The 144,179-nt window shown below is 41.2% G+C and overlaps 2 protein-coding genes, 1 long non-coding RNA gene and 1 pseudogene across 6 annotated transcripts; 2 read left to right on the top strand and 2 right to left on the bottom strand.

The window, feature by feature from the left end:
• Positions 1 to 51,592: 51,592 nt before the first annotated feature.
• On the bottom strand, positions 51,593 to 58,064 carry LOC119265216. The gene is made up of 3 exons (XR_005131488.1): positions 52,833 to 58,064; positions 52,112 to 52,175; positions 51,593 to 51,855 (listed from the first exon to the last, which is right to left on the bottom strand). It is a non-coding gene; the product is annotated as an uncharacterized LOC119265216 (long non-coding RNA).
• Positions 58,065 to 58,179: 115 nt separating this feature from the next.
• On the bottom strand, positions 58,180 to 102,114 carry LOC108412759 (gastrula zinc finger protein XlCGF7.1-like). Of its 4 annotated transcripts, none has more exons than XR_005131486.1 (3): positions 102,018 to 102,114; positions 90,440 to 90,564; positions 58,180 to 59,789 (listed from the first exon to the last, which is right to left on the bottom strand). XR_005131486.1 is itself a non-coding variant. In XM_017684930.2 (3 exons), exon 3 carries the CDS (start codon positions 63,284 to 63,286, stop codon positions 62,423 to 62,425), a length of 864 nt encoding a protein of 287 aa, XP_017540419.1. In that variant the 5' UTR covers positions 63,287 to 63,418; positions 90,440 to 90,564; positions 102,018 to 102,114; the 3' UTR covers positions 61,288 to 62,422. The 4 variants fall into 4 exon arrangements, 2 of the variants coding, with proteins under 2 accessions (XP_017540419.1, XP_017540421.1); XM_017684930.2 differs by lacking the exon at positions 58,180 to 59,789 and adding an exon at positions 61,288 to 63,418; XR_005131487.1 differs by lacking the exon at positions 58,180 to 59,789 and adding an exon at positions 89,935 to 90,071.
• Positions 102,115 to 103,469: 1,355 nt separating this feature from the next.
• LOC108412760 (zinc finger protein 665-like) lies at positions 103,470 to 135,977 on the top strand. Its single transcript, XM_037545434.1, has 3 exons — positions 103,470 to 103,565; positions 107,766 to 108,675; positions 134,845 to 135,977. Exons 2-3 carry the CDS (start codon positions 107,896 to 107,898, stop codon positions 135,631 to 135,633), a joined length of 1,569 nt encoding a protein of 522 aa, XP_037401331.1. The 5' UTR covers positions 103,470 to 103,565; positions 107,766 to 107,895; the 3' UTR covers positions 135,634 to 135,977.
• Positions 135,978 to 139,204: 3,227 nt separating this feature from the next.
• On the top strand, positions 139,205 to 140,378 carry LOC119265252 (annotated as a pseudogene).
• The last annotated feature ends 3,801 nt before the right edge of the window (positions 140,379 to 144,179 follow it).

Below are 144,179 nucleotides of genomic sequence, written 5' to 3'. Positions count from 1 at the left end.
AAACGTCTCTCGCCTTTTTACAGGGTTGTGGGGCTTCTGGCGTTCGGGAATCGCTTTATCAGGCCTTTTGAGTGTAAAGAATGACGGTTTCATTATTGTTACTGGTTTCTTTAGCCAAGTTAAGGATGTAGTTGTACATGTCATAAAATGTGTTTGGCTTTCAGTTTTCTGATATGACAAGTGAGTTTCATGCCAGAAATGTCTGTTTAAAACAATCCCCAAGTTTTCAGTTTAACAGCTCACTGCACAATGATCTTGGGCTTTTTACCGCGTTTATGGCACTTCTGGCTTGCTATAACTGCCTTTTCACGCTTTTTGTGTGCTTACAACGACAGTTTCATTATTGTTACTGGTCTCTTTAGCCAAGTTAACGATGTAGTTGTCCATGTCATAAAATGTGTTTGGCTTTTAGTTTTCTGATAATACAAGTGAGTTTCATGTCAGAAATATCTGTTTATAATAATCCCAAAGCCAAGATAAGGATGTAGTTGTCCATGTAATAAAATGTGTTTTGCTTTCAGATTTCTGACATGACAAGTGAGTTTCTTGTTAGAAATGTCTGTTTATAACAATCCTGAAGTTTTCAGTTTAACAGCTCACTGCACAGCGTCTCTGCCCTTTTTACCGCGTTTGGGTAGTTCTGCCTTGCTGTAACTGCCTTATCAGACTTTTTGAGTGTACAGAACGATGGTTTCATTATTGTGCTGGTGTCTTTAGCCAAGTTAAGGCTGTAGTTGTCCATGTCATAACTTTGGTTTTGCTTTCAGTTTTCTGACATGACAAGTGAGTTTCATGTCAGAAATGTCTGTTTGTAATAATGCCAAAGTTTTCAGTATAACAGCTCACTGCACAACGTCTCTGGTCTTATTACCACGTTTTGGCAGTTCTGCCTTCCTGTAACTGCCTCATCAGACTTTTTGAGTTTATAGAACGACGGTTTCATTATTGTTACTCGTTTCTTTAGCCATGTTAACGATGTAGTTGTCCATGTCATAAAATGTGTTTGGCTTTCAGTTTTCTGACAAGACAAGTGAGTTTCATGCCAGAAATGTCTGTTTAAAACAATCCCCAAGTTTTCAGTTTAACAGCTCACTGCACAATGATCTTGGGCTTTTTATCGCGTTTATGGCACTTCTGGCTTGCTATAACTGCCTTTTCACGCTTTTTGTGTGCTTACAACGACGGTTTCATTATTGTTACTGGTCTCTTTAGCCAAGTTAACGATGTAGTTGTCCATGTCATAAAATGTGTTTGGCTTTTAGTTTTCTGATAATACAAGTGAGTTTCATGTCAGAAATATCTGTTTATAATAATCCCAAAGCCAAGATAAGGATGTAGTTGTCCATGTAATAAAATGTGTTTTGCTTTCAGATTTCTGACATGACAAGTGAGTTTCATATTAGAAATGTCTGTTTATAACAATCCTGAAGTTTTCAGGTTAACAGCTCACTGCACAACGTCTCTGGACTTTTTACCGCGTTTGGGCAGTTCTGCGTTCCTGTAACTGCCTTATCAGACTTTTTGAGTTTATAGAACGACGGTTTCATTATTGTGCTTGTTTCTTTAGCCAAGTTAAGGATGTAGTTGTCCATGTCATAAAATGTGTTTTGCTTTGAAATTTCTGACAAGACAAGTGAGATTCAAGTGAGAAATGTCTGTTTATAATAATCCTAAAGTTTTCATTATAACACCTCACTGCACACCGTCTCTCGACTTTTTATAGCGTTTTTACGCATCTGGCGTGCGGGAATCGCTTTATCAGGCTTTTTGAGTGAACGACGGTTTCATTATTGTACTGGTTTCTTTAGCCATGTTAACGATTTAACTGTCCATGTAATAAAATGTGTTTTTCTTTCAGTTTTCTGACATGACAAGCGAGTTTCATGTCAGAAATTTATGTTTGTAATAATGCCAAAGTTTTCAGGTTACCAGCTCACTGCCCAGTGTCTCTTGACTTTTTACAGCGGTTGGGCACATCTGGAGTGGAGGAATCGGCTTATCAGGCTTTTTGAGTGTATAGAACGATGGTTTTATTATTGTACTGGTTTCTTTAGCCAAGTTAACGATTTAGCTGTCCATGTCATAAAATGTGTTTTGCTTTCAGATTTCTGACAAGAGAGATTCAAGTGAGAAATGTCTGTTATGATTATCCCAAAGTTTAAAGTTAACAGCTCACTGCACAACGTCTCTGGCCTTTTACAGCGTCGTGGCGCTTCAGGATGTGCAGGAATCGCCTTTTCAGGCTTTTTCAGTGTAGGAGAGCGACGGGTTTCATTATTGTACTGGTTTCTTAAGCCAAGTTAACCATTTATTTGTCCATGTCATAAAATTTGTTTTTCCTTTCAGTTTTCTGACATGACAAGTGATTTTCATGTCAGAAATGTCTGTTTATGATTATCCCAAAGTTTTAAAGTTAACAGCTCACTGCACAACGTCTTCTGCCTTTTTACAGCGTGTGGGCGCTGCAGGAGTGCAGGAATCGCATTTTCAGGCTTTTTCAGTGTAGAGAACGACGGTTTTCATTATTGTACTGGTTTCTTAAGCCCAAGTTAACCATTTATTTGTTCATGTCATAAAATTGTTTTTCCTTTCAGTTTTCTGACATGAGAAGTGATTTTCATGTCAGAAATGTCTGTTTATAATTATCCCAAAGTATTAAAGTTAACAGCTCACTGCACAACGTCTATGGCCTTTTTTACAGCGTTGTGGGCGCTGCAGGAGTGCAGGAATCGCTTTTTCAGGCTTTTTCAGTGTAGTAGAGCGACGGTTTCATTATTGTACTGGTTCTTTAGCCAAGTTAACTATTTATTTGTCCATGTCATAAAATGTGTTTTTCCTTTTCAGTTTTCTGACATGACACGTGATTTTCATGTCAGAAATGTCTGTTTATGATTATCCCAAAGTTTAAAGTTAACAGCTCACTGCCAACGTCTCTGCCTTTTTACAGCGTTTAGTGGGCGCTTCAGGAGTGCAGGAATCGCTTTTCAGGCTTTTTCAGTGTAGTAGAACGACGGTTTCATTATGTACTGGTTACTTAGCCAAGTTAACTATTTATTTGTCCATGTCATAAAAGTGTTTTTCTTTCAGTTTTCTGACATGAGAAGTGATTTTCATGTCAGAAATGTCTGTTTATAATTATCCCAAGGTTTTCAGGTTAACAGCTCACTGCCCAGTGTCTCTCGCCTTTTTTACAGCTTTTGGGCACTTCTGGAACGCAGGAATCGCATTATCAGGCTTTTTGAGTGTATAGCACAACGGTTTCATTATTGTACTGGTTCATTTAGCCAGGTTAATGATTTAGCTGTCCATGTCATAAAATGTGTTTTGCATTCAGATTTCAGACAAGATAAGTGAGATTCAGTGAGAATGTCTGTTTATAATAATCCTAAAGTATTTTCAGTATAACAGCTCACTGCACAACGTCTCTCGCCTTTTTATTGCGTTTGCTCGCTTCTGGAGTGGAGGAATCACCTTATCAGGCTTTTTGAGTGTATAGAACGACGGTTTCATTATTGTACTGTTTTCTTTAGCCAAGTTAAGGATGTAGTTGTACATGTCATAAAATGTGTTTGGCTTTCAGTTTTCTGACATGACAAGTGAGTTTCATGCCAGAAATGTCTATTTAAAACAATCCTCAATTTTTCAGTTTAACAGCTCACTGCACAATGTCCTTGGCCTTTTTACTGCGTTTACGGCACTTCTGGCTTGCTATAAGTGCCTTTTCAGGCTTTTTCTGTGCTTACAACGACGGTTTCATTATTGTTACTGGTTTCTTTAGCCAAGTTAACGATGTAGTTGTCCATGTCATAAAATGTGTTTGGCTTTCAGTTTTCTGACAAGACAAGTGAGTTTCATGTCAGAAATATCTGTTCATAATAATCCCAAAGTTTTCAGGTTAACATCTCACTGCACAACGTCTCTCGCCTCTTTACAGCGTTTTGGTGCTTCTGGAGTGCAGGAATTGCCCTATCAGGCTTTTTGAGTGTATAGAATGCCGGTTTCATTATTGTTACTGGTTTTTTTAGCCAAGTTAAGGATGTAACTGCCCATGTCATAAAATGTGTTTTGCTTTTAGTTTTCTGATAATACAAGTGAGTTTCATGTCAGAAATGTCTGTTTGTAATAATGCCAAAGTTTTCAGGTTAAAAGTTCACTGCACAATGTCTCTCGCCTTTTTACAGCGTTTTGGCGCTTCTGGCGTGCGGGAATCACTTTATCAGGCCTTTTGAGTGCATAGAACGACGGTTTCATTATTGTTACTGGTTTCTTTAGCCAAGTTAAGGATGTAGTTGTACATGTCATAAAATGTGTTTTGCTTTCAGTTTTCTGACATGACAAGTGAGTTTCATGTCAGAAATGTCTGTTTATAAAAATCCCAAAGTTTTCAGGTTACCAGCTCACTGCACAACGTCTCTGTCTTTTTACCGCGTTTGGGCAATTCTGCCTGGCTGTAACTGCCTTATCAGACTTTTTGAGTGTATAGAATGACGGTTTCATTATTGTGCTGGTTTCTTTAGCCATGTTAACGATTTAAATGTCATGTCATAAAATGTATTTTGCTTGCAGTTTTCTTACATGACAAGTGAGATTCAGTCCAGAAATGTCTGTTCATAACAATGCCAATGTTTTCATGTTAACAGCTCACTGCACAGCGTCTCTCGCCTTTTTACAGCGTTTGGGCGCTTCTGGAGTGCAGGAATCGCCTTTTCAGGCTTTTTGAGTGTATAGAATCACGGTTTCATTATTGTACTGGTTTCTTTAGCCAAGTTAACGATTTAGTTGTCCATGTCATAAAATATGTTTTGCTTTCTGTTTTCTGACATGACAAGTAAGTTTCATGCCAGGAATGACTGTTTATTATAATCCCAATGTTTTCACGTTAACACGTGTGGTGAATTTGATCTTATTATTTCAATAGTCGTAACATTATTTTCTATCATATTGGTTATACTCTGTAGATTCTGGTTGAGTTTATCCTCTGGGCCTCTGACTGAAATGGTAGTAGCTGATGCAGGAGCCATCTGGACAGGAGAGGGGCCCCCCCTGAACGTCACCAATGCTATATATGGGGGTTAGAGGACTGGGGCCATTTTGGAGAAGAACGTATGTTTATACCTAATATTGCTTGAGAGGCGCCATACATTGGACTGAGGCTATCTTGACAGAAACCAGATGTGGGCTATACGTCCACAGCAGCTATAAAAACCAGTAGTTGGAATGTATGTGTCAGAGAATATTGGCTGTTCTTTCCAAGCTGTTTCACGCAGGCTTGTTTGTGACTTCGACCTCACAATGCTAATAAACATCTTTATATGCAAGAGACGGGTGTCACCAAAGAGTTTGTTCCTACACCTTCACAGCATTGCTACTAAAGAAACCACAAGAATTTGGCGTCACGAACCTCGGATGTGTTGTGGCCTGCAGGTGCGGACGACTGCCTCAGCGCATCTACCTCCGCTCCTATTTGCAGAAAAGGGTGAGATTTTCTCACATGTGTGAGCGCTGGTCCAATCGGTGAGGCTGTGCTGTTCTGTTGTGCTGTTTGGTCGCACCGTTAAAGAGCTTTGTGTGGGTGTGCCATGCTGTCTTGGTTGTGGGTTTGCCTCTTCGTTTTAAATTTTGTTTTTGTTGCGTTGTAATACGCAGGGGGGAGTATGGTAGAATAAAGGGAAAAAGAGTAGAAAAGAGTAAGAGTTAAGAAGAAGTTAATACCCTAGGAGTAACACTACAAGTGGGATTGGTTGACACCATGCAAGCTTAACGCAGATTAGGGTACTTTTATCTCGTTAACAGTAAGTCATGTGTTTTCCATTCGCCACAGTGTGAAACTTGGGCCTTGAGAAATAAGTCTAATAGTCTAAATTTGGGGGAGAACCCCCTGGGCCTAGGTAGTTAAAGGTAATAGAGAAAAGTGAAGGAATAAAGAGAAGAAGTAAAGTGAAGTGTAAAAAGGAAAATGAGGATATAAGTAAAGTGTAAAGAGAAATAAGGAAAGGAAAAGAGTAAAAGGAAAAAGGGGCTGCAAATGGGGAAAAAAAGCCCTCTTGTAAGGCAATAGGCAGGCCGATAAAAACCTTGATTATTATTAGTTGATTTCAAGGTCAGTTTTATAATGAGTTCATAAAACTGGAGGTTAAAGTTGCAAATCTGGCATAGAAAGAAGCCCCTCGCCTGTTGTTGGCAACTCGGGATGGATGCTGTCTTGTCGTTAGGATAACTTTGTCTCAAAGGTAGCATACATTTAGAGTTTTTAAAGGATATGGAAAATAAAGGGAATGCGACCATAAAGCATATGTGTAACCCAGACTTAAATACTGCTCAGTGGATTTAAATTTAAAATAATAATTCTAAAATGCAAAATTAATATAAATATACCATATACCTTAACATAAAGGTCACTGTGAACTAAATAATAAAAAATATTGAATTTCAGATAATCCTATTTAATTTAAAATCTTATATCACTGTAAACTTAGACTTTGTAGACAGTTAATAATTATTTGCAGTGATAATTATTTAAGCATATTAATTTTACTAGCCAATCAGGTTCAAGCCCCTCCTACCACACTCACGACTTGAGGTTTGGTACGAACTTTCTCTCCCTTTTTCTCTTTGTGCTCGCTCAGCACAGACGTGCAGCTAAGCTCTGTGTTCTAACTAAATTAGAACACTGTCAGATATTAAGTTTTATCTGAGTGAGATACCACATCCAAGAAGCCCTGGAACTCCATTTTGACACTGAACGCGTTTACTGAGCTTTGGTAAGATGCGTTTTGTGAACTAAAGTGGTCATTACAAATAGTTCTGATTATATAACCGTAAAATGAGTTCAAAATGGTGTTCGGTGTGATATTCGTTTATTTCTCTTATTAAATGTAAGATGTTGGCATTACCGAGCGGTTCATAAATATATATATGCAGAGACCTGTACATTCAGTGCCGCTTGGGTGGGCACTGAATGTACAGTGTGCATGAGTGGAAATTTCAACGTGGTTGATGTTGTTACCTGTTATGGCCACCTGATGGCGCTTATCGCCTATGTTTTTAGCACTTTTTTCTCGAAAGCTATGCTATGCTTCCCTTAAGTTCTTACCTTTGCTGAGAAGTTAAGGTTATATGCTTAGGGAAATATTGTTAATGTTCTCAACAAGTAATATTATTCCTAAAGTCATATTATAAAATTGTACAGTTAAAAGTTATATACTTTGGAATGTTTTGTGTGTCAGATTATTAATTTTATTGACGGTTAATGTGGTTACTATTGTCATAATATGAAAATATTTCATTATTGGGGCTATTTGTTTTCCTGTGAATCGAAGTTATATGATTCATTTGAGTCGTTATAAGATTTATTTGTTGTATGTGGTATGTGTGTGTGTGTGTGTGTGTACACGATAGAATTGGGAAAATGGAGGAAAAAACATGCAACTTTATGCCTATTGGTGTACAGGTCAGGTTTTTTGGACCCCTTTGGAGCCTTGAGACAGCTTTAGTGTCAGAGTGTGGAATCCCATCCTTTTGGCATCATCAACTTGAACGGTCCTGATTCCTCCTGTCAGGTTTCTTGGAACACGTGGAACCTTGAGTGATCTAGCAGCCCTGATAGCAGGACACCCCATCCACTGGTGCCCTCTTTGAATTCTGATTTCTCCGGTAAGGAGTGGCGAGCCAGATTCTGAACAGGAAATAAAGCAATTGCATGCAGAAGAGAACACCTCGGGACTGAACTGAAAACACACACTTACACATTTTTATTTTTTATTTTATTTCATTTGTAAATTCATTTGATTCATGTGCATTGTTTATTGAAGTGCTGGTAATCTCCAGGTTTCATAAGACCCCAATTAAACTCAGCCAATTGTGCTATTACTTTTATAAAACACAGTCTCAGTAACTGAATTTGTCCTTCAAAGCTCACCAGCTCCTTCACGAGCCTAGGTCTGGTCCAAACAGTATGCGGAACCTCACTACCAGTGTCGAACCCGTTACATATACTTCTAGGTTGTATGAATGAATGGGAAATGATCAATCCCTGTGTGAGAGAATTTTTAAGTTGAATTTGTGTGTGTTTTGTTGAAATAGTCTGTGTGTGTTGTGAAAAAACTATTCATTCCTTTTCTCTCTCTCTCTCTTTCTGCTTTAAAAGGGGGGCCAGTTAACCTGTGTGTTACGTGTTGGGCCTGAAAAGGGGGGGGCTTTTCTGGCTGGTGTTATTTTCTTTCTCTTTACTAGTCTCTCTCCCTTTTCGTGCTTGCTCGCCGGTATGTCCCCTCCCTCGTTTGTTCCCTATCTCTACAGGTTGGCTGCAGTGTCAATCATCATCAGAGGACCCGTCCCCCACTGCGGCCAATCATCATCCAGAATTCAGGACCTGGAGGAGGGACTTGGAATTTAAAAGAAGACCGGCGAAGCTCGAGGAAGTTGGCGTTACCCCTGGAGTCTAAGCTGTTCCGTGTTTTCCTTGCTGCTCCGCTGTTTTCACGGGACTGTGTTGTGTGTCGGGTTATTGATGTGGCCTAGTGCAAGCTTAAGTTCCTGGCACTGATAGTCTGTTGGTTTTCCTTTATTATAACTCTCTCTCTCTCTCTCTCTCTCTCTCTCTCTCGCTGCTGCTGCTGTGTTTTCTTGGGGTTCTGGACAGGGTAGATGGGCGCGCTCATACATATTACGTCACGTAGCGGCCCTATGTATAGACACCCTAGGTAAGGGGCGGGCGCCAAGCCGTGTATTTCGGTTTTGTGTTGGGGAGACTAGTGCAGTCAGTGTTTTGTTTTTCAATAGGCAACGAACTAGGGTAGCTTTATTTTTCGTTGGTTTTGATTATTTCTTTCCTTTGGCGCCGTCCGGGTCCAGAAGTCCATTTAGGGTTTATTTTGAAATATAAATATTGTAAATATTGGTGGCTGTTGGTTTGAGGGGAGGATTTCACTCACTTGTCCCTGGTGCAGTGTGAAATAAACAGCACGTAAGACGCTGAACGTGTTGTGTCTTGGTCCTTCCCGGTTCGTGTTACAGACATCACATCAAAACCATATGTTACTGGCCCCTTTTCCCCTAGGCTTAACTATGGGGTCGTAACACTGTGTGTGTGTTCAGAGCAGGACTCTGTGTGTGTGTGCTAAGTGCCCCTCCTTTGCTTCTTTCTCAGTGTGTGCACTGCTTGTATTGTTGAAACTTTATGAGCCTCCAAGGGGACAGTTTAGAATTTGTTAATGTGTACTTTATGAATATGAATAGATCTATGAGCCTTTGTAGGGGACTTGATAGAAATAAATTTATGAGCCTCTTATAAGGAGGACATAGTGAGATTGAAGTTTATAAGCCCCACAAAGGACGTATTAGGAGTTTTCATGAGCCCTAAGGAGGACTTTTATTGTTTAAGGTAAATGAGGAGAGTATTTGTTAATAAATTATGAATAAAAATCATGAGCTTTTAAGGGGATTTGATAGAAAATGAGCCTTTTGAAAGGACACGTAAGTTAAGTGATCCCTATAAGCCCCTGAGAAAGACTATTTAAAATAGGGTATATAGGAGATTTGAGAATTATTAGGGTTATGTGAAAAGTTTTGTTCTTGAGAGTTTGGAAAAGAAGGGCAGTGTGGAAGTGATGTGCATGAGAAACTGTGGGGTTTCATGAGGTATGCTAAGCTCCTGTTTTATGAGGGGTATAGAATTTTTTAACTGTGGATTTGTGGGAGTGTGAATGAATTGGAGGGTTTGTGCTGATGAGAGTAGTGATGCAGAGTCAATTCTCAAGAAACCAAATAGCATCACAGCCACAGCCAAATCAGGGCCAGCCACAAGTGTTTCAACCATCGTCAGTGGTTCCAGTTGTTCCCAATTCACAGCCAGTCTTTGGTCAGGAACAGATCTGGAGAGGAAGAGGTCGAGGAACCTTAGGAAGAGGAAGAGGAGGACGGTTTAATGCGAATTTTCAACTATTTTCAGAAGTATGCTACAATTGTGGACAGTTTGGCCATTTCGCCAGGGACTGTAATAGACCTAGAGGAAACTTCAGAGGAAATTTTAGAGGGAATTTCAGAGGAGGATTCAGGGGCCAATCAAGGCCATCCACAGGGCCGGTGAACCCTTATAGGGGTCCGGAACTGGGGTTTTAGGGGTGCCCAGAGAATCCAGAGGGGAGGTGTCAGCTGGTAGCGTCAGGGCCGGAGAAAGATCCAACGATAAAAATGAAAGTAAATAACCAATCATTGGAAATGATGGTGGATAGCGGAGCTGCTTTCACATGTATTCGGCCTGAAGATGCTATACATCTCCCTATGTCTGGTCAATGGATTCGGACAATCGGATTCGAGGGAGTGAAACAGCTGATTCCTCTCTTAGAACCAACTGCGCTCTGCTATAAGGATCAGAAAATTACATTACCCATACTGGTATCAGAACATACACCTATTCCACTTTTGGGACGAGATGCTTTGTGCAAATTGAACTGCACGATAAAGTGTACACTGGATGGTTGTCTGGTGGAGATGCCTAATGATATTGTTCGGCAGTTATTGATGACGGGGGAAGACAAAGCCTCTACAGTATTCTGGATTGGAAATTTGAGTGCAGATTTCTTGGAGCCAACCAAGTTGTGGGAGAAGTTTATCATAGCAAATTTACCAAATGTGAGGCCTCCAGAGTATCCTTTTCATTGTACACTCAAGTATTTTAAGGATACTACTAAGTCAAACCCAGAGGAATGGTTGAGTCGATAACCAGAGTGGACTCAACTACGGTCATGTTGTATAATTTTGGGACCACAAGGTGCTGCTATGGCAGTGGACAGAGATGACGATATGCAAGAGGAGTTTGATGTTGAGAGCAGTGTACCACATGTCACTCTGTGGGTGTCTGAGGAGTATGAGCAGAAGCATATTGGACAAATGATGCTAGAAGCAGAAGAAGCGGTTTTCATGCCATTGAAGGAGAATCATGCTATATGGAGAAGTGAGGATCAGAGATTTCTTAAGCTCATGATTACTGCTCAAGGTCAAGGACAGCTGCAGACTGTGAGAATGATGCATGAAGCAATTTGTAGGACGGTTCCATGACTACCAGAGATTGCCACAAGGGTTTAAACACAGTCCTCATATCTTCAATAAAGTATTGAAGGATGATTTGACAGGGATAGATCAGATAATAAAGAGTACAGTAATTCAATATGTGGATGATATAATTGTTTGTTCACCAGATGAGAAAACATGTCAAGAGGATTCAATTAGGTTGTTACAGATATTGGCAGAAAAGGGACATAAGGCGTCTCAAAAGAAGTTGCAGTATTGTCAGGAGAAAGTAGTTTATTTGGGACAAATTATAACACAGGGACATAGGAGTATTTCTGATAGTCAGCTAGAGGCTATTCGTAAAATACCTAAGCCCAGGACAGTAAGGGAGATGACGTTTCTTGGCATTGCGGGTTATTCTTCGGCATGGATAGAAGACTATGCTAGTTTAACGGGGCCTTTAAGAGCAATGGTTAAAGATACTGGGAGTGCTCAGCTTCACTGTAACCTTGTTTGGACGCAAGATGGTCTTTTAGCATTTGAGACGATCAAACAGAGATTACAGGAAGCCCCAGCATTAGCACTTCCAGATTACTCTAAGAATTTTTTGTTGTATGTGTCTACTTCTACAGGGGGTAAATATGCATGTGCAATTCTTTGCCAGCCAACGGGCACAGGGACAAATCCTCAGCCTATTTCAAATTACTCAACTGCATTTTCAGATGTAGAGATGGGGTTGCCGTTGTGTTATAGAGCAATGGTGGGAGTTTTTTTGATGTATGATAAGGCATCTTTTGTCAAGATGGTTTATCCGGTGACAATTCTTACCCACCATAGCCTTAGAAATCTTTTGAACTATGGTAAATATATGCTGACTATGCCTAGACTTAGGGACTATTATAGGCTCTTAGAGCAGGAAGATGTTACCCTAGCGAGATGTGTCACAGTTAATCCGGCGGAGAATTTGCCAACTTCAGAGGATGGTGAGCCACATGATTGTGTTCAAGAAGCAGAGAGATATTCAAAGCTTAGGTCAGATTTGCAAGCTCTTCCGTTGTGTGAGCCAGATTTGGAATTTTGGACTGATGGGTCCTGTTATCGTGTGGGGGACACATTAAGTGCAGGTTATGCAGTGGTAGAAGCTCAAGGAGAAGACTTTGTTGTAGTAAAGGCTGGAGAGGTGCCACAGCCTGCTTCAGCACAGTTAGCAGAACTAGTGGGATTGACAGAAGCGTGTTTGGTTGCGGAAGGTAAGAGAGTGACAATATATACTGATTCTGCATATGCACATAATGTCTGTCATTTGTTTGGAGCGGTGTGAAAGAGCCAAGGGTTTAAGAAGACAGATGGATCTCCCATACAGCATCATGCTCAAATAGTGAAGTTGTTGCAGGCTATGATGAGGCCTAAAGAAATAGCAATAGCAAAATGTGCAGCACATCAAGCAGATATGTCAAAGGTTACACAAGGGAATAAAGCAGCTGATGAAGCAGCAAAAGCATTTCCACAAGCGGATAAATTGGGTAAGGTTTTCTTGGTTACTCATGAAGTGGATTTGGAAGATAAGATTACACTTAAGGATGTGCAGTTAATGCAGGAAGCGGCTTCCACAGTAGATAAACAGTTGTGGGTAGAGAGAGGTGCCACACAAGATTCTACTGGTCTTTGGAGAAATCATGAGGGGCTGATAGTAGCACCCTCAGATTTGTTAGGTTTGATGATTCATGAAGCACATGGTTTAGCTCATGTGCCTAGAGGTGGAGTGAGGAGAAAAATCACAAAGGAGTATGGATTTTGGGCTCCATGCAGATTGACTATGTTATAGGCAGGTGTATTATCTGTCTAAAGAATAATGTTCGGAGAGGAATAGTGATTCCTCCTGGTCATATTCCGACTCTGAGGGGTCCTATGCGCGAGTTAGTTGTGGACTTTGTTGATATGATAAAACCAATTGAAGGTAAGAGATATTTATTGGTAGTAGTTGATCGTTTCTCGCGTTGGCCTGAGGCATGTCCAACCAAGCGAAAAGACGCTCAGTCGGTGGCTAGGTTTCTGTGTAGGGAAGTCATAAGTAGATGGGGACTTCCAGATCGAATATCTTCGGATAATGGACGAGAGTATGTGGATAAGACAATGAAACTGATTTTGCAAAAACTAGGAATCAAGCAGCGGTTTGGTTCAGTCTATCATCCGCAAAGTCAGGGAATTTGTGAAAGAATGAATGGAGTTCTGAAAAACTGTATTATTAAGATCTGTCAGCATACGGGATTGAGTTGGGTCGCGGCGCTTCCGTTGGTGCTAATGGTATGCCGATCAAGTGAGTTGCGTGATTTGCATATGACACCTCATGAGTTGCTTACGGGAAGGCGGATGCCAATGTCTTGTTTACGTACAAGTGGAAAAGGTCCAGGCTTATCTCTTTTAGAAGATGAGATACGAGCATATGTTACATATATGGAGACCTTGAATAAAAAAATATCTGCGTTTCTGAAAAAGTGGAGCTGCAGGAGAGACTTGATGAGCAAAAGAGGGACACAATACAACTGGGGGACAAGGTGTTCTTGAAGGTGTTTAGAAGGAAGTGGTATAATGAACGACGTGAAGGACCGTTTGAAGTTGTTCGCAGTACAGGAACCGCAGTCCAGGTTAAAGGGTCTCCAATGTGGTATCATTTCTCACATTGTGTTAAAGCACCAAGCAATGAGTTGCCATGTTCGCAGAGTCATGATGAGGGTTCAAAACAGTCAGAAGATAATGCAGAACGATGTGAAGAAGTCGAAATGCATAGAGATTTCCAGAGTCAAATTTCAGAAGGTGAGATTGTCCATGGGGTGGAAGATGTTGATGATGTTGTTTACATTTCTGATGATGCCAGAAGTGACGCTGCAGTTAATGGACAGGAAAGAAGGTTTGGTGACATATGTCCCAGAAACAACAGAACCTATTTCAGTGGAGTGTGAAGCGTCAAAGGCCACAAAGGGCAGTAACTCAGCTGCAGGAGCATTTGGGGGTTCAGTTAGAAGGAGGAGTCCAAGGCCAGTTCGGAAAAGAGTTAGACCCAAACGGTACGAGAATTGAGGGAGAAAGGATTTTAGATAATTTAACTCTGCTAGATGAGTCATATTCATCTCAGATAATTTTGACAACACCAGATCCTTTAAAGATGGTAGTTAGAGCTAAAATAGGAAGAGGGGTTTATCTTCCCTGTCAATGTGAGAGATTTAATGTTGGTGGTAGTAACCCTCCTCAATAGAGAAATAGTCGTGGTGAAGATGTGCTATTAGAGGGACCTGAAGTTGATGCAGTTCCTCATGATAAGAGGAAGTATCTTTTATGTAATGCTATGAGGTGGTTCAAAGGTAGGAATGATTGTTCGCTTTTTGTGCGTAATGTCACATGGGAAGATCAGGGAGAATATACATGTACTTATTTCAAGCCAAATTTAAAGTTTGTGCCATCTAGTAATGGGTGGAGAGAAGGCTACATAACTCGTAAGGTGGTAGTTGTGTAGGTGGTAGAGGTGAGCCCTACTGGAGTACTTACAGCTGTGAAGAGTGTTCAGGGGGAATTACTTACAGCAACCACTCCAAGGGTGAATAATACACAGATGAGGGTTACTACTTTAGCTCCGGAAATAACTAAGAGTGTTAATACATCAATACAGGCTACTACTTTAGCTATGTCTCTGAAGGGGTTGAACGTTACTACAGCAATGGTGACAGCCTCTACTATTGTCACTTCAGGAAACATTACAAGTGAAGTTAGGACAAGGTTAATTTTGGCTAATGAAACAGAGACAACATCTTTGTTGCCTATGAACACTGTAAATGTGACACAGACATTTGATATGACATCATTAAAATTTAAAGAGGGGGTAAATGTAACTCAGAAGTCTATGCTAAAGATAGAGTCTAGTGTGAAGACTAGTAATGAGACTTTTGAAATTAGAGAACCAATGGTGGATGATGAGTTTTTTTATTCTGATTGGATATCAGAAGATATGATTGACCATTATCATGCATTACAGAAGAGAGAAGCTAAGTGGAAAGCATATGGATTTGATTCCTCAGCAATGAAAATAGCAGACCCATTTGCAGGGAGAAATTTATGGTTTCAGCAGTTGACTCATTCTGTGAGATAAAGTGGATGGTCCATGTGTAGTGAAGATTCCAGCACCAGGTTCATGGTCTTTAATTTTAGAAGCGGTGCCGGAACCATTAGCTATCAAATGTCAATATTATGTAGTATCGTGGTTGCTATACCATCAACGCTCGCCACATAATAGATGGATGGCTATATCATCGAATTTGTTTAGACCTCAATTAGAATGTGCTTGGTAAGTAACTTGCCATACATAAATTTACTTGATCAGCATGAGGATGTGACGACGGCGATTCCTGATACAATAGAGGTGAAACCAGTGCAGGCTGACAAGTGTTTTTGCTCAAATAACACTCGTGGAGGTCCAGGGGTGTTTAGGGGAATATCAGAGTGTAAGACTTATATGATGACTTTGGGTGATAGTACAAAGTATCCTTGGGAAAACTTATATGAAGTGGTTTTTCATTTACCAAAGCGAAAGTCGAGTGTAACTTTAATGGTAAGGAATCAAATTTCACCAGGAAATGTAACTATTGGGAATTTTAAGGACATTTGGTGGGTTTGTGGTGATAAAGCTTATATATTTTTGATAATATTACTTATACATTACAAGGTTTTGCAAATGAGACAATAAAAGGTTTTGAATATTTGTCCAATACTCAAAAGAGTCATAGATTGACAGTGTTGAAACATGATATGGCGTGTGGTGAATTTGACCTTAGTAATTCTATAGTCGTAACATTAATTTCTATCATATTGGTTATTAGACTGTGTAGATTCTGGTTGAGTTTATCCTGTGGGCCTCTGACTGAAATATGGTGGAGCTGATTCAGGAGGCTGCTGCACAGGATGGGCCCCCCCGAACGTCAACAAATGCTATATATGGGGGTTAGGCGACTAGGGCTGCTCTGGACAATAACGTATGTTTATACCAAATTTGGCTAAAGAAGATCCATACATTGAACAAACTGAGGCTATTTTGACAGAAGCCAGATGTCCACACCGGTATAAAACCTGGAGTCGTAAATGTACATGTCAGAGAAACAATTGGCTCTTCTCTCCAAGCTGGCTCGCGAAGGCTTATCTGTGACTTCGACCTCTCAATGTTAATAAACATCTTTTTATGCAAGAGACAAGTGTCACCGAAGAGTTTGTTCCTATACCTTTACAGCATCGCAACTAAAGAAACCACAGGCGCTTGATTACATTTTAGCTAAACAAGGAGGTCTTTGTGTGGCTTTGAATTTGACAGGAGACGATTGTTATACTTTAATTCCTGATAGCACTGATAACATAACTAATGTTATAGATGCATTGAAACATATAAGAGATGCATTTGGTCCTTCTGAGGGAGCTGGATGGTCAGCTCATGCTTGGTTGCTAGAGAAGTTGGGTCCGTTGGGGTCAGCTATAGTTCAGGTTTTGATAGCAGTGGTTATATCATTGTGTGCAATGTTTTGTTTTTGTACGCTGATATTGACCTGTGCGAAAGCTATGATATTGAGATGGGTAGGAGTACAGATGACTGATATAGAAGAGAAAGAAGTGATAACACCTAAATTGATGGATAAATATCCAATTTGAGTATTGAGCTTACTATCATCTTGACATTTATTCTTGTCTTTTGTCATTATGTAATGGGATAATTAATTTCCATTTATTTGATTTATATTAACTAATATATTAATCAATATATTACTGTATGTCTGTGGTTTTGCAAAAAGATACTGGCTGGTGCTTTCTTTCTTTCTTCTAGTATGAGAAAAAAAGGGGGAAAGGCCACTGGGAATGCTGAAGGAACTTGTCCCAACAGAGAAAATAAAATGGACTGGAGGACGCTCCTATTCACGACATCATTGACACCACGATGCTGTGATGGACTGTCCAGAGTCAAGGAGGAGCTTCAGTGTGACACATTCTTATGTTTATGTATACCTTTACAAGTATTTGTTTGTGTTCCATTATGTCATAATTGGTGATATTCTGTTTATTGTACCTGTTTAAAGAATGATGTTTCTGTTATGGGGTAAGTACATTGGGACCTCAGATGTTTTTTTCTTTTTTTCTCGATGGCTAGGGATATGGTTGCTAGTCAGGGATAGGTCTGCTGGAAAGTATGATGGGTTGACCAGCTGGAAGGTGGACATTTTTTTATTTTATTTTCAGAGGTTTCATATGTATTTGCTAATTACATTTTAAGTGATTTGTTATCATCCTTTTAAGATTGACAATAGAGTACAATACGTGGTTGGTCAGGGCAGGAGGACCGCGAGAGACTTTTTCCTGTCTAGATTGTTTGATGGACATTTAAGAAAGAAAGCTGCCTGACAGGTTTTTCGTTCTTGCACTCCATGTACTTAAAGTATGCAAGTAAGAGCCCTTCTTTGATTTTTTGAGACATAAATGTCCCAAAAAAGGGGGGAACTGTGGTGAATTTGATCTTATTAATTCTATAGTCGTAACATTATTTTCTATCATATTGGTTATACTGTGTAGATTCTGGTTGAGTTTATCCTGTGGGCCTCTGGCTGAAATGGTAGTAGCTGATGCAGGAGCCATCTGGACAGGAGAGGGGCCCCCCTGAACGTCAACAATGCTATATATGGGGGTTAGACGACCGGGGCCATTTTGGAGAAGAACGTATGTTTATACCTAATATGGCTTGAGAGGCGCCATACATTTTTTATTTTTTTTTTGCCTGTCTTTTCTGGCAGATTTGCAATCAGAATTATGGTCAGACTGCATTACTGTGCCAAACAAAATTACTTTTCCAAAATGAGCACTATAGATTATAGGCTCATCTTGTCAGTGTTTCTTTCTTTCTTTCTTTATTTTTTAAATTATTTAATTTCATTTTGTTTATACATTTGATATTTTAATGAAATGTGTTAACATCATGCCAGACTTGACAGGCCAGGGGAATCTGTAAAGAAGGGACAGGAGAGATAAAGGGGGGGGGGGGGGGTAAAAGAGGGAAATAACAAAAGGGCAGAAAAAACACAGCGCAAATGCCACGGCGATGGTTCACCAACTGCTCCTGAGAAAAGAGAAGGAAGTGTACCTGAGACGTACAGCACTTGGAAATACTGCACAAATGACTGTGATGTATGTGTATGTGGGTGGGTGTGTGTGTGTTTGTGAGTGCAGTACAGTATAAATTTGTCACAAGATGCACTCAATAGTGAGGGCAGAAAGCTGCGACAGCATCCCCCCAGAGGCCAGAGGAAGGCAGAGAAAGACCAGGGAATCCCGCCCGCCATGGCCACCCCAGGAGCAGTGGGGACCCTGGAGTGCATCTCCCAGTGACCCCTGCATGCCCACCCCAGCGGAAGGGAGAGGGGGACTCCGGACAGCACCCCCCCCCCCCCAGCCACAGAGCGCAGGTCCAGGGGAACCAGAGGAACCAGAGCCGTCCCCAGGATGCCCCCCCCCCATCACGAGGCAGCAGCAAAGACCCAACGCCTCATACGCCCGAGAGCCACCCTCCACCCAGCAGGGCCCCATCCCCGCCGAGGGGCCCTGAGCCGTCCCGGAACCCAACCACCCAGGGGAGCGGGCCAACCGTCACGCCGGAGCATCAGGCCAGGCCCTGAAACCCCAAGGCGCCCCCGGGGGGGAAGTAGCAACCACAGGGGAGCAGCCGGGAGAGGCCCGGGGACAGCAATCCCCCGACCCAGAACCAGCTGTCCTCACACACACTCAACCTCATATATACATCCTCGCCCATATATACACCTATATACCTTCACTCCCATATATTCATCCACCCCTATATATACACCTACGCACACATACCTCCACACCTATACACACTCCTACATACATACATACACACACATATATACATACACATATCACCCCAATATGTACACACACACACCCATGTATACACCCCCCCCCATCCCCCTAGATGAGGTGGGGGCGAATGGAAAGCCCACCCAGTACCGGTTTGTATATGGATGCATACATGGGATGAACGTGCACATGTGCGGGAGGGCGCACACACGGGAGGAACATGCACGGCTGCACACGAGCCCGAGGGCGCACACCAGGGAAGAATGCGCGCGGGCGCACAGACGCCCACACCCAATCATACAATGCCACATGACCGGCACCGCTGTACAGGCCACCCTCCGCGGCGGGGGCCCGGGCAGCAACCCCAGGACAACCCCCTGCCCCGGCAGGGAGCAGGAAACGGGTGAGGGATGACCTTCCCACCCTTCCACCCCCAGTGAAGTGTTGAGTGCAGGAGTTGGTGTATATGAATGTGGGGTAGTGTGTGACACTATGGTGTAGTTAAAATTGGGGGGACAGGTGTGGGGGCAAACATGGGCTAAGCCCCGGGCCACTGGTCTGCGGTGTCCATCTACACCGTCCCCTCAAAAGCCCTGAATGTCTAAAGTGCAGTAAAAACTGAGGGACAGACAGTCGTCAGGAGACGAGTGAGGCCATGACAGCGGGTCGACCTCATCGACCCCCGGCAACATGCCTGCCCCCAGGATCCTAAATGTATGAGTACTGTGTGTGTTTGTGTGTGTTTGCTTGGGTGGGGGAGTAATGTATATGTGTGTGTGTGTGTGTGTGTGTGTGTGTGTGTGTCTGGGGGTGGATGGAGGGGGGGGTATGTAGGTCCAGAGGCAATGGTCCTCTGGAAGAGGAGAGCCAGCTGACTAGCTGGCTCATGAGGCTCCGCGTTTCCCCGCTCGAGGCAGGATGAAGTCGGCCTGGGGAGGCCACGGAGACACCCCACGCCGCCACCCCGCCCAAGCCCCCACCACCCCCACCGCAGAGAGCAGCCCGCCCAGTAACACCAACCACACAACACCACATGCCCGTGCGAACGTGGACGTCCACACATCCACACATACCCCCCCCCTCCGCACACACCCCCAGACCCACACACAGCCCCCCCTCCCCCGCAAACACCCCCCCACACATACACACACCTGTCCCACACATACATCCACACTCATCTGTACCCACACATTCACCTAGACATATATGTACACCTAGACACATTCATCCTCTATATACACCCACACATATATGCACCACCACATCCACCTGCTCTCATATATACACCTACATATAGACCCACACACCTATATACACCTGCACTGAACCATTCCAGTCAAACAACAGTCAAACAACAACAGACATCAAAGACGAGACAAAAGACAAGCTGGCCTGAGTCAGGAACCCATTGCCCCCAGTCCACCCCACACACCCTCCAATGGTCACCGCCCCACCCCCGCCACCCAGGCACCCCAGAACCCCAAGGCACAGACCAGACGCCCCGACGCAAGGCAGGTCAACCCGCCCCACCCGGTGGTGCGCCCACAGCGGCGCAAGCTATCCCCGCACGGGCAGGGACCCAGCATGGGGTCGGGCGGTTCCAAAACGGCAGCGCCCCCCGAGCCCCCACCCATCCACCACCAACCAAGGCAAGCACACAGACACCCAAGGTCAGCCGCCGAGGCCCCCCAGCTTACTCAGGAAGTTACCGACACAAGCAGTCCTCCCAGAGTCAATTCCCAGCCACCAACTAGGCCACCCGGGAGATGAAACCACAGCCAACCACCCCGACTAACTAGTGGAATTGATCAGTGGGAACCAAAGAGAGTTAAATTCCTCCAACTGGTTTTTAGAGGAAGCAGACATTCTTTCCAGACTAATGTGATCAAATAATACATTTTTGTAAAGAGTAATATATAGATCTTTTTTTTTTGCTTCCAGTTAATGAGGATGGTTTTCTTGGCGATGCATAGGGCAGTGTGATGTATTTGCATCCATAACCAATTCACTGACGTCTCCTAAGATGCACAGTCTGGGTGAGGTTGGGATGCAACATTTAAGCCACGTGGACAAGTCTGCACATATCCTGTTCCAGAACACCTGAACAGGCCTACAATCCCATATAGCATGCATATATTTATCGGTTACATTGGCTGTACAGTGGGTGCATATGTTTGATTGTGCTAGGCCCATTTGGAACATCCTTTGTCCTGTATAATGTATTCTATGACGGACTTTGTATTGTATAAGTTGTAAGTTGGGGCTTTTACTTATTTTGAAGATATTTGAACATATTTCTGTCCAAAAGCTTTGATCTTGATTGATAGAAAGATCACGTTCCCATTTGGCTATCGGGAGGGAGATTGAGTCATCAAATTTTAACAATAATTTGTACAGTTTTGATAATAATTTAGGGGTACATAAATTAAAAAATTCAGTTACCCATGTTGATATTTCCAAATTTAGTTGGTTGGGATTAAATCTCTCTTGAATGATGGATTTCAATTGTTGATATTCAAGAAATTTACTGTTGTTTATTCCATATTCTGATATGAGTTCCTGGAATGTGACAAAGTTTCCATCTTTAATAACATGTTCTATATTTTTCACGCCATGATGTGAAATTTAGTACTTTCTTATTCTGACAAATGTCTGGATTGTTCCAAATGGGTGTTAGTTTGCATGGAATAAGTGGAGACTGAGTTAGTTTTAGAAATTCCCACCAGGCTGTCAGTGAGCTATTTATACTAAGGCTTTTAAAAGCGTCGTGGCGCTTAATATTAGAGCTAATGTAAGGTAAGTCTGAAAGTTTTGTTTTTCTACAGAATGCTTGTTCTAGGTCCAACCATGGACTGTCTAGTAAGTCAGGTTTGATCCATTTTGAAATGTACTGTAATCTATTGGCTAAGAAATAATTATAAAAATACATTGGACTGAGGCTATCTTGACAGAAACTAGATGTGGGCTATACATCCACAGCAGCTATAAAAACCAGTAGTTGGAATGTATGTGTCAGAGAATATTGGCTGTTCTCTCCAAGCTGTTTCACAAAGGCTTGTTTGTGACTTCGACCTCTCAAAGCTAATAAACATCTTTATATGCAAGAGACGGGTGTCACCGAAAAGTTTGTTCCTACACCTTTACAGCATCGCTACTAAAGAAACCACACATGTCACTGCATAGCGTCTCTGGCCTTTTTAAAGTGTTTGGGCACTTCTGGAGTGCTGGAATCGCCTTATCAGGCTTTCTGAGTGTATAGAATGACAGTTTAATTATTGTACTGGTTTCTTTAGCCAAGTTAATGATTTACTTTTCCATGTCATAAAATGTGTTTTGCTTTCAGTTTTCTGACATGACAAGTGAGTTTCATGCCAGAAATGTCTGTTTATAACAATGCGTCTCTCACCTTTTGACAGCGTTTGGGCACTTCTGGCTTGCTGAAACTGCCTTTTCAGGATTTTTCAGTATATTGAATGACGGTTTCATTATTGTACTGGTGGCACTGTATGCCACCACTCACTCTCTCCTAAAACTCTTACCTGCTTTTCTTCTCTTTCAAATGAGGAAGTACATAAACTACTAACATCTTGTAACCCTACCACCTGTCCTCTCGATCCCATGCCATCTACACTGCTCCGGTCTATCTCTCATGAACTTCTTCCCTTCATTTCCTCCATCATCAACAGCTCCCTGTCATCTGGAATGGTTCCATCTTCTTTCAAGGCAGCTAGGGTGGTCCCCATCCTAAAGAACCCGAGTCTCGATGGCACCGACATCAACAATTACCGATTCTTCTCATGGCTTTTCATATCACTGCTATGCTGATGACACACAACTCATCCTTTCTTTTCCTCCTAATGACACACAGGTCTCGACTCGGATCGCAGCATGTCTGGCAGACGTTGCATCGTGGATGACAACCCACCACCTCAAGCTGAACCCAAGCAAGACGGAGATGCTTTACATCCCAGGATCTTCTGGTATTCGGTGTGATCTCTCAATTCCCTTTGAGAACACCCTGATTACTCCATCTACAGAAGCTCGTAGTCTTGGGGTAGTTGTAGATGACCAGCTCTCTTTCACGGCTCATGTTGCTAACCTGACTCGGTCATGCAGATTTCTCCTTTACAACATCCGGAGAATTCGACCTTTTCTCTCCAGAGAGGCCACACAGGTACTCGTTCAGTCTTTAGTCATTTCTAGACTAGATTACTGTAACTCCCTTCTGGCTGGTCTTCCAATGCGTACCATCAGGCCCCTGCAACTGATCCAGAATGCTGCAGCTCGACTTGTCTTCAACCTTCCTAAATTCAGCCATGTCACTCCACTGCTGCGTTCCCTTCACTGGCTTCCTGTAGCAGCTCGCATCAGATATAAAACCCTGATGTTGGCCTACAAAGCCAAAAATGGTCCAGCTCCTTCCTACTTGAGATCAATGGTGAAAGCTAGATCCGTACCCAGAGGCCTTCGTGCTTCAAGTACGGCTCGACTTGACCCACCATCTTGCAGATCACAAGGAAAACATGCCTCCAGACTGTTCTCTGTCCTGGCACCAAGGTGGTGGAATGAACTTCCCCTAAGTGTCCGAACAGCAGAATCACTTGCTGTCTTTAAACGACGTCTGAAGACCCATCTCTTTACACTACACTTATCTAATCACTAACACTGTCTATTAAAGATCTTCACCTCTTTTATTGTTCACTGTATTACAAACTTTTTTTCAGCAGGTTTAGTGTTGTGTAGACTCTATGTTGAGTTGTAGGTATTTTTCTACTTGTTGTATTTGTTTAGGTCTCAATGCATAGATAACTTCAGGTAGCAATTTAGAGCAAAGCTCTTTAAAATTATGTCGACCTTTATTAACATGAGATATTCTGAAGTAATGACAAGCACTTTTGTAAGTCGCTCTGGATAAGAGCATCTGCTAAATGCCATAAATATAAATGTAAATGTAAATGTACTGATGTCTTTAGCCAAGTTAAGGATTTAGTTGTCCATGTCATAAAATGTGTTTTGCTTTCAGTTTTCTGACATGACAAGTGAGTTTCATGTCAGAAATGTCTGTTTATAATTATCCCAAAGTTTTCAGGTTATCAGCTCACTGTACAATGTCTCTCGCCTTTTTACAGCGTTTTGGCGCTTCAGGAGTGCAGGAATCGCCTTATCAGGCTTTTGAGTGTATAGAACAACGGTTTCATTATTGTAATGGTTTCTTTAGCCAAGTTAACGATTTAGTTGTCCATGTCATAAAATGTGTTTTGCTTTCAGTTTTCTGACATGACAAGTGAGTTTCATGTCAGAAATGTCTGTTTATAACAATGCCAATGTTTTCATGTTAACAGCTCACCTGCACAGCGTCTCTCACCTTTTTACAGCGTTTGGGCGTTTCTGCCGTGCAGGAATCGCCTTATCAGGCTTTATGAGTGTATACAACGACGGTTTAATTATTGTACTGGTTTCTTGAGCCAAGTTAACGATTTAGTTGTCCATGTCATAAAATAAGTTTTGCTTTCTGTTTTCTGACATGACAAGTGAGTTTCATGCCAGAAATGACTGTTTATTATAATCTAAATGTTTTCACGTTAACAGGTCACTGCATAGCGTCTCTGGCCTTTTTACAGTGTTTGGGCGCTTCTGGAGTGCTGGAATCGCCTTATCAGGCTTTCTGAGTGTATAGAATGGCGGTTTAATTATTGTACTGGTTGCTTTTGCCAATTTAACGATTTACTTGTCCATGTCATAAAATCTGTTTTGCTTTCTGTTTTCTGACATGACAAGTGAGTTTCATGCCAGAAATGACTGTTTATTATAATCCAAATGTTTTCACGTTAACAGGTCACTGCATAGCGTCTCTGGCCTTTTTACAGTGTTTGGGCGCTTCTGGAGTGCTGGAATCACCTTATCAGGCTTTCTGAGTGTATAGAACGACGGTTTCATTATTGTACTAGTTGCTTTAGCCAACTTAACGATTTAGTTGTCCATGTCATAAAATGTGTTCTGCTTTCAGTTTTCTGACATGACAAGTGAGTTTCATGCCATAAATGTCTGTTTATAGCAATGCCAATGTTTCATGTTACCAGCTCACTGCACAGCGTCTCTCGCCATTTTACACCGTTTGGGCACTTCTGGCTTGCTGAAACTGCCTTGTCAGGCTTTCTGATTGTATAGAATGATGGTTTAATTATTGTACTGGTTTCTTTAGCCAATTTAACGATTTACTTGTCCATGTCATAAAATCTATTTTGCTTTCTGTTTTCTGACATGACAAGTGAGTTTCATGCCAGAAATGACTGTTTATTATAATCCAAATGTTTTCATGTTAAAAGGTCACTGCATAGCGTCTCTGGCCTTTTTATAGTGTTTGGGCGCTTCTGGAGTGCTGGAATCGCCTTATCAGGCTTTCTGAGTGTATAGAATGACGGTTTAATTATTGTACTGGTTTCTTTAGCCAAGTTAACGATTTACTTGTCCATGTCCTAAAATCTGTTTTGCTTTCAGTTTTCTGACATGACAAGTGAGTTTCATGTCAGAAATATCTGTTTATAACAATGCCAATGTTTTCATGTTAACAGCTCACTGCACAGCGTCTCTCGCCTTTTTACAGCGTTTGAGCACTTCTGGCTTGCTGTAACTGACTTTTCAGGCATTCTGAATGTATAGAACGATGGTTTCATTATTGTACCGGTTTCTTTAGCCAAGTTAACGATTTGTCTGTTTGTAACAATGCCAATGTTTTCATGTTAACAGCTCATCTACACAGCGTCTGGTTGTCAGAGGCTTTATAAGATGCACGTCATGTGGGAGTATTTTGTAAGGAGTGGGAGCTTATCCCCACTACCATGGATGACTTACTGCAGTGGTTCCAAATGTTATCAAACTAATAAACTGTTTTACTCTGTCTAAACTAATGCTAGCCTGAAATTTAAAGAGGAATTCTTAGTCACTAGGTAGCTTAGCTATATTTTCTCAATCTCAAACACAATGTTGCCCTCAATGGTCGCTTTCTGAGTTTAACAAAAAAAAACTGACAAAAAAAAATCTTTTGTTTCTCTCATCTGAAAACCTTACAATGTGGAAGCAACGGTTAGGGTCGACAATAGCTAGTAGCTAGCTACCAATTTAGGTAGCTAGCTAGCTAGCCATTTAGCTACCTGTAGGGCACACAGTTATACCAACCAAGGAATAAAAATAGCCAACAGGATTGCTAATCGTTTTCAACAATCGCTCCTATTTAGCACTGATCAAACTCAGATGTTTATATAACGTTGATCGTCTCACTAAGACTGAATTGAGCCTACTAGATAGCGAGCTAAGTAGCGAACACAGGCAGTTATATGGCTAGAACACCAAGTAGCATGAGCTAGCTAATTACGTTAGCTAACGCTAGCATTCTGAATCGATATATATATATATATATATATATATATATATATATATATATATATATGAACCGGTCTATTGTTTTGTCTCAGATGTCTTGTTTTTTTAAACAGTTACCTTTTTCATGGTAGGGATGTCTCCCACAGCTGCTTTGGAGCTTCAAAAGTTGAGGGGCAAAGTTGAACTGATGGAACAAAAGATCAAAATGCTGGAACAAGTGAATTCGGATCTGAAGGATGACAAAGAATTTTTGCTCAGCCAGATAAAATCATCGGCTCCTCAGCTGAGTATGTATTAAAAAACAGCAACAATGTATTGTAATACATGGGGTAAATTAATATATATAACATAATACATACATGACAACAGACTTAAACCTAATCCATATTCTTTAAAACAGGATTTTTCTTGTTTTCTTTCTCCCTTATTTATTTCATTATTGTATACCCAGAGAGGCAAACCATTCAGACTTCATCAGATGATGAATCGAGCACATCATCATACACGTCCAGTTCTTCAGAGGAGGTGCCAAAAAAGAAAAAGAAGAAAAAATCTTTTCGTGGATGTGATAACGAGAGTCTTCAACTTGGCAACAGCAGGACCCGTAGTAAGTGAATAAGAACACTCTTCTGCTCACTCCCTTCCTGGTTCCTTTTCTCACTCCACCTTATTACTGATTTTTCCTGTTTACTTTGTCTTTATCAGTTTTGTGATTTATTAGACTTATTACTGCAGTGGTCATTTTAATGATTGTCTTATGTTGCAACGTAATGGAAGAGCAATATTGTAGAAAACTGTGGAAAAAAATCACAGTTCTGAAAAAATATGCGTTCAAAAAAGTTTATTTAATTTTATTTAATAAATGAATTAGATCAATACAAAGTTTTTTGTCATTTAATACAAAGTCTTCATAATTGAGAATAATGTACAGCACCATTAGAACACATTTTTAAAAACCTTGCCAGAAAATTTGTAGTGGCTTTTACCATGTGCTTCTGTGCTGAGTGTTTATGTATTCTGATTGGAAACTGTTGAACACTAGCAAGTAACCTATTGCAAAAAGTAGCACGTCTAAAGTTAGCAAAGTACCTGCTCACAGGTAAAAAAAAAAAACACTTTTTGGTTGGCCTTGTTTTCTGTCAAAGCAAACACTTCTTGGCTGTAGTCAGAGGCAGGACAGAGGTTTCCTGTTGCTCTACATTAATTAGTTAATTAGCTGGAGCAAAAAGGAAATTAAGACCAGACTGGGTCTCCTTCACCAGTCTTTACTGAGCCTGTCGAACACCAAGAGCATGCTCAGATTTACTGGACTGGACAGGTTTACTTGGATTAGCACTATATGCTACCCACAACAACAATAATTGTTTATCAGTTTTGTTTTCTCATTATTTTGCTGTGTTACATAATAAACTTTTTAATCAAAAAGTTTATTTAAAGAGCAAAGAGCCATATGGGACAGTGTGGACACCCCTGGTCAAAGGAATAAAAAAAATATTTGCTATCATTGTTATTTGCTGACACTGACAGATTGGAAATTTTTCAAAAAATTGTGCCGTGTGCAGACTTTATATATGTTATGTTACAAAAGTTAAAATATATGTAAATGTAATTTTTTCAAATGTGTTAAATTTAGCAAATTGCTAGAAATTGCCACATATATGTGTCACGGTTGGCTCCTCCCAGTCCTGTCCATGTGCTCATGTTTTGGTCTTGTAACTCCGCCCCTGATTGTATTCACCTGTCCCTCATTGTTCCGTGTATTTAAGCCCTGTGTTTGCCCTTTCCGTTTGCCAGTCTTTGTACCTTTGTATCGTGTCTTTGTACCTGGTCTTCGTTTGTGTTGATTCTTGAGATGTCTTACCCTAAGTCTGTACGTGTCGGCTCACTGACCCTGGAATGTTCTGACTACGACCCTGGATTTGCCCCTAATAAATCTCGCTTATCTCAGCGTGTGCGTCCGCCTCGTCGCTCCTCGTTACAGAAAGACTGGCCTACACAGGACGCAGCAGGTAAGCGAGACTCCGGCATGTGGTTGTTCCGTTGGGACGAAACTCCGGCTGTTTCTAAGCAGCCCGGGTTCGCCGTGTCCCAACGCCACCAAGCCGGAGACAGCAAATCCCCTGGCGCTGAGGGAACACGAGCGTCTCGTCGGTCCCGCAAGAAAGCGGAGGACCTTCCCGCCTTGTGTCCGGGCGACGAGAGCTCAGGTAAGCGCCTTGGGTCTGCCCGTCTTGAGCGCCCCTGCAGGGAGGAGCGACCTGCAGTGCAAGACGGTGTCAGGCGGCAGGAGCATTCAGATGACCCGTTTTTTGGTACTCGGCTCGTTCGCAAGCGTCACTGCGAGCTGCCAATCGCTCGAGTGAGCATTGGGAACGGCCGAGTGGGTCCAGTATCTGTGTGTTCCTCCAGGTTGGAGCAGAGGTCCCCAGCCCGAAGGCTTGATCCCGTGGCCGCACCCCGCGGCACTTCTGATCCCGTGGCCGCACCCCGTGGCACTTCTGATCCCGTGGCCGCACCCCGCGGCACTTCTGATCCCGTGGCCGCACCCCGCGGCACGCCTGATCCCGTGGCCGCACCCCGCGGCACGCCTGCGCCTCCGGACCCGCCGCCAGTCGCCGCGCCTCCGGACCCGCCGCCAGTCGCCGCGCCTCCGGACCCGCCGCCAGTCGCCGCGCCTCCGGACACGCCGCCAGTCGCCGCGCCTCCGGACCCGCCGCCAGTCGCCGCGCCTCCGGACCCGCCGCCAGTCGCCGCGCCTCCGGACCCGCCGCCAGTCGCCGCGCCTCCGGACCCGCCGCCAGTCGCCGCGCCTCCGGACCCGCCGCCAGTCGCCGCGCCTCCGGACCCGCCGCCAGTCGCCGCGGACGTCGCAGCAGGCCCCGCGCCTGCCTCCGCGGACGTCGCAGCAGGCCCCGCGCCTGCCTCCGTGGACGTCGCAGCAGGCCCCGCGCCTGCCTCCGTGGACGTTACATCCCCTTTGTTCCCTCCCATCCCGCCCTCATCAGTGTCTGTTCCCCCTGGGCCCTCCGTTTCTGTCCCTGTTCCCTGTGGTCCTTCTGTGCCTCCTGTGTCTGTTTACGTTCCTTTGTTTCTGCCTTGTTCAGTCCCTGGTTTTGTCCTGTTCCCTACTGTTGTGTCTGTCTCGGTTCCCGTTCCTGTTGTGGTTCTCCTTTTGTTTCTGTTCCTGTTTCTGTTTCTGTCCCTGTTTCTGTTCCTGTGTCTGTCTTGGTGCCTGTTCCCCTGTCTTTTGCGTGGTCTGTTGTTCGTTCTTGTTTTCCTCGTCCTGTGTCTCCGGTCGTCTCTCGGTCGGCGTCGTTTTTTGGTGTGCCTCCTCGTCCTCCCTCCGTTTTTCGTCTGTTCCTGTGTCTGGTGTGTCTCCGTCTGTGTCTGTTCCTGTGCCTTGTGGTTCTGTTTCTGTGCCCGTTTCTGCCTCTGCTCTGGCTTCAGTGTCTGTGCCTGTTTAGTTTAGTTTTGTCTTTCTCTGGGTTTCGCTTTTTTGTTGGGTTGGTTTGTTCTGTTCTGTGTGGCACGCCCGGTGTGCGTGCCTTTGGGGGGGGGTTCTGTCACGGTTGGCTCCTCCCAGTCCTGTCCATGTGCTCATGTTTTGGTCTTGTAACTCCGCCCCTGATTGTATTCACCTGTCCCTCATTGTTCCGTGTATTTAAGCCCTGTGTTTGCCCTTTCCGTTTGCCAGTCTTTGTACCTTTGTATCGTGTCTTTGTACCTGGTCTTCGTTTGTGTTGATTCTTGAGATGTCTTACCCTAAGTCTGTACGTGTCGGCTCACTGACCCTGGAATGTTCTGACTACGACCCTGGATTTGCCCCTAATAAATCTCGCTTATCTCAGCGTGTGCGTCCGCCTCGTCGCTCCTCGTTACAATATGCCATATTTAAGTTGTTTATTAGAATGGATGTGTTCATTTATTTACACTTACATAATCAACAAGTCTGATTTGAGGAGGGCTATTAAAACTTTTGTAAAATACTGTAAATAAATAAATAAAAAGAGCATAATAAATAAATATTTTCCAGCAATCATACATAAGCAACCTAACAGTAAGTGATGGTAATAATAATAGCAATTATTGTTCAGTTTTTGAGTAGTATGAAAACTAGCAATAATACATAACAGTAAGAGTTAAACATCATGTTTTTCAATTAATCTTTAAAGTGAAACATGTCTTGAGCTTTTCTTACTTTTGTAAGATGGATTTTTCAAAACAATTTTCAATAGTTGCAGGCCTAGACGTTGCCATAGCTGCAAAATGTGTTGATCATTAAGATTCGCTTTGTGTCTTGGACATAGGAAATTTTAACTTTAGTAATATTACCAACCACTGAAGTAATTAGACATTTTCATGCTGGTCAGGTTACATAGAAATACAGTATTTATGTTGTTGTTGGCATTTTAACTGTACAGCACAATTTATTTAAGTAATTAAAAAAAAAAAAAAAAAAATCATGTTTGATTTTCCCAGCATTCTTAGTCAGGTTTTCCAAAGATACAAGACTGTAGTTTTATATATTCATGCACATGCATATATTCATGCATATATTCATGCATATGAAGTCGTACAGAAGATGTGGCTCGATGAAGAGGGCGTTTGAAAAGCAAAACGTCGACAGTAACACGATTGCGCAATCTGCTCCAATTGCAGAGCTTTACATAGCATTTCCAGATGCCTTTGCAGCTTTGCCAGAATGGAATGACACTGTTGAGGAGATGTCAGCTTATGCTGAACGTTGTAGGCAAGCAATTACTAGTGACATGGCTCAGCAAATTCTAGAAATGAAAAAGAAACACCTCCTTCTACCAATTGTGTATAAGCTCACATAAAAGTTAAGTTGATAAAATATTTGTCATACAAAGGCATCTGAATATGCCTTCATTTAGGTTTGTGGTCATTTTCTTTTGTACTGAAAACATTTTGTAGGAAATGTTAAGTAATTAAAGCTTGTGTTTAAATAGGATGTCTTAGAATTTTGGGTAACACTTTATTTGAAGGCTACCTACATAAGTACTTCATGACGCATTCATAAGCACTGACTAATGTGTTTATGAAGCACTACTTGAACATTTATTAAGTGCTTATGTCGGTTCTCGCAAATAAATGACATTGTACTGACATAATAATAATAAACATTGAACATATTTACATCACTAAACATATTTAAAACACTATACATAACTATTTATGTCAGCATTCTTAAGACGACATTGTACTGATATCAGGTTAAATATGCCTGGAAACTACCCCCTCTTCGCTCCATGGCATGGAAAAGATGATTGATGCAATTATGTATAGTGTTTTAAATGAATGCGTCATAAAGCCCTTATGTAGGTAGCCTTCAAATAAAGTGTTACCGAATTTTGGAGTATCTTGGTATCTTGGAGTATCTTGTTAACATGATTGTTACAATGCAAGTTTCATTTATAGTCAGTTTGTAGTACGAGCTAGTTAATATTTCCGTGCATTTAACTTTTGAGTGATAAGGTAATGGAACAACCTGCCTATTAATCACAAATATTGGGGGAAAAAAAACAACTTTGTATACTGAAGGCATTTTCTTTTTCTCAGTAAAGGTGTTTAATGTAAATTTGTTTCCACATTTTGATTTACTGCTGCCATTAGATATTAACAGTAACAATTTTCATACTAATTTACAAATATTTGTTTATTAGGTAGCATGTCAAACAGCACATTAGAAATTGTTAAATGAAACTCACATAAAACAAGTTGAGACTAAAGTTTATTTAAGAAATTACATGTAAAGATGTGGAACTCACTTTACTTAAGGGCCAGAGAAAATATACATAATAGCGTCATGGCACATGAATAAGGATTCATAAAAACATTATAAACTGTTAAATGGAACTCACTTTACTTAAGGGCCAGAGAAAACATACATAAGAGCGTCATGGCACTTGAATAAGGATTCATAAAAATATTATAAACTGTAAAATGGAAGTCACTTTACTTAAGGGCCAGATAAAACATACATAAGAGCATCATGGCACTTGAATAAGGATTCATAAAAATATTATAAACTGTAAAATGGAAGTCACTTTACTTAAGGGCCAGATAAAACATACATAAGAGCGTCATGGCACTTGAATAAGGATTCATAAAAACATTATAAACTGTAAAATGGAACTCACTTAGGGGCCGGAGAAAACATGCATAAGAATGTCAGTACAGTGTCATAGTATTTGATTAAGGATTCAGGAAATTGATTTTTCATAACCCACATTATTTTGTCATTTAGCAGATTCTCTTAACCTGCACAAAATGTGCAAACATTGGAAGCAAAATCAAAACAGAATATTCTAGATTGAGACAGCAGGAATCTATATCCTAAAAGACAAGTCATACCTTATAGTTAAATATAGCAAAATACATATTTATAACACAAGTCTACAGATTGAGTTAAGAGTGTGCGGTTCTTCAGTCGATGACAGAAGGAGCTGAGAGATGGTGCAGTGCAGAGTTTAGGGAGAAGTGTGTTCTACCACTGAGGGGCCAAGACACTGAAGCAGTAACCTGAGAGGCAAGCTTGTATTTTATGGAAGGACATTTCAAGAGAGAAGTGGAAGACCTAAGCCAGTGTGCTTGGAAGGTAAGAACTAAAGAGTTGTATCTTCTTCCCTCAACAGGATCTCAACAGAGGAGTCACTGAAAAGTACTGAAACTTGCATCCTGCACCATTGTTTTCTCTTGAATGAAGAATGAGTAAAGGGTTACAGAATTTGCACACGATGAAATAAAATATTATAGAATTTCATAGACTTACTTCCCTTTCTGTGTAGTCTGTTTTCTTTGATGAACGCCAGGTTTATTTGCCCAAAATCAGTGCCCAAACTCACTACTGTGCTTTTGTAGGCCTTGAAATTAACACTTTTGTTCATCTTAACCAACTGCCTCATTTTGTAAAGCTGTATCACATCATCAGCACTGTGTCACCCTGACATACCAAACACAAAGCCACTAAGTCAGCTGTCATAACATGCTATGTCATTTCACCTCAGAAAATGTCATGACACAACCTAATGTCACCAAAAATCTATGTCTCTTGACATAGTTGTTATGTCAGCGTGACATCAAAGTTGACAAAAGCAGTCTTGATTTGGGTTTCTGAAAAGGAGGACAGCTTTTTTTTTTGGGGGGGTATCGGTGTATGATATGACACAAATGACATGGCGTCTGTGTAAAAATATAAAACATATGTACACCAACAAAAACATACACTAACATTTTTTGAGTGTAATAGTGATAGACTAAGTTAAAAAAGAATAATAAAAAAAAGAAAAGGCTCCTCTTCAGCCCTGGAAAAAAAGGCTCCTCTTCAGCCCTGAAAAAAAGGCTCCTCTTCAGTCCTCCTCTTGCAGGGTGTATTTGTCAGAAGACTGCATCTCTCTTAACAGTTTATGATTACCCATTAAGTAGGGATGAAAATCTTTGCAGGTCATGTTCTTGAAATTGTACTGGGTGCACAAAATCCCTTTCAGTGAATCCACAGACATGCAATTCCTCTCCTTTGTCCACTGCGCTTGCATCAGTGAAAAGATGCACTCCACATTTGCATTGTGGGCATTTATGGCAAAAAAAAACTGTACCATCTTGAGCCAGGGCCGGCCCTTCCATTCGGTGATATAGGCAAATGCTAGGGGAGCCATCTGTCCAGGCGGGCGCTCGTGTGCATGGTTTTTTTTTTTTTTTTTTACAAATGAACAAATAATAAATATGAAAACAAGCAAAGTCCACATAATCATAACTTCATTGTTTAATAATATTAGTCAAATTAATCATTGTTAATAAATTAATAATATATAACAAAAATAATACAAATTAATAATAACAGCACCTCCTTACTGTTTCTCTGTGAGGAAAAAGACAATGCCACAGAGTGAGTGACATCTCCCCGTAAAGATGTCTAAAAGGCAGAAGTCTGGTGCCCAGGGCAGAAAAAGGAGAAAAGAGGAGGAAGAAAGGCAGCAAAAAAACAGAGGTAATATAATATGGTGAATTAACCATATGTATGTTGTACAGTAAAAGTTCCCTTCAGAAAATAGTTACTAGCTAGCAAGTGATAGCGTCAGTTACCCCCTTTCCTAAACTCATTAAAGAAATTTGAAAAGACCCCCCCCCCTTTTTAACTAAATAAGCAGGTCTTAATCCTCCTTGATTAGAGACTCAATACAATAAGCAGAAAGTTGTTCTCTGCACTACTTTATGTAAAATAGTTTTAAAATATTTTTTGTGCAACACCTTTATATTTATTTATTGTTATATGGTTATATTTATAATTCATTGACTTTTTATTTGTTTCTTTAATACTGATTTTACTATTTTACTGTTGTTTTCATTCTAAAAAAAAAACTCACAAACATAAAGCTTGGCAGTGTCCGTGTGAGTGTATAAACCCGATGATTGATGATGCGGGGGGCACCAACCAAAATTTCGCCTAGGGCACCACATTGGTCAGGGCCGGCTCTGTCTTGAGCAGCTCTGAATGAAAATCAACACTTTTTGACCTTTCAAAAAATTTGGTCCACCTCTGATGTGCTTGTAGATCACTGAATTCTGCACCATTTTTCTCAATGAATTTCTTGAGATTGGTGACCTGATTCAAGCACTTTGCATCATCAACTTCGACTCCCTTTTCAGCCAGGTTCTACATCATTCCAGTCTGGAATTTCACTCAGATCCATCCACATAAAAGTGGAGAACTCCTCCATGGGTGCCATCCATTTCTGAAGGTAGTCGAGACATGAACTGTACAGGCCCTGAACCTGAGCACTGAAATGGTCACACCTTTGCCCATATCCATCCTTCTGCTTTTGAGCCAGCATACTCTTGACTTTGAAAGGCATGATCATCTTGGCTCATGAAGCAAGCTCTGGACCTTGTTCAGAATCCTCTTCACAACACAGTTATCCTCCACAACAGAGTTATCCTCCCTCTCCATCTCTTGAATATTGGACTGAAACACTGACATGACTGAATGCATTTGCCACAGGCAAATTGCCCTTTTGCCCTTCTTTTGCAGTGTGTCTTTTATGTACTGAGCAATGGTGTCAGCTGATTCATTTGGGGTGCTTTTGATTTCAATTAATTTGCTTTGCACACCACCATTCTTCCAGTCGTAATATTGGATCAGCAGAGGGAACAGTTTTACTGCTCCATGGTGGCTGCCATCAGTGGAGATGCCACAGTAGTGAATACCTTGAAGTGCTTCTAAAGCAACATCAACAGAATGCGGGGCTATCACGGAAGTTACAATGGCTTCAGTCTTCGTTCGGGCGCATGAGAATTTTTGAGCTGTTGGGGAGTCTGTGAAAGCCTTCCTTAACAAGCCAGATGTGCAGTCCATTGATCTGTAGCTTTCGTGGTGCTTAACTGTATGAAAAGCAAAGCTGCCTTCTGCTGCAGTGACAGCTACACTGTCTGACTTGCAGGTCGTTGGCACCTTTATTTGCCACAGACACAGATAAGTGCCTGCCTTACACGTCAAGCACTCTGCCTCATACGGATCACAACCCTGGCGAAAGCACGGGAATTTTTTCTTTAACTCCTCCGTAAACGTACACTTTCGTTTCGGCATTGCCGTAGAACCGGCGGACACACATGTACTTTCGCTTGTAAACACTCAGGTAGACTGGCAAGCCCATGCTTTCTTCTTCACACATACACAATGCAAAGTAGATAGATTTGAGGAGAAGGGTGTGACTAATTTGCGATACAGAGAAACCTGGAATGGAGTGGAATGGAGTGGCAATTCTAATCACAATGCACTCTACATGTATTATGTTTGAGGCAGTTGAACAAAATCGCGGACGATTTTTAAATTCCCCCCGGACATTTTTTTTAGGTCTCAAAAGTAGGACATGTCTGAGAAAAAGAGGACGTCTGGTCACCATGCTTTATATATACTACAGTATATAGCCCAGAGCTGGACCAGAACCCTTATTTTTACCCACTTTACAGTATGTGGGCCAGATCTGGACCACATTTATTAGTTCAACTCACTTTACAATATATGGGCCAGAGTTGGGCTACATCTGTTAGTTCTTCTGGTTTTACACTATATGGACCAGATCTGGGCTGAGGAACCAGCCAGAACTGGGCCAAAACAAATCCGAGGGTGAGGCTCAAAATTGGGCCAGATAAATTTATCTAACTGGGAAGTCACAGTGTTAAAGTTAACAGTGCTCAGTGCTAAAGTCCTTCTAATGGGGGATATAGACAACTAGACTTGGTATTTTGTGGGATGTCAGTTGTGGTGTTGAGAAAAACAAAATCTGTCCGTCAAAATGTCTCATACCAACTTCATACACATACTGCTGTTCAAAAACTTAAATATATTTATACAAACATACATATGGTTAAAATATGCCATACCAATAAACTGCGATGTTACTGCTCTTTTAATAAATTTATTAGCTGCATGACAGGCACACAGCAGCTGCCAACCGGTCAGTAAAAACAGTCGAGCTAATAAGTTTAGATCGACTAACCTGAAGCTGACTTCTGTTAGCAGGTAATGCTAGCGCCAGATTAGCCTGGCCGTGTTAGCTAGCATAGCTACCACACTGTACTGAATCAGTGGAGATTTCTGAGGCTCGGCTGGGTTTGCAGAGTGAAGTGAGTGAAGAGCCGGCGGGCAGGTGGGCAGGCGGGCAGGCAGGCGTGTTGCAGTGTAAGCTGAAGCTTGCTAGGTTTCCGTTAGGGGCTAATGCTAGCGCCATATCAGCTTGTCAGTGTCAGCCCAGCCAGCGTCCTGTATCAGAGCGTTGGAGGGAAGCTGTGTTTGTGTTGCGGGGTTTGTACTGTGGAGCTGGTCCGCAGCCAGGCAGGCAGACAGACAGGCAGGTTGTTGCACAGTTTTTAAAAGTCACTGACGTGCTGCTGCGTCTGATCTGCGTTTTTACTGACCGGTTGGACCCGTGTTTTTACTGACCGGTTGGCAGCTGCTGTGAGAGAGAGAGAGACTTCCGCTCTTTGAAGTATTTTGAGAGCATGTTTGCAAGGCGCCTATATCTCAGGGTAAAGGGTCCGTATATCTTTTGGTCATTGGATTTTCATGTCAAATCCAGTTTTGAAAAACAGGAAAATGGGTCAGTTGTTGTTTTTGGTTCCATTATTGTCACCAGAAAATCAAGAAATTGATTTTATCAATTGAAATTGATTTACAGTTTCACAAAAATAAATATAATAATAATAATAAAAACAGAAGAGGAATAAGGAGTCTAGTTTATGTATCTAATTTTAACGTTTTGTATCACAAAACAAAAATAAATAAAATATCAAGTTATCTTGGAAGAGACACCACAGAACTCCTGCCTGTCAGACGTAAACAGCTCCAGGTCTAAGAATGAAACTTGTCAGCTGTCCTGAGTTCAGATTGTTCTTATAGGTTCATTCTGTGGCAGCTGCTACTGGCTCTGGTTTTGGGAGGGAGCTTTAGAGGCGCATCATGCAGAGCTGTGCAGTGGCTCTGCACCAGTGAAAAAGGACGTTGTTGTGGTTTAATGATATTAATGTTAATCTGTTAGTCTAAAATGTATGTAGGTGTGATTTATGTTATTCTGTGCTCTCTCCTGTGTCTCCCTCTTTATCAAGACACCTTCATTACAACAGGCATTCAGTCCTCTGGGTGCAGCACGTGCGTGCAAAGGGAAGTCCGGATTCTGCACAGCACTGACGAACAGGCCTGATTCCCGATTTCTGAGACCATGTCTGCACTCTGGACATCTATTTCCGGTTAAGGTGATATATTATTTATTTTATTTTTTTATTTGGATGAGTAAAATACTACCCGTTATTCAGTTGTTGTTTGTCATTTAATTTTATGAATAGTTTGTGAAACTGTAAAACAAAGCTGTTTTTTTGATGTTTGCATTGGCAATAACAAAACTAAAAATGAGAATTGACCCATTTTCCCATTTTTCAGTGCTGGTTTTGAAATGACAATTGAATAACCAGAAGATACATGGACTGAGGTTTTCTCTTCTTTTTTTTTTTTTTTTGGTTCTAATGATAATGCAGCCCACTTGTGTGCATTTCTGTGATCTATCCCCCTAGGAACACCACTCACATGATATTACAGGCAGGTGGACTTGAAGTAAAAGCCACAGTAATATTCCTGAACAGCACAAAAAAATCAGTAAGGTCAAGATTAATGAGTGCCTTCATTAGATTGTGATGTCAGTAAGTTTACTGCTACATTTAACACTTCATCAGGTCCTTAAAACTTGTGGGAAATAAGGACGTTTTATAACTTTGTTATATTTTGCAAGCTTGGAGCACAATGATAACCCCTGCTGAATAAAGACCATTAGAACAGTTAGGATTAAAACCTAATGGTTTTTGCCCCTAATAGGAATTAGCTTAATGGTTACCAATAGAGACCAGTACTTTCCAAATGAAGAATTAGAAATGTGTATGGAATCTGTCACTAGATCACCTGTTAAACCTTTAGGATCATTTACATTGTCAACCCATCAAGAAAAGCGACAACGCATTACAAACCCCCAAGAACCAATAGAAACTCAATGTTTTTGATGCTTTTTTCTTCATCAGGGACATTATAATCCACATTATAATCCATTATTGCACATTAATTTAAATAATGCTTCGTGTAGAGCATGGTTGGGTATCAACAGTGACTGAAAGAAAGTGTAGCTTGATTGTAAGATTGACTGCAGACTGAGGCCATGAGAGTCAAAATAATGTTGAGAATTTTGTAATCTTTTTTGTATTCATTTGAATAATTTTTTTTTCATGAAACATTAACATAAGAATTACATCTGCCAACCAGTAAGAGTAAGGAACAGTGTGAAACAAAAATTACTGCAGAGGTTTTTGTCAGATGCTTCAATGTATGTGTATTCCAAATGTTTTCTGAATACATTAAGTATCATAATGCGGGGGTTCTCAACCTTGTCCACCGTAAGGCCCACCTGTTTATCACTAGAAAGCAGGAAGGCCCACAATATATGTCATTTTTAGGAAATTTTCATTACAGTGATATATAGGGGCCTACTCTTGCAATATGTGAATATCAATATGTGTATATCAGTGAACATGAAATATATAAACATTTATATATATTTTAGCTGGTGATATAAATTAGCTGGTAAAGGAGAGACATGCACAGTTACACACACAGGACTTAGTTCTCTAGTTCTTAAAATGTGATTTTAATTCATCCATCCATTTTTCTAAGCCGCTTCTCCGTCAGGGGGGGATGCTGGAGCCTATCCCAGCAGTCTTCGGGCGGAAGGCTGGATACACCCTGGACAGGTCGCCAGTCCATCGCAGGGCAGATAGACAGACACAGTCACTCACACATTCACACCCAGGGGCAATTTAGCCTGAATGCATGTCTTTGGACTGTGGGAGGAAACCGGAGAACCCGGAGGAAACCCACGCAGACACGAGGAGAACATGCAAACTCCACACAGAGAGGACCCTGGCTGCCCGGCCGGGGAATCGAACCCAGGCCCTCCTCGCTGTGAGGCGACAGCGCCACCCACCATGCCACAGTGCCGCCCGATTTTAATTCAGTTCTATGACTTATCAAATGTCAGAAATGTCTGTTTATTATCATCGTAATGTTTTCACATTAAGAGCGTTCTTCATAGCGTTTCTAGCCTTTCTAAAAAGTTTAGGTGCTTCTGGAGTGCTTGAAACGCCTTTTCAGGCTTCCTGAGTGTATAGAACGACGGTTTGATCATTGTACAGGTTTCTTCAGCCAAGATAACGATTTAGGTTTCTATGTCATAAAATGTGTTTTTATTTTAGTTATATGACATATGAAATGTGTTAGCTTCTGGAATGCTGTAAGCGACTTTTCAGTGTTACTGAGCGTATAGAACGACAATTTCATTATATGACAGGTTTCTTATCTATTTCATACAGTGTGATTTTAATTCAGTTCTATCACTTATCAAATGTGTTTTGTGTCAGAAATGTCTTTATTATCATGTAATGATTTCATTTTAAAACGACACTGCATGGCTTTTCTAGCCTTTCTAAAGCATTTTGGCGCTTCTGGCGTGATTGTAAATGCCTTTTCAGGCTTTCTAAGCGTATAGAACGATGCTTTTTTTGTAGTACAGGTTTCTTCACAAAAATTAAGCAATTAGTTCTCTGTTTCATAAAATGTGATTTTAATTCATTTCTATGAATGTGTAAGCGACTTTTTAGAGTTACTGAGCTTATAGAACGACTTTTGCATGATTGTACAGGTTTCTCCAGCAAAGGTAACGATTTACGTCTCGATGTCATAAAATGTTTTTTTGTTTTAGTTATGTGACATATGAAATCTGTTTTTTGACAAAATGTGGCCGTGTGTCTTTGACTTTTTGCGTCCTCCCATACAGTGCTAATGGGGGCTAATGATAACTGACCTAGCTCATCGTTGTATGCGTCAGCTAGCTACACTTTGTGGATCGTAATTTGGGCAAATTTCAGTCCGTTTTGTATTTTTGTATTACTGCTCTTTATTTTTGATACCGGTGGAATACTGTTTTTTCTCGGTTTTCGCAGACGTTTGGCTCTATTAGCTTTGCACGGGTTTTTCTGCCCATTGCCACTGTTTTTCTTTGGGAGAAAAGTGCTTTGGCAAGTTTATTCAAGGATTTATTTCATTGGGACACTGTTGCTGCTGTGTTTTTCACTTTTGGTGGACTGGGCTCACTTTAAACACGAGAACAACCTAACTTGCCACACCGTGGGTGAAGCAAAACTTTTTTTCTCTACTGGTGTTTGTTCAGGCTACACGGAGAAGTTTGTTCTAGATGTTTTACTCTTAATGCCTTTTTTTTCACGGACGGAGATTTCTTCACACAGTTGTTGCCATTCTGTGAGCGATTTTTATTTTTTTCTTCTTTTTTTTCTTTTCTGTGGCTGCATGCGCTACACATCTGCAGTGGGACTTTGTGCTGGAAATGGGTGTGTTTACTGTGCTGAAAACAGGTGTGTTAACTCAGCTTGCAGGTGCATAGAGTTCCAGACTGTGCTGCAGGGACAGTTGACTGTTGAACCTTTTTGCGTGTCATTGGAAAATGGATGTTTTTGAGTGTCTGTCACTGATGACTATGAGACATGTACTGTCGTAGCTGCACCTCTTTCGAACACTTTATAAAGTCGAGTTTAGTTAATGGATGGAAATGGGACTGTTATGAGACTGTTTCGATTCCTCATTACAAATTCAGACTGAAATATTGAAACAGTTAAAGTCTGACTCTAAGACTACTCCTTCTAGTCAGGGTGTAACATGGTCTGTCCCTTTGAGCACGTCCACACCTTATATACCTGCTCACAATACATCCACTCCTAAATCTGGCCTGCCTGGGGCTTACACAAATTCTGTCCTGCATGGTGCCCAGGGTGAATCTTCCCATGCTACACGTCAGCCACATATCTCACCTTCTGTTGGGGTTAAGTTTAGTGCTTCCTGCAATGCTCACCAATGCTCGGGTAGTTGTGCCACATCTGACTCTGCTGTGCTAAATAGCACTTCATGTGTGCTACTGTTGCAGTACTCAAAAATGGAGCCACCAAAGTTTCCAACATAGATCAGGTCCTTACATTTTCTCAGGGGGACCGTGAGCAATGTAGAAAGAAAAAACAGACACCAAGGGATGCGAGAGGTGGGACACAACGTCAACGTGTTTCCCAACAGTCCTCCAGGGAGCCAAATGAGTCTAGTAACCGTGTGACTACTACTGCTGAAGTACATCATTTAGGGCATGTAGTAGATACTTCCTCTGTTACTTCCTGGAATACACCTTTCTGGGTAAGTGTAAAACTCAAGAACCAAGTTGTGTCTGCAACACTTGACACTGGTGCCTCGTTGTCTGCTGTGTTAGCAGAATATGTTGACAAGGACTTCTCCATGGATCACCACCTTATCGTGGTGGAGAGGTTTGTGTGCTTGAATGATCCTAGGAGCTATGTTGTCTGGAGCAAAAGCTCCTGGTAGGGACTCCCATGGCAAACTGGTCCTAGGTGACAGGCCAGACAAAGTGTGATCCACAATCACCCCTATGGAACCAAAAAGGAAGGACTTGTGTACCCTGCCCAGATCAGGGTTACCGGGGCCCCACCCTGGAGACAGGCCTGGGGGAGGGGCTCGCCAGCGAGCGTCTGGTGGCCGGGCATTCACTCATGGTGCCCGGCCGGGCCCAGCCCGAAGGAGCTACATGAGTCCCCCCTCCCATCGGTGGGAGGGGCAGTAGTAGGGGTGTGGTGCATTGTGGATCGGGCAGTGTCCGAAGGCGTGGGCCTTGGCGTTTTGATCCTCGGTTGCTGAAACTGGCTTTTGGAACTTGGCGGGGAAGGAGCCTGAGTTGGTGCGCGAGGTTGAGAGATACCGGCTAGATATAGTTGGGCTCACCTCAACACACAGCTTGGGCTCTGGGTCCAATCTCCTTGAGAGGGGCTGGACTTTTTTATTTTCTGGAGTTGTCCATGGTGAGAGGCGGCGGGCAGGTGTGGGCTTTCTCATAGCCCCTCGACTCGGCGCCTGTATGTTGGGGTTTTCCCTGGTGGACGAGAGGGTAGCTTCCCTATGCCTTTGGGTGGGGGAACGGGTCCTGACTGTTGTCTGTGCTTATGCAGCGAACAGCAGTTCAGAATACCCTGCCTTCATAGAGTCCTTGGGAGGGGTGCTTGAAAGTGCTCCTCCTGGAGACTCGATTGTCCTACTGGGGGACTTCAACGCTCACATGGGCAACGACAGTAAGACCTGGAGGGGTGTGATTGGGAGGAATGGCCTCTCTGATCTGAACCCGAGTGGTGTTCAGTTTTTGGACTTCTGTGCAAACCACAGTTTGTCCATAATGAACACCATGTTCAAACAAGGACGTCCATAAGTGCACATGGCACCAGGACACCCTAGGCCGCAGTTCAATGACTGACTTTGTAGTCGTGTCAGCGGACTTGCGGCCATGTGTATTGGACACTCGGGTAAAGAGAGGAGCTGAGCTGTCAACTGATCACCACCTGGTGGTGAGTTGGATCAGGTGGTGGGGGAAGATGCCGGTCAGACCAGGCAAACCCAAACATATAGTGAGGGTTTGCTGGGAACGTCTGGCAGAAGAACCCAGATTGATCTTCAACTCACACCTCCGTCAGAACTTTGACCAGAAATCGGGGGAGGTGGGGGACATTGACTCAGAATGGGCCATGTTCTGCTCCTCCAATGTTGAAGCGGCTGACTGTAGCTGTGGTCGCAAGGTAGTTGGTGCCTGTCGGGGCGGTAATCCTCGAACCCGGTGGTGGACACCCCAAGTGAGAGATGCCGTCAAGCTGAAGAAGGAGTCCTACCAGACATGGTTGGCCTGTAGGACACCAGAGGCAGCTGGCAGGTATCGACAGGCCAAGCGATCTGCGGCTTCAGTCGTTGCCAAGGCAAAAACCCGGGTGTGGGAAGAGTTCGGTGAGGCCTTGGAAAGTGACTTTAAGTCGGCTCCGAAAAGATTCTGGCAAACCGTCAGGCGACTCAGAAGGGGAAAGCAGTGTGCCACTAGCACTGTATATAGTGGAGATGGTGTGCTGCTGACTTCGACTGAAGACGTCATTAGGCGGTGGAAGAAATACTTTGAGGACCTTCTCAATCCCACCGACACGTTCTCCAGTGAGGAGACAGAGTCTGGGTACGAAGGCCGAAGGCCGAAGTCGCTAAGGTAGTTAAGAAGCTCCTTGGTGGCAAGGCTCCAGGGGTGGATGAGATCCGCCCTGAGTTCCTCAAGGCTCTGGATGTTGTGGGGCTGTTTTGGCTGACGCCTATTCAACATTGCGTGGACATCAGGGGTGGTGCCACTGGATTGGCAGACTGGGGTGGTTCTTTTTAAAAAGGGGGACCGGAGGGTGTGTTCCAACTACAGGGGAATCACACTCCTCAGCCTACCTGGCAAGGTCTATGCAGGGGTACTGGAGAAGAGAGTCCGGCTCATAGTCGAACCTCGGATTCAGGAGGAGCAGTGCGGGTTCCGCCCTAGTCGTGGAACACTGGACCAACTCTTTACCCTCTCCATGGGGTTCATGGGAGTTTGCCCAACCAGTCCCCATGTGCTTTGTGGATTTGGAGAAGGCATTCGACTGTGTTCCCCGGGGTATTCTGTGGGAGGTGCTTCGGGAGTACGGGGTACATGGCTCTTTGCTACGAGCCATTCAGGCCCTGTACAAACAAAGCAGGAGTTTGGTTCGCATGGCCGGCAGTAAGTCAGATTTGTTCCCAGTGAGAGTTGGACTCCGTCAGGGCTGCCCTTTGTCACCGATTCTATTCATAATTTTTATGGATAGAATTTCTAGGCACAGTCAGGGGATGGAGGGTGTCCGGTTTGGTGACCTCAGGGTCACATCGCTGCTGTTTGCAGATGATGTGTTCCTATTGGGGACATCAGGCCGTGAACTTCAGCTTTCACTGGATCGGTTTGCAGCCGAGTGTGAAGCGGCCGGGATGAGGATCAGTACCTCCAAATCCGGGGCCATGGTTCTCACGCGGGAAAGGGTGGAGAGCCCTCTCTGGGTCGGGGATGAGCTCTTGCCTCAAGTGGAGTTTAAGTATCTCGGGGTCTTGTTCACGAGTGATGGTACAAGGGAGCTGGAGATTGACAGGCAGATTGGTGCTGGGTCAGCAGTGATGCGGGCTCTTTACCGGTCTGTTGTGGTAAAGAAAGAGCTGAGCCATAAGGCAAGGCTCTCGATTTACTGGTCAATCTACGTTCCCACCCTCACCTATGGTCATGAGCTTTGGGTAATGACCGAAAGAACGAGATCGCGAATACAAGCGGCTGAAATGAGTTTCCTCCGCAGGGTGGCTGGCCTCTCCCTTAGAGATAGGGTGAGAAGTTCGGTCATCCGGGAGGGACTCAAAGTAGAGCCGCTGCTTCTCCACGTCGAGAGGAGCCAGTTGAGGTGGTTCGAGCATCTGGTTAGGATGCCTCCTGGACGCCTCCCTTGGGAGGTGTCACAGGCAAGTCCACCGGGGAGGAGACCCCGGGGAAGACCCAGGACACGCTGACGTGACTATATCGCCCAGCTGGCCTGGGAGCGCCTCGGAATCCCTCCCAGGGAGCTAGTGGAAGTGGCTGGGGAAAGGGAGGTCTGGGCCTCATTGCTCAGGATGCTGCCCCCACAACCCGAACCCCGGAGAAGCGGAAGATGATGGATGGATGGATGGATGGATGGATGGATGGATGGACATATCTGGAAATGTGAAGTGTGATTCAGCTTAATCAAATCAAATTAAATTTATTCGTATAGCCCATCGGCTGGTTAGTGTAGTGGTTAACACCTTTGCCTTCTACGCTGTAGACTGGGGTTCAATCCCCCACCAGGGCAAGTACCCTACACTATACCAATAAGGGTCCTTGGGCAAGACTCCTAACACCACCTTGGCCTACCTGTGTAAAATGATCAAATTGTAAGTCGCTCTGGATAAGAGCGTCAGCAAAATGCTGTAAATGTAAATGGTCAAACTACCTACAAATGATTATACTACTAATATTAATAGTGTTAGTTAGTAGTAGTAACAGTTAGGAGTCTATGAAAACATCAGTGTAGGGTGGGCAGTTGGTCCAAGGTGGTAGCTGGGGCGTGGGCAGCTGGTCTGAAGAGGGTAGCAGGAGGGCTCGACAGTTAGTCGACCATCAGTGTCCGGCCGGACATGTGAAAGGTTGTATACTCTGAAAAAAGGCAGGGAGAGGGAATTAGTTTTATTCTGTCTGTTGTATGTAAAACAGGGAATGTGAAAATTTCCAGAGTGTGGCTAACAACTCCGCCAGATCTGACTATTACAGCTTAACTAAAAGGAGAGAACCAGAAGGACACACAGACACGGCAGCACTCTGAAACACTTTGGCATCCCTCCGCTCCACCGTCCACAAACCTGAGTGACCGCGTGCGAGCAGCGGGATGACAGCACCAGCGTCTCAGTTTACTATAATCCCTGTGTCCATGGACCGCTGGATCTGCTGCCTTTATCTAAGGGGGAACATTAGCTACCAAAAGCTAAACTGAACAAGTGAGTTTTCAGCCTACTCTTAAAGACTGAGTCCCAAACATTTTCTGGAAGATCATTCTAGAGTTTGGAGGCTTTATAAGAAAAAGCTCTTCCCCCCTCTGCAGCCTTATGAATTCTAGGAAATATTAATAAGCCAGCACTCTGTGATCTGAGTAGTCATGATGGCACGTAATGGGAAATAAGGTCTTGCAGGTCCTCAGGAGCGAGCCCATGTAGGGCTTTAAATGGCAATAAGAGAATTTCATAATCAATACAGAATTTAACAGGCAGCCAATGAAGTGATGATAGCACTGGACTGATACGATCAAATTTTCTAGTTTTAGTGAGGACCCTGGCTGTGGCATATTGTACTAGTTGAAGTTTGCTTAAATTCCTGCTTGTACATCCTGACAGTAGTGCATTACAGTAGTCTAGCCTGGAAGTAATAAAGGCATGTACTAGTGTTTCTGCATCATGCAGGGATAGGGCATTTCTTGTCTTGGTAATGTTGTGAAGATGTAGAAAAGCTGTTCTAATGATGCTGCCTATGTGTTGATCGAATGATAAATCTGAATCAGTTATGATGTCAAGATTTTTTGCTGCTGAGCCAGGTGTAACTGGAAAGTCAATTTTGGACCCAGAAGGAGAACCTCTGTTTTGCTACTGTTTAGTAGGAGGAAGTTCTGTAACATCCAGCATTTCACGTCTTTTACACAGTCCTCCATTTTCTTTAATCTGTATTTGTCATCAGGCTTGGCTGATATGTAAAGTTGCATATTGTTTGCATAACAGTGAAAGTTAATGTCATGCTTACTTATAACTGTGCCTAACGGTAACATGTATAGAGTAAATAATAAAGGTTCTAAAAGAGAGCCTTGCGGAACACCAAATCTTACTTTTGAATAATTGGAAGATAAATTGTTTACACTCACGAACTGATAACGTTCTGTTAGGTAAGACTGGAACCATGATAGGGCTGTCCCTGTGATTCCAACCATGTTTTCTAACCTTTCTAGGAGAATATTGTGGTCTATTGTATCAAAAACTGCGCTGAGGTCAAGTAACACTAACAGGGATACGTAGCCTTTATCAGAGGCAAGAAGATCATTAGTTATCTTAACTAGAGCTGCCTCAGTGCTGTGGTGTGGCCTGAATCCAGATTGGAATTTTTCATATATATGGTTTCATATATATGTTGTTGGGCCACAGCTTTTCCTAAGATCTTAGATATAAATGGTAAGTTAGAAATGGGCCTGTAATTAGACAATATGCTAACATCAAGATTTAGTTTCTTGATCAGAGGTTTAATAACTGCTAGCTTAACAACTTTGGGAACATGGCCCAGACTAAGGGATGAGTTTACTATAGTTAAAAGAGGATTTATAATGACTGGCAGTACTTCTTTGAGTAATTTTGAGGGAATTGCATCGAGTATGCAATTCCTTTTTTCTACAACTGTGTTTTGTTCTATATCAGCCATGTCAGATGACAGCCAAGTTGGATTTAATACTGTGGGTTGAATTTGTTGTCTAATACTTTCAATTTTATTATTAAAAAAGTCCATAAAAACTTCACTGGTGAGAGTTGCTGGGACTTCTGGTTTAGTACCTGCCTGATTTTTTGTGATTCTTGAAATCACACTAAACAGTGCTCTAGGATTATATTTATTGTTCTCAATCAGCGAGGCCAGATATGCTGAGGGAGCTTTCGTGAAATCATTTCTATATTCTATAAGGCTGTCCTTCCAGGCAGAGTGGAACACTTGGTTTTCGCCATTTCCCCTCTAGTTTCCAAACTTTTTTTTTAGGTACGGGTTTTATCGTTGTACCACGGCACGAGCTTTTTCTGCCTTATTCTTTTTATTTTAAGTGGGGCCACATTTTCTACAGTGGATCAGAAGGTATTTTCTAAATAATTTAGTTAGTAAATCTAGTTCCATTGGGTCTGATGGAGTGAAGACTGGCATTGATAGTTCTGGCAGATTTTCTATAAATTGTTGGGTGGTAAACTGTTTTATAGAGCGCTTTGTAGAATAACGAGGGGACGTACATATATTATGGCAAAGTTGTAGCTCATATGAAATTAGGTAATGGTCGGAGATGGCTGAGGTTTGCGGTAGGATATTAAGCTTGTCTATGTTAAGACCTAGTGTCAAAACTAAATCTAACATGTGATGACAGTAGTGTGTAGGCCCTATTACATTTTGGGTAAAACCACCAGAGTTTAGAATTGAAGTAAATGCCTTTTTAGTGGGTCATCTACCTTCTCAAAGTGAATATTAAAATCTCAACAATTATTACATTATCATTACACAAAGCCAGGTTTGCAGCAAAATCACTAAATTCTTTTAAAAATTCAGAGTAGGGCCCTGGTGATTTGTAAATGTTAAATAATGAAAATGTGTTCTTTTTTGTGACCGGATTTGCAATCTACATTTGCTGTGTATTGTTCTGTTGCACCACGTTTGCTGTCTCCTGTTGTTGTGTTACATCATGTTTGCTGTCTAGTGTTGTGTTCCACCATGTTTGCTGCAAATGTGTCCTATTGTGTTTTCCATTACATTACATTACATTACATTTAGCAGACGCTTTTATCCAAAGCGACTTACAAATAATGTGGTACATAGAACAAACATAGTCAGAAAGGAGGCCAAAGGGTAATAACGGGGTAGTGAAGGGAAGGAGGGCAAGAAGGAGATGAGGTTGGTAGTGGTTAGATTTGCAAGAGGCAATCAGAGTAAGCCACTGCATCCTTTGTTCTGCTGTTGTTTGTTCCACCACGTTTGCTGTCTGTTGCTGTGTTTTTCATCATGATTGTTGTCTCCTGTTGTTTGTTCCACCACCATTCCTGCCTATTTTTCTGTTGCACCACGTTTGCTGTCTCCTTTTGTGTTCCTCCACATTCGCTGTCTGCTGTTGTGTTTTCCACCATGTTTGCTGTCTCCTCTTGTGTATTCCACCATGTTTGCTGTCTATTGTTCTGTTGCACCACGTTTGTTGTCTCCTGTTGTTCTGTTGCACCACGTTTGCTGTCTCCTGTTGTTCTGTTGCACCATGTTTGCTGTCTATTCTGTTGTTGTCTTGCATCATGTTTACAGTCTAGTGTTCTGTTGCACCACATTTGTTGTCTCTTGTTCTGGAGAACCACATTTGCTGTCTGTTTTTTTTTTTCTGTTGCACCACGTTTGCTGTCTCGTTTTGTTCTGTTCCACTGCGTTTACTGTCTCCTGTTGTGTTGCATCATGTTTACTGTCCAGTGTTGTGTTGCACCATGTATGCTTTCTATTGTTGTGTTGCACCACGTTCACTGTCTGTTATTGTGCTGTGTTGTTGTGCTGTGTGTGTGTTTTGTTCCACCACATTAGTTGTCTCCTGTTCTGTTCCACCACATTTGCTGTCTCCTGTTGTTTGTTCCACCACATTTACTGTCTCCTGTTGTTTGTTCCACCACGTTTGCTGTCTCCTGTTCTGTTCCACCACATTTGCTGTCTCGTGTTGTGTGTTCCACCATGTTAGCCGTCTGCTGTTGTATGTTCCAACACGATTACTGTTTCCTCTTGTGTGTTCCACCATGTTCGCTGTCTCCTGTTGTGTGTTCCACCACATTCGGTGTCTGCTGTTGTGTTCCACTATGTTCGCTGTCTGCTGTGTGTTTTCCACCATGTTTCCTGCCCATTTTTCTTTTGTGTCACGTTTGCTGTCTGTTCTGTTGCACCTCGTTTGTTGTCTAGTGTTGTGTGTTCCACCATGTTAGCCGTCTGCTGTTGTATGTTCCAACACGATTACTGTTTCCTCTTGTGTGTTCCACCATGTTCGCTGTCTCCTGTTGTGTGTTCCACCACATTCGGTGTCTGCTGTTGTGTTCCACTATGTTCGCTGTCTGCTGTGTGTTTTCCACCATGTTTCCTGCCCATTTTTCTTTTGTGTCACGTTTGCTGTCTGTTCTGTTGCACCTCGTTTGTTGTCTATTATTCTGTAGCACAAGTTTTGCTGTCTATTCTGTTTCACCACGTTTGCTGTTTCATGTTGTTCTGTTCTACCACGTTCGCTGTCTCCTTTTGTGTGTTCCACCCCATTTGCTGTCTGCTGTTGTTTTCCACCATGTTTGCTGTCTCCTCTTGTGTGTTCCACCATGTTTCCTGTCTATTGTTCTGTTGCACCACATTTGCTGTCTCCTGTTGTTCTGTTGCACCATGTTTGCTGTCTGTTCTTATTCTACCACGTTTGCTGACTCCCTTTGTTTTGCACATTGTTCGCTGTCTGTTGTTGTGTTGTCTGTCTGTTCCACCACATTTGTTGTCTCCTGTTGTGATCCACTACATTTGCTGTCTCTTGTTGTGTGTTCCACCACGTTTGCTGTCTGTTCTGTTTCACCACATTTCTGTCTATTGTTCTGTTGCACGTTTGCTGTCTATTCTGTTGCACTACGTTCGCTGACTCGTTGTGTGTTCCACCACGTTCGCTGTCTGTTGCTGTGTTTTCCATCATGATTGTTGTCTCCTGTTGTTTGTTCCACCACCTTTCCTGTCTATTGTTCTGTTGCACATTTTCTGTCTATTGTTGCACCACATTTGCACACACATCCTGTTGTGTGTTCCACCACATTTGCTGTCTGTTGTTCTCTTCCACCATGTTTATGGTCTCCTCTTGTGTTCCACCATGTTTTCTATCTGTTCTTGTACCTCCTCTCTTCTGTTGTATGTTCCACCACATTTGCTATCTATATGGTTATGCCATGTTTGCTGTCTATTGTTCTGTTGCACCACGTTTGCTGTCTCCTGTTGTGTTCAATCACGTTTGCCGTCTATTGTTGTGTTCCATACTTACAGAAATATTTAACCCTAACTTTTAAGATTTATGTAATTTTATTACATGACAAATTCCCATTTACTTTTTTTAGATAATTTTAACACAAACCTATCAAATAGACATTACATGATGCATATTCATTTGTGTAATAAAGCCTATTTATTTTAAATGCATAATCCCCAGGTTTATGTATTCAGTATTAATAAAGTATAATTACTCTAAATTATTAATAACAAGTGTATTTATTTAAAATACATAAAGAATATTGTTTGAATTGCATAATAATCAGGTTCCCTCTACAAAATAAATAGCATATATTTGAATTACATGTCATTTATGCTTATAATAAGCATATATGTAATAAACCAAATTAATAAAAATGCATCACATTTATGGAATTCCTTTCCATTCAGTACAATCTGATGCAAAACATTCAGACCACCTTGTTGATTCAACAGCTTTATTAACATTAAAGCCTCACAAAAATATTAAAAGCATTAAATTATGTCTGACATGAAAATGTAATGGACTGAGCACCTGCTGTTTCTAACTTGATGTGTGTTCTATATATGTGACTCAGAAGTTTCTTCCAGCTTGTGAATATGCAAGGACAGTATAGATATACACATGGATATTGCCCTGTCCGGCTCTTGTGGAAATGTCTTGGCCTAAAATGTTTTAATAACTCATACCTAGTAGATAACAAACTGTCACACAATTTGCAATGCCACATTCACACAGCACCTGTGAATGAAGACAAAGAACAACAAATCAATTAGGTTATCTGTAAAATGAGATGAAAATACATCCAACATTGTCTGAGATCAGGCTCTGTGTAAGCCTAATTAGTTTTGTTGTATCGTAAAATCAAATCATTTATACTTTTAACATGCTTACTCTAAACATTTCAGCTAGATATTGTAAACATTTTTAATATCACATGAACTATAAATTAATATGTACTACATTTTGATGTGTATATCTTTTAATATATACTTACTAAATATATGTTGCCACATGTATGTGAGAAAACAGGACAGGAGACGGAGAAAAAAACTAGGCACCTGAAAAAAAAGAATTGCAGTGAGAAGAAAAGCAGCATCTATAATCCACGCCAGTATTTAAATATAGTACTCTAAAATGCAGTCACCCACCTAACACTAGTTAGCTAATATATTAGAGTCCCGATTCTAATAAAGGCAGCATGGCAAAAAAAAAGCAACATCAGACCACAACAGCAATGTTTAATGTGCAAGGAAGCACGCATCACGAAAAAAAAGAGGCTTAGGAATTCTCAAGCTAACCTTTAAGCAAACAGAGCTTAACTTTTTACAAAATGAATAGGATAAATGTTGTGGACAAAGGGAATGCTATCAGGCTTACTTTAACCAGTAGTACTACTGGTTAAAGGCTTACTATAACCAGTATAACTGGTTAAAGGTATAACTGGTTAATGGCTTACTATAACCAGTAGTTATTTTATGACTATAATCAAGCTGCATTACTAAGTTAGCCAAGATGCTATGTAGCGAATAGCTAGCTTGTTAGCTGTGTTGCTAACGTGCGCCAGCACTGTCCAGTACAACAACGCGACCAAGATAAACTGCTAAAAAATAATCACAAACTACATAAATATATTGATATTGGTGTGGTGTGATATAAACTGCATGATTAGAACACATTTGGGAGTAAAAGAACACAGGATGTCTCGGATTGCTTACCATCTCACATGGACTGATGTTGCACCCGCACCAGTAGAAGTGCATCCCATATTTTTCTTCTTCGAGTTTTACGGCAGTTGGCAACTTAAAGGGGCATTACCGCCACCTACTGGCGCAAAACATCGTTCCATTGACTTCTCATAAATTCTATGAAAACTAATCACATACATTTTAAATAACAGAATCTTGTTAGTTTTACAGCCTTTTTCATTTAATCTATGTTAGTATGTATTAACTAATTACATTCAATATATTTTAGCATTGATTAAATTAAGTAGATAATATTTGCTGTGTGCTGTTCTGTTGCACCCCGTTTGCTGTCTATTGTTCTGTTGCACCACATTTGCTGTCTCCTGTTTTTCTGTTGTACCACATTTGCTGTATCCTATTCTGTTGCACAACGTTGGCTGCTGTTGTCCCCCACATTTGCTGTCTATTGTTCTGTTGCACCAAGTTTGCTATCTCCTGTTCTGTTGCACCACTTTTGCTGTCTTTTGTTGTTCTGTTGCAGCATGTTTGCTGTCTGTTGTTCTTTTGCACGTTTGCTGTCTGTTGTTCTTTTGCTCTACATTTGCTGTCTGTTGTTCTGTTGCACCACGTTTGCTGTCCTCTGTTGTGTCTTCGACAACGTTTGCTGTCAGTTGTTCTGTACCACCACGATTGCTGTCTCTTGTTCTGTTGCACCACATTTGCTGTCTGTTGTTCTGTTGCACCACATTCACTGTCTGTGTTGCACCTCGTTTGCTGTTTACTGTTGTGTGTTCCACCTTATTTGCTGTCTCCTGTTGCACCACATTTGCTGTCTATTCTGTTGCACCATGTTTGCTGTCTGTTGTTCTGTTGCACTATGTTTGCTGTTTGTTGTTCTGTTGTAACATGTTTGCTGTTTCCTTTTGTGTGTTCCACCACGTTTGCTGACTCCTGTGTGTTCCACCACGTTTGTTGTCTGTTTTTCTGTTGCACCGCGTTTGTTGTCTGTTGTTCTGTTGCACCACGTTTGCTGTCTGTTGCACCACGTTTGCTGTCTGTTGTTCTGTTGCACCGCATTTGCTGTCTGTTGTTCTGTTGCAGCGTGTTTGCTGTCTCCTGTTGTTCTGTTGCACCGCGTTTACTATCCTGTTTTTCTGGTGCACCACGCTTGCTGTCTTGTTTTGTTGCACCATGTTTGCTGTGTCCTGTTGTGTGTTCCACTATGTTTGATGTCTTGTTCTGTACTGCCACATTTGCTGTCTCTTGTTCTGTTGTTCCACGTTGGTTGTCTGTGTTGCTCCACATTTGCTATTTCCTATTGATTGTTCCACCATGTTTGCTCTCCTCTGTTGCATCATGTTTGCTCTCTATTGTTGTTCTCCCACATTTGCTGTCTATTCTTGTTCACCATGTTTGCTATCTCTTGTTCTGTTGCACATTTGCTGTCTGTGTTCCACCACGTTTGCTGTTTCCTGTTGTGTTTTCCACCACGTTTCCTGTCTCCTTTTGTACCACGTTTGCTGTCTGTTGTCCTTTGCACTACATTTGCTGTCTGTTGTCCGTTACACCATGTTTGCTGTCTGTTGTTCTTTTGCACCACGTTTGCTGTCTGTTTTTCTGTTGCACCGCGTTTGCTGTCTGTTGTTCTGTTGCACCGTGTTTGCTGTCTCCTGTTGTTCTGTTGCACCGCTTTTGCTATCCCGTTTTTCTGGTGCACCACGCTTGCTGTCTCATGTTGTTTTACTATGTTTGCTGTCTCTTGTTCTGTTGTTCCACGTTGGCTGTCTGTGTTGCTCCACATTTGCTGTTTCCTATTGTTTGTTCCACCATGTTTGCTGTCTTCTGTTGCACCATGTTTGCTATCTATTGTTGTTCCCCCATGTTTGCTGTCTATTCTTGTTCCCCACATTTGCTATCTCTTGTTCTGTTGCACATTTGCTGTCTGTGTTCCCCCACGTTTGGTCTATTCTTGTTCCCCACATTTGCTATCTCTTGTTCTGTTGCACATTTGCTGTCTGTGTTCCACCACGTTTGCTGTTTCCTGTTGTGTTTTCCACCACGTTTCCTGTCTCCTTTTGTACCACGTTTGCTGTCTGTTTTTCTGTTGCACCGCGTTTGCTGTCTGTTGTTCTGTTGCACCGTGTTTGCTGTCTCCTGTTGTTATGTTGCACCGCTTTTGCTATCCCGTTTTTCTGGTGCACCACGCTTGCTGTCTCTTGTTGTTTTACTATGTTTGCTGTCTCTTGTTCTGTTGTTCCACGTTGGCTGTCTGTGTTGCTCCACATTTGCTGTTTCCTATTGTTTGTTCCACCATGTTTGCTGTCTTCTGTTGCACCATGTTTGCTATCTATTGTTGTTCCCCCACGTTTGCTGTCTATTCTTGTTCCCCACATTTGCTATCTCTTGTTCTGTTGCACATTTGCTGTCTGTGTTCCCCCACATTTGCTGTCTATTCTTGTTCCCCACATTTGCTATCTCTTGTTCTGTTGCACATTTTCCTATTGTTTGTTCCACCACGTTTGCTGTTTCCTGTTGTGTTTTCCACCACGTTTCCTGTCTCCTTTTGTACCACGTTTGCTGTCTGTTTGATCATTTTGACCAGTCTTATAGAGCACATTCTGATTTGTCTTAGACTACATAAGACACTAACAAAATTGTATTAGATACGTATTATATTTTGTACCTAAATGTATTTTGCACATTGATTATTGATTTGGATTAGATCACTGTTGTTGCATTTCACTTTGTTTTGATTATCTTTTTTTTCTACCAGAAATGGTGTCCTGGTTCTAGACTTCTCCTGCTCCTAGTGTCCATTTTCCTACACAGCTCAAATTTTCACCCCTAAACACTTCAGAACATTCTAGCAAGAGTAATAGTACGCCATTAAAACCAGGTAAAATAAAAGAATATGGCATCAAGAAGCTGCAGTAACAGCAAACATCTGCTACATCCACATGTAACACCTCTCACAAACGATGCAAGAAGAGTAATCACTACTGCTGAGACTATGGATTGAGTTTTATTCAGCTGAGTCATTTGGACCAGCACATTCGCACAGGAGAGAAGCCATATCATTGCTTAGAGTGTGGGAAGAGTTTTACTCAACAGGGTTCTCTCCATCAACACCAACAAATTCACAAAGGAGAGAAGCCATATTACTGCTTAGAGTGTGGGAACAGTTTTACTCTCCAGATTACATTCCAAAGACACCAGCGCATTCACGCAGGAAGGAAGCTGGCATTGAAATTTTCAGGCAATCAAATGCTGTGAATATTTTACAAATATTAACAATCGTTTTAAGAGGGGAAACTACTTATTGTTGTTAACCTTTTCTGAAGTATGGGCATAAAATTAAATATAATGTCCTGTGCCTAACACCAAGTCAAGACTAAACACCATACACCAAGCATGGCATTAGGGTTTCTAGCATGTCCTGAAGCAGCTCCTGAAAATCTTTTAGCATTCCTGGTAACAACCCCTGAACAATATTGATTTGTCTATTTGTTTAAATTGACTATGAGCATTATTTGTCTGTGCATAATTGTTATGCATAGATACAAGCAATCTGTAACACATACCACATGAATAAATACTCTGTACTTTAACAAGATTGTCACAGGGACAAGACAATGTAAAAAGAACTGAACGGTGGAAGGTGAGAGCTACGAACTGCTGCCACTGAGCCAGTAGGTTTCATCAGTAACTGTTGATGAACTGCTGTTCACTGCTTCAGTGCACACAAGTGTGTTTATATTGCTGTAGCTGGTGATCATCTTTACGGCTGCAAAGACCACCACAAAACCATGATGGTATCATGACAACAGTCTTGTTGATAAATCACTGCCACAATTATATTTTTGGAATAAAACATACAACCCTAATTCCAAAACCCTAATTCAAAATGTACAGCCCCATTTCCAAACAGGTTAATATTTTGAACAGTTAATAACTGTAAGCATTTAGGAACTGAGGAGACCAACTGATGTAGTTTTGAAAGTGAAATGTTTTCCCATTCTTGTTTGATGAAGGATTGCAGCTGCTCTTTCTCGTATTTTTCATTTCATAATGCGAAAAGGTTGTGTGGGTGACAGTACTGTACTGCCAGTTTAGCACCAGGACTCTTTTAATATGGAGCAATGCTGTTGTAATATTGTTGGCTGTTGTAATAATGTATGTAATAAAGTTGACCACGCTTCTGTATCCTTTTATATACGGTTTCTTGCTTTTTACAGACAGTGTTTTTTTTTTACAGTGGTTTTCAGAAGTGTTTCTGAGCCCATGCAGTGATTTCCACTACAGAATCATTTCAGTTTTTAAGGCAGTGCTGTCTGAGGACCCAAAGATCACAACCAGCCATACAGAGATTTCTTTGGATTCTCTCAATCTTTTGATAATATTATGTACTGTAGATGAAAATAATAAAATTTCTCAGTTTCAGCACTTTGTACCATTTTCAATTAAACATTGGAGTTAAGTGCCAAAATCTGAAAATAATCCCCTTAGGGTACAAAAACTAAAACACTACCTAAATGTATGACCACACACTCATCAATGAGTGACCACTTTGCACACATTCTTAAAATGGGTTTAGTTTGGAGGAGCAAATGTTCATGCAGTGTTAAAGGCTGCTCTAAGTCCTGATGAACAGCTGGAAAATATCTCAAATCTTCACACTAATTTCAGCACGGTGCTAGACCATTAGCCTGGTGATTTTTACAGCTAGTGTTTAAATATTGACACTACAGCAGCAACACATTTAGCACCCCCAACTCAAACTCAAATATTTTAGCACCCTGTCAAAAAAGTTTAAAAATACCCTTGCTTTATTCCCTTTGCAATGGTGTGGTACTTCAGATTCCCCAGCCCAGTTCTCAAAGGCTCATTTGTACTGTACAGTGAAAGCAATTGAGAAGCTCCCCATTCTATAGTAAACGCTTATTTGTGGTCTAATATTGACAGAATAATCTTGGTTATGTTGTCTACATCATGGATCCTACAAGTATCAATTTTGCTGCCTAACTTGGGAGGAGCAGTCTTCCCAGCAGAGCAGGGCCACCTGGAGCAATGGAAAGTTAAGTACCTTCCTCAAGAGCACAACCACCTCTGCCCAGTTTGCCTTACAGTTGTTGGCTCACCTCTCGTACCACTAAGCTGCTGGCCAAGTCTAATTTAGGCCCAGTTCCCCAGAAGCATTTTAGTGTTGATGATCATTTGTTTCATATATCATATATCAAACAAGAATGGGAAAACATATCACTTTTAAACTGCAGTAGTTGGTAAACATTCCTGTCCCAACTATTTTGGATCATGTTGTCGGCAACAAATTCATTGAGCATATATATTTAAAAAAAAATGAAATTTCTCAGTTTCAACAATTTGTTGTCTTTGTACATCATTGCATTTTGCTTTTATTTACATTTTGCACAGCATCCCAATTTTTTTTGGAAATGAGGTTGTACACTCAAATCCTTAATCAGATTTTCTGACAGACAAACATGTTAAGTGACTTTCAGAGAGTGAGAGCTGTTTGTCTACAATTTAGTGCAGAATAATATATCATTGTTATCCATTACCAAAAGCCTAACTGGTGCTGAAGAGGGCCTGTAAAACTATGCAAAAGTTTTTGGTGTCCATGGAATGTTTTACAAATATTAATTTTGAAAAAATCGTAACATTGAAAAATAAACAATTCATTACAATTTAATGTCTGTTAGTTCACTTAACCATTTTCAAAGCTTTTCTTGAAGCAGCTCGGTATTGAAAAGTCAACATTCAATATCTAACAGGACTGCAGTGTGGTTATGTACCTACTTTGTGTTTTGCTTGCTGTTTGTGTTTGTTTTTTTTTTGTTGTTCAAGCCTTGTAGTTTGTTACTTTGTACTGTGTATTTTGCTGGTTTGTTCTGTTATTAAAGTATGCTCACACATATATCCAGCCTCCTTTCTCACTACACACATGACAGAAGATAAGAAACAAAAAATATCCTAGACCTTTAATTGAAACTCTCACCTAGTTGCAAAAACAAAAAAAAAAATCTACACTAGTCTTCCCTATTGCATAACATAAATGCATTAGTTGGCATCCATCTACCCTGTCCATACCCCAAGAAAGCACAGCAGCATGTGAGAGAAAGAGAGAAAGGGAGAGAGAGCATAGACGGCCACAAAACAGCAAGCTAGAGGGATTAACAGTGTGTGGCATGAAAATATAAGCTAATGAAGGGTATGAGTCCTTATATGAATGTTTAGTTTGGGGCCTAATATGCATCCAGCTGTGTGCTATCTGAAAACGCTATATGTTACTAATGTAATGAGTCTGGAATGCTTAAAGGGGATTCCATATATGGTATTTCACTTCATGTAGTGTTTATGTGAGGGGCCCAGGCTTTAGCTCTAGGTCCCAAGAGAGATCACCCTTTCACCCTTTTTCTGCCCCTCTCTCGCTCTTTCTCTCTCTCAGTTTCAAAATAAGCTGAGATCATTTTAATAGGACACATATGTGGGCCGTACCTTCGCATAGACTAGTGATCTACATAGGGGCCAGTTATTTTGTTTTTGGTCAGAGGTGTTTTGGGCTGAATCCTCTCTTAGGCAAAGCCAGGCTGCCTGATTGCGATGCGGTTCTTCTTTGTTATAAAACTTTTTTTATGCAAGTGAGATGGTGTCAGCGAAGATTTCTTCCATCTTCTTCACAGCGTTGCTATTGAAATAAATCACACTAACATGAACTGGACAACTTGATCAAAACACAGACAGGACTAGCTCAGACACACACAAACCTGCACCAGCAGAAATAACACTAAGCTAATGTGTCTGGAACAGCAACCAAACTAGGAGCACAGGGGGTAATGCCAGCCTCTCCATGAGCTTTGCCGGGCTGCTTTTAGAGTTCAAGTCCCTCCTCCAGGGCTGGAACTCTGCATGATGATTGGCCGTTGTGTGAAACGTGTCAATCCTCTAATGATGACTGACACCGCAACCAACCTGTAGTAGAGATAGGGAGCAAACAAGGGAGGAGACATACGGAAGTGAAAGAGCAAAAGAGAGAGAGAAAAACACCAGCCAGACACCCCTAGATGTAGTGAATTTATTCACAAGAAGCTCAGAATTAGCTTCAGCTTCAGGAGGTTTATTGCTTCATTCGACAGCTTTAGCCATGTGTTGATGAGAGGGCCATCTTGCTCTTGGCCCACATCTCCAATTATGTGGGGGCGCCAAGGAACTTGGGCTCTGACCTGTGTATCGCCCAGCAGCAAGCCATGGCTGCTCAAGCCTCCCCAGTCTCAGTCCCTCAGCCAGCTATAAGCCAGAAGTGTGATGTCTGAGCAGGAGTTGGAGGAAGTCAATCTCTCGAGGAAGCATGGCGAAAGGGTGGCGAGGGTGCAGCCTGTCCAGCAGTGGAACTGTTAGTTGCTGTTGAACTTTCTGCTGTTTCTGCACCCAGGACAAACCCCTGTCTGCTTTCGACACCACTTTCCTGGCCAGCCTGCCTTCAAACATGTGGCAGCAGGCCAGTCTGCCTCAGAACACGTCGCTGCAGATCTGCCTGCCTCCAACCTCTGAATTCCTGGATCTGCCCAGGGCCTCTGTCTCCTGACCCATTTACCCATGTATCATGTTTGTGCTCCCCATTGTGTTCTGGTGCCGGTTTCAAGAATTATCCCTTCCCTTGAGGTGATTTCCTGTGCAACACCTGTGCCGCTCCCTACATGTTTACGTGCCAGCTTCCAGAGTTCCTGCGGCCCCGAGCCTTTGCTCAGGCAAAGAACTTACAGTTTTTGTTTCCCTTGTGTCTAGCCAGTGTTCTCCCCAAGGTTTTGTTTCTGTCACTGGGTCTATTTTGTGTCTATCCCTGTCCCGGTCCCAGTTACTGTCATGGTACCTGTCCCTGTTTTCCAGGCCCTTGTCCAGTCCCATGCACAAATCAGTGTTGTCCCGTTTAGTTTCCTGTTTCTCCTCCTAACCGGCTTTTGTATTTGTGCCTCAGGAACGGTGTGTTAGGAGCAGGGTTCTGTCATGGTTTCCTTTGTCGTTGTCTGTACCTTCCTCTGTTGTGTAGCCATGTGCTTTCTGCCATGTGTTTGTTTTGTTTGGAATCTTGTTCTCCACCCTTTCCCCCCCCTCCTTTCCTATTAGGATCCTCACCTATTTTTATTCCCTGCCTCCTCCCTCACCCAGGTTTTCCCTGTTGTTTGTAGGTATATTTAATCTTTCGGTTCATAGTTGTTTGGTCTACTTGTCAGTTTGCCATATGTTCCTGTTGTGCATTTCCTTATTTTAAATTTATAGTTTAACCTTATAGTTAGATAGCCCTATACGACAACTTTAACCAATGCAGTTCTTTAAAAGTAACTCACATCCACAACTCAACCACTTTGGAACAAGATAAACTCTTACTGCTATTGCAGTACATTCACAAGTGTTTCTTGTTTTTGGGTGCTATAATATTGATAGTAAAGAATGACACCCACACACCAACTACAGCTTTTTTCCTCTTTTTTAACATATGACAACATGAAGTAGCACACATACCCTTCATAGAAAAGAAATACAAACATTTAATACAAATACAAACAGTAAAATTTAACATGGTTACAACATGCTGAAATGCAGAAGTACAAATTCACTATATACAACCAACAAACAGACTTTAAATGCAGATAGGACTGGTTCAGGAACATCAATGAACACAGTGTCATTGGTGGTTTAATCAACAAAAATAGTGGTGGTCATGCACATCTTAATGACATCTGAAGGAGTTGCCCTCACTCAGGGCCAAAGCCTTAAACATCCCCAATAAGTTCTACAATGACAGAACCACACCTGAACCACTGGTTACCACCATGTCTGGTAGGATACATTGGAGATGGGCGTTAAAGTCAATTTCTGTCACAGCACAATTCTCAAGGAATAAGTATTCTCCAAGCATCACAAAGCACAGCAGTCCTTAAAGTGCCAGAGAACAGTAGTGGAAAGTTCATGAGTTGTAGTCTGGCCTGTACGCAACTTTTTGCTACATAGAACAGGCATACATAGGCCATACTGAGGTAAGGTCACCAATATGTCACTTAAATAGCTTGATGTCTGGCAGTCTTTTATACGTCAGTATCTCCTTTACTTAGCCGTTCAGTTCTGCTCAGTAAAACAAAAATATGCCTAATTACATATTTACTATAGCATACAGAAAGCATAGCATAGCTCATAAAGATTAAAAGGGAAATGACAGTTTCATTGTACCAAGTATTAACTAATTAACATGTTAAAAACTCAAAGAATTTAAAAAAAGGGCTCCGCGAGCTAAGCACGTCACAACCGTCAAAACTTCCACTATTGCAGTTGAAACACTTGATTACCTTAGATATACTAAACTAGAAACATAATATTGAATGTGGAGCTTCTCAATTGTTTTTCATCATAATACTAATACTATTATCAAAAGTTCCTGTAGAATGTAGAATGTAGAAGTTCATTCCTAATGTAGAAGAAACCATGTAAAACAACAAAATTTGAATTTCCCAACTAAAAACAGTTGGGAATCTGGATTTTTGAAATCTGGGCTGGAAGCATGATTTCCTGTAGACTTTTACTCCCCAAATGTCTTACGATTATACTCATTACTACCCATTTCCACCACTGCTCTTAGTGCACTTGTGTGTTTTCATAGTATTGGAATGCCTGAAACTCTTCCCACACTCTGAGCAATAATAAGGCTTCTCTCCAGTATGAAGGCGCTGGTGTTGTTGGAGAGAGCTCTGACGATTAAAACACTTCCCACACTCTGAGCACTGATACGGCTTCTCTCCTGTGTGAGTTAATTGGTGTTGTTGAAGAGAGCTGTATTGATTAAAGCTCGTCCCACATTCTGAACAGTAATAAGGCTTCTCTCCTGTATGAACGCGCTGGTGTCGTTGGAGATGATTCAGACGATTAAAACTTCTCCCACACTCTGAGCAGTAATAAGGCTTCTCTCCTGTATGAATGCGCTGGTGTATTTTTAGATTACTCTGTAGAGTAAAACTCTTCCCACATTCTGAGCAGCAATGTGGTTTAACTCCTGTGTGAATGTGCTGGTGTTCTTGGAGAGAACTCTGACGATTGAAACTCTTCCCACACTCTAAGCAATAATATGGCTTCTCTCCTGTGTGAATGCGCTGGTGTGTTTTCAGATTACTCTGTACATTAAATCTCTTCCCACATTCTGAGCAGTAATATGGTTTAACTCCTGTGTGAATAAGCTGGTGTTGTTGGAGATGACTCTGTCGACTAAAACTCTTCCCACACTCTGAGCAGTGATACGGCTTCTCTCCTGTGTGAATCCGCTGGTGTATTTTGAGGCTACTCTTTTGAGTAAAAATCTTTCCACAATCCAAGCAGTAGTGATTTCTCTCCTTCCCACATTTCTGCATTTGTCTGCGAGATGTGTTCATGTGAAGGGTACCAGATGATGTTTGCCGAGTACTGGAACGTCTTCTGGATGCCATTTTTCTTAAATAAGACCTGCTTCAGCAGCTTAAAAGTTCCTCTTTGTGGAATGTCCTAACGTGTTTACAGAAGCACATTTAAGCTGGATATGAAAGTGCAGGAGAAGACTTGAAACAGGACATCATTCATTTCTGGAAGAAGAAAAAAGAAAACCTAAACTTAATGTTCAACCCAACAAAAGCAGTCTGACCCAAATTATTAATGCCCTACTTACATCAACTGGCAGAAAGTGTAAAGAAAGAATGAACTTTTTAATGCCTTTACATTTACAGCATTTGGCAGACGCTCTTATCCAGAGCGACTTACAATTTGATCATTTTTACACAGGAAGGCGAAGGCAGTGTTAGGAGTCTTGCCCAAGGACTCTTATTGGTATAGTGTAGGGTGTTTACCCAGGTGGGGATTGATCAGTCTACAGCATAGAAGGCAGAGGTGTTAACCACTACACTATCCAACCACACGATGCGGGAAAGCCAATCACCTAATTACTGAAACTCTTCAAACAGATGTAGATCACTCAAGTTGTGTCAACAGGTCAATAGATAACTGTAATAAAAACAACAGAATATAATAACTACAGAAGTAGGCTGGATTTCACCATGGCAAAAACATCTGTGATTATCTGAAAACCACCACCATCACATGCTGTACTTAACAAAACTATTTCAAACTTGATGTGTTTTATCCTAAGAGTCTTCCCTGCATTATTCTCTCAAACACTGACATTATCACTGTTAATCCTGGATCCTAAGGTCGTTAAGGAGCCAAAATATGAAAAAGTTCTTAAATTTTATACTTCACAACCACTGCTCCTGTAAACAGCTGACTGAGGATCTGAAACTACAGATGTTTCACTCATACAAAGTGAGTCAGTAATATAATAATATGTATCTAAATACTTCCTGCTTAAAAACTTTCACTGTCCAAAATAATTACAATTTCTTAATGCTATTTAACTATTTATGTCAAGACAAAATCTGGAAAAACAAGAAATATATCTGAAAACAAACTGCTTGTATACATGCCTACTACACAAAGCAAAGCCCTTCCACTCTCCCAAAGATGTACAGGAAGATTTGGCTGGCATGACAGTGATGTACTGGTCTACTGTGCATGTTAAAATCATCAGAAGGTAACTGTAACTGATTTTATCATGCATGTCAATATCTGAATCTATATCTGAAAGTGCTGTGGTCTAATGAAAAAGACAACTTCTTGGCTATGATCACCATTGACTGAAAGCATGTCTAAACCTTTGCACAGATACTTTGTTTTTTCCTCTAATGTATTAAATTAAGCAAATAAACAGTAACACTGAATATAAACTTGTAGAAAATCAAGAAGACATGTAATTTGACCAGAGGTGCCTAAATGTTTTTACATAGGACCATATAGAAAACATTGAGAAGTCATGGGAGATGGAAAAAGGATTTAAACATGAAATATTTATTCCTAATGAGTCTTTTGGCTTAATATCCTCTCTGTGTGGTGATGTTTCTTTTTCTTTTTTATTTAGGCTGCAGCACAAAGGTCTGTAACTGGCTGAATAGAGGGTGCCCTTGCAAAGTAAATCTTAGCTTGACATTCAAAATTGACGTGTGTACAGTTAATAATTTAGTGCAGAGTGTAGATGGCTTGGATTGTCATGTAAATGTTAGATTTTTTTTTAAACAAGCATTGTAGAGGATGCATTATTAAAAAGTAAAAGTTCCTTCATGGTAATTTCATACCCAGTTGGGGTTGTGGGATGAACAATTTTGCCAAAGTGGACAAGCTCAGCAAGCTGTTTAGAGATCTTAGCAGCTTGGCTATGAAACCAGTTTAAACAAGCTTGTGAACAATTTGGTAATACAACTCACTGACCAACTCATTTTAAAAACAGACTTTTCCTCCTCTGGGAAACAGTTATTTATGAATGACTGATAATGTTAACCAAAATTAGTCAGTTAGTAGCCAGCTACCTAAATTATCATCTTTGAGAAATATTCATCTTACTAGCAGATGTTAGATAGCTATATAACTAATGTCCAGGTTTTATCTGTCTTTCCAGTTCAGTGTGTAAGCAATCTGGAGATCTTGACCATCGAACTATATTTTTTTGGGGATCTTGCCTTTCCAACTATAGATTATTTAATGGTATTTGAAAAGAATCAGAAAAACCAGCCCCTCTCCATGGATCACCACCTTATCGTGGTGGAGGGGTTTGCGTGCTTGAATGATCCTAGGAGCTATGTTGTCTGGAGCAAAAGCACCTGGTAGGGTCTCACATGGCAAACTGGTCCTAGGTGACAGGTCAGACAAAGTGTGATCCATAATAACCCCTATGAAAACACAAAAACAGGACCTGGTGGCCGGGCATTTGCTCATGGTGCCCGGCCGGGCCCAGCCCGAAGGAGTTACATGAGTCCCCCCTCACATCGACCCACCATCAATGGGAGGGGCAGTAGTAGGGGTTCAGTGCGTTGTGGATCGGGCAGTGTACGAAGGCGTGGGCCTTGGCGTTCTGATCCTCGGGTGCTGAAACTGGCTTTTGGAACTTGGAACGTTACCTCACTGGCGGGGAAGGAGCCTGAGTTGGTGCGCGAGGTTGAGAGATACCGGCTAGATATAGTCGGGCTCACCTCAACACACAGCTTGGGCTCTGGGTCCAATCTCCTTGAGAGGGGCTGGACTTTATTCTTTTCTGGAGTTGCACATGGTGAGAGGCGGCGGGCAGGTGTGAGCTTTCTCATAGCCCCTCATAGCCTGTATGTTGGGGTTTTCTCCGGTGGACGAGAGGGTAGCTTCCCTACGCCTTCGGGTTGGGGAACGGGTCCTGACTGCTGTCTGTGCTTATGCACAGAACAGCAGTTCAGAGTACCCAGCCTTCTTAGAGTCCTTGGGAAGGGTGCTTGAAAGTGCTCCTTCTGGAGACTGTATTGTCCTACTGGGGGACTTGAACGCTCACGTGGGCAATGACAGTGAGACCTGGAGGGGTGTGATTGGGAGGAATGGCCTCTCTGATCTGAACCCGAGTGGTGTTCAGTTTTTGGACTTTTGGAGGCCGAAGTCGCTAAGGTAGTTAAGAAGCTCTTTGGTGGCAAGGCTCCAGGGGTGGATGAGATCCGCCCTGAGTTCCTCAAGGCTCTGGATGTTGTGGGACTGTCTTGGCTGACACGCCCTTTCAACATTGCGTGGACATCAGGGGCGGTGCCACTGGATTGGCAGACTGGGGTGGTGGTGCCTCTTTTTAAAAAAGGGGACCGGAGAGTGTGTTCCAACTACAGGGGAATCACACTCCTCAGCCTCCCTGGTAAGGTCTATGCAGGGGTACTGGAGAAGAGAGTCCAGCTTATAGTCGAACCTCGGATCCAGGAGGAGCAGTGCGGGTTCCGCCCTTGTCGTGGAACACTGGACCAACTCTTCACCCTCTCCAGGATTCTGGAGGGTTCATGGGAGTTTGCCCAACCAGTCCACATGTGCTTTGTGGATCTGGAGAAGACATTCGACTGTGTTCCCCGGGGTATTCTGTGGGAGGTGCTTCAGGAGTACGGGGTACATGGCTCTTTGCTACGAGCCATTCAGGCCCTGTACAAACAAAGCTGGAGTTTGGTTCGCATAGCCGGCAGTAAGTCAGACTCGTTCCCAGTGAGAGTTGGACTCCGTCAGGGCTGCCCTTTGTCACCGATTCTATTCATAATTTTTGTGGATAGAATTTCTAGGCGCAGTCAAGGGATGGAGGGTGTCCAGTTTGGTGACCTCAGGGTCACGTCGCTGCTGTTTGCAGATGATGTGGTCCTATTGGGGACATCAGGCCGCGAACTTCAGCTTTCGCTGGATCGGTTTGCAGCCGAGTGTGAAGCGGCTGGGATGAGAATCAGTACCTCTAAATCCGAGACCATGGTTCTCAGGCGGAAAAGGGTGGCGAGCCCTCTCTGGGTCGGGGATAGGCTTTTGCCTCAAGTGGAGGAGTTCAAGTATCTCGGGGCCTTGTTCACGAGTGATGGTACAAGGGAGCGGGAGATTGACAGGTGGATTGGTGCTGGGTCAGCAGTGATGCGGGCTCTTTACCAGTCTGTTGTGGTAAAGAAAGAGCTGAGCCATAAGGCAAGGCTCTCGATTTACTGGTCTGTTGTGGTAAAGAAAGAGCTGAGCCATAAGGCAAGGCTCTTACCGGTCAATCTACGTTCCCACCCTCACCTATGGTCATGAGCTTTGGGTAATGACCGAAAGAATAAGATCGCGAATACAAGCGGCCGAAATGAGTTTCCTCCGCAGGGTGTCTGGACTCTCCCTTAGAGATAGGGTGAGAAGTTCAGTCATCCGGGAGGGACTCGGAGTAGAGCCGCTGCTTCTTCACGTCGAGAGGAGCCAGTTGAGGTGGTTCGGGCATCTGGTTAGGATGCCTCCTGGACGCCTCCCTCGGGAGGTGTCACAGGCAAGTCCACCTGGGAGGAGACCCCGGGGAAGACCCAGGACACGCTGGCGTGACTATATCGCCCAGCTGGCCTGGGAGCTGCCTCGGAATCCCCCTTGGAGAGCTGGTGGAAGTGGCTGGGGAAAGGGAGGTCTGGGCTTCATTGCTTAGGATGCTGCCCCCGTGACCCGAACCCCGGAGAAGCGGAAGATAATTCTGTGTGTCCAGGAAACCAGATGGAAAGGAAGCAAGGCCAGGAACATTGGAGGTGGATTCAAACTGTTCTATCATGGTGTAGAGAGGAAGAGAAATGGAGTAGGGATAATACTAAAGGAACAGCTTGGGAAAAGTGTTCTGGATGTAAAGAGAGTGTCAGACAGGATCATGAGCCTGAAGTTGGAGGTTGATGGTGTAATTTTGAATGTGGTCAGTTCATATGCACCACAGGTTGGTTGTCAATTAGAGGAGAAAGAGGAATTTTGGAGTAAGATGGATGAAGTGGTAGATGGTGTCCCTAGAGAGGAGAGATTAAGTAATTGGTGCAGACTTCAATGGACATGTTGGTGAAGGTAACAGAGGGGATGAAGAGGTGCTGGGTATGTATGGTGTGAAAGACAGAAATGCAGGAGGTCAGGTGTAAATTTTGCAAAGAGAATGGAAATGGCTGTGGTGAACATGTATTTTCAGAAGAGGAAAGAGCACAGGGTGACATACAAGAGTGGACCTTTTAGTTAGTCGGCAGAGTAGTGTAAACCGCTGCTGACAATCCAGAGCCGGGACCAGGCCGCAGACAGACAGGCTAAACCGACCGTCTGCGATCCGCCTTGAGGCGTCACCCAAGATTAACCTTATTGAGACTGTGTCTTTGCCCCGAATTAAAACTAAATTTAATCACAGAAAAACTCAATTAGTCCGCTTAAATAACCTTATCAACATATATCCATGTTATGATGATGGCACTAACACCTTCAATCTAAAACTTGGACTACTTAATATAAGATCATTAAACTCTAAAGCAGTCGTCGTAAATGAAATTATAAGCGATCATAAATTTGACTTTTTTTGTCTTACTGAAACGTGGGTTAGACCAGATGAATATTTAGCTTTAAATGAAGCCACGCCTGTAGGCTATAATTATGCACATAGGCCAAGACTAACAGGTAAGGGAGGTGGAGTCTGTGTAATATACCAAAATACTCTCGATATTAGTCAGAAACAATGCGACACTTTTACTTCCTTTGAGGTCCTCTCTATTCAGGTAACAAATCCGGTCACAAAAAAGAAGGCGTTCTCATTATTTAACATTTACAGACCACCAGGGTCATACTCTGAATTTATAAAAGAATTTAGTGACTTCGCTGCAAACCTGGCTGTGTGTAATGATAAAGTAATAATTGTAGGAGATTTTAATATTCACTTTGAGAAGGTAGACGACCCATTAAAAAGGGCATTTACCTCAATCCTAGACTCTGTTGGTTTTACCCAAAATGTAACAGGGCCGACACACTACTGTAGTCATACGTTAGATTTAGTTTTGACACGAGGTCTTAACATAGACAAGCTTAATATCTTACCGCAAACCACAGCGATCTCCGACCATTACTTAATTTCATATGAGCTACGACTTAGCCATAATATATATACGTCCCCTCGTTATTCAACAAAGCGCACAATAAAACCATCTACCGCCCTACAATTTATAGAAAATCTCCCAGAGTTATCAACCCCAGTCTCCACTCCATCAGATCCAATTGAACTAGATTTACTAACCGATTATTTAGAAAATACCTTACGATCCACCTTAGAAAATGTGGCCCCACTTAAAATAAAAAGAATAAGGCAGAAAAAGTTCGCCCCGTGGTCGGAAATTAGAGCGGAAATGGCGTCATACCAAACTAGAAGTGTTCCACACTGCCTGGAAGGACGGCCTTATAGAGTATAGAAATGCTCTCACTGAAGCCCGCTCAGCATATCTGGCTTTGCTGATCGAGAATAATAAGTATAATCCTAGAGTTCTGTTTAATGTGATTTCCCAAATCACACAAAATCAGGCAGGTAATGAACCAGAAATCCCAGCAACTCTCACCAGTGAAGTTTTTATGGACTTCTTTAATAATAAAATTGATAATATTAGACAACAAATTCAACCCACAGTATCAAATTCATATCCAGCTTTGCTGCCATCTGACTTGGCTGATATAGAACAAAACACAGCTGTAGAAAAGAGTCTGGAAACCTTTCACCCCCTCCCACAGCTAGAGCTAGAGAAGATTATCTCTTCTGCAAATTGCACAACCTGCACACTCGATGCAATTCCATCAAAATTACTCAAAGAAGTACTGCCAGTTATTATAAACCCTATCTCAACTATTGTAAACTCATCCCTTAGTCTGGGCCATGTACCCAAAGCTTTTAAACTTGCTGTTATCAAACCTCTGATCAAGAGACCAAATCTTGATGTCGCCGTTTTGTCCAATTACAGGCCTGTTTCTAACTTACCGTTTATATCTAAGATCTTAGAAAAAGCTGTGGCCCAACAACTTAGTTCATATCTACACAAGAACCATATATATGAAAAATTTCAGTCTGGATTCAGGCCACACCATAGCACTGAGACGGCTCTAGTTAAGATAACTAATTATCTTCTTCTTGCCTCTGATCAAGGTTACATATCTCTCTTAGTGCTACTTGACCTCAGCGCGGCTTTCGATACAATAGACCACAATATTCTCCTAGAAAGGTTGGAGTCACAGGGACGGCCCTATCATGGTTCAGATCTTACCTGTCAGAACGTTATCAGTTCGTTAGGGTAAACAATTTATCCTCCAATTATTCAAAAGTGAGATTTGGAATTCCGCAGGGGTCTATATTAGGACCATTACTATTTACACTATACATGTTACCGTTAGGCACAGTTATAAGTAATCATGGCGTAAACTTTCATTGTTATGCAGACGATACTCAACTGTACATATCAGCCAAGCCTGATGACCAATACAGGTTAAAGAATATGGAGGACTGTGTAAAAGACGTGAAAGGCTGGATGTCACGCAACTTCCTCCTATTAAACAGTAACAAAACGGAGGTTCTCCTTCTGGGTCCAAAATTAGCAAGAAGTAAATCACCAGATTTAATCTTAAATCTCGCCGACTTTCCAGCCACACCTGGCTAAGCAGCAAAAAATCTTGGCGTTATAATAGATTCAGATTTATCATTCGAGCAACACATAGGCAGCATCACTAGGACAGCTTTTCTACATCTTCGCAACATCGCCAAGATCAGAAATGCCCTATCCCTGCGTGATGCAGAAACACTAGTACATGCCTTTATTACTTCTAGGCTAGACTACTGTAACGCGCTACTGTCAGGATGCACGAGCAGGAATTTAAACAAACTCCAACTAGTCCAAAACGCCGCAGCTAGGGTCCTCACTAAAACTAGAAAATTTGAGTATATTAGTCCAGTGCTATCATCACTTCATTGGCTACCTATTAAATTCCGTATTGATTATAAAATCCTCTTACTGACTTATAAAACCCTACATGGTCTTGCTCCTGAATACCTGCAAGACCTTATTTCTCATTATGAGCCATCACGACCACTCAGATCCCAGAGCGCTGGCTTATTAATAGTTCCTAGAATTCAGAAGGTTTCAGCTGGGGGAAGAGCTTTTTCTTATAAAGCCCCCAAACTCTGGAATGATCTTCCAGTAACTGTTCGGGACTCAGACACAGTCTCAATCTTTAAGACTAGGCTGAAAACACACTTGTTCAGTTTAGCTTTTGGTAGGTAATGTTCCCCCCTAGATAAAGGCAGCAGATCCAGGGGTCCATGGACACAGGGAATTATAGTAAACTGAGACGCTGGTGCTGTCGTCCCGCTGCTCGCACGCGGTCACTCAGGTTTGTGGACGGTGGCGTGGAGGGATGCCGAACTGTTTCAGAGTGCTGCCGTGTCTGTGTGTCCTTCCGGTTCTCTCCTTTTAGTTAAGCTGTCATAGTCAGATCTGCCGGAGTCGTTAGCCACACTCTGTAAATGTTTACATTCCCTGTTTATATACAAACGGATAGAACAAAACTAATCCCATTTACCTGCTTTTTTTCCGAGTATACAACTGCCCACATGTCCGGCTGGACACTGAAGGACGACTGACTGCCGAGCCCCCCTGCTACCCACTTCAGACCAGCTGCCCACGCCTACCACCAACCACCTTGGATGAGCTGCCCACCCTACCCTGATGTTCTCATAGACTCCTAGATATTCCTAATATCAATATTACTGCTGTTAATATTAGTAGTATAATCACTTGTAGGTAGTTTGACCAGAGGAGGATGGGTCCCCCCTGGTGAGCCTGGTTCCTCCCAAGGTTTCTTCCTCAGTTCTGAGGGAGTTTTTCCTTGCCACTGTTGCCCCTGGCTTGCCCACTGGGGGGTTTCTGTACATTCTGTACATTCTTTCAGTCCTGTGGAAACTTTGTCTTTTCTGAAATCCTGTAAAGCTGCTTTGTGACAACATCCGTTGTAAAAAGCGCTATACAAATAAATTTGATTTGATTTGATTTGATTTGATTTGATTTGATTCGATTCGATTCGAGGGAGGTGCACACAGGTGGATTATATCCTTAGCAGGAGATGCCACCTAAAGGAGATTGGAAAGTGGTACCAGGGGAAAGTGTAGCAAGGCAGCATAGGGTGGTTGTCTGTAGAATGAGATTAGAAACAAAGAAGAGGAAGAGAGTGAAGACAGAGCCAAAGATAAGATGGTGGAAGCTGAAGGAGGAGGATGGTTGCAGGCAGTTCAGGGAAAAATTGCAACAGGCCCTTGGGGGCAGTGAGGAGCTACCTGTGGACTGGGAAACTACAGCTAAGGTGGTGAGAGAAACTGGCAAGAATGTGTTGGGTGTTTCGTCTGGTCAGAGGAAAGAAGACAAGGAAAGTTGGTGGTGGAATGAGGAAGTCCAGGAGAGTATTCAGAAGAAGAAGGCAGCTAAGAAAAAGTGGGATAACCAGAGAGATGAAGGAAGTAGGCAGGAGTACTGTGAGGCTAGTCACATAGCGAAAAGAATGGTGGCAAAGGCAAAGGCTCAGGCCTATGATGAGCTGTATGTGAGGCTGGACAGTAAAGAAGGAGTAAAGGACTTGTATAGTTTGGCTAAACAGAGAGATAGAGCTGGAAAGGATGTACAGCAGGTTAGGCTGATAAAGGATAGAGAGGGAAATGTACTAGAGAGTGAACAGAGAGAGTGTTGAGTAGATGGAAGGAGTACTTTGAAGAACTAATGAATGAGGAAAACGAGAGAGAGAGAGAGGAGGACAACAGGGGGAGAGATAGTGGATCAGGAAGTGCAGAGAATTAGTAAGGTGGAAGTGAGGGCAGCTTTAAAAAGGATGAAGAATGGAAAGCCAGTTGGTCCAGATGACATACCTGTGGAGGTATGGAGATGTTTAGGAGAGAAGGCAGTGGACTTTTTAACCAGGTTGTTTAACAAAATCCTGGAGAGTGAGAGGATGCCTGATGAGTGGAGAAGCAGTGTACTGGTCCCCATTTTTAAGAACAAGGGCGATGTGCAGAGCTGCAGTAACTACAGAGGTATAAAGTTGATGAGCAACACCATGAAGGTATGGGAAAGAGTTGTTGAAGCAAGGCTAAGGCGAGAGGTTCAGATCAGTGAGCAGCAGTTTGATTTCTTGCCCAGAAAGAGTACCAGAGATGCAATTTTTGCGTTGAGTGTTGGTAGAGAAGTACAGAGAAGGTCAGATGGAGCTACATTGTGTCTTTGTGGATCTAGAGAAGGCATATGCCAAGAGAGGAACTGTGGTACTGTATGAGGAAGTCAGGCGTAGCTGAAAAGTATGTTAGGGTGGTGCAGGACATGTATGAGGATAGTGAGACAGTGGTGAGGTGTGCAGTTGGAGTGACAAATGGTTTCAAGGTGAAGGTAGGGTTACATCAGAGATCAGCTTTGAGCCCCTTCTTGTTTGCAATGGTGATGGAAAGGTTGATAGATGAGGTCAGGCAGGAGGCTCCATGGACCATGATGTTTGCAGATGACATTGTAATCTGTGGTGAGAGTAGAGAGCAGGTGGAAGAGAATCTGGAGAGGTGGAGATTTGCACTGGAGAGGAGAGGAATGAAGGTCAGTAGAGACAAGACGGAATACATGTGTGTGAATGAGAGGGAGGAAGGTGGAAAGGTGATGATGGAAGAAGTAGAGGTTGTAAAGGTGGATGACTTCAAATATCTTGGGTCAACCATCCAGAGCAATGGACAGTGTAGAAAAGAGGTGAAGAAGAGGGTGCAGGCAGGATGGAGTGGGTGGAGACGGCTGTCAGGGCTGATGTGTGACAGAAGGATAGCAGCAAGAGTGAAAGGGAAGGTTTACAAGACAGTAGTGCATTCTTCTATGATGTATGGTTTGGAGACTGTGGCTCTGTCTAAAAAAAAGACAGGAGGCTGAGCTGGAGGTGGCGGAGATGAAGATGCTGAGATTTTTCGTTGGGAGTGACAAGGATGGACAAGATTAGAAATGAGCAGATCAGAGGGACAGTGAAGGTAGAGCAGTTTGGAGATAAAGCCAGAGAGGCCAGGTTGAGACTGTTTGGACATGTGTTGAGGAAGAATAATGGATATATTGGTCAAAGAATGTTGGAGATGGAGCTGCCGGGTAGAAGGAGAAGAGGTAGACCTCAGAGAAGGTTTATGGATGAAGTGAAGGTGGATATAGAGATGATTGGTGTAAAAGTAGAGGAGGCAGTGGATAGGGCAAGATGGAGGCAGATGATCCGCTGTGGCGACCCCTAAAGGGAGCAGCCGAAAGAAGAAGAAGAAGAAGAAGAAGTGATGTCAAGATGTGATGGTCAAGGTCTGGCTCGAGGGAAGCTATCAGAGTCAGGCTCTACGCACCCACTCTCATCCACACAGACACACACACACACACACACACACACACACACACACACACACACACACACACACACACGCTTACGTGAAAACCTGCCCAGGCATAGATTAGAGGGGCGACTATCACTTCAACTGACTACATTTCAACGCTTATTGGTGATGAGGGTCTGTCTGGTGGGGGTTATTAGTTAGATTAGAGGTTTCTGTGCCTGGAGGCTTTCTTTACGATGTTCAAGGCTGTTCAAGGGAACAGGAAGAGGTCACGTACAACTTTAGGCTCCATTAAGTCTGCACATCACAACACACACACACACACACACACACACACACACACACAGGCACACACCTTTCACCTCCATTGATTACATTTCATCTTTAGCTTTAGGTAGTATAAAAATCAGGTATTACAATGTTCTTAGGTGTATTACAATTTATGTTTCCTAAGTGTGCAGTTGGGTCGTTCATCTTTGTAGGCCCTGACAATAAGTGCTTGTCTCTCTGGCTAATGCTGATTGGGTGAAGGTCACTTCAGATACGCAGGGTTGTTATAAATTCTCTTGGTAAAACCTTGAGTTCAGATCAGGCAGGAGCACAGGGAGTTGAGATAAGCCAGAACTCATTGACAGGAAGAGGAAGAGGAAGAGAGGGACAGGAAGAGGAAGAGAGACAGGAAGAGGAAGAGACAGGAAGACGCTATGCTGTAGTAACGCAGACTTCAACGCGAACCTCGGCAATATTGAGCAAGGCAGCAAGTCAGTAATCTATAAACCACATGGATTAGTTTTCTTAGCCAACACAGTTATAAAACAACTTTAAAAGCTATAAAATTTATATTAATAAACTACTCACTACCGGAAGTACACTGGAGGACGGTGAAGAAGATCTGGACAGTCTGCAAGCTTACATCGACGAGTGTTTCGACCGAGTCGTAATGGGAAAACCAACCAACACTCCGTCCAGCAGCAAAGGAGCTCCATCCACCAAGAGGAGTCGCCCAGAAGATTCACCAGGGGCTTCTTCTCAGTCCAGCGAAGTGGCGGACATTTTGGAGTCCATCGATAAGAAGCTGTCCAGTTTCGACGCTCGCCTCTCCATTTTGGAAATTCTTCACAAGGAGTTTCAGGCTCTCCGGGAGTCGGTAGAGTTCAGCCAACAGCAGGTGGAAGCACTCGCTGTGGAGAACGCCGCTCTCAGAGAGTCGGTGAATTCCCTCACCAAGGGAATGACCCGGCTCTCGGAGGAGAATAAAAAAATCAGGGAAACCGTCACCGAGCTCCAGGCCCGCAGCATGAGGGACAACCTCGTGTTTTTGGGTCTACCGGAGAAATCGGAGGAAAACCCGGAAACGACAGTGAAAGAGTTCTTGCAATCCTACCTGAAGCTCCCGGAGGACACCGTTAAAACCATCAATTTCGATCGTGTTCACCGTATAGGAGCTAAGCGACCCGGGGCACACAGACCCAGACCAATCGTAGCCAAATTCGAACCGGTTAAACGACTTACAGGCTGACATTGTGTTCCTACAGGAGACACATGTGTCCAGAACATCTGCACACACACTCTCCTCTTCACAGTTTCCTCATATGTACTCAGCCTGTTACAACTCTAAACAAAGAGGTGTAGCTATATTTATTAACAAAAGGATAAACTTCTCTATTAGAAACACGATGTCAGACCCCGAAGGCAGATTTATAATACTTAATCTATCTATTCAGAATATAGATTTATGTATTGCCAGTATATATGGACCAAATGTTGATGATCCCTCCTTCTTTCATACCTTCTTCACCTCACTTGCTGATCACTCTGATACCACACTTGTAATAGGAGGGGACTTCAACCTGGTACTTAATGCAGAGATTGACAGGCTTAGTACAGCAGTGAGTCAAAGAAACTGGCAGTCTGCAGACATTCTTAAACAATACATGAAGGATTTTGGTCTTTGCGATGCTTGGCGCTCACATCACCCCACTCTGAAAGATTATAGTTTTTTCTCACAAGTACATCACTCCCACTCCCGCTTGGATTACTTTTTAGTCAGTAGCTCCATGATGACGGAAATCACAGACACTCAGATACATCCTATCACTATTAGTGATCACGCACCTGTATCTGTGTCTCTGACACAGAAACGAGTTACACCACCAACTAGGAACTGGAGATTTAATACATCATTACTTAAAGAACAAGATTTCATTAATTATTTTAAACGAGAGTGGGCTATATACTTAGAACAAAATAATCTGCCGGAAATATCGCCATGTGTTCTATGGGAAGCAGGAAAGGCAGTAATGCGGGGTAAAATAATTTCTTACTGCGCACATAAGAAAAATAAAGAAAAAACACTTATATTAGAATTGGAACAGAAAATTAAATCTTTAGAAAATGCCTATGCTGCATCACCACAAGAAAATATAATTAACAGCCTGAGGAAACTTAAATTGGAATTAAATGAAATACTTGATAAGAAGACACAATTTATGTTGCAGAGGTTGCGTCTGGAAAACTTTGAACATGGAAATAAATCTGGAAAATTCCTGGCCAATCAGTTAAAACTGAATAAAGAAAAAACAGCTATTCACTCTATTAAAGACTCGGTCGGTAATATTACTCATGACCCACAACAAATAAATAACTCCTTTAAAGACTTTTATGAAGCCTTATACTCATCACAGATTAATCCATCTGATGCAGAAATTGAAGAATTTCTTAATGACATAAATCTTCCTAAATTAGATGAGGATCAGATTACAACTCTTGATTCACCGTTTTCATCATCTGAATTCTATAAGGCAATACAGCACCTTCCAAATAATAAAGCCCCAGGCCCAGACGGTTTCCCAGCAGAATTCTATAAAGAATTCTGGCCTGTGTTAGAACCTACTTTTTTCAGGATGGTGACTCAAATCAAGAATAACCACACAATCTCTCCAAACATGAACTCGGCCAACATTAGCCTGCTTCTTAAACCAGGCAAAGACCCAACACTTCCATCTAGCTATCGCCCAATCTCTCTTATTAATGTAGACCTTAAAATTATTTGCAAAGTTCTCGCAAGAAGATTAGAAAAAATCACTCCATATATTATACATTCGGACCAAACAGGTTTTATCAAGGGCCGGCACTCGGCCGATAACACACGCCGACTAATAAATATAATAGACTACTGTTCCATTAACAAATTAGAAAAAATAGTAGTCTCTTTAGATGCAGAGAAAGCATTCGACAGGGTAAATTGGAAATTTTTGTTAGCAGTTCTACATAAATTTGGATTTGGCCCATCCTTTATAAACTGGATCGAAACATTATACAGCTCTCCAAATGCACGGGTTAGGACAAATGATCTTATCTCACAAAGCTTCAGTCTGCAGAGGGGAACTAGACAAGGTTGCCCACTCTCTCCCTCAATGTTTATCATCTTCATTGAGCCACTAGCAGCAAAAATCAGACAGAATGTAAACATCAAAGGAATCCAAACAGAAAATACAGACCATAAAATAAGCCTTTATGCTGATGATGTATTACTTTTCCTCGGGAACTCACAAACCGCTCTTCTAAAGACAATCACACTTATAGATAAGTTCTCATCTGTATCAGATTACTCCATTAATTGGAGTAAATCAACAGTTTTGCCTCTGAATTGTAAATTTCAGAACATCATACCTACATCACTACAATCGGGCAACATTAGATATCTAGGTATAAATTTTTCTCCCAGGCTGTCAGATCTGGTACGACTGAACCATATTCCTTTACTAAAAACAATAGAGGACGATCTCACACGTTGGAACCCTCTACCTATATCTCTCATGGGGAGAGTTGCCACAATAAAAATGATGATTCTGCCTAAAGTAAATTATCTGTTCTTAATGATCCCTAATAAACCTTCTATTGCTTGGTTTAAGTCGCTAGACTCAAATATATCTAAATTTTTATGGAAAAGTAAAACATCTAGAATAAGCTTGAAGACTTTACAAAAGCTAAAATGCAGCGGTGGTCTAGAACTACCAAATTTTTATCACTATTTTTTAGCCAATAGACTACAGTATGTTTCAAGGTGGATGAAATCAAACCGCTCAGACAGTCCATGGCTGGATCTGGAACAAACACTCTGTGGGAAATTGAAAATATCTGACTTACCTCTCATTAGCTCCAGCATTAAACATTACAATTGCTTTTAAAAGCCTTACAATAAGCACCACCTGATAGCCTGGTGGGAATTCTTAAAGATGGCTAAGTCTTCACTAATCCCTTGTAAATTAACACCCATTTGGAACAATCCCGATATATGTCGGAAAAGACAGTACTGAATTTTTCAGAATGGCAAGAAAAAGGAATAAATAATTTAGAACATGTTATTCATGATGGGACCTTTATTTCATTTGAAGATCTTATTTTAAAATATGAAATTAGCAGTAGCAAATTTCTGGAATATCACCAATTGAGGTCCATCATACAGGCAAGATTTAATCTAAGTAATCTAAATCTAGACATCCCTGTGTGGATAACAGACTTTCTAAACCTCTATACCCCTAAACTGTTATCAAAAATATACAATGATTTGGGTGTCTGATGGCTCTTGGACTGGAGATGGGGGCTGACGCTCTGCGGTTTCTGTGTGCGGGCCCTGTTGTTGATGGTGGGGGGCCTGGATGTGTGCGCTCACGGTCTTGGGGTGGGGACCTGGGGACCCGTGGGGGTGGGTGCTGGCCCCGTCCGGGCGGCTGGCCTCCTCTGTGTGGGCCGGGGTGCGGGGTCTGGGGCCTTGGCGCCTGGGGTCGCCCGTCCCCCGTTTAGGCTCCTCCCTGCGCTGGAGGGGTCTGTGCCCCCCTGGGCGCACCGCCGGGTGGTGGGGGGTCTGGGGCGCGCCGGAGTGTCTGTCTGGCATTCCAGGATTCTGGATGCCTCCCGGGAGGAGGGGTGGGGCACTCAAGTAGGGGGACAACCACATAGGGCTGGTTGGTTCTGGACCCAGGACCACTGTGTTTGCGTATATATGGGTGTGTGTGAAGTTTGTGCGGGTGAGTGTGTTTGTGTTGGTATGTATGTGTGTGTGTTTGTATTGTAATTGTGAGTATGTGTATTGTAATCGTGTGTATGTGTGATAATTGTTGTCTCTTGTGTGCGTGTGGGTGTGTATGTTTTGTGCTGTGTCAGCTGTGTGGGCGGGCGCCGGCCTGGAGCACGGTGGTGTCCTGGGGTCGTGGCCGCTTCGGGCCCAGGGCCGGCCTTCCCTGCGCCGCGGCCGGTTGTAGGAAACCGGGGTGCCTAGTGAGCTAGCGCCAGCTGGCTCTCTTCCTCCGAGGGGTAGTTCTCTGCCTCTCGGTCTTTCTTATCCTGACCCTTCCCCTCCTCCCACTCAGTCAAACATCACACTACACATGGGGGTTCTGGGGGAGGGGGGCCCATGCTACAGTGAGTAGGGCCACCTACCTGGCTCTGCTCGCTGTGATGCGTGATGTCCCACTCCTCCCCTTTTTTCCCCCCTTACAATGACACATTTCATGACACAGTACAGTACACACAGGGCTTTGGGAGGCAGGTATCACTCAGTGGATGGTGGGTGGCGCTGCTGATGTGACCTCACTTATCTGCTCACTGCTACCTGCCCCTCAATTTTATTTACACATTAGACATTGAGGGCCTTGGGGGTCAGTGTGGCAGTGTGCTGTTATTCAGTACTACATTGCCTCTGTCCCTCCAATTTTAATTGCACTGTAGCTCACACACATTCTTTTCATTTCACACACATATTGAGTGTGTGGGGGGGGGGTGGGCGGGTCCTCTCACACCCCGGTTTGGTGCACCCTGCCTGGTGGGGAGACCGGCCGGTCATTCGGGGCCGGGGTGGCTGCCTCCCTGGGTTACCGCTGACCCGTGCTGGTGTCCGCCCGCCGATACTGTGAGTCCATGTATGTTCCGTGTGTATGCATGAGTGGGTGACTGGTGTGTGCGAGTGTGGTTGTGGGTGTGTGTGGGTGCATGTGAACATGTGTGTGTGGACAGCTGGGCCTGGGTCTATGACTTGCTGAGCCTGGACATCTGTGGTACATGGTGGTGGGCAGGAGTTACCCCTCCCCACCGCTCCCCGCTGCTTGCCGACTCCGCCCCCCCCCCCCCCCCGGGGTATGGGTGCCCTGTGGGTCCCTGGGTGCATGGCTAGACATCTTGGCGTGGTCCCTGCCCTGCTCCCTTGGCGGTTGTGTCCTGAGGGTGGTTTGGGCCTCTCTGGCATGGGGGGGGGAGTCCTGCCGGGGGTCGGCCGGTCTCGGGCGCCTGGGCCCTCGGGGGCCGCATGCTCGGCTCATGCTGGGGATGTTGGCCTGCCGGGGGGGTGGGCTGCTCATTGCCTCTGGCTCTCCGGTCACTTGCCCTTTGTCTGTGGGCGCTCTGTCTGGGGCCTCCATTCTTCGTCCTCTGGGGCGTGCACGCGGTGGCCGTCGGAGCATGTGGCCTCAGGTCTCGTGAGTTCCTAATGGGCTGTGGATGGTCCGGGTCCCCCGGGTCCTTCCCTATCTATCTCTGGACCACGGGGGGATGGTTGCGGCTTCTTGCCCTCATTGCTGAGCACATTCCATGACACATGACACGTGAACGCATATACACACATATACACATTGCTGCAAACAGTAGAATTGTGTGTGGTGGGTGGGTGTATATGTATAAAGGCATATGTATAATGTAAACATGTGTATGTATGTAGCAGCAAATAGTAGAATTATGTCTGGGTGTATATATGTATATGTGAATATGTATATGTATGTATATCTGTATAATTGTTTTTTTCCCCTCCCCTTTTTTTTTTTTTATTTATTTTTTAACTTACTTATTTATCTATTTATTTTTATTTAGTTGTCTGTTTATTTACTTATTTTATTTGTTTTTTCTCTCTTTTTTTAAAATTTTTAATTATTATTATTTTTTTCTATTTATTTATTTACTTACTTAATTATCATTATTATGATTATTATTATTATTATTTTTTTTTTTTTCTCTCCTCCCTTCTTCTCTTTCTTTCCTGTCCTCTTTTTTATTGTCAGGCCTGGCCAAACAAATAAAATAAAAACTTTAACAAGAATAGGCTTTAGTAACCTATAGAGCTTTTTCTTGTGAAAACAAATATGTTTGGTACATCAGTACATTCGGATTACCATTCCGATTGCAAAAATGGCCAGACATGACAGGTTTAAAAAAAAAAAAAAAAAAAAAAAAAAAAAAAAGAACTCATTGACTTGGGAGATGGGAGAAAGAGCTCAGGTTTACTGGGGTGAAGCCTATTTTTTCATTTTTATTCACTTTTGTTAAACTTTTCATATTTAGCATGATTTTTCTATCTTGATTTCTATTTTTTGTATTTTCTTCATTATCATAAAAACTGTGTTTTTTCCAATACACTGGCAAAACTCCAGTTTGTCCAGGTTTTTTATTTTTTAATTTTTTTTTAAACACCACAACAGACAATTTTTCCCATTTTCACAATCTTACATTTTGGCAAGCCATGGCCATGAGACTGGACAACGCCCCAGCAAAACCAAAACCAGATGCAGAGGAACCGCAGCAGACAGCATGGACGCGGGCCAACACGGAAGGGGCTACTTCATCACAGTGTGCCAGCTTTTGATTTAAGTAGCAGTTTTGGTTGATTAAGATGCAAATGATCTGGTTATGGCTATTTTCAATCGGCAAATGACTTACCAATTTATAAAAAAGATACTAGAACCAATTTGTGAAATTTTGGATAAAAGCTAAATCAAGTAATTTAATCTAAATTCCAATGGCAATTCTAAAAATGGGTACTGGATTGTTGTGGGTTGAACTTTGTCTATTTTAGCTGTCTTGGTGTTGGTTTGGGTGTATGCAGTCATGCCATAATTCATACAAGTTTTCTAGTGATCTTTGTTTTTCTCATGTTATGCACAGGTTGTGTCAGGTTCATCTGCTTGAAGATCAAATTGATGATCTCCTGTGTCAAATGTGTATTTGTATTTTTGATTTTGATTACATTGTCTGATGTATTTTTTGTGTGAACACGCAGCTGAGCGAGAGTCTAAGAGTTTCTGGCAACTGATTCTGGCTCAGTGCCTCCCGTCTATTAGAGAATCACTAAACTGCGCGTGAATTTGGACTGTATAAGCACTATTAAACTCCTAAGAAAGATGACTTAGTATTTCGCTCTCCAGCACACACACAAATTGTTATCTTTGTGGCCGTACTGGTCATGTGAGTTGCCAGTGTAATAAAAATGATTTTTCGGGCACTGCCATCGCTCGCGAACACGAAACACTGGCCAGTACTTTGAAGACAATCCAAGACTTTTTGGCGAAACTAAAATGTGGAACCTAGTGCACCTCCCACTGATCAGGAGCGAATTGCTCCTGATCAGAGAGTGGTGACTGCGGCTATCCCTAGTACTTCTGCTGAAGGGCCGGTGTCTAAACCGCGGGAAAAAACTAATAAGTCTAAATGACTAGCTCAGAACTTACACATGGCAGACTTACACCCAGCAGCTAATATTGAGAGAGATTCATGTGGAAGACCAGTGGTTGAATTAAAAATTGGGGGTAATAGTTCACCTTGGCTGATTGACACAGGGGCAATCAATCAGCCTGATTAATCAGGCCCCTGACCCAGAATGGATATCAAATCGATCCATCAGGGTGCATGGTTTTGGCACAGATGATGCGGTTTGAGCTACAGCTATTGAAACTCCTCCCTTGCAGATGGCTATAGGTCAGCCTAATTTTGTGTATGGGGTGTAGTGTTGTGAGAACGCAGAGGGATCCCTGCTGGGGTCCGATTTGCTGAGTAAGCATAGCGTTTCTCATGATATCATGCTTGTAGAAGTGGAAGGGCCAAATCCAGCACCAAACAAACCGTGCCAGTACCCCTCTGCGGCCCATCCGTACCTAAAATCCACCATTGAGTCACTATTAGCCCAAGAGTTCTCATAGAATGTAATTCAACCTGCAATAATCCTATTTGGCCAGTGAAAGAGCATACTGAACCAGGGCAACCTACTGCATGGCGTTTGACCATTGATTTTAGGGCATTGAATGCAAAACCGAGACAGCTGCCCCTTCAGGTGCTAGTTTACCAGATATCCTTTCATCACTTAATCCCAATGGTCACTTCCTGTCTACCCTGGGTTTGCCGAATGCCTTTTGGAGTGTTCCCATCCACGACAAGTCAACACAAGTTTGCTTTCACCTTTGACTCAACTCACATGGGTGAAAACATCATAAGGATGGGTGAATTCTCCCACAGTGTTTCATTGCTGCCTGAGCAAAATTCTGAAACCTTTTCAAGATGTGATGCATTGCTTTTTTTGTTGATGACATTCTGCTTCAATCATAGACTGAACAGGAATATCTATTGCTGTTGGATGAACTGTTTGTGCTACTGACAGAGGGGGCGCTGAAGCTGAACCCCAAGAAACTGCAGCTGATGAAAAGAGAGGTGACCTTCCTGGGAAGTGTAGTAAAGGACAGCATGGAGGTCTCCCTAGCTGCCTTTGATAAGCCCCAGGTTGCTAATGCCACCGCTCTAAAAAGTCCAGACAAAAGCAAACCTTTCCTTTTGGAGGCGGATGTCTCAGATACTGCTCTTTCTGCTGTTTTGTTGCAGGAATGAAATGAGGTGCTGAGACCTGTGGCATATGCTTCAAGACTGATGTCAGCAGTGGAGATTGCCTATGACTCGTGCACCAGACACCTGTTGGCAGTACACTGGCATTTCAGCACTTCACTCATGTCACCAGATTCTGCAAAGCCATCATCGACATGCCCCACATGCCGATCCAATTGCTTCTCAATGGCCATGTCACAGGTGTTCATCAGAAGCCTGGTGTTTCAGGGCTGGTGGATGGAAATTGGAGAGCAGATACTGCTGCTGAGACTGCTGAAAGGTTTCACGTACATCTAAGTTTACATCTTTTTGTTAATATCAAATTTTATCAGAAGAAGCAGAAAAGTGTTGTGTGAATGACAGCAGCGAGGATGCATGGGCCCTGGCATTGAAAGTTTGTAAAACCATGATTTGGTAGATTCAGCACTGCAGTTGTATTTTTGATTTGGGGGCTCAGGAAGAAAGGACTCGCATTCAATTAGGGAAGCAAAATAATATCAAAATCTATATAATATTTATATAAATATTTGCTTTTTTGGCTTGAAAGACTAGAATACTAATGGAGCTTGAATACTGAGTGCACCAGACTACCAGTTGTGGTTGTGATGTCACAAAACACATGGCTTCTGCTTGGTCCGTTTTATCCACTCTTTTTGCATTTAAGTGCAGCATTTCAAACTCTTAAATTTTCACATTTAGTGCAGCAGCACTTGCTAAACGTATTCTATAATATAATTTTAATAAATAAATATAATTGAAAGTTGTCCTCCTTCAAACTGCTTTTTCAATATAGAAAAATATTTATATCTTTCAGCCATATTGTACACACAGGTTGTATTTTTGCGGTGAGCCAACCAGCTATATTTAATAACAATAACAATATTGATAATAATAAAAATAATAATAATTTAATTAACATGGCACTTTTCATGCCGGTGGCAGCTCAACGTGCTTTACAGACACAGACTAAATAAAAATATATATATAAATTTTTTTAAAAATTACATGAGATAAGTATTCATTTAGAATCATAAAAAAAATTATACAGATTAAAAAAAACACCTGAAGACAGTTTTAATCAAACATTAAGTTAAAGAGATATACAGATTCTTCTTAAAAGTGAGCACTGAGCTCGACTGTCTAATAAAAGGTGGAATTGAGCTGCACAGTTTAGAAGCATAATAACTGAAATAGTCTCTCCATGCTTTCTGTATTTTACAGAAGGTATTAGTAAAATCTAAGATTACACTTTGGAACATGGATAGACACACTGTGATGTAAGCAGGTGCTACGTCATTTAGAGCCTTAAAAACTAGTACCAGAACTTTAAAATTTATCCTGAACGATACAGATAACCAGTGCAGTAAAATGGGAGTGAAATTATCACCTTTTTTTGTTTTTGTTAGGATGCCTGCTGCTGCACTTCATATGAGTTGTAAGGGATGCATTATTTTCTTTGGAAATCCAGTAAGAAAGGTTTATCTGCATTGCTCTTAGACAGAAAGGGCTGAATAATTCTAAGTAATTCTCAAATGACAAAAAGCTACTTTAGTGACAGTGTTTACATTGAGGATAAAACATGGCTCAGAGTCCAAGATCACACCCAGGTTTCGTACTTCAGGTATGGTATATAAAACTGAAGAACCAAGTTTCTCACTCAACAGAGTTTCTGTACATATATATATACACATATACATATATACATGTACACACACACACACACACAATTTTACACACAGCTAGTCAGTCTAGTCTAGATCATCAGAGGGAATGCAAATGTATAACTAATTAACAATTTTGTATTACATTTTGTAAGACTTTACTTAAAAAAAGGTAATTGAAATTGGTCTAAGATAATTTAGTATGGAAGGATCCATACTTTTTTTTTTTTTTTTTTTAAAAGCAGAGGCTTCACCAATGCAGTTTTAAAAGTGTCTGTAAAAACCTGTTGACAGAGAGCAAGTTTCAATAGTTAAAACATCATTGTTAACACAACCAAAAAACATCTTAAGGAATTAAGTAGGAACAGGGTCAAGATCACAGGTAAACAAACTAGGTTTGTCCACAACACTTCAGTAAGCTCCTGATAATTTATCATTTCATTACTCATGTAGGTGGCTTATCTGGAACATTATAGGAGCTAGTTTCAGCTGGCTGAGCTATGTGCTGTCTAATCAGGTTTATTTTATTCTGAAAATAAATTGTGACCTCTTTGCAAATTTTAGGAGATAAATCACCCTGAGATGTTTTAGCAGAAAGGCTGGAGTTAATTTGTCAGTCTGTGGTGGGATTTTGGTATTATCTTTGTGTCTAATATTTACAACAGAGAGGTATGGCTGCGGATATTTTCATAATATCATCGACTGAGATATGCTCTTTGAGAATAATCATAAAGCAATTGCAGTTTTCTGGCTGTTAACATGACATGAATGCAACTCAGGTCAAGGGGAGACACAGGAAAGAAAAGGAGACAGAGAGAGAGTGAGCAGAACGAGAAAGAACGGGCTAGATAAGATTTTTTCTTACCTGCCAATTGTTAGACTTTTTTTACTCTATTAGTTTGGTTGTTGTCAATTAACTGTTAGCATGTTTCATATTGTACTTTGGTACAATTGGTAATTGGTAAACAAGCTTACTTTCCGGTGTGCATCTTTAGGTAACAAAAAAAAAAAAAAAAAAAACCTGATGTGTTGTTGAACCATGCCGTATTTGTAAATACTGTGTTATTACTGTTTTTTTTATATATATATATATATATATATATATTAACTAATGTGTCCAGCATTTTTAAGAGTGAAATTCTGTTGTTAGTTACTGTGTAACTAAAGACAGACTCGTTGAATGTGCAAACATACTTAGTCAACAGAGAATAACTGATTTGAAATAAATACAAAAGGCATGAAATCTGGTATGAATACCACAATTTAAATACTGGTACAAACTAACATACACACCCTGCCTTATGCACCTACCTATGCACATTATGCAAACATTGACATATTGGCACAAAGGACATATTTAGGCACTCTTTATTTTTGCTGTATTGAAAAATGTATCACGACACCACTCTAACACTGATTTGAAATGCCTAGCAAAGATATAAATGTGAAACATAATATAAATTGATCATGACCAGTTTGAATGATCATGATTAGCATAAATAATCAGTCCGGAAGTCATAAATGCTATGACCATTATAAGGAAATTCCAACAGATTACAATCATTAATTAAAATCTGACTATATCAAAAATGAACTAAGGTATCCTAGCACAAATATATAAAACCTATTCTTTTTTTAATTATTAACAGCTATTCATGCTATTGCATGTAAACCATCCAAACCCCTGCAGTAAATAAATGCATCTTTTTTTTTTTTTTTTTACCTCATTTTAGTACTGGGTACTGGAAAGTGCAGACCTAAATGAGTGTGAGGGTTGTTGGAACGTCTGGCAGAGGAATCCACCAGAAAGATCTTCAATTCCCCACATCGGCAAAGCTTTGACCGCATACCGAGGGAGGCCAGTGACAGACTCCGAGTGGGCCCTGTTCCGTGCCTCCATTGTCGATGCAGCCGATCGGAGCTGTGGCCACAAAGTGTAGGTGCCTGTCGTAGGTGGCAATCCCCGAACCCATTGGTGGACACCCTCGGGTAAAGGAAGCCGTTCAAGCTGAAAAAAAGTCCTATTGGGCCTGGTTGGCTTGTGGGACTCTGGAGGGCAAAAGATGGGTACCAAAGGGCCAAGCAGATCACGGCTTTGGTGGTGGCTGAGGCAAAAACTCTGGGGCGGTCCCCCTGGAATGGCAGACTGGGTGGTGGTGGGTCCCGCTTTTTAAGAAAGGTGACCGGAGGGTGTGTTCCAACTATCAGCGGATCACACTTCTCAGCCTACCCAATAAGGTCTATGCAGGGTACTGGAGAAGAGAGTCTAACCAATAGTTGAATCAAGACAATACAAGAGGAACAATGCGGGTTTCCCCCAGGTTGTGGAACACTGGACCAGCTTTTTACCCTCACCAGGGTGCTGGAGGGTGCGTGGGAGTTTGCCCAACCAGTCTACATGCGTTTTGTGGATTTGGAGAAGGCATTCAACTGTGTCCCATGGGGATCCTGTGGGGAGTGTTCCGGGAGTACGGGGTGAGGGGCTCATTATTACGGGCCATTCAGTCCCTGTACAAACAGCAGTAAGTCGGACTCGTTTCTAGTCAGGGTTGGACTCCACCAGGGCTGTCCGTTGTCACCGATTCTGTTCACAACTTTTATGGACAGAATTTCTCGGAACAGCCAAGTGGCAGAGGGGGCGTCCAGGATGGTGGCCTCAGGATTTCACGTCTGCTTGTCGCAGATGACGTGGTTCTATTGGCGCCATCAGACCGGGACCTCCAGCTCTCTCTGGACCAGTTTGCAGCCGAGTGTGAAGCGGCTGGGATGAAAATCAGCACCTGTAAATCTGAGACCATGGTGCTCAGTCGGAAAAGGGTAGAATGCTCTGTCCAGGTAGGGAGTGAATTCTTGCCCCAAGTGGAGGAGTTTAAACATCTTGGGATTTTGTTCACGAGTGAAGGAAGGATGGCGCAAGAGGTTGACTGGCGGATTGGTGCGGCATCTGCAGTAATGCGGACCCTAAACTGGTCCGTCATGGTGAAGAGAGAGCTGAGCCAGAAAGCGAGGCTGTCAATTTACTAGTCAATCTACATTTCGACTCTCACCTATGGTCATGAGCTTTGGGTAGTGACCGAAAGAACCAGATTGCGGATACAAGCGGCTGAAATGAGCTTTCTCCACAGGGTCACCGGGCTCTCCCTTAGAGATAGGGTGAGAAGCTCAGCGATTCGGGAGAGGCTCGGAGTAGAGCCGCTGCTCCTCCACCTTGAGAGAAGCCAGTTGAGGTGGTTCAGGCATCTGGTAAGGGTGGCCTCTGGACGCCTCCCTAAGGAGGTGTTCCAGACATGTCCGACATGGAGGAGACCCCGGGGAAGACCCAGGACACGTTGGAGGGATTTTATCTCTCAACTGTCTTGGGAACGGATGGATGGATGGAGCACTTCAATTACACTATCAAGCTCCTATTGGCTCAAACACACTAAACCCACCTCTAAACAGACCTTAAACACTCACCACAGACACTCCTACCAGTTCTTAATCTACCAGTCATTGACCAACAACCACAACCCAGACATTCATAACTCTCAGAAATTTCTTCATATTGTTCTAGAACAAACCATGATCTTCTAACCACATTTGTACATATAATTATACAATTAAAGCCAGCTTAGTCAATGTTTCCTTATTATTTACAGCTCCATTTCCAATAAGCCATGGCTTCTTTTTGCACATTGTTTTTAAAAAGTAATGGCATATGATCCGCTTCATGTGTTCACAAATTGACAATGGAGCAGAGAAAATCATCTAAAAGGGCTCATCTCTACAGTTTACCTGTCAATGAGTGCATTTACATTCACACCAATACAGCTGATTTGATAAATACACAGAAGAACAGCAGAACAAGAGAAAAGGCAAGAATTTCAAAAAGACATGCCTTTATAATTAACTAGGCAAAAAAAACAGCATTTTAATACAACAGATAAGAGTTTTATAAACATGAAAGCATTAAAATCAACTAATTTGCATATTTACAGAGTAACTCAGAAAAAAAGTCCAAATATTCTGGCCCAACAGCTCACATTACACAGTTCTGGTTTGAAAACTGCTGCTTTTGTGATGTCTAGTTTATTTAAACTCATCAGATCTAATTTTCAGAACTCAAATGTGTCTCCAGCTCTTTGTATGAGTGAACCAAGAACAATGAATGTTAAAGTTTCGGATAGCTTCCTACCTTCAATAGTTCAGCTATGGTTTCAATACCTACAGCAACACATTGTTCATGCAAAAGAAATACAAACATATATTGGCTTAAAAAAATAGCATTTTAGCATGTTGTATTCATATTAAATGAATTTCATATATAAACAACTAACCAACAGTCTATAATGCAGATTGGACTGCTTCAAGAACATAACTGAACACAACATCATTGGTGAAATTTAGTCAACAAAGAGTGTCCTTATGCACATCAGCAAGGGTTGCTCTCAATCATACCCAAAGCATTGAACATCCCAAAGGGTCAATTTTCACCCAGTTCTACAATGACGGAGTGTGATGGTGCAGTGTATGCCCATCACTGAGATTAATAGGAACTATAGGAATATCTGTGTAATGTTGTATGTACCTACCTTGATGTCCTGTGTAGAAGGGGATGAGGGCAAATGGGAGGTAAAGGGGACCGAGGCTTCTTGTCCCTTGGGCGGATCCACCTTCAGGGAGGGAGAGGGGCCTCAGTGTTCTAAAGGGGGGAAACCTGCAAAGGAATTAATTAGTTAATTGATGAATACTTACCGGTAATATGTATATATTAGTCACAACTAGTCAGTAGCTGTGTAGATGGCTGTGTATATATAGGTTTGTGTGTGTATGTAAATTAGAGCCCTGGGACATTGTCCCTCTGAGCAAGTTATTAGTTTAGTCGGGGCGGGGCTTCGACGATGAGAACGCTCGGTGTTCTTTCAGCTAGGTCTTCTCAGCTACCTGTGGGAGGAGTGGTGTAATCCCAGTGTGATGCTGTTAGCTGCTTGTAACAGCTAGGGAATAACCTGTGTGATGAGGATTAGCCTTGCAGCGAAGCCTCAAGTTTATCTTTCGTTTTATTTCTGTTTGATTCAGTTTTTCTTTTGTTTTTGTGTGTAATAAAATAAGCACGTGTGCACTTGAACTTGGAGTCTCGCCTCCTTGTATCCACACCCACGCCCATAGCGCCAACTTGGCCGTACGTAAATCTCGGTGTCTCTTCTTTTGGAGGTTGCACCGTTACACGGAGATTCCCAGTTTTAACACCTGAACCACTAGCTACCGCAACATCTGGTAACATAAATTGGAAATGGGCGTAAAAGTCCATATCTCATGTCACAGCACGCTTCTCAAGGAACAATCATCACAAGCACAACAGTCCTTAAAGTCCCAGAAAACAGCAGTGGAAAGATAATGAGTTGTATTCTGGCCTGTATGCAACTTTATGTCACACAGAACAGGCATGTGTAGGCCATACTGAGGAGAGGTCACCAGTGCGTCAGTTAAATAGCTTGGTGTCTTGCCGTCTTTAATGCATTTGTTTCCTTTTTTTTTATTAATTAGGACTTAATCCAAGTAACGTTTAGACAATTTCAGAGCATAGTAAATTGTCACCCTTCACATCACTTGCTTACACTTCACAGCAATTGTTCCTGTGACTGAGGATCTGGAACTAGACAATTCACAAACCAAGACAATAATATAAAATGCATCTGAATACTTCCTGCTTATAAACTTTAACTGTCCAAAATGGCATTAAAAAATGGAAATGAAGGAAAACTAGGTCAAGGCAAAATCTGGAAGAACAAGAAATCTCTGAAAATAAACTACTTGTATGCAAAACTCTCCCTAAGACATGCATTACATGTATTAAATTCAGCACAGTAACACTGCATTTAAACATGTAGAAAATCAACAAAATATGTAATTTGACCAGAGGTGCCTAAACTTTTACACATAACTTCATAAAAACACTGAGAAAGTCATGGGAGATGGAAAAAGTGTTTAAACATATAATGTTATTCCTAATGTTTTTTGGCCTAGTATCCCTTGTATGTGGTGTTGTTGCTTTTTTATTTAGGCTGCAGCCCATAAAGGTCTGTAACTGGCTGCATGGAGGGTGTGCTTACACACACTTAGCCGGATATTTAAATCAAAACTGACCTGTGTACAGTTAATAATTTAATGTAGAGTGTAGATGTTAGTCTTGTATATTGTATGTAAATGTTTGATTTTTTTTTTAAACAAGCATGGTAGAGGATGCATTATTAAAAGTTAAAGTTTCTTCATGACTATATCTTACCAAGTTGGGGTTGTGGGATGAAGCTCAGCAATCAGCTGTTTAGAGATTGTAGTAGCTTGGCTATGAAGCCAGGTTAAACAAGCGTTTGAACAATTTGGTAATACAACTCTCTGACCAACTAATTTTAAAAATTGCTTTTTCCTCATCCAAGTAACAATTATTTATGAGTGATTGCTAATTTTTAATTAGAGAAATTGTAGAGAAACTTGCTCATTGATTTCTTTACAGTGGTCATGACAGGAACCAGAGGTCACACCATAAATATAGGCATTTTAATTATGATCCAAAACCACCACTTAACCTTGAATAACATCTGAATAACTTTGTCTTATTTAATTTAAATAACATAAGTAGAAATGTATAATAATTAAATTATGCAAAAATTAGAATTCCCCTGTAAGGATTGCCACAGTGAGGCAGAGGATGCCTAAGCCAAGCATCTCAGATAACTTGCCCATAATCTATGATCAGAAATTATGTATATGCAACGTATTTCCAGTTGAGCTCACATTATTGTTCTACTTCACAGTCCATTTTTTCAATAATAAATAATTGTGTGCTGTCCGTAACACTAAGTTTACATATTTTTGTGACCTATAATTATAAAACTATAACTGAGAATTATATTACAGCAAGCAGCAAGGTTAGTCCATGTAGTGTTGCGTGATTTTAACCATCTTTAGCATCTAAAACTGGTTGGGTCGCATTGCTTGTGCAATGTCAAATGTAAAGTTGCTAGTATGATGAGCACTAGTAGTAAATACACGAAATAAACAATGTATTCTTAAGTATAATCAAAATGGCTAGGGGAAAAACCATCCAGATGTTATTCAAAAGTTTGCATACAGGTAAATTATGCAAATTTAAATCAAGTTCTACATATTAAATGCTGCAAAATAGAAATGTTCTTGCACTGAATCAATCTGAATCAATGCAGTTTTTTTTCTTCTTTTGAGAGAACATCTAAATTAAGTGTGTTTTAGATCTGTTGTGGTGACCACACCAGTTCTGCACCACACAGTACCACTGACACACTCAAAGCACACCATTGTCAAGCACACCAACATGACCACACGTCATGTGTTTTTAACCTGCCTCATGCAGTATGCATGATCTTGCACATTCGAAGTTATTGAGTGTCATTTGAATGACAGCAGCAAGGATGCATGGTCCCTGGCATTAAAAGTTCATAAACCCCTGTAGATTCAGTACTGCAGCCGTGTTTTTGAGGCTCAGGAGGGAAGAACTCACATTTAATTAGAGATCCACAATAATATCAAAATCATATCTGTTTCTGACTAATCTACAGGCAGTTTGTAAACTCTTATGGTAAATTATCCTATTTAAGACTTGTTGCAATAACACTGTTGATAAATATATTCTATAATAAAAAAATTACAGCTTTTGGAATTTGAAAATTGCACTCTTTCAAAATGAATTCAGTATAAAACAAATATTTATCTTTCAGCCATATTGCAGACAGGTTGTATTGTACCAGCTCAAAGTCTAACATCAAGTCCAGGTTTCGTACTTCAGGTTTGATTTATGAAGCCAAAGAACCAAGTTTCTCATAAATATTTTTTCTGTACCAACAATCAATATTTCAGTTTTTTCATGATTTAACTGTAGAAGTTTTGTGATATCCACTAAGAAATATCTGACACACAGCTGGTCAGTCTGTCTACGATCATCTAGTCTTGATCATCAAAAGGAATGGAAATGTATAACTGGGTGTCATCAGCATAAATATGAAAATCTATATTATGCTTTCTAATGACACCATCTAGAGGCAGCATACAAAGAGCCAAAGCAAAAGCCCTAAAACTGAACCTTAAGGAGCTCTACAAGAAATCCCAAATCTTTTTGATTAATGATTTCCAAGTGAAACCATGAATTATGTATTATCTAAACATGATTTAAACCATTCTAATATCTTGTTTGATATTAGATATGCATGTAATTGTTTGAAAACAACCTTTTCTAAGACTTTACTTAAAAAGGTAAATTTGAAATAGGTCCATAATTATTTCGTATGGAAAGATCAGTGCTACTCTTTTTTAGCAGAGGCTTCACCAATGCAGTTTTAAAAGTGTCTGTAAAAACCTGTTGACAGAGAGCAATTTTCAATAGTTAAAACATCATTGTTAACACAATAAAAAAATCTTAAGGAATGAAGTAGAAACAGGCTCAAGATCACATGTGGATGAACCTAGTTTGTTTACAACAGTTCAGTAAGCTCCTAAACTGTCTTACCAGGTCTATTTTATTTTGAAAATGAATTGTGAACTCTTTTCAAATTTTAGGAGACAAAATTAGCCTGAGACGTATTAGCAGAAAGGCTGGGACTAATTAGTCAATCTGTGGTGGAAAAAAGGATTTTGGTATTACCTTTGTGTCTTAATTGTGTATTAATTACACTAGAGAGGTATGACTGTCTGAATATTTTCATAATATTATTATAAACTACTGGATTATTATAGAGATATGCTCTTTGAGAAAATCATAACATACCTGCAGTTTAGTTTTCCTCCACTTTGATTTACAACAATTTCTCTTAAGCTGGCTTACTTCTGCATTCATCCATGGATTTTTATGAGTGCAAGTATTATTTGAACCCTTATAAAAATTTTTAGCCTTTTTTTTGCCCATTTCAAAATGCAGCATGCTTTCACTCCACATGTTGCTTTGTGGCTGCCAACGTTACAAGAATGCAGCTCAGACCATGGGGAGAGAAAGGAGACAGCAAGAGAGTGAGCAGAACAAGAAAGAATAGTAAATGAGAAAAGAAAGAGCTGGATAAGATTTTTTCTTACCTGCTAATCATTAGACTTTATTTAGTCTATTAGTTTGGTTGTGATGAGTTACCTGTTGGCATGTTTCATATTGTACTTTGATCAATACAGTAGTTGAATTATAAGCTTTTTTTTCCATGTTGTGTTGTGTCCAGTTTGAATCTGGATAAACTTGGGCAGAATAGAGAGCTTCTGGCAGCTTGTCTGAACGTTATTTTCCTGGACATCATATTCCTCCCAATGAGCCATCACAATCCCCACAAGTTGGCACCAGTGTGTGTTTTTAGGTAACCAAGTAAAACCTGACATGCTAATAAACCATTCCATATTTGTAAATAAAGAATTTGGTGTTGTTACTATTATATACAACCCCATTTCCAAAAAAGCTGAGATGCTGCACAAAATAAAAAAAGAATGCAATGACATGCAAATCATGTAAACCATATTTTTTATAGGAAAATACTACAAAGACCACATATCAAATGTTGAAACTGAGAAATAAATGTTTTTTGTCCCAGAGAAGGTGGCAGCATTTCTGGATCCTGTTTATGTACAGTTCCTTCTGCGTTTTAGAGTTTTAACTTGCATTTGTGGATGCAGCGCCAAACTGTTTTCACAGACAATGGTTTTTATAAGTGTGAAAAACGTTATATGCTCATATCGTCCTTCACAGCATAGTGAACCTCTCCCCATCTTTTACTTCCGAAAGACTCAGCGCCTCTGGGATGCTTTTTTTTTTAAATTTTTTTAAATACAGAGTCATGTTACTGACCCGTTGCTAATCAACCAACAGGTGTTTTTCAGCATTACACAACTTTACCAGACTTTTGTTGCCTCCGTAGCAACTTTTTTGTTGTGAGATCAAATTCAAATGGGCAAATATTTTTCAATAAACAATAAAATCAATGAAGTTTCACCTTTTGATATGTTATCTTTGTACTATTTTCAATGCAATATGGGACATAAATGATCTGCACATCATTGCATTTTGTTTTACATTTTGCACAGTGTCCCAATGTTTTGGAAATTAGGTTGTATATTAACTAATATGTCCATTTTTAAGTGTCAACTTCTATTGTCAGTTACTGTGTAACTGAAGACAGATTCCTTGTATGTGCAAACATACTTGGCCAACAGAGGACAACTGCCTGATGTGTTGATTTGGAAAAAATAGAAGGTCATCAAATCTTTCATCAAAATATTGGTATTCATTCAACACAAACTAACATTCACACACACTGCTTTATGTACTTGCCCATTTGCAAAGCTTAATCCAATTGTCTGCTGAAAATCAATTCATGAATCTGAAAATCCCAGTTTCTGGATCTGGATCTGGATCTGAGCCAACCAATCTCTGTAGCCTTGCAGAATCAAGACATTTTAAACTCTGAAAGTCAAACTAAGTCTTGATCTTTGAACGAAAATTGCATCAGACCTGAACCTTGAACCTTCTCTTCCCAGCCATCGCTGCTTTAACCTCGCTCATCTTAATGCACGATCCATAACCAATAAAGCCTCGTTAATCAACAACCTGGCAACAACCTGGTGACTACTCACATTTAAACATGCTGACACCCCCAGGCTACAGTTATCTCTCAAAACCCCGGCTGAAAGGGAGAGGAGGTGGTCTGGCTGTGGTTCATCATTCCGGTTTAACGGTCAAAGAACTTTCCCTATTGAGTACTACAACCTTTGAATATATTGCTTTGAAGGTTGTTTCCTTCTCACCTTTACTGTTCCTGTTAGTTTATTGCCCTCCCAAACCTGCTGCAAACTTCTTGTCTGAACTTAATGAACTCCTCACAATCATCTCTTTGCTCTGCCATAATTGTGCTTGGTGACTTCAATATCCATGTTGATGCTGAATGCTCTTTCACATCTGAGTTCATTTCAGTTTTAGAGTGTTTTAACTTGATGCAGCATGTTGATTTTCCAACTCACACTCATGGTCATACCCTTGATTTACTCTGCTCTACTGGTTTGAATGATATCTCTGTCTCTGGTTCAGTTTCTGGTATCTCTGACCATAAGCTCACTGAATGTAGTTTTCATTGTTTTACTCATCCCCCCTGCAAAAAAAATGATATTAGGTCTGTCAATCTCGATCTGTTTGCTGCTTCTCTTCAGTCTTCAGCCCTGTCTGACCTACAAAACCTATCATCCCCTGAGAGCATGGTTTCTCTTTATAATGACACCATCTCTGGACTGCTTAATGATTTTGCCCCTTTTAAGAATAGACTTCTCCCTGCCACCCGCTCCTGTCCATTGGTCGGCGTCTTGAGCGCCTTTATATATATAAAAAAAAAAAAAAAATACTAATTAATAATAATTAATACTGCCCGCTCCAACTACTACTCCATCATAAATAATGCTAAGTCTAGGCCAAAAACTCTCTTTCGAGCTGTTAACAAACTTCTCCATCCTCCTGTATCAGCGTGCCCCCATTCAGCTGAGCAATGTCAGGCTTTTCTACATTTTTTGACAAGAAAATTAATCAGATATATAGCCTCTTTTCTTCTACTTCTCAGTCATTTTCCTTTACAGATTCTCCTTCTTTAAACACAAAGCTAACTTGTTTCAAATCTGTTGACTCCTTTTTTGTCTCTGAGCTCATCACTAAATCTAATGCTTCCTCCTGTCAGCTTGACCCTGCCCCCACCCCTCTACTCAAGGCCTGTCCATCTGTAATCAACACCCCAATTGCTATAGTGATAAATTCATGTCTCTCTTCTGGTTCTGTTCCTACAGCCCTTAAAACTGCTGCAGTTACTCCGACACTTAAGAAACCTGAATTGAACCCAACTTCTCTTTCTAATTACAGACCCATCTCACACCTTCCATTTTTAGCTAAAGTAATGGAAAGAGTGGTTGCTTCCCAACTCCAGAGATTTCTGAGTGATAATGCCCTCTATGAGCCATTTCAGTCTGGTTTCCACACTCACCACAGCACTGAGACAGCTCTTCTGCGAGTTGTTAATGATCTTCTCCAGTCTGCTGATAGTGGTTCTCTCAATATTTTCCTTCTCCTTGACTTAAGTGCAGCATTTGATACTGTTAATCATGGTGTTCTCATTTCTCGTCTTTTCTCTATTGGCATCACTGATGCAGCCTTACAGTGGTTCAGGTCATATCTTACAGACAGACACCAATTTATTACACTAGGCCAACAGAAGTCCTCCTCCTCTCCTGTTAGATGTGGTGTCCCACAGGGCTCAGTTCTTGGACCCCTACTTTTCTTATTTACATTTCACCCCTTGGGCAGATTATTCGTAGCCATATCCTAAACTTCCATTGTTATGCTGATGATATTCAGTTATATCTCAGTACACACTCACCCTCAGATTCCCCTCCCAGTACACTAATTGATTGTATTTCTGATTTAAAGCTTTGGATGCATAATAACTTTCTCATGCAAAACACTGATAAAACTGAAGTCTTACTGGTTGGCCCTAAACATTTACTATCAAAATCGTCCAATTTTTCAGTTAATATTGATGACCTGCTCGTTAAGCCTGCACCTGTTGTTAGAAATCTTGGTGTTTTGCTCGAGTCATCACTTAAATTTTGATCTGCATATCGAGTTCCACACCAAGACTGCATTATTTCACTTACGTAACATTGCTAGTCTCTGACTGCTCCTGACTGATAAAGATGCCAAAACTCTGGTTCATGCCTTCATTATGTCCCATATTGACTACTGTAACTACCTCTTTGTTGGTCTCTCTGTAAAGTCTATCCAAAAGCTACAGTACATTCAGAACTCTGCAGCTAGAGTGCTCACCCATACTAAGCGTTCAGCTCATATCACCCCTGTTCTCCAGTGCCATGGCCCCCAAACTCTGGAATTCTCTTCCTCAATCCCTCAGGGACTGCTCTTCTCTTTCCTCTTTTAAATCTGACTTAAAGACTTTTCTGTTGAATGCACATTTTTCTTCCTCCTCCCGTTTTTTTTCGTCCTGCCCATGCTATGTGAAGTGACCTTGGGTTTGTGAAAGGTGCTATATAAATGTAATTTATTATTATTATTATTATTATTATTATTATTATTACACTACTAGTGCACATGTATGTATGCCACACACATGATGCAAACATTGACATATTAACACAAGGAACATATTTAGGCACTTCTTATTTTTGCTGTGTTGAAAAATGTATTGTATCAAGACACCACTTTGTCACACTGACTTGAAATCACATTTTGTGTAAAATGCCTAGTTAAGATATAAATGAGACCAATGGCTTCAGACAACTGAGAACAGGTGCACCTCTGTAGTTAGAAAGGCCAAATCAGATTATTATCCCAGCCTGATTACCAGCTCTACAAACACTCAGATCTTCTGGAAAACTGTAAAAACCCTTAAAAACAATTCCTCTATCCTTCCAACCAGTGTTATAGTTGATGATCAGCTGATATCTAATCAGAAGGAAATCTGTAAAGTTTTTAAATACATATTTTGCTGCAGCTGGTCACATTTTTGAAAATACTAACTCGAATGTGCAGTTAGATAAAACTGACGACAACTCTACTGCTACACAGAGACATGATCTCTTCACACTCCAGCCCTTCTCTCCAACTACAGCAGCTAAATTTCTTACTGCTATTAATCCACAAAAAAACCTGAAGATGGGCTGGACCCTTACTTCCTGCGTCTAGCAGCCCCAGTTATGTTAGAATACATAACATTTTTAATCTCTCTGTTTAATCATGTCGAATTCCCAGGATCTGGAAAATAGCTCATGCAACTCCCCTGCATAAAGGAGGTGAAGCAGCAGATGTAAATAACTACAGGCCAATCTCAAAATTTTCCTGTTTAGCTAAAATTTTAGAACTCCTAACAAATAGTGAACTTCAATTCAATAAAAATAATTTCTACACAAAAATCCTGTCCTGTTTAACTATCAGTCTGGCTTTAGAGAAAGACAGCACCAATTTCTGCTACCACATTGGTTTTAAATGATCTCTACATTGCCATAGATAGGAAGAAGCATTGTGCTGCCATTTTTATTGATCTATCAAAAGCGTTCGCTACAGTTGATCATACTCTTTTTCTAAGGAACTTACAAAATATTCGCTTTGATATAAATGCACTAAAATGGACCCAAAATTACCTGTCAGACAGACAACGATGCATAGCATTGAGTAATCTGACAAATCAGATTTTTTGAGTATATCCACAGGAACCACAAGGTTCAATTTTTGCCCAGTTTTGTTCAATATGCATGTTAATGAACTTGCTGCCTTTGCCTTAGACTGCAAAGTACACCTGTATGCAGATGACACATTTTTATACTGTTCAGCTGACTCTTTATGCTACAATAAGAAAACTGCAATGCTCATTTAATGCTTTGCAGGTTGCTTTGCGTAAACACAAATGCTACGAAAACTAAGTTCATGCTATTTTCCAGATCAACTAATCCAGATTTCAATTCTATAAATATCACTACCCTGATGGGATCCACCATTGAGAGAGTCACAAAGTACAAATACCTTGGCATATGGCTGGATGATAAACTCACTTTTAAACCCCATAATAATAAAGTGGTTAGCAAATGTAGGCAGAAGCTCAGTTACCTATATAGAAATAAATCCTGTTTCCCCATATACATTAGAAAAAGAATTGTTGAGGCAACCTTACTATCTGTCATGGACCACAGTGAAGTAATTTACAAACACGCATCTGCCAGCTGCCTCAAACCACTGGACTCAGTCCATCACTCGGCACTGAGGTTCATCACTGCAGACTGGATGAGAAAGCTGGTTGGCCCTCGTTAGCTACACAGTGGGAAATTCTCATTTATAAAACATTCTCTGGCCATTTGCCAGAATATATTACTTCCATGATATCTGTAAATAATGGTATTTATCAGACTCGATCCAGTGGCTGGATCACATGCCAGGTACCGATTTTAATTATTATAGTTTTATTAATTTGTCTTTTTAATAAATTTGTTTAATTTTTTTATCTTCATTTTATTTTATCCTGATGTTGTTAACCTTTACATCTTTAATTTCTGTTTTTATTATTAATAATTATTATTATTATTTAGATTTGATGCATTTTTTTATTATTGTTTCACTTTTTATACTTACCTGATTTGAGTCTTCATTTATTAAGTTTACTTTTATCATCTGATATGTTCTGATATGTTTTATCATATGATATGTTATTACACATTATCAATCCACTTACTCTGTACTAACTGGGCAACATTGTAAATGAGGGGCACCCTCAATGTTCTCCGAGATGAAATAAAGGTTGATTGGTTGATTGATGTGAAACATAATACAAAATGTTTATATCAGTTTGAATGATAATAATCAGCATAAATAATCAGTCAGGAGTTAATAAATGCAGCTCTAACCATTAAAAGGACATTCCAACACATTGCAATCCTTAATCAAAATTCAACTACACCAAAATGAACTAAGGTGTCCTAGCACAAATACATAAAAATGACAAAGAATAGGCTTTAAGTATTAACAGCTATTCATGCTATTGCATGTAAACCATCCAAGTTCTTGCCCCCTGCTGTTGCCACAACAACAGTCCTTGGCATGATCTCTTTTTCCACATTGTTCTTCTTTAAGTGAATTGTTAATAAGATATGCTTTATTTTTTCACAAACTGAGTGCATTTACACCACTTATACAATCATTAATGAAGGAGCTGACTTGATAACATTAACACACGAGAAAATCCAAGAATTACAAAGCCTCGTTCAAGCAGACGTATCTTTAGAACTAACTAGGCAAAAAAAAATCTAGCTAGATGAGAGCTTTATTATCATGAATGTATTAACTGGCTCATTCACAGATTACAGGTTAACTGCTCAGCTCTGGTTTGGATGAAGTGATAAGAGCATTATTACTACAACAAACTATTTGACAGGTTTTACAAGTTAATAAATCAGAAATAAACTGCAGGGAAAATACTCCCAACAGCTGCATTACTCAGCCAAGTTTGATTGAAGCTGCTTCTGTGTTGTCTAACCTCTTTTAAACCCATCAAATCTTATTTTCAGAGCTCAAATGTGTCTCCAGCTGTGAATGAAGAACAGTTGGTGTTAAAGTGTCGGACAGCTTCCTACCTTCAGCGGTTCAGCTCTTCTTTCTGTTCCTCCAACATCACTGCATAAACTACTGAGCACGCCACAATCTTCTGCTTCTCCGCTTTAATGAGCTGGGGAAAGTTATAGTTACACAATTAGCGCCACCACCTGGCCTGAAGCGGCTTCGAAAAAAACATTCTTCTCCCGAACACCACTGGATCTTTTGAATTACGAGGTCGAAAAATGTTGAAATATGAATATCGCTATGTGAGCTAAAGCTACTGCGCACTGAATTCACCTCATTAGCCTGGCAGCCTCCGTAAGACGGTTTTGGCAGTAAATATTTCCATATTCAGACTGAGGGCAGTTGAAAAGAAGTCAGAACTAAATCAGCAGGTTTCCCTGCAGTTCTCCCATCTTCATCTGATGCTCACTGAAACACGGTAGATCTCTCCTTTTAGCTGGATTTGAAAAGATCCCCAAACGTAACGTTACCTGCGCCCAGGCTGATCCAGTACAGACTCATCTTAATATCACTGCTCACCCCTGATAAATATCCTGATTATTATTTTAACGCTGGTAACATTTTTCTGAGGACATTTTCTCAGCACATTCGCCAGCTTTTTGTTCGAACAAGTGAGGGACTTCAGGGAGGTCTGAAATGCATGATATGAGGAGGTTTCACTTTTTATTAGTTTTTATTAGTATTATAGCTCCTTAATTCAGAGGATCCAGTGGTATTGGAGAATACTGTTAACAATACAAAACATATCAGGTCCTGAATCCGATCTAATATTATTTTAATGGTTATAAAATGGTTAGAGTAGAAAACTCTTGTCAGAGGATATAGGAAGGAATATTAACACTCTTCAGAAATCCAGCTGTGGTCAATTACTTTTCCTTGGATTAATAACTACAATTTACAAATAATGCTTTTCTACATTGCTTTTCTACATAAATTATTACAAATGCTCATTTTACAGGTGTTAATGTTTCAGAACTACATCGAAGCTCATTCATTTTTACTTCATCTAAATATCAAGGTAATATTAAAGGTTATGTAACTCTCCATCTATGTCAACACTGTTTAATAGCACACTTAACGAAAAGTACTTAATATACATCAAACTGTCTAACTTATGTTGCCAGGTTTTGCTTTTTTTTTTTTTGGACTTTACGATTTTTGCTTCAGAAATTGTTCTGCTGCTTCTGACCTTTGGTGCTTTTCAACAGGGGCGGGTCTTAGGGTGTTTATGAATCTGTTCAAATTCTGATTTCATCTTTCTTTTTTTTTTCTCTCATGTTGCATTGAAAAACTCCATTCACCCTCCGTGTTATTATTCATTGAGGACTCGCTCCCGCCCTCTGGCGTTTGACATAAATGAAAGCCATTAATAAGAGGCCATTTCTCCTCTCTACAAATTCTCCAGTGAAGCCACTTCAGCGCAGGTGGTGGCGCTAATTCATCGACTATCTGCAACTGAACTAAAGCGGAGAAGCAGAAGGTTGTGTTGTGGTTAACAGACCACGCCTCCGCGCTCATAGAGTGTTGATGGAGAAACAGAAAGAAGAGCTGGACCGCTGAAGGTAGGAAGCTGTCCGACACTTTAACGCTCACTGTTCTTCATTCGCTCTGAGACGAGCAGCTGGAGACACATTTGAGTTCTGAAAATAAGATCTGATGGCCAAGCCGAGTTGCTTAATTTGGGCTACTTATATGTAACCATAGCCTTGATTGCTGTTTCTCTGAGACCTGGAAACACTGCTAAGGATTACAGCAGCTCAGCCGCGGGAAAGAGCTGCACGTATGAGAACCGCACATTTTCTGCACAAACCGCCGGATACAGGTCTGATCTTGCGGCGCAGGACTAATTAGAGTGCTTGAAAAAGCACTCTATTGTTATTTCTTATTCTTCTTCCACACTATTCTGCGATTAATACAACAATAACCGCTTAGCGTACAGACTCCGTTCAAACTGCGTTTCGAAGGTGTCGGCGCTGTGACTTGTGCTATGTATTTTTGGAGTCGACTGGATTGGTAGTTTTTAATAAAATTGAGTTTGAAAATTAAAAATCTCCCACAAGAACGAATGGCGGAATATCTAATACTTCAAATTCTAACTGACATCGATGATGTCACAGCAGGCCTCACACTCAGTCTCACAGACACAGCTGTCACGCAAGAAACCTGCTTTAAAATCCTTAAACTTTCACCTAGAAACTCTCTTTTAGTTTTAAATGGTAGAGAAACCTGTCCTTTCTGAAACCTCAAAATATCTAATTATTTTATCAATTAGCTTTGAAGTTATGAGTATTTGTTTGACACTAGGCACAGAAAACTGCCCCATTCACTCCCATGTAAATTTCTCAAAATCAGAATCTGCTTATTTCAAGATTTTCTCTGTGTTTAACTGGTCATAACTCAGACATTTTCTTCTCAATACACACAATATTACAAAATAATCCTCAAGGGGTCTTATCTCACACCATCTATCCGGTTAAGCGTTAGAGTAAAAGGTTTCCCGAGTTATGACTGTTTGTTTGTTCAGAGGGTGCAAATCAGACTCAAACAAGGCTTCTCCACTAAGCTGCATAATAACAGAGTGACAGTTCATTTGAATGACTCCACTGCCAAATTAAACTTACTGATATCTTAATTCAACTGGCACCTTATATACACCTCAAATTAATTGCTACCTTAAATCCACTACCATCTTACATTTACTGATACCTTAAATCAGCTGCCATCTTAAATCTGTCTGTGTCCAATTAATTGCTGCCTTAAATTCACTCCCACCTGACTGATACTGTAAATTTACTAATACTTTACATTTACTGCCACTTAAATTTTACATTAAATCAACTACCACCTTAAATCTCAGTGTGCTTTAAATTAATTGCTACCTAAAATACACTACTTTCTTAAATCTAATGCCTCCAAAATTCCACTGCCACTCCCATATTTCCTGATATCCTAAATCCACTACCGCCTTAAATGTACCAATTAAAATACACTCACTTTAATTCACTCCCACCTTAAATGTACTGATATCTTAAATCAACTACCACATTAAATCTCAGCCTGCCTTAAATAAATTTTTTACCTCAAATCCATTACTGCCTTATATCTAATGCCTCCTTAATTCCAATGCCACCCTTAATTCCACTGCTACCTTGAATCTACTGCCACCTTAAATAATGCTGTGCTACCTTAAATAAATTACCTCAAATCCAGTGCTTCCTTAATTCAAGTGCTACCTTATGATCACTGCCACATTAAATTCACTGAAACTTTAAATTGATTGCCAACTTCAGTTTACGGACACCTTAAATTGAATGTCACTGTAAGTTCATTGCCACCTTAAATTTGCTGATCGCATGGGGTTTTTCACATCTTCCCAAACCAAATTGTGTCTCTCTACTACAAGAAATAAAATATAATTTACAAAGATGGAGCTAATTACCTTTATCTTTTGTTGTGTGAATATCCAAAATTGATGTATTCTTCCTGAAATGAATCATGTTTCTGTGAGCCTTGTCATCCCACCCTCTTGCTGGTTCTCCACTCTCGATAGTACAGCTATTAAAGTTCTATTGGAAGCACCAATCAAAATTATCCACCCTCCAAAAGCTTAAACATCTTGGAGGACTTGGAGCCCCAAATTTTTATTACTGTTTCTTACCATACCAGCTACTTTTCATTCAGCATTGGACAAACACAAACCAATTAAATTTAGACACTGAAGACCATTTAATTCAAGAATTAGTCATTAACAGAACTTCTTTTGTAGACCAAGTAATAAATTCACTTGTATTATGTGTAATTAGTTGTATGATGTATTTATAACAATTTTATTAATTCAACACAGCAAGTACCACCCTAACTGCTTGCTGTAATTAACTACAACCCCAATTCCAATGTAGTTGGGACATGGTGTAAAACATAAATAAAAACAGAATGCGATGATATGCAAATCCTTTTCAACCTATATTCAATTGAATACACTACAAAGACAAGATATTTAATGTTCAAACTGATAAACTTTATTGTTTTTTGCAAATATTCACTCATTTTGAATTTGATGCCTACAACACGTTCCAATGAAGTTGGGACAGGGGCATGTTTACCACTGTGTTTCAGATTCAGATTCAGATTCCTTTATTGATCCCAGGGGGAAATTGCAGACATCAATTACATCACCTTTCCTTTTAACAGCACTCAATAAGCGTCTGGGAACTGAGGACACTAATTGTTGAAGCTTTGTAGGTGGAATTCTTTTCCATTCTTGATTGATTTACAACTTCAGTTACTCAACAGTCCAGAGTCTCTGTTGTCGTATTTTGCGCTTCATAATGCGCCACACATTTTCAATGGGAGACAGGTCTGGACTGCAGGCAGGCCCGTCTAGTACCCACACTCTTTTACTACAAAGCCACGCTGTTGTAACACGTGCAGAATGTGGCTTGGCATTGTCTTGCTGAAATAAGCAGGGACGTCCCTGAAAAAGACAATGCAGACTTTAGACTACAAATATAAAAAAAAGGATGTGAGCTCAATTGGCAAAATATACACAGTAGCACGTTCTCTATGACAAGCAATTAAAAACTTGAGTAATACAATTTAAAACCCTTCACAGAACCCACATTACAGCCCATAAACTGCACCGTATGAGATTCAGCCACAGTAATACATCCAAACTGCCCACTCTCATTAAACACTTTCATGCCTTCTAGCTGTATTTAGATAGCCCTTTGTTTTGTAAATATGATAATTTAGCTAGCTGGCTAGCAACTGATTCATTTTTGCTAACATTTAGCAATCACTGCTAAATGATTGCTAAATAAATTTTATATTTTATATTAGTTAGTCTTTCAGTGGTGTCACTACATTGTTCTAAAGCTCCAAATGCTCATTTAACCTGGATTCATAGCCAAGCTACAAAGATCTCTAAACAGCTTATGGCTGAGCTTCTGGACTTGGGTAAAAAATTGCTAAACTCAAGTGCTAAATTATTAACTGTACAATAGTCAATATTGATGAAAATGTCCTTTTAATTCTAGGGCCAAGATTTATTGTGGAAAAGTGCCCCTGTGCAGCCAATTACAGACCTTCATGTACAGTAGCCTAAATAAAAAAGAAACACATTCAAAACAGCAACACCACACAGAAGAGATACTAGGCCATTGGGGTCATAACGCTTTCACCCTTAAGAATAAACACGTCATGTTTGACACCGAAGACAAAGAGAAATACAAAACAAATCCTGTTACAGACAGTGTAGGTTAATAATTAGGAAGTATTCAGATACATCTTATATTCTTGCTTTGTAGGAGTTAATTATTTTTACTTTCAGATCCTCACTCACCTGTTTGGATAAGCCTATGGCTGTGAAGTGTAAGTACTCAAAGAGGTTGGATCACATAATTTATTATTCTCTGACATTGTCTATACATGACTTGGCTTAAGTTCTAATGAGTCAAATAAGCGCTAAGACTTTACCAAACGAAAAAGGTCCAGTAACATTCAGTTGAATCATTTTGTTAACCACAGTGTTCTAACAATCCTAGTCATTTTTGCCATGGAGAATTTAGTTTAGACCTGGAGTTTCCTATAATGGCATGATTAGAGGACTTCAGTGGCCCATATGTCTAGTTGAAAATTTCCACACCAGAAAAAAGTTTATTCTTTCTTTACACTTTCTGCCAGTTGATGTATGCGGAGCATTCATGATATGAATCAGACTACTTTTGCACTTTGAGCTTCTTTTTTTTTTCTCCTTCTCCCAGGAATAAATGGTGTCCTTTTTCAAGTCTTCTTCTGCACCTTCCTACCCAGCTTAAATGTGTTGCTGGAAACACATCCGGATATTCCACGAAGAGGGATGTTAAGCTGCCGAAACAGGTTAAATACAAGACTATGGCATCCAAAAGACATTCTGGTATTCAGCAGTCATCATCTGGCCCCCTCCACATGAACACATCTCGCAGACAAGCACAGAAACACAGCAAGGAGAGAAATCATTACTGCTTAGAGTGTGGAAAGAGTTTTACTGTGCAAACTCGTCTCAAAATACACCAGCGGATTCACACAGGAGAAAAGCCGTATCACTGCTCAGAGTGTGGGAAGAGTTTTACTGTACGCAGTTCTTTACAAAAACACCAACGCATTCACACAGGAGAGAAGCCGTATCACTGCTCAGAGTGTGGGAAGAGTTTTACTCTACGGAGTACTCTCCAACAGCACCAGCGCATTCACACAGGGGAGAAGCCATATTACTGCTCAGAGTGCGGGAAGAGTTTTACAGCACATAGTTCTCTGCACCAACACCAACGCATTCACAAAGGAGAGAAACCATATTACTGCTCAGAGTGTGGGAAGAGTTTTACTGGACAGAGTTCTCTCCAACAACACCAGCGCGTTCACAAAGGAGAGAAACCATATTACTGCTCAGAGTGTGGGAAGCATTTTACGGCACAGAGTTCTCTCCGACAACACCAGCACATTCATACAGGAGAGAAGCCTTATCATTGCTCAGAATGTGGGAAGAGTTTTATTCAGCCAAGTTCCCTCCATAAGCACCAACGCATTCACACAGGAGAAAAGCCCTATTACTGTTCAGAGTGTGGGAAAAGTTTCAGGCAGTCCAGTACTATGAGGACACACAAGTGCACTAAGAACAATGGGGAAAATGGTCAGTAATGAGTATAACCTTAACATATTCCAAAAATAAAAGTCTGCAGGGAACATTGTTTCTCCTAGAGAATGCCACTTTGTCTTTGCTTTTAATCTTTAGGAGATATTTTCGGTATGCTGTATGTTTGGAGTGTTCTTACAGAAGACTGTAATGAAGGAGATATGACCCTGAAGACTGTAACAGTGAAGTACTCCTGTGTCCTGTGAAGGACAGCAAGATGCACTATATGGAGAAAAGTACTGAGACACACATTACACCCACAGGAGCTTTTATGACATCCCGTTCTAAATCCATGAGCATTAATACGGTGTTTGTCCCCCTTTGCAGCTATAACAGATTCTACTCTCCTGGAAAGGCTTTCTACAAGATTTTGGAGTATGTCTGTGGGAATTTTTGCCCATTCATCCAGAAGGTTGGATGAGAGGCTCTGGCTTGCAATCTCCTAGTTCTCTTTTAGTTCATCCCAAAACTGTTTAATGGGTCTGAGGAAGATTTCCCTTCACTGGAACTAAGTGGTCTAGGCCAAACCCTGAGAAACAACCCCATAGCATTACCCCATCTTCACCAAACTTTACAGTTGGCACAGTGCAGTTAGGCAGGTAATGTTCTTCTGGTATTCACTGAACCAAGGCAGCATGCTTTATCCACCTATCAGCAATGGGTATGGCTAAAACACCTGAACTCGATCATTAGGAGGATTGTCCCAGTTCTTTCTCTCCATATAGTGTATTAAGCTATCCGAGTGAATGTACTGCTTCTCTCTCCTCAGTATGGTGTACTTATGGCTGTTTTATATTGCATACAGTTACACACAGGCCAGACTGCAAGTCATCTATAAACTTTCATTTACTATTTTGAGAGACTTTAATGATTGTCCCATTGATGTTCTTTGTGTTGCTTGGAGAGTGATTGTTTCTTGAAAAAGATCCTGTGATGGGAGATAAGGTCTAATGGTACAGGAGTTTGAACTGGGTAAGGGGTGACCATTTGGGGACATTTAAAACCTTGGGCCTGACTAAGAGTGACTCCTGCTGATGTTATTAAGATATGCATGAAGTACATGTTGACTAAACCGAATCAATATGACACTGTTTTGTTCCTTAAGTATTTTAAGTCACATAATATTTTTATTGGAGTTTGTCCCGGTGGACGAGAGGGTCGCCTCAATGCAAATTAAAATTGCAGAGAGGAAAACTTTGACTGTTGTCTGTGCGTATGCACCAAACAACAGGTCAGAGTATTCGGCCTTCCTGGAGCGAGTGGGCGGGGTTCTGGAAAGGGTCCCACCTACAGACTCCATAGTCCTACTGGGAGACTTCAATGCTCACGTTGGCAATGACTGGGAGACCTGGAGAGGCGTGATTGGGAAGAACGGCCTGCCCGATCTAAACCCGAATGGTGAGTTGTTATTGGACTTCTGTGCCAGGCATGGATTGTCCATAACGAACACCAAGTTCGAACACAAGAATGTTCATAAGTGTACATGGTACCAGAGCTCCTTGGGTCAAAGGTCAATGATCGACTTTGTTGTCATTTCATCTGACTTGGGACCATATGTTCTGGACACTAGGGTGAAGAGAGGTGCTGAGCTGTCAACTGATCACCATCTGGTGGTGAGTTTTTCAGATGGCAGGGAAGACTGATGGTCAGACCCGGTAGGCCCAAGCGAATAGTGAGGGTGTGCTGGGAACGACTTTCAGAGGCCCCTGTTCGGAATGATTTCAACTCCCACCTCCGGGAGAGCTTTTCTCACATCCCGGAGGAGGTAGGGGACATGGAGTCTGAATGGACCCTGTTCAAAACCTCCATTGTGGAAGCTGCCAGGCGTAGCTGTGGCCAAAAGCTTGTGGGTGCCTGTCGGGGCGGTAACCCAAGAACCTCCTGGTGGACACCGGTGGTGAGGGAGGCCGTCAAGCTGAAGAAAGAGGCCTTTAGGGACTGGTTGGCCCGAAGGACTCCCGATTCAGCAGATAGGTACCGACAGGCAAAAAAGGTGGCAGCTGCAACTGTGGCAGAAGCAAAATCCAGGGCATGGGAGGAGTTTGGTGAGGCCTTGGAAAAAGACTTTCGTTCGTCCTCAAAGAGGTTCTGGACAACTGTCCGGCGACTCAGGAGGGGTCGGGGTGGCTGCGCCCAAGCTGTATTCGGCAAGGGTGGAGAAACTCTGACTTCAAATGAGGATATTGTCGGTCGGTGGAAGGAGCACTTTGAGGAACTTCTTAATCCGGGAGACGTGCCTCCCTCACGGGAGTCAGGGCCAGAGGCTTCTGGGGTGTCAAGTTCCATTTCCCTGGTGGAGATCACTGAGGTAGTTGGTAAGCTCCTCAGTGGTAAGGCACCGGGGGTGGATGAGATTCGTCCAGAAATGCTTAAGGCTCTGGATATTGTGGGGCTGTCATGGCTAACACGCCTTTGCAATATTGCATGGACCTCGGGAACAGTACCCTTGGACTGGCAGACTGGGGTGGTGGTCCCTATTTTTAAAAAGGGGGACCGGAGGGTGTGTGCCAATTATAGGGGTATCACACTGCTCAGCCTCCCTGGGAAAGTCTATGCAAAGGTGCTGGAAAGGAGACTCCAACCGATAGTTGAACCTCAGATTGAGGAGGAACAGTGTGGATTCCGTCCCGGCCGTGGAACAATGGATCAGCTTTTCACCCTCTCACAGATTGTTGAGGGGGCATGGGAGTTTGCCAACCCAGTCTACATGTGTTTTGTGGACTTGGAGAAGGCTTATGACCGTGTTCCTCGGGATATCTTGTGGGAGGTCCTTTAGGAGTATGGGGTGCCGGGGCTACTACTCCGGGCTATCCAATCTCTGTACTCCCGGAGTAAGAGCTGTGTCCGTATACTCGGCATTAAGTCAGACTCTTTCAGGGTTAGCGTTGGACTTCGCCAGGGTTGTGCTCTGTCTCCACTCTTGTTCATGATATTGATGGACAGAGTGTCCGGGTCAGGAGGGCATTATGTGTGGAGGCCGGAGGGTGGCGTCTCTGCTATTTGCAGATGATGTTGTTCTTTTGGCGGAATCACATGGATGCCTCCAATGCTCGCTGAAGCGGTTTGCAGCTGAGTGTGAAGCGGTTGGTATGCGGATCAGCGCCTCCAAGTCTGAGTCCATGGTCTTGGCCCGGAAAAGGATGGCATGCCCACTCCAGGTAAGGGGAAAGGACCTGCCCCAGGTAGAGGAGTTTAAGTATCTTGGGGTCTTGTTCACGAGTGACGGGAAGAGGGATCGTGAGATCGGCCGTAGGCTGGGACAGGCGGCAGCAGTAATGCGGTCACTGTACCAGACTGTATTGGTGAAGAGGGAGTTGAGCCAAAAGGCGAAGCTCTCTGTTTACCGGTTGATCTACATCCTAACCCTCACCTATGGTCATGAGCTGTGGGTAATGACCGAAAGAACGAGATCGCGAATACAAGCGGCGGAAATGAGCTTTCTTCGTCGGGTGGCGGGCTACACGCTCTGCGATAGAGTGAGAAGCTTGGTCATCCGGAAGGAGCTCAGAGTAGAGCCGCTACTCCTCCGCATTGAGAGGAGCCAGTTGAGGTGGTTCGGGCATCTGATCCGGATGCCCCCTGGACGCCTACCGGTGGGGGTGTTCCAGGCACGTGTTCAAGACCCCGGGGCCACCCTAGGACCCGCTGGAGGGATTATGTCTCCAAGTTGGCCTGGGAGCGGCTTGGGGTCCCCAGGAATGAGCTGGAGGAAGTTGCGGGGGACAGGGTCATCTGGGATTCTCTGCTCTCCCAACTGCTACCGCGACCCTGTTTGGACTAAGTGGGCAACGACGATGATGATAATATTTTTATTTATTTTTATTTTATAGTCCCGCGACCCTGAGTGAGGAATGGCTTATTTGTACTGTTGAATCAATGTGTATACAATTCTACATCGAGATTGTCTGTCTTACTTGGATACACTTTGCATAAAGTTATATCTATTGTTAAGCGATTGCTCTCACACCCCCCCCCCCCCCCTGCTTAAGTAAAAAAAAAAAATCTTAAAAAAGGTTATAAGTAGGCTAAAACTGAGATCTCTCCTTAGTTTTAGCAGACTGATATCTTTTTTTTTATTTTATTAAAATTTTGTGTACTTTTTGTGTAAGGTTTTGTGTGTTTGTGTGAACATGGTAACCTGTTGAGATTTGTTGTCCAGTTTAGCATTTTTATTATTTTAAAGTGTTTCCTGTAGTCCCAAAAAACATTGTTTCCTATTAAATTTTATAATCTATCCAAATTTTTAAAATTTACCATTTGGTCTTCTTTTTTTTATCTTTTTGGGGTATATCGTATTACAGAAATTACATATTGGCATTTTTACTACATTTCTAGATTTTTATCATTGTCAATCTCCACCACTTGATAAGCTTTAGCTGCTTTAGATTTTGAGATTCAACAAGACTAGGGCCTATCTCTCTTTAGCAAAAAATAGCAGGCAGCACAGTTGTTTAAATTATTCTGCCATGTTATATAACCTATATAGATTATTTTTTTTTATGTCTGCATACAAGGGATCTGTCATAGTACACATGTAACATACTAAACAGACCAGAAAAGGACACAGACAATAAGAAATATTAAAAAGAAAAAAGACAGCAAAATAGTCAAAAACAAATAAAAACACAATAAAAGAATAAAAGTGTAAATATTTAAATATAAAAGAGCTAAATAGTTATGTGAACACTTTAAATTACACAATGTGTAATATGCACAGAGTCTCAGAACATAAATTACTAAACTAAACTAAAATACAGTTTATAACAGGATAATATGAACATTTGTACAGTTGCATACATAAGCATTGTAGTTTAGAGGAGTTATGCAGTAGGAGAAGGGTTTGGCTATATATAGTGAAGGTGCTCTAGAATTTCAGCATGCTATGCTATGTAACTGCATTTGCAATAAGAGTTTATCTTCTTTCTCCACAATGGTTGAGTTGTGGATCTGAGTCACTTAAGAAGAGCTGCAGTGCATTTAGGTGGAAATACAGTAAAAATTAAGAAATTAGTTGTTTCCACAATGACAGGTGATTGCAAAATGAGCGAGTAAGCTGTATGGCATCGAGATTGATGTAATAAAATTAACACCAAGAAATCATTTCATTTGCAAAGCAGAGATCAAATCTTTGTCCTAATACAGATACTGAACTTTGACAAAACTTAGTATGTTTTATGGTATTATTATCATTTAATAACTTCTAGTTTATGATTAAGTAATATCTGGAACATTTTTAGGAACACTGTACATCTTTATTTGTGTGCAAAAGAAAAACAAGACAGTAACATCAGTTTAAAATGCATTTATTGTTCAGTTCATTAAAAAAAACCTATCAACTACATGCCTTTTGCATAGGCTTGTTCCATCTGACTTCCTTCAACCTCAATTTCGTGACTTTTATAAAAATAAGTTTGATAATAATAATGTATTGTTAATACTGCAGCACTTCTTATTGTAAGCACTTTTGCATTCTTCTATATTTACTTAGAATTCATTTCAAATTCTGCCCACAGTTTATATCTAATTCATATAATAAATGTTAGCAATTATATAAAATAGAGATTTTAAGACATTAATGTCAAAACTTGATCAGTGGTTAAATATACACTGAGTACAGAGCCAATTCTTCTAAATTCTGAATTTACCATTTCAAAAGCTGGATTATTTTTGATGAATATTTATCATGTATTCGTATAATCTTGGTTGGTGCAGCTCAACCCTAATTATTTACTGTTTATGATCACTAAACCCTCCTGTGGTATGTGAACCCCCAGTATTGTGTCAAATGACATTGGTGTATGTCCGAAAATTCTGACATTTTTCTTAATTTCATTTAATTTAAGGCTATAGTTAGTTATAGTTAGTTCCCCAATATGGCTGACACAAACAGCTTTCAGCACAGGGCAAACTCAAGCTCTAATAGATCAGTATTTTACTCTTTTGTCATAAAAGGCTGTATTAGAGAAGAAAGTGGTTCTTTTCTAACCCTTCTGGGTGCCTTGTAAACTCCAGACTGACCCTATAATACCACATAATAAAAAAAGTTTTAAAGTACACTGCATTCACATTTTTTCTTGGGAAAGGGACATATTTGTACCTTTTCATAGTATGAAAGTATTTGCTCCCTTCCCAAGTCCATCGCTATTGCATTTAGTCAGTGTTTTAGATCATCAAACTATTGCTAGTATTAGACATAAAGATAACTTAAGTAAATACAAAACACTTTTTTTAAATGATAATTTCAGTAAAAAAGTTAAAAAGTTACTATATCAACCACTTAACCAAATTCAATTAGGTTTCATTGGGTTTCACTAGGTTTCACTAGCCACACCCAGGCATGATTATTGCCAGACCTTTTGAATCTAAACATTACTTAATTACTTAATGTCTGGCAATGTGAAGCTGGCTAGGAGGTCTCAAAAGCAGCACTAATACAGGTGTGAAACAAATTCATTGAAATCTACCTGTCTGGAAAGAGTTACATAGCCACTGCCAAGGCTCTGGGACTCCAGTGAACCACAGCGAGAGACATTATCCACAAATGGAGAAAACTTGGAACAGTGATGTTTCTTTCCAACAGTGGCTGGCCTACCGAAATTTCACCAAGAGCACATCAATGACTCATCCAGGAGGTCAGACAAACATCTAAAGAACTGCAGGGCTAACTTGCCTCAGTTAAAATTAATGTACACGAGTCCATGATCAGAAAGACACATTTGCAGATGGGCATTCACAGAGAGTTGCAAGGTGCAAACCACTGCTGACCAAAAAGAACACAAAGTCTCGTCTAGCCAAAAACATCTAGATGACCCCTAAGACTTTCTGTGGACTGATAAGTCATTCCACCATTGGAACATCACACCAACAATCAGGCATGGTGGTGGGACGGTCAGGGGCTGCTTTGCTTCTGCAGGTGGACTTGTCATAGTCCTGATGATTTGTCATAATTGATGGAACAATGATTCTGCTCTCTATCAGAAAATCCTGAAGGAGAATGTCCACCTGTCAGTTTGTGATGTAAAGCTCAAGCACAACTGGGTTATGCAGCAGGACAATGATTTAAAGCACACAAGCAAGAAAGTAAGAAAACAGGTTTTGGGATGGTTGAGTCAAAGCCCTGATTTGAGTCCCATTGAGATGCTGTGGCAAGACCTTAAATGGGCAGTTAATGTTTGAAAACGCTCTGTAGCCAAATTAAAACAATGCTGCAAATGTAAGATTGTGAAAATGGAAAAATTGTCTCTTGTGTAAAAAACCCAACATGAGTCCAAAAGGAGTTTTGCCAGTTTATTGGGAAAAAATGCTGGACAAAGCAGTTTTTATGATAATGAACAAAATATGAAAAATAAAAGTCAGGACAGAAAAATCATGCTAAATATGAAGTTTAAGAAAAATGAGATAAAATAGAAAAATTAGGCTTGAGAACCTTTAGGGCACCCATCACCCCAGTACACCTGAGTTTGGACTCGGGTTCACTCTTTCTACAGTCTCCCAAGACAAAGAGTTCCCGCTTATCTCTCCAAGTCCCAACTCTCTGTGCTCCTGCCCGAAGTACTCGCTAAGGTTTTACCAAAAGAATTTATAACAACCCTGCATATCTGAAGTGACCTTCTTCACCCAAACAGCATTAGCGAAAGAGACAAGCACTCATTGTCAGGGCCTACAGAGATGGATGACCCAAGTGCACACTCAGGAAACAGACATTGTAATACACCTAAGAACATTGTAATACCTCATTTTTAAACTACCTAAAGCTAAGAATGAAGTGTAATCAGTTGAGGTGAAAGGTGTGTGTGTGTGTGTGTGTGTTGGATGTGCAGACTTAATGCAACCTAAAATGGTATGTGACATCTCCCCGTTCCTTTGATAGAGACAGCCTTAAACATCATAAAGATAGCCTCCAGGCACAGAAACATCTAATCTAATAACCCCCACCAGACCCCACCTCATCGTCAATAAGCGTCAAAATGGAGTCAATTGAAGTGATATTCACCCCTCTAATCTATGTGTGGGTAGGTTTTTACATAGGTATGTGTATGTGTATGTGTGTGTGTGTGTGTGTGTGTGTGTGTGTGTGTGTGTGTGTGTGTGTCTATGTGAGTTGGAGTAGAGCCTGACTCTGATAGCTTCCCTCAAGCCAGACAACCTTGACACAGATAAGCTCTAGGCACAAAAGAACATCTCCACACTGGTATATATTTCTGATTCTTTTAAAATACCTATAGTTTGGTGGACAAGATCCCAGATCGCTCACAAAAATAAGAGTGGGATAAAATCCCTCTACAATGATCTAATCAGTCATCGAAAGCAATCGAAAATGTTTTATTGCAGTTGTTACTGCTAAGGATTTCATATGAGTGACGTAGGTTTTGAATAAATCTTTAAAAAATCTAATAATTATTTAAAGACTGCATTTTTTTGTGCATGATATATATTTAAACATGTTATGTATTTATATCTGATAGCACATTTGTGTACTTCTGGTGCTGGTCCCAAGCCCAGATAAATGGTGAGGGTTGCATCAGGAAGGGCACCGGCGTAAAACTTGTGCCAAAACTATCATGCGGATCACAAATATGATTGCCATACCGGATCGGTCGAGGCCCAGGTTAACAATGACGGTGCTGTTGACCAGCATGGTGCCGGTGGAAATTGGACTACTGTAGGTCGAAGACCATCAAAGAGGAGAGGAGGAAGGCGGGTTAGAAGGCAGCGAGAGAGAAGGAAAGGCAGGAGTGTGGAGGATAGAGTAGGGACTCTGAACATAGGGAGAATGACTGGTAAAGGCAGAGAGCTTGCAGACATGATGGAGAGAAAGAAGGTAGATATTGTCCAGGAGACCAGATGGAAAGGAAGCAAGGCCAGGAACATTGGAGGTGGATTCAAACTTTTCTATCATGGTGTAGAGAGGAAGACATGTTGGTGAAAGGACTTGTATCGTTTGGCTAAACAGAGAGATAGAGCTGGAAAGGATGTACAGCAGGTTAGGCTGATAAAGGATAGAGAGGGAAATGTACTAGTGAGTGAACAGAGAGTATTGAGTAGATGGAAGGAGTACTTTGAAGAACTAATGAATGAGGAAAACGAGAGAGAGAGGAGGACAACGGGTGGAGAGATAGTGGATCAGGAAGTGCAGAGAATTAGTAAGGTGGAAGTCAGCTTTAAAGAGGGCAGCTTTAAAAAGGATGAAGAATGGAAAGGCAGTTGGTCCAGATGACATACCTGTGGAGGTATGGAGATGTTTAGGAGAGAAGGCAGTGGACTTTTTAACCAGGTTGTTTAACAAAATCCTGGAGAGTGAGAGGATGCCTGATGAGTGGAGAAGCAATGAACTGGTCCCCATTTTTAAGAACAAGGGTGATGTGCAGAGCTGCAGTAACTACAGAGGTATAAAGTTGATGAGCCACACCATGAACGTATGGGAAAGAGTTGTTGAAGCAAGGCTAAGGCAAGAGGTTCAGATCAGTGAACAGCAGTTTGGTTTCATGCCCAGAAAGAGTACCACAGATGCAATTTTTGTGTTGACAGTGTTGGTAGAGAAGTACAGAGAAGGTCAGAAGGAGCTACATTGTGTCTCTGTGGATCTAGAGAAGGCATATGATAAGGTGCCAAGAGAGGAACTGTGGTACTGTATGAGGAAGTCAGGTATAGCTGAAAAGTATGTTAGGGTGGTGCAGGACATGTATGAGGATAGTGAGACAGTGGTGAGGTGAGCAGTTGGAGTGACAAATGGTTTCAAGGTGAAGGTAGGGTTACATCAGGGAAGAGCTTTGAGCCCCTTCTTGTTTGCAATGGTGATGGAAAGGTTGACAGATGAGGTCAGGCAGGAGGCTCCATGCACCATGCTCCATGTTTGCAGATGACATTGTAATTTGTGGTGAGAGTAGAGAGCAGGTGGAGGAGAATCTGGAGAGGTGGAGGTTTGCACTGGAGAGGAGAGGAATGAAGGTCAGTAGAGACAAGAGGGAAAACGTGTGTGAATGAGAGGGAGGCAGGTGGAAAGGTGAAGATGCAAGGAGTAGAGGTCGTAAAGGTGGATGACTTCAAATATCTTGGGTCAACCATCCAGAGCAATGGACAGTGTAGAAAAGAGATGAAGAAGAGGGTGCTGGCAGGATGGAGTTGGTGGAGACGGGTGTCAGGGCTGATGTGTGACAGAAGGATAGCAGCAAGAGTGAAAGGGAAGGTTTACAAGACAGTAGTGCATCCTGCTATGATGTATGGTTTGGAGACTGTGGCTCTGTCTAAAAGACAGGAGGCTGAGCTGGAGGTGGCGCAGATGAAGATGCTGAGATTTTCGTTGGGAGTGACAAGGATGGACAAGATTAGAAATGAGCAGATCAGAGGGACAGTGAAGGTAGAGCAGTTTGGAGATAAAGCCAGAGAGGCCAGGTTGAGATGGTTTGGACATGTGTTGAGGAGGAATAGTGGATATATTGGTCAAACAATGTTGGAGATGGAGCTGCCGGGTAGAACGAGAAGAGGTAGACCTCAGAGAAGGTTTATGGATGTAGTAAAGGTGGACATGGAGATGGTTGGTGTAAAAGTAGAGGAGGCAGTAGATAGGGCAAGATGGAGGCAGATGATCTGCTGTGGCGACCCCTAAAGTGACCAGCCGAAAGAAGAAGAAGAAGAAGATTGCCATTTAAAGTTGTATTCCAGTTCATTTTCTGAGATCATATTCAAAACTGATCGGGTAGGTGTTAGCATACAGTTTAAACAGATAGCTAGCCAGAGAACTTATGCTTTTGGAGCTGGATTAGTGTTTTCAAATAGCTAGCTTTAGCTAGTTTTCTGTATTTCGTTGAGGTTTGACTGAAATGGTTAAGGTTTCTCAACCACATGAAATTGAAATGCGTTGGTCCAGTTATTTTAAACCAGTTTTGAAAACCAACAAGACCTGTCTAATGCTAAAACGCATTCTAGCCAGTGGGTTAGAAACTCGATGACCTGTTCCATCTTAACCGGTATTGCAGTTACATTTTGGAGATAAGTTCCATTTTAATTGGTACAGCAGTTATATTCAGGTGTCTTCAACCATTTTTCCAACTATTTTTGTGTAGTTTGCTTTATATTATTATGGGATTCCCACGTGGATTTATAGCAAGGCAGTTTAAACAATTAACTAGCTAATTCGTGTTTGTCTATCCTGAGAAAGCATGTTGTGGAAATGTAAATACTGCCCATTCAACACTGAAAAAAGAGCACAACTACTAAGGCATTATCGCTCAAAACATGGAAGCTATACAAGAACTGTCCCCTTTCCGTGTCTGCATGATAAATGTTTGTGCACATTAAAATCTGTGAATGCACTTAGGGCTCATTTATCAAGAGTCTACTCAAATACTCATGATGGACAAAATGAAAATGTCAAGTTAACTTTCAGCTGTCAGCTATGTGAATTTACCAAACCTTGTACTGTGGCAGATTTATTTTCTCACCTTCGCAGTATTCATCTAAGAGTTAATCAAAGAGCACAGTGCCCTTATGCAGACTGCAGCTTCCAAACTACTGTGTACTCAACATTCAATGCTCATCAAAGTAAACAATACAGGACACACACTTGGAAAATGTTTAAGTCAGAAATAATTATGTATGTGATATTGCACAAGACAGCATACCAGATGTAGACACCCTTGAGCTAGAGGACACTGAAGAATCCACAGTCACAGACCTCCAGGATCTAACAAATCAGTTGGAGCATAATTTGGCATGTCTTTTTTTAAAGACTTTTTAACGATTCTTCATGTACCAGAGAAAGCTGTGCAGGAAATAATTCAACAGCTTAATCACAAACATCAGTTGTCACAGCCCTTAGTACATGACTCAGTTAAGGGTATTTTTACAAGGTACTGTGACGGTATAAATGATTCGGCCATAAAAGCTGTGGTAAACACAGTATCGGAAAGCAATGTCCTTTTGAAATTCTGTGGCACAAATGGTCCTTTATCTACCTCAAAAAGACGAGCGTTATATGTGTTGAGAGAGCGTCCGTTAGTACTGCCAGTGGAATATATGGTTGATAAGGGCAAGAAATCTGTTGTGTTTGTACCAGTCCAGTCAATGCTGCAGAAGTTGTTAAACAAGCAAGATATTCTGGACAATGTCCTATCAACTCAGACTAATTCCCAATATGAATATCAATCTTACAAGGATGGTTCTAATTTCAAGGGAAATTACTTTTTCAAAACTAATTAAGAATCGCTCTTGGTCTTTACATTGATGATTGTGAAGTTTCAAACCCCCTAGGAAAAGCACAAAATGTGTGCAGTGTACTGGGTGATTGCAAACCTTCCATCAAAGTACAGGTCCACACTTCATACAATCCAGCTCGCTCTCCTATGCAATACAGTTAGTGTGAAAGAACACGGCTATGCAAAAGTTTTGCAACCACTTATCAAAGACCTTGTTTAATTAGAGCAGCATGGTGTATATGTTGAGCCTTTGGGGAAAAGCATCAGGGGCACAGTTTTGTATGTTTCAGCTGATAACTTAGGAGCTCACTCTCGCAGGATTTCAAGAGAGCTTCACAGTACAGCGATTCTGTAGGTTTTATATGGCAACAAGAAGTGAAGCCCAGAACAGAGAGGTGAGTACCAGAGACTTTGAACCTCGCACTATAGAAAATCACAATAAACATGTGCAGGAGGTGAGGCTAGACCGTGCTTTGAGTCCACATTATGGTGTGAAAGGTGGATGCCCGTTGACAGAAAATTTGGAACATTTTCACTGTGTCACTGGCTACCCTATTCACATTCATTCACTGACAAAACTGACCAATCTCAGCAAATTGTCAAAAACTTTTCTAGCTAAGGGACAATTGGTGGAAATGGCCATGAAAATTGGACCCTACTTAGGCTACTACCACTTCTCATTGGTCACATTGTCCCAGTGCTTCTCAAAGATATTGTGGAATTGTCTGTAGCACCAAGACACACTGAGGAGTCAGTTAATTTCTTGGAAAGTAAATTGTCAGAGCACAGAGAGGTGCTGCAAGCTACTTTCTCTAATATATACATACACACACACAAAGCTCAAAAAAATAAAGGGAACACTCAAATAACAGATCTGAATGAATGAAATATTCTCATTGAATGCTTTGTTCTGTACAAAGTTGAATGTGCGGACAACAAAATCACACAAAAATCATCAATGGAAGTCATACAGGCATGTGGAGGCCACACACAATACTGAGCCTCATTTTGACTTGTTTTAAGGACATCACATCAAAGTTGGATCAGCTTGTAATGTGTTTTTCCACTTTCATTTTGTGTGTGACTCCAAATCCAGGCCTCCATTGGTTAATAAATTTGATTTCCATTGATGATTTTTGTGTGATTTTGTTGTTAGCACATTCAACTTTGTACAGAACAAAGTATTCAATGAGAATATTTAATTGATTCAGATCTAGGATGTGTTATTTCAGTGTTCCCTTTATTTTTTGAGCAGTGTATCTAATTCATCTCTTGAAACAGTAGGACAATGGCCAGAAGATTTTGACATCCCTCTTTTCAGTGTCGATGTAGAATATAGGCTCCGTTAAGGAAACCTGGCTCATCTCAAAGATGTAGCTCTTCTGAAAGTCACTAAAGAGCTCAAACATGAAATCCTGGAGAGACTTGCATAAAGATTGTACACATTCAGAGCATATCCAGATGATGCAGAATACGATGAGGTTGCTGCTGCACTTGTAAAGAAACACCCATGGCTCTCACAGAGTGATTCACGAAATGGTTGGAGTGGGTGGAAAAACAGCCTCAAATTTAAGATGGGAAACTACAGAACCAAACAGCGGAAATCGGGAAGCCATGACATTGCAGTCAGTGGTGGAAAACATGGAATGAATTTGCCTGATCGGGAACCACCAAGAAAGAATATGCGGGATAAACTTCTTGCCAAACTTCCACGAAGGCCATGACCAAGCCAGCCTTGAAGATTTCCGCATTGTTTTGGTTGAAGAAATGCAGAAAAGAGCTCCAAGTTTGATTACCGTAAAGCAAAAACACGGATCTCTCCTTTGCCCTTCAATGAAAAGAAATGATGGAGAAAAAACCTGCAATCTGGCAACTGGTGGAACGATGGCCTGCTCTTTTCCTAGAAAATCAGGTATGCTTTGGTGACTTAATGTTATCTGAAAGGTAAAGATGTCTTTTGGACACATTTTTGATTTTTTTTCTCTTGTTTCTATAAAGTTTTCATGGAATTCACTAGAATTGTTGGGATTGATTTAAAGCAGTATTTTTATGAAGGCCTTGATCAACACAACTCTCGACTCACTGAGGTTTTCAGAACCAAGATGGAACTTACTGGACAGATTTTACAGCAAGCCAAGGTTTGTGTATATATTATTCGCACGTATTGTTTTCTATTCTATAGTTTGTTATACACTTACTAGCCACTATTAAGAACACACAGCTTACAGTTACTGTCTGCATTATTAGATACCCTCAGTATCTAAGAGATGCATTTTGTAAGTGTATAATTATGGACTAATCAATTGGCTGCCATGCACAATATGCCAACCATTGTTTTCACTGTTGACCACTGGTCAAGTCACTTACCACACCATGCATAACGCAGATGTCCAAAGTGATTTCCAAGAGAAGGCAAAAAAGGTCTTAAATTTCAATGAAAATTAATGCAAAAAATAATTCCAAGTACTTTTAGTAGTCTGTTTATTCTAAACTGTTTACACAGTGAAATGACCATCTGCTGTGTTCAAATTGTGCAAAAAAAAATCTAAATGGAGATACATGATTTTCTTTGGACAGCATCGATATGCTCCATTCAAAAATAGCAAACCAGTATGATCTGAAACTGATTTTGCAAGTGGGATATATACTGATGTCTATCATTGTTTTATTTTCCCACAAGACCTCACAGCCAACAATCCTATGAACCTTAGCATTAAGAGGACTCCCCATCATCCTTGGGGATAATCCAGACGATTTCTTCAAGACATGCTTTGTAAGTTGAGCTTCATATTTTTGTTTTTGTTTTTGGGTCAGCACACTGATCATCTATTTTTTTTGATAATCAATTTTTTTTTTTGAGTGTTAGGAAACAACTGATCTTTGATCTATGGAAAACAGTAAATATGTTCTAATATAGCACTGTTGTACAATGAAAAACGTGTATTAATTTTTTGTCTTTTGTATTTTTTGCATCATAAAGCAATTGGTCTTTATACTACATAAATAAAGGATGAACGGACCAATAGAAATGCTCCAAAATTATTTGGAATAAAACATTTTTACTTTAATTTACATTCAAAGTTAAGATCTTGAACCACAGACTGTCCAGGAGTTGGCGGATGCTTTAGTCCAGGTCTGGGAGGAGATCCCTCAGGAGACCATCTGCCACCTCATCAGGAGCATGCCCAGGCGTTATAGGGAGGTCACACAATACTGAGCCTCATTTTGACTTGTTTTAAGGACATCACATCAAAGTTGAATCAGCCTGTAGTTTGTTTTTCCACTTTCATTTTGTGTGTGACTCCAAATCCAGGCCTCCATTGGTTAATAAATTTGATGATTTTATGTGTGATTTTGTTGTCAGCACATTCAACTTTGTACAGAACAAAGTATTCAATGAGAATATTTCATTCATTCAGATCAAGGATGTGTTATTTGAGTGTTACCTTTATTTTTTTGAGTAGTGTATTTTCTTTGCAAGCACTCAATTTTGAAAGTATTTGTCTGAGTGATGTTCTTTTTTATAAAAAGAAAGTAATGGTACAAATAAATGTGGCTCTATATCAACACGGTCTTATTTTAAAGATTGTATGCACAGTTCCTGGAATGACAGCTAAAAGGCTCAGTATATTAAATATCTGTACCAGGTATGCAACACTACATATCTTGTGGGTTATGTTGTGATTGCACCAGAATTTATTCATTTTCCAGGTTCTTCACTTTGAACTTGAATTTTAAGTGAAGTGTGAAATCAACCAAATGTTTTTAAGTTGTTGTTTCAAATGTTGTTTCTGTTTGCACAACTTGGAGCTTTGTGAGTTGCTTTCACTTTTTTCAGTTTTATGAAACTGCTGCTCTTTTCCAATAAATAAGATTTGATACCATTGACTTGATGTCATTTGGATGTTTTGCAGTTGTAATATTAGTGCCAACTGAATTTAGAATATTTTGGATATAAAACCAGTACAATGTGCATATTTTGATGAGTGACACCTTTTTATAATAATTGCAATAAACTTACACAATCAAGTTAGATCAGTTGTGCAATAGTATGTACTAGTAATAAATGTAAAGTAACTAGTACAAATGTAAAAGTTACAGGTGCAGTACATATTGAGTGTCAAGTACTTAGGGTTTGATTGTTGAACTTAGACATGCGTTTCAAAAACTTAATTCATTTGAGGCCATGAATTACCTCAAATGATTTGAGTAAACTTAACTTACTAGGGTTTACAGTGTACATAAGCATGAAAGCCCCATCTGACTGAAATATGTGTTGCATGTTATAAACCTTTTCCCATCCACAGGGCTATTTTTCTCTAGCTTACACACTGTACAGACCTTAGAACTAGCAGACCATGAGGAGATTAGCTTAACAGGGGGTAAAAAATAATATTAAGCTATGTGATCCAACGCATCCAGTGGTGGACTTTAACGAAAGCAGTTTTGCATGCCCAAGATCTGATATCGACATTGGTCAGAATCCAGGTTTAACCACAACCTTTAAAGAAATCAAAGAAAAATGGCAACATTACACATCACTGCATACTTCTCAAGGAGCAACCAGTCTCCAAGCATTACAAAGAACACAGTACTTAAAGTCTCTGAAAATAGTAATGGAAAGTTCATAGTTCAAAGTTTATAGCTGTGAAGTGGTCTGTATGAGACTTTATGCTGCATATGCAGGCATACATAGGCCATACAACAGGCATACATAGGCCATACTGAGGAGAGGTCACCCGTACATAACTCGTATAGCTTGACGACTTCATAATCCTCTTTTACAAAGATGTTCAGTTCTGCCCAGCAAAGCAAACACTACACTTTAGCAGTGTTCAGGGTGGTGTCTACTTCATAGCAGCATTAACATTAAACAGTTATTTTACAGGACACAAAGAAGCAAAAGCGTGATTCAAGGGGCCAATCGCACTGTCAAATATTTGTCAAAATTTCCATCAATTTCCAGTTTCACATTGTTTTACCATATTTAAATATTATTAATGAAATTCATTGTTTTTATGCTCATGTATTGGGAACAGCATAAAACAACAGAAGATGGACTTTGCCTCTAAAAACGGATGGAATGGAATAATGACATTTCATTCATTAGCACCCATTTCCTCCACTGCTTGTAGTGCACTTGTTTGTTGTCATAGCACTGGAATGTCTGAAACTCTTCCCACAATCTGTGCAGCGATACGGCTTCTCTCCTGTATGGATACGCTGGTGTCCTTAGTGAGCACTCTGCTGATTAAAACTCATTACTGTCCATTTCCTCCACTGCCCTTAATGCACTTGTGTGTCTTCACAGTCTTTGAATGCCAGAAACTCTTGCCACACTCTGAACAGTAATACGGATTTCTCTCCTCTGTGAATGCGCTGGTGTACTTGGAGATTACACTGTCGATTAAATCTCTTCCCACAATCTGTACAGTCATATGGCTTCACTCCAGTGTGAATGTGCTGGTGTCGAAGGAGAGAACTCAGCTGACTGAAACTCTTTCCACACTCTAAGCAGTGATATGATTTAACTCCTGTGTGAATGAGCTGGTGTAGCTGGAAATTACTCTGTAAAGTAAAACTCTTTCCACACTCTGAACAGTAATATGGTTTGTCTCCTGTGTAAATGTGCTGGTGTTGATGGACAGAATTCAGTTGATTAAAACTCTTCCCATATTCTGAGCAGTAATACGGCTTCTCTCTTGTATGAATGCATTGGTGTTATAGAAGATGACTGTTTAATAAAACTCTTCTCACATTCTAAGCATTGATAAGATCTCTCTCCTCTGTGAAAGCGCTGGTGTTCTTATAGAGTATTCTGCTGATTAAAACTCATCCCCCACTCTGAGATGTAATGAGGCTTCTCTACTGTCTGATTGTGCTGGTGCTGGTATAAAGTACTCTGCAGAGTACACTTCAAGCAGTATTGATTTCCCTCCTTACTTTGTTTCTGTTTGTCTGTGCAATGTATTCATATGGAGGGTGCCAAATGGCATTTGCTGAATAATGGATTGTCTTTTGGATTGAGCTGGTAGGGAAGTGCAGGAGAAGCCTTGAAACAGGACGTCACTCTTTTCTGTAAAAAGAAAAAAAGAAATCCTTAACTAGCAATTCAACAAATGTAGTCTGATCCAAAACATGTCATACTTACATCAACTGACAAAGTCTAAAGATGGAATAAGATTTCATCTGATGTGGTAAAGCCAATCACCCAAACTTCAAACAAACATACAGACCACTAAACATGCTGATACTGGAAACACTGGGGCTAAAATGGATTTGTCTATGGGAAAAAAGACTGGGATTATTCAAAAACCGCCACTATCATGTCCAGTACATTTTTCCACTGAATGTTACTCTGCTTTATAAGATTGTTAAGGAACTGAATTATACATTTTACTACATGGATGTTTTTTTGGTAAGATCTCATGGCTTATTTGGTTCATTAGGCCTTATTCCAAGACATGTGTAGACAATTTCGAAGCATAATAAAGTATGTGATCCCTCATACCTCTTAGGGTCAAACCTTTTCCCTATAAGATTATTTTAAGCAGTGGTGGCAGGCCCCCACTGTTCTGCTGGTGAACAAAAATGCAACCCACATTTATTTTGTTTAGGTTGTTAGTCTCTTAAATAAACCAGCTATTGAAACATTAAAATATTATATTATTGGCCAAACTAAGTGCTTAAAATTAATATATTGTGGAACAATTTCATCCCAAATGTGTTCTATCGGGTTGAGGTCAGGACTCTGTGCAGGCCAGTCAAATTCTTCCACACCAAACTTGCTCATCCATGTCTTCATGGACCTTGCTTTGTGCACTGGTGCACAGTCATATTAGAACAGGAACGGGCCATCCCCAAACTGTTCCCACAAAGTTGGGAGCATGAAATTGTCCAAAATCTCTTGGTGCTGAAGCATTATGGAGTTCCTTTTACTGGAACTAAGGGGCCGAGCCCAACTCCTGAAAAATAGGCCCACACCATAATCCCCCCCACCACCAATCTTTACACTTGGCACAATGCAGTCAGACAAGTACCGTTCTCCTGGCAACCGCCAAACCTACATTCAACCATCAGATTGCAAGAGGGAGAAGTATGATATATCACTCCAGAGAACACGTCTCCACTGCTTTAGAGTCCAGTGACGGCACTTTACACCACGGCATTTGATGCTTTGCATGGTGATGTAAGGCTTGGATGCAGCTGCTCGGCCATGGAAACCATTCCATGAAGCTCTCTATGCACTGTTCTTGAGCTAATCTGAAGGCCACATTAAGTTTGGAGGTCTGTATTGATTGACTCTGCAGAAAGTTGGTGACCTCTGCACACCATGCACCTCAGCATCCTCTGACCCTGCTCTGTCATTTTACGTGGCCGACAACTTCATGGCTGAGTTGCTGTCGTTGCAAATCACTTCCACTTTTGTTATAATACCACTGACCACTGGAATATTTAGTAGCGAGAAAATTTCACAACTGGACTTACTTTATACACCTGTGGACATGGAAGTGATTGGAATACCTGAATTCAATTATTCAATTGAATAATTATTCAATTATACTTCTTCATGAATATGACTGTCTGCCACATCACGCACTAAACACAATCCTGCTGTCTGAAGAGAAGGTGAAAGAACACAGGTTTTCTCCCTGGTTATCTTTTCCCTCATTGGTAACAAGACAGTAATATTACAGGCTGACTCTACTGGATATGCTAATGAGGTGCTAGTGCCTTTTTGTTTTCTTTCATATTACCACAAATTTGAGAGTTCCCACGATTCATCTTCTGCTAATGCTATAGCAAAACCTCTCAAAAGAAAAAAATCTGGCAATATACACAGATCCTGGCAGACAGCTTCCTCCTTACATATTTATTTTTGCATTAAGCATGGCTTTTTATTTGAAACATGTTTGAATGCATTTGTGGAAACCAATAAATGGAATCTAATTGGAATTTAAAACCAGTTCCCAAAGTGAACCCAGGTTTGGGTACCCAACACTACTCGTCTAGTACTTCCAATTCAATCCACTAACTGACTAAACGCTGGATTGTGAGTGTTAAGAATAGGGAAAACACAAAATATGCAGAGCACGTGGTCTCCTGGACTGGGATTGGGAACATCTCACGTTACCCAACAAGCTCCTTAACAGCTCTCACACACTACACCCCCCTCAAAACAGACCTCAAACAGCCCCATAGACAGTCCTACAATCTCTTGATCGCCAACCCCCACCTAGACATTCACAGTTTTCAGAACAAGTTGACATTCACAGTTTCTAGAACAAACTGTTATCTTCTCAAATTTGTACAAATAGTTATGCCCATTTTGAATAATATCAGTCATTATTTATATATTTATTACAGCTCCATGTTCAATATATCAGAATCACAATGCTTTTTCCCCAATGTTGGCCAGAAAGCGGTGCCGCTTTACATACCGCACCCCTGAAGCTCCTTTCCCCAAACCGGAGCCAGTGGCCGCCACAACAGTACAAATCATGAAGGAGTCAGAAACAATCTGTTCTATGACTAGGAAACATTAATTGACCCAGTAATCAGGCACAACAGCTCACATTACTCAGCTCTGGTCTGAATGAAGCTGCTTCTGTGTTGTCTAATCTCTTTAAACCCGTCAAATCCTATTTTCAGAATTCAAATGTGTCTCCAGCTGTTTGTCTCAGAGTGAATGAAGAACAGTGAGTGTTAAAGTGTCGTACAGCTTCCTACCTTCAGCGGTTCAGTTCTTCTATCTGTTTCTACTCCAAAAACCTGGAGAACCAAAAAGATTTAGCGCCACCACCTGGCCTGAAGCAGCTTCACACTGGAACCACGTGGAAAAGTCGTTATGTTTAATCCCACCCGTATTCAGTCAAGATCCGCTTCAAGCGCTCTGCAATGTATTATGATTTTATGCAGCATCGTGATACAGATAAAAAAATAAAAAATAAATACTTTTAACTTTAATGTGCAAAACAACATTCATTGCAACAAGACAATCAGCAAAGGATACATATTTTTCAAAGTTGCACTGCCTCACCTCATGGTAAAAAGCTTTCTACGGAAGCATACAGTGCCGTCCTTGGTTTTAAGGTTAACTAGCTGGTCATAGTTAATTGTTTTGCTTGTTCTCTCTAGAGTTTTACAGTGCTGGTTTGAGTGGAGATAAACGGCTACAAACAAAAATCATGTCATCAAACACGTCTCTAACATTTATGTGGGAACCTCTTTTGGGAAAGTAGAATGTTTCACTAAAAATCACAGAAAACTTACCTGTACTTACCTTTTTCAAAGCAAACAGGTTTTGGACATTAGAACGCTAGCATTACCGCTACTGAGTGCTGATTGTATATACTCATATACTCATACTCATATTTATTCTCTTTGTTTAGCTAACTAGCTAACTCACCACAGTGTGTAATCACCTATATGGTCATATGTGGTTACATTACACCACACATACAGAAAGAAAAGGATGTGTAGGGAATTTCACAGATTAAATTTCACAGATTAAAATGAAAACTTCAAATTAAATTTATCGTTGGTAGTATGTCACCATGGTGAATCATGACCGTCCTGAATTCTTCACTCTGCTGTTACCCAATCTGAGCGCTGGAGGCGGGACTTGACCGAATCCTGGGATTTAAAATAACGACATATCCGCATGTTTCCGTGACCACGTGGTTCTTCCAGCGTTAAGCCGCTTCAGACCAGGTGGTGGCGCTCATTCTGTCACTATAACTTTCTCCAACTGCACTAAAGAGGAGAAGCAGAAGATTGTGTTGTGGTCAGCAGTTCACGCCTCCGCGTTCATGCAGTGATGATGGAGGAACAGAAAGAAGAGCTGAACCGCTGAAGGTAGGAGGTTGTCCGACACTTTAACACTCACTGTTCCTTCATTCACTCTGAGACAAACAGCTGGAGACACATTTGAGTTCTGAAAATAAGATTTGATGGGTTTAAATGAGATTAGACAACACAGAAGCGGCTTCATTCAAACCAAACACCTAGCGTGCCAGATTATTTGGTTATGTATTTGTCTGTTTTAATCTCGTTTCTTAAAGGTTTATGTTAATAAAGCTTTTATTTAGTGTATTAAAATGCCGTTTTGCTTTCTAGTCATCTTGGCCTAACGTTACTTATTAGTATGAATATAAACACACCCATTTATTGTCAAGCACTAAACATGAGTCCTTTTTGACTTTCTCTGCAGTTTGTGAACACAAAGCAGATCTTATGAACCATTCACTTAAAAAACAATGTGCAAAACCAGGTCATCATATACATGTACACGTATGTGTAATAAATAATCAATGGAGAAATAATATCTGTTATGTTGAAATTATCCAAGATGGGTACAGATGTGTATTTATTGTGCAGATGTGGTGAGCAAATCACAGTTTGTTCTAAATATTAAGTGATTCCTGAGAAATGTGAATGTCTAGTTGTAGTTGTAGTTGAATGTTATATTTATAGTTCAGTTGTTCCCAGTCCCAGTTTCAAAGACCACATGCTTTGCCTATTTATGTTAATGATATGTGCTAGATAAAATTTGTGTACAGTGTGTGGTCTGCAGGACTGAGACTGAAATCCTCTGGTGTAGCTGTATAAATTTCCTGTAATCTTAATCTTTAACTATCTCTCCAGACAGCATGAGTATGAAAATGCTGTGATAGGGTGGGTAGTAATATTCATGATGAACTACTACTTCCTGCTGGCCTTTTGTGGTCAAAACAGTAAATAGTGTCTCAGTGATTTGAATACAAAATTGTTGGTCTTGTTGAGAAAAAAGATGAATTTATTGTATAGGGCTGTTGCCATGGCACCAGAGAGGGGCCAGGGTTTGGATGACTTACATGCAAGTGAGTAATTGTTTTCCAAAAATTCAATTTCCAAAAAAGTTGGGATGCTGTAAATGAACACAAAATGCAATGATGTGAAAATCATTTAAATCGTGAAAATAGTACAAAGACCCATTTTGAATTTGACACCAAAAACACGTTCCATAAAAGCTTTGACAGGGGCATGTTTACCACTGTGTTTTATCACTTCTTCTTCTGTCTGTAAGTGTTTGAAATCTGAGCATACCAACTGATGTAGTTTTGAAAGTGAAAGATTTTTTTTCATTTTTGTTTGAGATAAGATCTCAACAGCTGCAGGCAGGCCAGTTAAACACCTGCACTCTTAGTAAAGAGCAATGCTGTTTTAATAAATGCAGAAATTGCTGAAATAACCGAGCCCTTCCCTGAAAATGACATTGTCTGGATGGCAGCATATGTTGCCAAAACATGTATGTAATGTCCAACATTAATGGTGCCTTCACAGTCCCCCATGCCATGTGCACTAATGCACCCCCATACCATCATAAATACTGGCTTTTGAACTGTGCACTGATAACAAGCTGAGTGGTCTTTAGCCCAGAGGACACAGTGTCCATGATTTCCAAAAATAATTTCAAAGGTTGATTCTTTGGACCACAGAACACTTTTCCACTCCCCCCAGTCCATTTTAAATGAGCTCGATGCCAGAGAAGGTGGAAGCATTTCTGGATCCTGTTCATATGTGTTTTTTTCTTTGAGTTTTAGAGTTTTACCTTGCGTTTGTGGATGTTTTAACAGACAGTGGTTTTCAGAAGTGTTTCTGAGCCCATGAAGTGTTTTCCACCAGAGATCATGTCTGTTTCAAATGCAGTGCCATCACAGCCAGCAAATACTGGTATTTGGACTTCTCCTTTGCATACAGAGATTTCTCCAGGTTCTCTGAATCTTATAATGTTATTATTGTGTACCGTAGACGATGAAAAGCAAAAGTTCTTTGCTATTGTATTTTGAGAAACGTTATTCTTGAATTGTTGCACTATTTAATAATACAGTCTTTTACAGAGTAATAAACCCCTCCCCATCTTTACTTCTGAAAGACCCAGCCTCTCCCTGATGTTGTTTTGTTTTTTTTTTATTTTTATTTTTATTTTTTTTTATTATTCTCAATCATATTACTGACCTGTTGCCAGTCAACCATTTTTTAAATGTATTGACGGAGAAGCGGCTTAGAAAATGGATGGATGGATTTATATTTCTTTGCCAGCCTTTTGTTGCCCCCATCCCAACTTTTTTGGAACGTGTTGTTCACATCAAATTCAAAATGGACATATATTTTTCAAAAACAATTAAATTTCTCAATTTAAACATTTGATATGTTGTCTTTGTAGTATTGTCCTTTAAAAATATAGTTTACAAGATTATATCACTGCATCCTATTTATATTTACATTCTGCACATCTTTTTTTGGAAAGGGGTTTTAAATAAATAAAACATTCTGGTTTATTTAACAGTTTTGTGTTATGTTCCTTCATATTTCTTATATCTTCAACATTAATCTATAATGTGAAAAAAATCCCCCAACCTCAACTATTGGGATTATTCTGAATGAACTTATTACTTTTTAATAATACATTTGCTTGCTTAAAAAACATTTAATTGGCACTCAGCTCTAAAATACGAAATGTAAACATGCCATACATTTGACAAAAATGTCAGAAACGTACAAGCTCTTTTTATACCTCAGATGTTGCCGTGCCAGCCAAATCTTACTGCAGGTCTTTGACAGTGAGCTAAAGGGTTTTGCTTTACATAGCTGGTCAGCCTACAAGCAGTTCTTTCACAGATATTTCTTAGCCTTCCAAATCTTGCTTTGACGTCAGCAGTTGTCCTTTAACTTTTATTTCTGAATGCTATTTCAGACAGTAAAAGTTTATAAGCAGGACTTATTCAAATATCTTCTTTTCTTGTTTTTTAAGAGTTGCTTGCTTTTAGTTTCATATCCTCAGTCAGCTGTTCAGATGTGCCCATGGCTGTGAAGGATCTCATCATTTAATATGCTCTGAAATTGTCTATATTTGACTCAGATTAAGGTGTAAAAAGTCATGTAAGCTTGGAAACCATGCAAAAAATGCATACAGAATTGTGCAAAAGTTTTAGGCATCTAAGCAAAATTTTTAACAATTTACCTCAGTGAGTTGATCACAATATACATTAGAATAAAGTCATATTCATGATTCAAATAAACATAAAAACAATTTTTTTCCCTTGACACCTTCACAGCCGCCACAGACACAGAGCAAAATTTACTGAAGCACTGATTGGTCAAACCAGGAGTTGCTTTTTAACTACATATAATACTGGGCTTCCTTGAGGAGAGGTTTGAAAATGGTTAAAATAACACAAAAATCTCTCTCTCTCTCTCTCTCTCTCTCTCTCTCTCTCTCTCTCTCTCTCTCTCTCTCTCTCTCTCTCTCTCTATATATATATATATATATATATATATATATATATATATATATATATATATATATATATATATATATATATATATATATATATATATATATAAAATTTCTATAAATTTAGTTTGAGTAACATTCACTGTGATGGACTGGCGACCTGTCCAGGGTGTATCCTGCCTTCCGCCCGAAGACTGCTGGGATAGGCTCCAGCACCCCCCGCGACCCTGACGGAGAAGCGGCTTATGGATGGATGAGTAACATTCAGTGGAAAATGTACATTCGATAAAATATATCCGGTTTGGAATCATTTTGTTTACCACCGTATGAAATAGTGGTTTTCAAATACTCCCAGTCATTTTTGCCATGTACAAATCCAGCTTGGCCCCAGAGTTTCCAATATTTGCATGACAACACTATTTCAGTGGTGTATATGGCTGTTTACAGTAATAAGGTGATTGACCACATCAGACGGAGATTCATTCTTTTTTTACACTTTTTGCAAGTTCATGTTAATGGAGTATTAATGATTTCGGACTACTTTGTCACATTGCATATTAAGAAAAGATTTTCTTTTCTTCTAGAAATGAATGATGTCCTGTTTCAAGTCATCATCTGCACTTTCCTACCCAGCTTAAATGTGCTTTCATAAACATGGTGGGACATCTCCACAAGAGGAACGTTAAAGCTGCTGAAAGAATATGGCATCCAGAATACATTCCAGTACTCAGCAAACATCATCTGGTGTCCTCCACGTGAATATATCTCGCAGACAAAAACAGAGATGCAGCAAAGAGAGAACTCACTACTGCTTGGAGTGTGGAAAAAGTTTTACTCTACAGAGTACTCTCAAAAGACACCAGCGCATTCACACAGGAGAGAAGCCATATCACTGTTCTGAATGTGGTAAGAGTTTTTATCGGCAGAGTTATCTCCAGGAGCACCAGCGCATTCACACAGGAGAGAAGCCGTATCAGTGCTCTGAGTGTGGGAAGAGTTTTACTGCACAAAGCTCTCTTCAAAAACACTACCGCATTCACACAGGAGAGAAGCCGTATTATTGCTCAGAATGTGGGAATAGTTTTAATCGTCCAAGTTCTCTCCATCAACACCAGCGCATTCACACAGGAGAAAAGCCGTTTCAGTGCTCAGAGTGTGGGAAAAGTTTTAATCGTCAGAGTACTCTCCAACATCACCAGCGTATTCACACAGGAGAGAAGCCGTATTACTGTTCAGTGTGTGGGAAGAGTTTTACTGTACAGGGTTATCTCCAACAGCACCAGCGCATTCACACAGGAGAGAAGCCGTATCACTGCCCAGAATGTGGAAAGAATTTTAATCAACAGTGTAATCTCCAAGAACACCGGCGCATTCACACAGGAGAGAAGCCATATTACTGTTCAGAGTGTGGCAAGAGTTTCAGGCATTCTAAAACTGTGAAAACACACAAGTGCACTCAAAGCAATGGTGCAAATGGACAGTATTGAGTGTAACCTTTACATTCTAACATTCTGGGAGTAGAAGTCTCCAGGAAACTGTACTTAAAGCCTAGAAATCAAACTGTTCTTGGAGGAAAATCAACTATCATTGTGTTACACAGTGTCTAAAACATGAGGAGAATAAAATGAAATATACCTTCCTACTAAATGCTGAACATTAAGTCAAACCTACAAACCATACACACAATGTGTGGTACTGCATATTCTCCCCAAAATACACTATATTGCCAAAAGTATTCAAAAACCCATCCAAATCATTGAATTCAGATGTTCCAATCACTTCCATGGTCGCAGGTCTATAAAACCAAGCACCTGGGCATGCAGACTGCTTCTACAAACATTTGTGAAAGAATGGGCCGCTCTGTCCAGTCGTGAAATTTCCTCACTACTAAATGTTCCACAGTCAACTGTCAGTGGTATTATAACTTATAACAAAGTGGAAGTGATTGGGAATGTCAGCAACTCAGCCACAAAGTGATAGGCCATGTAAAATGACAGTGGGGTCAGTAGATGCTGAGGCACATAGTGCGCAGAGGTTGCCAACTTTCTGCAGAGTCAGTCACTACAGACCTCCAAACTTCATGTCGCCTTCAGATTAGCTCAAGAACCGCGCCTAAAGAGCTTCATGGAATGGGTTTTCATGGCTGAGCAGTTGCATCCAAGCCTTACATCACCAAACGCAATGCAAAGTGTCGAATACAGTGGTGTAAAGCGTGCCGTCACCGGACTCTAGAGCAGTGGAGGCGTATTCTCTGGTGTGACAAATCATGCTTCTCTCTCTGGCAATCCGATGGACGAGTCTGGGTTTGGCAGTTGCCAGGAGAACAGTAATTGTCTGACTGCATTGTGCCAAGTGTAAAATTTGGTGGAGGGGGGTTATGGTGTGGGGTTGTTTTTCAGGACTTAGGCTCAGCCCATTAGTTCCAATAGATTTTGGACAAATTAATGCTCCCAACTTTGTGAGAACAGTTTGGGGACGGCCCCTTCCTGTTCCAACATGACCGTGCACCAGTGCACAAAGGTCCATAAAGACATGGATGAATGAGTTTGGTGTGGAAGAAATTGACTAGCCTGCAAAAAGTCGTGACCTCAACCCAGTAGAACACATTTGGGATAAATTAGAGTGAGGCAGGCCTTCTTGTCCAACATCAGTGTTGGACACACTCCTAAACCTTGTGGAAAAGCTTCTCAGAAGAGTTGAAGCTGTCATAGCTGCAAAGGGTGGGCCAACATCATATTAAACCCTATGGATTAAGAATGGGATGTCACTCAAGTTCATATGTGTATGAAGGCAGATGAGTGAATACCTTAGGCAATATAGTGTAGTTTCATTTGTAATATTTGATTAAAACATTTGAGATGCTCCACATTCAATAATAAAGACTTTCTAATTCAGCACATCCTATGTAGTATAGTGTTTCTGATGAAATGATGGATGTCTTGACAAACATTTTTGTGCTTGGCTCCTTGTCCCTGTTTTACTCATTTGTTTTCTGTGCAGTAACTAGGTGTATGTTACAGTTGAAGTGCCACTTTGTCTTTGCTTTCAGCCTTTAGCAACCTTTAGATTTTTTTGGATATTAAATGTTTGGAGTGTTCATGTTAGGACTGCTACAAAGGAGATATGACTCCGGAAACTGCAACAGTTTTTGCTGTGCCGGGCAGAACTGAACAGCATTGAAGACACAGCAGTATGAAGGACTACAAGACATCAAGCTATTTGAGCTACTGGTGACCTCATTATGGTCTATGTATGCTTGTTCTATATGGCATATTGTCTTATACAGGTCAGACTACAGCTCATCCATGAATTTTTTATTACCGTTTTCAGAGACGTTAAGGACTGTTCTTTGCAATGCTTTGAGAGTGACTGACTGTTCCTTGAAGGGCAATCTCCAATCCATCCTACCAGACATGGCAGTTGCCTATTTTACAAGCATTGGTACTGGATATCTGCATATTTGTAGAACAGGGTGGAAGGTGACCATTTAGGGATTCACAGAGAGCAATTCTTGCTGACATCATTAAGATGCGCATGATGACTAAATCTCAGCAATGACACTGTTGAGTTATGTTTCCGACCTAATCAAAGTCTGCACTGTAATAGTTTTGATTTGCAGTGATTAATCAATGTGTGTATGCAATTCAGTATGTAGATGGTCTAATTTACATATCATTTGCATAAAAGTATACCTACTTTGACCAAGTCTGTGTTAGGTTGGTGGAGATGGAGAGACATCTGTAAGTGCTCTCTATTTCCTTCTCTCTTAGTTTTTGCTTGCTGATTTATTTCTGTAAGCTTTTGTTTAATTAAACCTTTGCATGAGAGTTTGTGTTTTTGTGAACATGAGATTCTATTTTTATTTTAAAATATTTCACTTTTTACGTTGCTGTAAAATCATGTCTGGACCATGGAAAGGAACTGGAGGTTCTGCAACAACTTCCAAAATCCAAAAGTCCCGCAGTTCGACTCTTCATACCTTTCTCCCAGAGTGGACAGTCTCAAATGTTTAAATAAAACTTGTTTTGTGTCTACCTTAGAGCTCGCTAAGGGATACTGGCAGGTCATCATCTCCTTAGTGTCATGCGAATAAACAGCCTTTTCAATCCCAACAGGCAATGGCATTTCGGGGTTCTCCCCGGATTACGTGAGGCGCCAGCCACCTTCTAGTGCAGGGGTGGGCAAACTACGGCCCGCGGGCCACATCCGGCCCGTTGGCCCTTTTGATCCGGCCCGCGGAAGATTGGTACAGAATTGTTCAAATCAATCATATCATAATTTTGACTGCTAATTTAATCTTGTTCTGTAATGCCTGGCGTTCCACCAGGTGGCGCATTAGGCAGAGCGATACATTGACTTGATTTTACGGAGCCAGGGGCTACTCTCCTTCATTACTCTGCTTCTGCTCTGAACCCATCTGTAACCACGAGTGGGCCAAAGAAAAGAAAAGTCGACAGTGAGTGCCGAGTGTTCAATAAGGAATGGACAACTAAATACTTTTTCACTGAAGTCCGATCAAAGGCTGTATGTCTGATTTGCCACGAAACCGTTGCGGTTTTAAAGGAATACAACATTAGCCGTCACTTTTCCACCAAGCACGTTAATTATGCTAACAACCTATCAACGCAAGAGCGGTCAGCTACTGCTCAGAGGTTGGCAGCTAATTTGCAGGCTCAGCAAAACACCTTTATCCGACAAACTGCCATCCAAGAAACAACCACGAAGGCGAGTTATTTACTGGCATTCAAATTAGCAAAGACCAGCAAGCCTTTCTCCGAAGGGGAGTTTCTCAAAGAGTGCATGGTAGAGACAGCAGATATCTTGTGTCCTGAGAGCAAGAACAAGTTTGAAAAAATTAGCTTATCACGCAGGACAGTGACTCGTCGTGTTGAGCTAATTGACGAAGACTTAGCTAGCAAGCTAAACAAAAAAGTGGAGTCGTTTACATTATATTCCTTGGCACTAGACGGAAGTAATGATATAAAGGACACTGCTCAGCTTTTAATTTTTATCAGAGGGATAAATGACAGTTTTGAGATAACAGAGGAATTTTTGGCCATGGAGTCCCTAAAGGGGAAAACACGGGGAGAGGACTTGTACGACAGCGTGTCGGCTGTCATGGAGAGGCACAAGCTACCTTGGAGAGCGCTCGCCAATGTTACCACAGATGAATCGCCAAATCTGACTGGAAGAAACGTCGGGCTGCTCAAAAGAATCCAGGACAGGGTGAAAGAGGACAACCCGGAGCAAGAGGTGATTTTCCTACACTGCATTATCCACCAGGAAGCACTGTGTAAATCCGTATTGCAGCTTAACCACGTAGTGAAGCCAGTTGTAAAAGTCGTTAACTATATTCGAGCGAGGGGACTTCAGCATCGTCAATTTATTAAGTTTCTTGAAGAAACTGATGCTGATCACCAGGACTTGCTTTACCACTCCAATGTCCGCTGGTTAAGTTTGGGGAAAGTGTGTCAACGAGTGTGGGAGCTCAAACAGGAGATTCTCATTTTTGGAGCTACTTGAGAAAGGTGATGATTTTCCTGAGCTGAGTGACACAGATTGGCTTTGTGATTTAGCTTTTGCTGTGGACATACTGACGCACATGAATGAGCTGAACATGAAGCTACAAGGAAAAGACCAGTTCGTGCATGAAATGTACACAAACGTGAGAGCCTTCAAAACCAAGCTAGCTCTTTTCTCAAAGCCAATGTCAAACAAGTCATTCACTCATTTCCCCACGCTGGCTACGCTGAAAGAGGCCCCTCAACATGTGAAAGAATACACAAAATCACTGGACGACCTGCATGGAGAATTCTGCCGTCGGTTCTCTGATTTTGGAAAAATTGACAAGTCACTTCACCTGGTGTCTTGTCCGTTCACACAGGACCCTGAAACGGCACCACAGGAGTTGCAGTTGGAACTGATTGATCTTCAGTGTGACACCGTCTTAAAGGAGAAGTTCAACTCTCTTAAACTGGATGAGTTTTATGCTTCATTAAGCACAGACAAATTTCCAAACATCCGGAAGATGGCACAGAGGATGTTGGTGTTGTTTGGCTCTACATATGTGTGTGAACAGACTTTTAGTGTGATGAACACCAACAAAGCACCCCACAGATCCCAGCTGAGTGATGAACACCTCAGATCTGTTCTGAGAATTGCCACAACAAAACTAACACCAGACTTCGATGCACTGGCAAAAAAGGGGGATCAGCAACACTGTTCCCACTAAAAGTGACTAAGTTTTAACATTGTTATGCCTTTTATATGTTTATGTTTGACATGTATGCACCTGGAGCTGGCCCGGCCCGTCTGTCAAATTTTAGAAGTCAACGTGGCCCCTGAGCCAAAAAGTTTGCCCACCCCTGTTCTAGTGCCTCATGGATGTGATCCTGCAGCTGCACTAAGCTTTTGCTGCAGTCTACCTAGAAGATGCAATTTGCCACATGGTCCGAGCATGTTGTACAACTACCGATGCCTCTGCAAGGCTAGACTCACAGCCAGCCCCACAAAATGCTACCTCATTTTATGGGTAGCTTTTATGGCCAGAAGAGAAAAAGGTGAAACGTCCAAATGCTAAAATACCACCTGACCACAGAACCAGTCCTAAGAAATCCTGATTTTGACGAATAGTTTGTTGTACAGACTGATGAGTCAGAGGTTTGGGAGCAGTCCTGGGAGGAATATGCATTATTGTACATCAGCTGTAAACTTACCCCTGCTGATCAGCATTATTCCACCCTGGAAAGAGAAGCTATGGCCATCAAATGGGCCATTAAAGAACTAAGGTACTATTTTACTGGTAGGCCTTTCATTTTAATCACTAACCAAGCACTCCTTGCAGTGACCGGCCAGAGCCAAAGATGTAAATGCGTGGGTTACTTTTTGGTTCCTCTCTTTGCAGGACTTCTTTTTCCAGGTGTGGAATAGGCCAGAGGTGCTGAATGGCAATGCCATTGTCCTTTCCCTTCTGCCTGCTTGCTGGGCATCCAAACCGGTCAGAAACCAGGGAGCAGTGCACAATTGATGTTTATTTCTTGCACGCAGGTACCAGAAACAGGAAAAAAAGGTAAAACAACGGACTGACACAATTTTATAGCTCGACTGATGTCAAGATTATTCATGTATAACATGATAAATGACAGGTGTGACAGACATGACCATGTAGGGATAGACAAAAATAGCCAGAACAGAATGTTAGGTTCAATCAAAACTCATGCACACACAATACTGAATGTAATAACATAACACAGCACTAAACTCATTACACAGCAGTACATTTCTTCATTCCTCCCATGTATGTTCCCGCAAACTTAATAAATCTGTTCTTGGCTAGTATTTTCCACTTTCTACATGTCCTAAAACAGGCCTTTTCCCTCAGTCCACATACAGGCAATTGGGGAAATGAAGTGTTTCCATGTTTATAAGATATGTCTATGTCAGTATAGTGTAGACATGAAGCACCTAGAATAATTTTGAAGGAAAATAAATAACAAAAACTACTAGTACTGGTGTTTATTCTATCTTAGATATGAAAATTTCTTTATTATACAGCTTGTTGCAGTGGTAGCAGTATTCTTGTTTCGTGTTTCAATAGAGGCAGCGGTTATTCTCTAAAACTGAGGGAGCAAGGGTTGATGTGTCCAAACAGTAAGGAGGTGTCAGGACTAAGAGCGATTTGGCCCAAGTCCCAAGTCCAGACATTTGATGTATAACAACTAATTTATTCTAAGTTACGTTTTTATTTTAAGTTATGCAAAAAGGGGTATAAAACTAGGAAAAATTATTCTGCAAAAAGTAAAAGGTAAAAACAAACTACAGGCAATGAGTTCCTTTGGAAGGAAGGAAAAGGCCCCATCTTCATTTATTGGCTTCAGGTGGCAAGATGATTCCCGGACAACCAAATGCAAAGATCATCACAAAACGTCCTTTTTTTTATATCCTGCTCAGGGGCGATGAAATTATCGCCCCTCTCAATTACCTTGTCACATATCTTCTTGATCCTATTACATCCTCTTGGACACCCTTATTTCCAATCATACATGACATTGTCTTTTAATTCTTCATTCTTTGGCTGTACCAAACCTGTTTCATCCTTTCAAGGCCCTTTAACTCCTGATTTATTAAGGGCCTCTAAAAACCCAGTTTCTGCAGGTTCTTATCGGCTTTACTCTTTGGAGATTAGCTCATCCTTGTTCTCAATGCTTCTAAATTTTCAGGGACTTTCCACTGCTAAAATTCCCTGACATAAAACCCCAATTCCAATGTAGTTGGGACGTTGTGTAAAACATAAATAAAAACAATAAGATTTGCAAATACTTTTCAACCTATATTCAATTGAATACAATACAAAGACAAGATATTTAATGTTCAAACTGATAAACCTTTGTTTATTGCAAATATTCACTCATTTTGAACTTGATGCCTGCAACACGTTCCAAAGAAGTTGGGACAGGGACATGCTAACCACTGTGTTACATCACTTTTCCTTTTAACAACACTCAATAAGCGTTTGGGAACTGAGAACACTAATTATTGAAGCTTTGTAGTTGGAATTATTTCCCATTCTTGCTTGATGTACAACTTCAGTTGCTCAACAGTCCGGGGTCTCCGTTGTCATATTTTGCGCTTTATAATGCATCACACATTTTCAAAGGGAGACAGGTCTGGACTGCAGGCAGGCCAGTCTAGTACCTGCACTCTTTTACTATGAAGCCACACTGTGTAACACGTGCAGAATGTGGCTTGGCATAGTCTTTGCATCAGTCCATCTCAGATGAGCTCGGGCCCAGAGAAGCCAGCAGCGTTTCTGGGTGTTGTTGATATATGGCTTTTGCATTGCATGCCAGAGTTTTAACTTACACTTATAGATGGAGCAACAAACTGTGTTCACTGACAATGGTTTTCTGAAGTGTTCCTGAGCCCATGTGGTAATATCCGTTACAGAATGATGTCGGTTTTTAATGCAGTGCCGCCTGAGGGATCGAAGGTCATGGGCATTCAATGTTGGCTGCCTTGCCACTTACTTGCAGAAACTTCTCCAGATTCTCTGAATCTTTTGATGATATTATGGACTGTTGATGATGAAATCCCTAAATTCCTTGCAACTGCAGGTTGAGAAATGTTGTTTTTAAACTGTTGGGCTATTTGCTCATGGAATTGTTCACAAAGTGTTGAACCTCATCTCATCCTTGCTTGTGAACATCTTAGCCTTTCAGGGATGCTCCCTTTATACCCAATCATGATACTCATCTATTTCCAGTTAACCTGTTCACCTGTGGAATGTTCCAAACGGGTGTTTTTTGAGCATTCCTCAACTTTCCCAGTCTTTTGTTGCCCATGTCCCAACTTCAAATTCAAAATGAGTGAATATTTGCAAAAGACAAAGTTTATCCGTTTGAACATTAAATATCTTGTCTTTGTAGTGTATTCAATTGAATATAGTTTGAAAAGGACTTGCAAATCATTGTATTCTGTTTTTATTTATGTTTTACACAACATCCCAACTTCATTGGAATTGGGGTTGTACCTGAACCAAGGCCTATTCTTTGTGAAAGGATAGTATGCTTGTATTAATCAGCTTTGTCGATCATAATTTGTTTAGTGATCAAAATAAAAACTTTTAAATTTCCACAGAGGACTTGACATGGACTTTCCCATTTTGGTCCTAATCGCTGGGTGTTGTGCACCTTAACCATTACCCAGTGTAGCAGTATTGTAGTAGACTATCAGACATAACAAGTATATCTGTAGCTCTCAAATCAATAGTCCCAAGGAATGACATGGGATGACCCATAATAATTTCATATGGTGACAGCGTTTCTGTTTCTGTTAGTCAGAGCACTGATGATACAAAGTACAGCAGGCAACAGCATTTAACCATGCCATAAGTGTGGCATACACCATGGATATACTTTGAATCTACCAACACATTAGCTTTTTAAATATTTAGCAAGCACAAAAGTACAAATCAGTGCTGCCAATTCTGCCTGTTGTGCAAAATAATGATCCAGCAAGCTGCTGATAGCTATTT

Source organism: Pygocentrus nattereri, chromosome 15, assembly GCF_015220715.1.
Source record: "Pygocentrus nattereri isolate fPygNat1 chromosome 15, fPygNat1.pri, whole genome shotgun sequence".
Classification (NCBI taxonomy): Eukaryota; Metazoa; Chordata; class Actinopteri; order Characiformes; family Serrasalmidae; genus Pygocentrus; species Pygocentrus nattereri.
This window is presented reverse-complemented; position numbering and strand designations above follow the sequence as displayed.

Excerpts from the sequence above, each read along its gene's own strand:
- LOC108412760 (XM_037545434.1), top strand. The coding sequence starts at position 107,896 with ATGGCATCCAAAAGACATTCTGGTATTCAGCAGTCATCATCTGGCCCC. Across the intron at positions 108,676-134,844 it reads ACAATGGGGAAAATGGTCAG|AATATGGCATCCAGAATACA; the intron begins TAATGAGTATAA and ends AGCTGCTGAAAG.
- LOC108412759 (XM_017684930.2), bottom strand. The coding sequence starts at position 63,286 with ATGGCATCCAGAAGACGTTCCAGTACTCGGCAAACATCATCTGGTACC.